General features: G+C 44.4%; 3 protein-coding genes across 9 annotated transcripts; 1 reads left to right on the top strand and 2 right to left on the bottom strand.

Moving 5' to 3' along the window:
* Window positions 1-22,267: 22,267 nt before the first annotated feature.
* RIBC2 (RIB43A domain with coiled-coils 2) lies at window positions 22,268-41,624 on the bottom strand. 2 transcript variants are annotated; one of them, XM_066361296.1, is made up of 8 exons: window positions 41,353-41,624; window positions 40,055-40,136; window positions 36,965-37,309; window positions 33,927-34,045; window positions 29,979-30,206; window positions 27,189-27,355; window positions 26,072-26,146; window positions 22,268-22,347 (listed from the first exon to the last, which is right to left on the bottom strand). In XM_066361296.1, exons 1-8 carry the CDS (start codon window positions 41,464-41,466, stop codon window positions 22,335-22,337), a joined length of 1,143 nt encoding a protein of 380 aa, XP_066217393.1. In that variant the 5' UTR covers window positions 41,467-41,624; the 3' UTR covers window positions 22,268-22,334. The 2 variants fall into 2 exon arrangements, with proteins under 2 accessions (XP_066217393.1, XP_066217394.1); XM_066361297.1 differs by lacking the exon at window positions 22,268-22,347 and having other exon boundaries at window positions 25,977-26,146.
* A 180-nt stretch (window positions 41,625-41,804) lies between these two features.
* On the top strand, window positions 41,805-104,340 carry SMC1B (structural maintenance of chromosomes 1B). 2 transcript variants are annotated; one of them, XM_066361294.1, is made up of 25 exons: window positions 41,805-41,913; window positions 44,716-44,904; window positions 47,246-47,358; window positions 47,457-47,660; window positions 50,467-50,705; window positions 52,955-53,213; window positions 55,775-55,915; window positions 60,407-60,489; window positions 61,730-61,937; window positions 63,637-63,822; window positions 65,442-65,621; window positions 70,879-71,025; window positions 77,681-77,818; window positions 78,111-78,227; window positions 79,920-80,026; window positions 84,632-84,773; window positions 85,629-85,774; window positions 88,723-88,876; window positions 92,303-92,401; window positions 94,417-94,573; window positions 95,462-95,616; window positions 97,558-97,709; window positions 99,557-99,626; window positions 102,468-102,578; window positions 104,131-104,340. In XM_066361294.1, the coding sequence occupies exons 1-25, from the start codon at window positions 41,805-41,807 to the stop codon at window positions 104,227-104,229; spliced, it is 3,705 nt and encodes a 1,234-aa protein (XP_066217391.1). In that variant the 3' UTR covers window positions 104,230-104,340. The 2 variants fall into 2 exon arrangements, with proteins under 2 accessions (XP_066217391.1, XP_066217392.1); XM_066361295.1 differs by lacking the exons at window positions 97,558-97,709; window positions 99,557-99,626.
* A 2,563-nt stretch (window positions 104,341-106,903) lies between these two features.
* FAM118A (family with sequence similarity 118 member A) lies at window positions 106,904-139,299 on the bottom strand. 5 transcript variants are annotated; one of them, XM_066358652.1, is made up of 9 exons: window positions 138,987-139,299; window positions 123,303-123,358; window positions 122,357-122,612; window positions 118,957-119,178; window positions 115,522-115,710; window positions 114,069-114,354; window positions 112,515-112,547; window positions 111,567-111,644; window positions 106,904-108,175 (listed from the first exon to the last, which is right to left on the bottom strand). In XM_066358652.1, the coding sequence occupies exons 2-9, from the start codon at window positions 123,347-123,349 to the stop codon at window positions 108,156-108,158; spliced, it is 1,131 nt and encodes a 376-aa protein (XP_066214749.1). In that variant the 5' UTR covers window positions 123,350-123,358; window positions 138,987-139,299; the 3' UTR covers window positions 106,904-108,155. The 5 variants fall into 5 exon arrangements, with proteins under 5 accessions (XP_066214749.1, XP_066214752.1, XP_066214751.1 ...); XM_066358655.1 differs by having other exon boundaries at window positions 115,582-115,710; XM_066358654.1 differs by having other exon boundaries at window positions 118,957-119,145.
* Between the last annotated feature and the right edge of the window lie 4,284 nt (window positions 139,300-143,583).

Genomic DNA, 143,583 nt, shown 5'->3' with positions numbered 1-143,583 from the left:
TCTGCTCAATTTCTGGTTGGACTGAGGTGAAAATCCCTATTTACTTAATAGGGATGGTTTTATATTTAGCTTTCTTCAGTTAAATAGAAATATTTTTAGGAGTGAAGAAGAACCATCTTCAGAGGAGGCTAAAACCACCCAGAGCCTGTTAGCTTTCCATACACAATGCCCAGCATTCAATCAAAATCACTAGACATGGAAAGAATGAAGGAAAGATGACAAGTAACAAAGAGAAAGACATAAGTCTAAAATAAGAATGATTCGTATGTCAAAGAAAAAGAAGCGTAAACAAAATAACAAAAAGTAGATTTTCAATAGAAAATTGGAATGCTTAGAGGAAAATAAACTCAAACAGAAGTCAATAAAATCTATATATGGTGAAACAGGAAAAAAATAAAAATGGATAAAAAACAGAGGATTAAAAAAAACCTATAAGACATAATCAAAAAATCTAACTAGGATACATATAATTGTAGCCTCAGAAAAAGAGGTGGGCAGGGAGCAAAAGCAACACTCAGATTACAACTAAGAATTTTCTCAAAACAATTTAAGATGCCAGCTCACAGATTCAAGAAGCTCAATTGATCCCAAACAGAATAAACACAAAGAAAACCATGTTTTAAGTACAGAATAGCACAAACAAACACAAAGAAAAAAAATTAAAAGCAGCTGGGGGTGGAGAAAATACATGATTTTCAAAAGAACCTTGAACAAATTGGAGTGGGCAGAGGGAGGAGGAGTGGGGGACACAGGCACAGAGATGCTTCAAATATGGTCTCTCCCAAAGGAGCTCACAGGCTAGGAGTGCAACAGGATTGTAATTAGGTGTGATTGCTTTATGCCAGATGAACGCACAGAAGGACAATGACACCCAGAGGAGAGAAGAGAGGTAACTCAGACTGGTGTTCAGGATAGACTTCCCAGAGGAGACTTCTGCTGGAGTCCCCAGGAACAGGTGAGAACCACCTAGAGAAGAGAGAAGCATGTTCCAGACAGATGCCACCACTGACCTCCACAAGGCCACCTCCATCCCACAGCCTGAGACCTCTAGGAGTGGAAGGGCCTTTTCCTTCAGGATTCCCCAGAACTTCTCCTGGGAATCCATTGCCCCAAACAAGTTCCAAAGGGAAAAAGGAGTAGACACAAGCCCTACCCAGGGACGCCACAGCTTCAGAGCTCTCTTTTCCCCCACTCCGCTCCCAGCGCTCTGTGCTCTCTCCCTCCAAGCAGGGCAGCTTTTTGGATTTCAAGGCACCATCTCTGCTCAGAATTCCAAAAGTTGATTTTGGAAGGGAAGGCGGTACAGCACCCTTGGCCTTGAGTCATGGGTCATACTCCTGGGCCTCCATTCTTTTAACACCTCTGAGTGTCAAACATTTCCAAAGAAGCCATTTAGCTGAGTTCTGCTGAGCCCATAACACTGTTGCACACTGAGCTAGGGACTGAAAATTAGGGAATGAACGGGTCCCAGGCCTGCCCTTGGGGAAGCTAGTTCATGAGAGACGTTTGGGGCCAACCGCGGAGAAAATGCTTTTGTGATGCTTCTTCTTTTTTCCTCCCACAAGATTGCCTTTAGAAGTAGATTTGGCCAGCATTCTCCACAATCTGCACGTCTCCCAGCACGTGTTCACTGTTGGCATAAGAGAACATCGGAACCAAGACAATCCAAGATGCAAGAAACAAAATCAGAGATACGCAGTGTCATCATTGGATGCCTCATCTCAAGTGAGGCCAGTTTTCCAGGTCTAAGTTTTGGCAATTTAGCATCATGATGGAGATGTAGGCCAAGGAAGCTAAAAACAAGCCCACACTAAGAAAGAAAAAAAAATCTGTGTCTAAATATATATTAAAGACTATCGTTATCTAAGCAAAACTGGGCCTTAAATCAAGTCTGAGCCACCCCACCCAGGGGATATGTGTACTTTTTATGGCAGGTTTCATACGTGCCTGATTCTTTTTCTGCACATGGGAATCACTTTAACAACCCCCCCCAACACACACACACACACTCACGCTCTAGCAAGACAGCATCTGTTGGCAATTCTGAGGTCTTATGACTTCATTCTGAAGCCAGCGAAAATTCAAAATATATTTCTTAAACTTTAATGGAAAAATGAAATAGCTCATAAAAGCATGAGATCTACTTTAAAGTGACAAGTAAGAGTTTGTTCACAGCTATACAGAGTTCGTGAGACTTCAGAACCTGTCCAAAACAAATTGTTTTAAATGCTGAAGTCACCACCAAGACTTGAAATGAAGGACCCACGCTGCCTACGTAACCCTCTGGGTTGTCACAGAGCAGGGCGACGCCCCTTTGAAAACACCACGCAGTAACGACTCATTGATCAATGGGTTGGGATAGGGCTCCGTTCAATGTGAGCAATTTTCCCCAGCACTGATCCAAGGAACAGGCCTGGGTTTTTCTTATTTCAACAATGTTGAATGCAAAGGTTTCCAAAATGCAGAATTCATTTCCATGCCCTTAGAAACAGAGTGTGAGCTCTTCATTAACGCTTTTCTTGGATGGTTTCTGGTCATTCTGTGGACAGTACACAGACCTGAGTTTTCAAGGAAGGGACTGTATCTGGTTTATTCCTTGGGATATGGCCCGGGGCCTAGCCCAGGACAGACATGACGAGAAGGTTGGCTGATTGACCCTTTCCATGAGTGAGACTCAGAAGAAGAGATAGGGAACCCTGACCGGATAGCTCATTTGATTAGAGCAGGGGGGGTCCCCAAACTTTTTACAGAGGGGGCCAGTTCACTGTCCTTCAGACCATTGGAGGAAAGACTATAAAAAAAACTATGAATAAATCCCTATGCACACTGCACATATCTTATTTTAAAGAAAAAAACAAAATGGGAACAAATACAATATTTACAATAAAGAACAAGTAAATTTTTTTTTTTTTGTATTTTTCTGAAGTTGGAAATGGAGAGGCAGTCAGACAGACTCTCGCATGCGCCTCACCGGGATCCACCCAGCATGCCCACCAGGGGGCGATGCTCTGCCCATCTGGGGCGTTGCTCTGTTGCAACCAGAGCCATTCTAGCACCTGAGGCAGAGGCCACAGAGCCATCCTCAGCGCCTGGGCCAACTTTACTCCACTGGAGCCTTGGCTGCGGGAGGGGAAGAGAGATACAGAGAGGAAGGAGAGGGGGAGGGCTGAAGAAGCAGATGGGCGCTTCTCCTGTGTGCCCTGGCCGAGAATCGAACCCAGGACTCCTGCACGCCAGGCCAACGCTCTACCACTGAGCCAACTGGCCAGGGCCAGAACAAGTAAATTTAAACCAACAAACTGACCAGTATTTCAATGGGAACTATGGGCCTGCTTTTGGCTAATGAGATGGTCAATGTCCAGTTCCATATTTGTCACTGCTAGCCATAACAAGTGATATGACGTGCTTCGGGAGCTGTGATGCGTGCGTCCACGTCACCGGAAGTAGTACTATATGTGAGCACTGCTGCGCTTTGCAGCACCGCCACATACAGTACTCTGACTGACCACCAATGAAAGAGGTGCCCCTTCTGGAAGTGTGGCAGGGGCCGGAGAAATGGCCTCAGGGAGCCGCATGCGGCCCGCGGGCTGTAGTTTGGGGACCCCTGGGTTAGAGCATTGTCCTGAAGCACAGAAGTTGCCAGTTTGATCTCCAGTCAGGACACATACAGGAACAGATTGATGTTCCTATCTCCTCTCTCTCTCTCTCTCTCTCTCTCTCTTTCTCTCTTTCTCAAATCAATCAATAAATCAATTTTTTTAAAAAAAGAGAAAGAAAGGGAAAGCAGCTCCAGCACTCCAAGAGGTACATCGACAAGTCCTGTGACCCTTTCTCAATGAGTCTGCTCTCCAAGCCCTAGGGGTAGGAGCAAAGGCATCAGACAAACCCAGAGAGAGAGGTCCAACTTGCACACACCTTTCCTGCCAGCCAGGAAGTGTTGCTCAATACTGTGCACTGCCAGCAAGAACCCTACCTGGAGACCAGGACACCAGGCATTACCCACCTGCCTATACCTTTGAATGAGTTCTCTATCACTTGGTTGAGCAATAACTACACAGTGCCTAACACTCCCCCATCTTTTTCTTAATGTGCGAATGCTTTATGGAAGCTTGTGATCTCAGGGTAATAAGAGTGAGAGAGAAAAAAGTGAGGTGAGGAAGGAGGGCCAGGATGAAGGGTGAATCAGTGCATAAACAGCGACAAACAGGGCCACGTGCAAACACTTTTCATTTCTACATAGGCTAGGGTCCATAAAGTGTTCTCTGTCTTCATTCCCATGTCCTCACCAAATATGGAATTAGAATTGCAACCAGGAGTTGGGAACCAAAGGTCCACAAACAAGATCCACGACAAGTTTTTTAGAAGTTTGAATTTGCATGCTTCACTCTGAGCCGCAGATCCCACCACGCCCTATTTTCTAGACCAAACTATTTCACCTTCTTATATTCCTGGCCCTGCCTTGGAGCCATTTGAATTTGGAATTATTGGTCTAGAAGCACAAATTTATTCATTCCACATGTACAGTGGTACATTGAGATACGAATTTAATTTGTTCTATAACCGAGCTCGTTAAGTCAGTCAACTCGTATATCAAACTGCCGATACTGGACCCATGCGCCAACGTGCCAACTAGCAGCAGCTTTCTGAATCACGACTCGCATTTCGGAATTTCTCTCAGATCTCGAACAAAAATACGGACCAAGTCGCAGCTCATATCTTAAAAATTCGTATGTTGGTCTGTTTGTATCTCAAGGTATCATTGTACTAATTAGGTACCTACTGTATTGGTACAGGGATTGAAGGTTAGAGTAAAGATTCAAAGATTAATAAGTGCTTTCTGTTGAACATTAATGAAAAAGATAATGCCAATTTATACAAACTCTTTCAGAGAATGGGGGGGGGGGGGCAGGAAAACTTGTCAACTGATTTTGTAAGGCCAGCATTACTTGCTTACCAAAACCAGACAAAGACACTATAAGAAAAGGAGATTGCACCTCAATATCCCTCATGAATAGAGACACAAAACTCATCAACAAGACACTAGTAAGTCAAATCCAGCAATATTTTAAAAAAAAGAAAGAAAAGGATACTACATCATGACCAAATTGGAGTTATCAAAGAACTGCAAGGTCAGTTTAACATTTAAAATTAATCAACATAATTCACCACATTGACATAAATCATGCAATCCTTTCAATATCTACAGAAGCCTGGCCGGATAGCTTGTATGGCTAGAGCTTTGTCCTGACGCATCAAGGTTACGGATTCAATTCCTCATCAAGGCACATAAAAGAATTAACCAATGAATGCATAAGTAAGAGAAACAACAACTCAATCTCTCTCTCTCAAATCAATCAATCAATAAAAAATTTTTTAAAGGAAACATTCAATATCTACAGAAAAAAGAATTAGACAAATTCAACCTCCATTCATGATAAAAGGTCTCAGTAAACTAAGAATGGGAAGGTTAACTTGGGAAAGGTCACCCACATTGATCCCTCCCATTTATTCTTTCTTTTCCCAAATTGTCTTAGCTATTCCAGTTCCTTTGCCTTTCATTTAAGTGTCAGAATAATTGCATCTATACCTCTACATTATTTATATCTTACTGGGATTTTTACAGGAACTGCATAAACATGTGTATCAATTGGGAGAGAATTGACATCATTTCTGTACTGTGTCTTTCAATCTATAAACAAAGTATTTGTTTCCATTTACTTAAACCTTTAATTTCTCTCATCAGCATTATATAGTGTTCACTGTCTATGTCCTGTGCAGGTTTTCTTAGATCTATGCCTAAGTATTTCCTTTTTTGAGTAATTATCAATGACATTGTATTTTTTAAATGTTCATGTCTGTGTGTTCATTGTGTGTAGATATAAAATCGATTTCTGTGTGTGTATCTTGTTTTTTGTCTGTTTGTTTGTTTTTTAATTAAGTGAGAGGGGGGGAGGCAGAGACAGACTCCCACATGTGACCGGGCAATGCTCTGCCCATCTGGGGCCACTGCTCTGTTGCTCAGCAACCAAGCTATTTTAGTGCCTGAGGTGGAGGCTCCATGTAGCCATCCTCAGTGCCCAAGGCCAGCGTGCTCGAACCATTAGATTCATGGCGGCAGGAGGGTAAGAGGATTCGGGAAGAGAAGATGGTTACTTCTCCTGTGTGCCCTGACAGGGAATCTAATCCAGGACTTCCACACGCTGGGCTGACGTTCTACGACTGAGCCAACCAGCCAAGGCCAAGATTCCTTAATTTATTGTTTCCTTTCCATTTAGAAAACTTCCTTTGGTGATTTTTAAGAATAGGTCTACTTACAAAAATATCTCTTGGTTTTTCTTAATGTGATAATGCTTTGGTTTTCTTTTAGTTCTCTAAGGAATGTTTCTCCTAGCAGTCAGTGCACAACTAAGTGGAACAACAAGTTGATGCTTCTTTCTCTCTCTCTCCTTTCCTGTCTCTCTAGAAAAGAAAAATCTTTTCCCTGAGTACAGAATTCTGAATTTGTTCAATGTCACCACTTCCCTCTGACCTCCCTGATTTCTGATGAGAAATCTGCTATAGTTTGAATTATTTCCCACATAGATAAGGTGTTATTTCTCTCTTGCTGTGTTTAAGGGTTTTTTTCTTTGTCTTTAGTTTTTGTAATGTTGACTGTGATGTGTCTTGGCGTGGATTTCTTTGGGTTTATCATATTTGGACTGTGTTCAGCTTCTTAACTCTATAGGTTTATGTCTTTGGCCAAATCTGGGAAGTTTTCAGTTATTATTTCAGCTCCCCACCCTCTTTCTCCTCTCCTTCCAGAACTTGCTATAACAAATACTGGATCTCTCTTTATAGTCCCACAGGTCCCTGCTTCTCAGCTCATTTTTTTGCCAGGCTGTTGTACCTCAGTTGTTTATATTAAATAATTTCTATTGTTCTATCTTTTAATTCACAGATTCTTTCCTTTTATTTTTTTTTATCTCTTCTGTGTTTCTTTGCTAGGACTTTCTGGGTTTTTTGGGGGGGGAGAGTTGTGTTGAGCATATTCATAAGTGCTTGTTGAAGCGTTTTTATCACAGGTGTTTTGAAACCCTTGTCTAACATCTCTGTCATCTCAGGGTTGATATCTATTTATTGTTGTATTTCATTCCAGTGAGACTTTTCTGTTCTTGGTATGATGACTGATTTTCAGTTGAGACTGGAACATTCTCATGTTACATAGGAGGTTCTGGGTCTTATTTAAACCTCCTGTTTCGGCTGGCTTTCTCCCATATCCCTCTGATGGGGGTAGCGGGCCCAGCCTCATTGCTGCTAGTGGAGACAGAAGTCCTGGTTTCCTGCTTGTCCCTCATTGACACCCAGGAAGGGGTGCTCCTCATTCCCACTGGGTGGGTGTAGGGATCCTGGCTCCCCAAGAGGCCTCACTGCTCCATCGCCTGGTGGAGGCCTCCACTGAAACCTCTCTGGCCAGGAGAGATAGAAGTGCTTTGTCACTGTCCTCACCTGGAGCCACAGGGTAAAGGAAAGGGTGACCTTGTTCCAGCTGGGCCACGGTGAAGGTCCTGACTCTACCGGACCTCCTCTGACAAACTCCTGCCAGGAGAAGGAGGGATGCCTTGTTACTGCTGAGCTGGGGTAGAAATTTAGAATCCTGACATGTCTGTGCTGACCCACGGGAGAGGGGCTTTATGACCAGCTGGTGGGATGAAAGTCTTGGCTCCCACCCAATCTTTTCTGACAGCAGCCCAGTGGGAATGCTGGACACCTCATTACAGCCTGTTTTTTTGTGGAGAAAGTGGAACATGCTCCCTTTTGTGTGTTTAGCTGAAGTAGGGCAGTTATTGTCAAAGTTTTCTGTCTGGTTGGGCTCCCCTTTCCTGGTCCTTGGCTAGGAGAGCAGGCTTTTGTCCGTCTGTGCCTGTTGGCACTCCCAGAAGCCAGCTTCTCCAGCTCCAAGGCTGGGTGCGTGCAGCCAAAGAAAACCCGGGGAACCGCCCACAGGTCTGCTCTGTGGGTCCTGAGGCACTGCGCCCTGCTTCTTGCCACCTTCCACACTTCTTGCATTTGTTTTATATGAAATGTTCAGAGTTTCTGAAAAATCTCTATTTTTTTTGCAGCTTCCTGAAAATCTATAATTATTTTAAAATTAAACATTAAAAAGAAGCTCTAACATAAGCGTCTCACCAATTTGCTCAAGTATGGGAAGCTAAGAAAGATCTTTACTCTAAAAGAAGAAACCTACCCATCAATTCTGGTCAGATCAATGTGTGATAGATCCCAAAACTCGGCTGCTCAGAGCAAGCCCGTGCTTTGAGGGTGGGGGGGGGGGCAGAGGTGTCTAGCCTCACCAGAGGGGGGTTTATGAAAGCAAAGGGGACTAGCAGCCATGAACCACCCAGCAGTGCCCAGAGATACGGGGCTGGGCAGGCAGCCCAGGACAGACTGGTGGGTGGTGTCTCTGAAGATTATGAAGCACTTTTCAAATTAAAGGCGTCATTACTCCTAACCCCCTGGCGGTAGGGGTGGAGGTAGTGGGGGGGGGGGGGCTCAAATGCCTGGCTTTGATTCTGGGCGGTCACAAACCCAGGAGGCACACAACTGTGGAATGTTAGAGCCAGAAGTGTCCGTGGGGACCATCTCCCTGGCCCTCTTCTGCAGCAGGAAGCAGGGCCACCGCCACACAGCTGGAGCCAGGCGGAGGGAGGCTGTCTGGCTGTGCTGAGGCTGGGTTGCAGCAGAGGCCCACCGCGGGGTGGCTGGCCTTCCGGACTCAGGCTGGAGGCGCGGGGAGCATCTGGAAAGCATCATTTGCTTCGACCAATCAGTGTGCAAAGGCCAAACAAAGCCACAGCAAGCACAGCCAGGTCGAGTTTTTTCCAACCCTGTCCAAGTAGAACAGCGCATCTGGTGTTTCATTTCTGCCACAGGACGGCCTCAGGGAGACCAGGAGTCTCTCGCAATCAAAGGACACCTCTTTCCATCTTTGACTCCCAGAATGTAGACTGTTTTCACAAAAACAGAAATTCACACATGCCTAAGGGAAACCGGAAATGAATATTTCCATGTTTCCATTTTTATTCCATTCCAGAACCAAGCCCTGGGGTGAGGGATGGCGGGGGCGGGGCTTGGACAAAATCAGAACTAAGCCTCTACCTCAACTGTCCGCTGTCTTGAGGAAGTCATGAAACAAGATAAATGCCAGGGAGAGAAGAGGTGGCCACCCCGACATGGAGGCCATTCAATGTGGCAACCATGCCCTCTTCTTCCAAGCCATCCGGTCCTTGGGTCCCTTCTGTGGCTCTGCCCTCCCCTGGGTCTTCTCCTGCCACACAGGCCACAGCTTCCACCTGCCCGTCTCACATTGGGTACCTGGGTGCTCAGTCCTGGCTCTCTGCTCTCCTCCTGCTCTCTCTCCTGGACAAGTTCCTCCTCGCCTGTGGCTCCACTTACCATCTCTTTGCCTCCCACTCCCAAATTCACAGCTCCAGCCAAACCCGTCCGTGGCCCGTCCCTGAACCCAGACACACACATCCGACATCGCCACTTGGATGTTTCCAGGGTTCTCAGGACTAAACCTGACCAAGCTGCATACATGCTGGGGTGAATCATAACCTTTTCTCCAAAGCCATGTGTGGAAGTTCTAACTCCACGTGCAACTGTATTTGGGTCATGAAGGAAGTGATGACGTTAAAATGAGGTCATCAGAATGCACCCTAACCAAATCTGACTGGTGTCCTTTTAATAAGAGATTAGGACACATAGAGGGGTGACCATGTGAGGACACAAAGAAGAGAAACTCCAGAAGGAACCAACGCTGCCAACACCTTGATCTTGGACTTCAAGCCACCAGAACTGTGATAATAAATGCCTGTTGTTGAAGGCCCCCAGGCTCCAGTCCTTTGTTATGACAACCCTGTGCTAGTCAGCATGCATGCTAGTACACATGCTTTTACCTTAGACTTGGCTGGCTCCCTGCGTTGCCTGCCACCACCTTACCACCTTCCAAGCCAGATAGAAGCTTGAGGTTCATTCAGCCTCTTTTCCCATCTTATCACCCACAGTCAGCCAAGACCACATCTGAGCAATCAGGCCTCTTAAATATCAAACCTATTCACTCCTTTCCACTTCTCCACTTTTACAGTCCCCACCCTGTCCTCAAGGCTGGTTGGCCACAAAATAGACAGAACTGCCCAGCTCAACATTCCTCAGGATCTGCAACCTCAGTGAGCACATGCACACGTGGCCACGATTAGTCATCATTTTGTGGCTACAGGGGTGCCACCCAGGCATTACTCCATCACCCGTGACCGCATCCCAAGATGTCACAGTTCTGGAGTATTGAAAGGTTGCAGCCAGGGCTTGGGCATTAGACCCAGTTGACACTTTTTGAAGCCACACAAAGCAATTATGCTGCAGTGTCAGAGTGAAGTGTTTAGGAGTGTACAAAGTCCCAACCACGGCTCCTCCCAACTCAAGAAGATCTCAACCTGGACTAACAGAATGCTGTCACCATGAACCTGACCATCTCCCATTAGGAAGTGGAAGACTAAGAATGCTGTTCACCAGGCACCCTGCCCTCCAACTGGGCATTTCCTGGGTTGCTTTGCTTAGTACAGGGCCTCTGGGGTTTTTTGTTTGTTGGTTGCTTGGTTGTTTTTTTGTTTTTAATGAATGGAGTATCCATAGGGTTTATGTGTCCATAGGGCTTTTATGTCCACATGCTTTCTCCCCAGATCTCCACGAGGTAATTTCACACATGCCAAGGATAACAACAAACTAGGGGCACTAAACAGGTGTGAGAAAAGGACAAGTGAGGTTATGGCCTCTAGAATCTGGCTACCATCAGATTTAGAAAGATGCTATTTTACTCTCAGCGAATACTAAGTTCATTTGAACCACCAATGGGAGCCTAACATGGAGTGGTGTGGGAACCAGGCGAGAGACCAGAACGGTGAGATGAGGCCTGTCAAGTAGGGGAAAAGGAGGGAAGGGCCCTTCACAAAAACTTGCTGCCTGACCCTGCACAGTGCCAAGGACATGGGCTCCCACAGCTATCAGCACCTGTCTCCTCCGACCCAGGGTGTCTCATGACAGGTGTGTGTGGCAGGAGCCGTTGATGGTCAAGAAAGTATTGAGAAATGAGAAAGAGGTATTGACTAGGCAGACAAGGTGGAAAGCACAGTCCAGGGGGAGAGATAGCCTGTGCAAAGGCCCAAAGGTCAGACCAGGTTTTCAGAGTATGGCTGAAGTAGAATGGTGTGGGGCCCTGGAGGAGACCTGGTTGGAGCCACATGCAGGAGCCTGAGTTCAGTCGAATGGCTCTGATGTTATACTGAGGGATGTCCTAAAGGGTGGAGCAGAAAGATGATGTCAGATTTGTGTTTTTAAAAGAAGCCTAGCTTCACAATCTCTGTATTTTTCAAAGAATAAGCTTGGTTTCCCCATCTGGTAAGTAGGGATAATAATAGAACTTACTCACAGGGTTGTAGTGCAGGTTGAATGAGTTAGTTGACTACAAGTGCTTAGAATGATGCCTGGCACATATTAGGTGCTCCATCAATATTACCTATGTTATTGCCCTGTCACTGGTATCTCTTGTCAGGCTCTGCAGCTAAATAGCTGGTTCTGGAAAGCATGACCCAGGCATCTGTGATTGGTAACCTCCCTGCTACTATAGTGTTTTACTGCACACAGATACCAGGCTCAGGGGTGAATGGTGACCTAGGTGCTGCCCAATGAGTCCAAGCCTCATGCCTGGGTGAGCTACCAAACCCACCCAGAGAGTGGAAGCCTGTTTTCAATTTGCCAAGCCCTGCATTGGGAGAGGGAGCTAGGGGAATTTTCTTTTCTTTTCTTTTCTTTTGTATTTTTCTGAAGTGAGAAGCAAGGAGGCAAAGAGACAGACTCCTGCATGCGCCCAACCAAGATCCACCCAGCAAGCCCACTAGGGAGCGATGTTCTGTCCATCTGGGGCATTGCTCCAGTTGCAACTGGAGCCATTCTAGCACCTGAGACAGAGGCCATGAAGCCATCCTCTGCACCCAGACCAACTTTGCTCCAATAAAGCCTTGGCTGCAGGAGGGAGAAGAGAGAGAAAGAAAGGAAAGGGGGGAAGGGTGGAGAAGCAGGTGGATGCTTCTCCTGTGTGCCCTGGTTGGGAATCGAACTCAGGACTTCCACACACCGGGCAGACACTCTACCACTGAGTCAGCTGGCCAGGGCTAGGGAGACTTTCTTAATTCCAGTCCTGTCATAAAGGGGGACTTATTGTCACCCTCATGTGGGGACATGGGCCGGAAGTTATGCTGCCTATTCTCAGAGTGGCGTTGGCCAGGTTGGGAGGGGGCAAATCAAGAGGGAGGTCCATCCCTCGAGCTCCCTGGTCAGGGTTCTTCAGTGCAGCACACTGCCGGGAGCAGTTAGGTGATGCCCCATGCAGTATCATGATTAATAAAGTTCCACAGAACCCAGCATGTCTCTGCTAGCTCTCACCTGGGCATCGTGCTCAATACAGAGTTAGAGCCACATAATCTGGGTTCAGTTCTCAGTCTCCCTATGTCCCTACGGCTGTGGTTCCGTGTCTTTGGGTGCGCAGGACACATGGTTGACAAGAGCTCAAAGAGAACAACCTACAGGTATCACTGGCATGGCACAGAGTGAATGCCCCAGAAATGCCAGTCATGCACTGTCTCTGGGAGGAAGGGGTGGGGGAGGACACACATAGTACTTCCCAGGACACCATAGCAAATAGTTAAGAGGACATAATTTGACCAGAGGTTTATTTCAATTAGCAAGCAGCAGGGGTGTAAGGGAGAGTTGATTCAGAAATGTGAGTGCTTGATGGTTTCCCCAGGTGGTAGGGAAAATATTAAATGACAAAAACAAACTCAGAAGCATTAAAGGGAAAAAGAAAGAGGGCCTGGTGAATAGCATTGCCTAAAAATAGCAAAGAGTATTTTTGTAGATGGCAAAAATGGTGCCCAAGCTGTGGAAGAAAATACCACTTCTTCCCAGTTTCCATCTCGCTCTTCTTCGACTCCAGGTGGCCAGCCGCCCCTGGAAGCATCCAGCTGAGTGAGTGTCAGCCCCATAAACCTAGGCGCTGGGCACCATCTCTGGTGAAAAGGGACAAGGCTTCACAATTTTCCAACTCTTCCCATAAAATCCAATAAAGCGGCCCAAATGCATTTTCTCGCCTCCAAGGGACTTTTTTCGTTCTGCATTTTAAAAAGGAAAAGATAAGCAGGGCTCCACAAAGGAAGAGGCAGGATTTGGACAAAGCACTTTGTAAAAAAAAAAAAAAAAAGCACCCTGCAGGCGCCTAACTGGAACAGGTTATTGGGGGCTTCTGAGGGGAGTCAGGCCATATGGTCTTGGACAGAGGGCCTTCCCACCGCATTCTTTCCTCCTGAGTTCGACACAAACCATCACAACACCATGCAGAACCAATTATGCCTGCTGTGCTCCGCACAAGAGCCCAGACTCTAGCTGGGACGGTGCTGTAGGGGAGGCACCCGCTGTCAGCCCTGTGATCGCCCAAGGGCTGCCCCATGCCCAGAGCCCATGCCTGCCTTCCCCAAACGAAACCACACACCATTTATCATGAGTTCACTGAAACATTGGAGCGTTCCGTGGGTGTTCAACAAATTGCTGACCTTGGAGTAGGAGCAGCAACAGTGTCAGTGTTTGAAAAGGGGTAGAGGGTCTGTTTATAGCAAATGAGTAGAGAGTGAGGATTTTCCCTTCCAGATATCAACTGACAGTTGCCCATGGGCCTTGAATGCTGACTCCCTGAGGAGGGCAGGGTTTGGTGGGCAAGGCTGTTTGGGATCTGAGGAAAGAGTGCAAACCTAGCTTTCAACAAAAGTCCACCGGGTGCCAGCGTTGTTCTGACCTGGTTCTGGCAGTGTGGTGTCCTCTTTAGTCTCTGTGCTCCAGTTGCTTACAGCCTGGGCGGAGGGGGATGCGGGTGCAGGCTCAAGTCTGTGTCCTTCGGGGCAGGGGAGAGGAGAACAATGCAACACGCACTCACTCTGCTGGGAAGACAGCTCAAGACCTCAGAAGTGCTTTCTGCACTGAGACTGCCCGACTCCTCCATTGACCGACTGCAGGAACCTGAGCCAGTGACTTAGCGAATAGTAGTAGTACCTCAGTGTCCCATCCAAGACCGTTTGTCAGGATCACAGGTGAGGAGCCACTGCGCCACCTCACCTGCAGGTGTTGTACAGTACCAAAAGCTACAGAATTAATATTAATATTTTGGGAGGCTTGAAGAACATTTTATTAATTTAGGTTAAGGTGAGCAGAGAAATTGTGAGAAATAGTCTCTGTACTATGTGATTGGCATGACCAGGATGGCCCTTGGCATTGTATTGTAAATGCAAAGGGAAGGAAAACATGGATTCCCAGACATTCCACCACACCTGTGGGGAAAGGGGTGAATGGCTAGCCAGGTGCAGGGAGAGAAAAGCCAAAATAAACCTTTTCTTATAGCAATGAGCCATTTGTGAGCATTTGTCCCCACAGAAACTACCTCTCCTATGTAAATGCATGTGGTTAATACGTGTGACTCTGGACAAATTGATGGCTGGATAAACATTAGAAAATATAGAAATGCCTTTTAATATGTAAAGAGACATCTTTCTACCATTGTGTTGACTTGTAAATTTTGTTTTCTCCAAAATGATGTATGGCTTGCAAATTGAACATGGTCCTATCATGTTAAAGGGCATATGACTATAACCAATAATGATAAAGAACACCTAATTGCAATTTTTGCTTCTGTACTTCCCACTTGCAAAACTATAAAAACTAGGTAGAACAAAGGGCCGGCGCACTCTCCCTCAGACTTCTGTCGGAGTTACTCCGCTTGGCCAAGCTAGACAACAAAGCTTTGATGTGTAATCGACAGACTTTGTTCTTGTCTTCAATGTCGGGTCCCTCGGATTAGATTTAACAACAGGAAGTGATGCGAGCACAGGGCATAGTGGGGACTCAGCAAGCACTGGCTCTCATAACCCTGCCGGAGTCGTCATTGGATTGACAAAACCCGCATTCAGCTCTTTCTTGTCAGCTTCATCCTTTGGGTGCCTCGGGGCAAATGGATGGGAGCTGTTTTAGGGAAATGGGGAATGTGCATTCACCCAGCAAATATTTATTTCTTGGCTGCCTTCTAAGAACAAAGGGAAACAAAGCAAATGCATACAAATCTGTTCTTCATCAGAGCCCCTGGAGGCTGCCACAGGCAGGCCTCCCAGCACGGTGGAGAGGCTGGCCTGAGCCCAAGCAGCTGAACCCAGGTGAGGGGCATGTGGCCCAGGGTGGTCTCTGTCCCCCCATCATGATTCCCAAGCCCAGAGCCCAAGCAAAAGGCTGCTAAATTTTGGAAAGGGGGTGTGGTCTGCTTTATGGGTCTAACGCCTAGCTCTGCCTATCACTGTCCTGCTAATGCTCTACCCATGTTCCCAAGCCCTGGGCATGAGTCTAATCTTTAGCCTCCTCAAGGGTCAAGGTTCTTTTTAAGTTAGCCCTGCTCCTCTCCGGCCCCTCCTTTTGAAAACTTCCCTTTCAGTCGCTACTACCTGTTTTCAGAGCCCTTTCGGCAGGAACTGCGTCTGAGTCATCTCCACATCTTGGGCACCCCCTGTGCCACGATCCTGCCACCAGAACATCAGTTCCATGACCAGGACGTGGTGGACAGGAGGGAGGGGCACAGTCTCACCCGGAGTATCTTGGTGTCAGAGTCGTTTCTAGAAGGTCCCCTCACTTTGTACTGAATCCTAGATATGAATCTTTATTGATCTTATTAGCATTTTTCTTGGAAGGTGCAGTTTGGGTGGAGAAACTGATAGATTTGGGGATTCCAATTCAGTTCCCCAAAATGGGCCTCAGACAAGTGGGATCTGGGTTTTTCCATAGATGACTTTGGCTGGAGGGGTCGGGAGTGGGTTGTCAGAGGTGAGCTAGAGAAGGCTGCTGCCATGGACTGGACTCCCGAGGAGGACCCCAAACCAGGACAAGGGCCGGGGGAATGGGGACAGGGGGACCAAGTCAGAGACAGAAAGGCCAGCACTTGATTGATGCAGGGCGGCTTAGTCGGGGAGGGGGGGGGGGGGGAGGATCAGGCATCAGGAATGACTTCCAGGTTTCCGGCCCAGGACCAGGTGGTGCCTTTTCATCAATGTGGAATTTGCAGATAGCAGGGCAGGCTTAGGGGAAATTATGAGTTCAGTTTGAACACGCCGAGTTTGAGATGCCCGTGGGACACCCAGGTGGAGATTTCTAGCAGCAGGAAGAGAAGGCACTCAGAAAGGAGGTGGGGGCTGGCAGTCACCCTCGGGCTGCGGGTGTTTACTGGCAGCTGGTGGATGCCTGCCCCAGGACGCTCCAATCCTGGTCTCCCAGTGCCTGAAGAGAGGAGGAGGCAGGAGACTGAGTGTTGCAACTTCCCTGGGAGATTTATAGGCAAACGTCTTGTGTGTTTGTTTCTCTACACTGCCTTCCAAGAGGCAATCCAAAACCTTGCATTCTCATCCTGAATGTAATTTCCAGTCATTTCCACCAACAACATTTGGTTCTTATTATCCAACGATACTCACCCAGATGTAGCATTAAAATCTTGGCTTCCTCGGATAAGGAAAACAAGATAATCTGAAGGATTGCAGCAACCTTCAGACATTTATGATTCCAAGAAATGGTTGCTGGATACTCCTCTAGAGGTCTATTTTTCAATGTGTTTCTGGGTGGAGGAAAGCCAGCCACTTGGTAAATTTCATCTGAACTTTCAGTAGGGGAGGGTTCTAGGGCCTTCTGACGGTTAATTCCTTAGGGACAAAGACCTGGGATCCCTCCCCTCCCTCCCTCAGGCCCAACACACAGCCAGACACAGATAGTGTTCACTAACGGTTTATTTACGGAAAAAAAAGTAAGGCAGCCGACTGTCACAAGTGAAGACACACTGGGTTTTCTCATTTGACATTTGCTTCCCCAGGTTGCTAGGGAAAAGTAGCTTCTATGGGGCAGAAATGGACAAATATTTATATAGAACTAATGTTCTGAACTTTGAATGGAGAACTTTATCCCTTCTCTCAGTCAGATTTTAAATTAGTGTTTTGGAGTCCTTTTAAATAACCTTACTTGTATGATGTCCTCCACTCAGTAGTCCTGGGTATCCCCAAATATGTATTTTTTTACATAGTAATAACTAATATTTATGAGGACCATTTTATTTATTTATTTATTTTTTTTTCTTTTCATTTTTCTGAAGCTGGAAACAGGGAGAGACAGTCAGACAGACTCCCGCATGCGCCGGACCGGGATCCACCCGGCACACCCACCAGGGGCGACGCTCTGCCCACCAGGGGGCGATGCTCTGTCCATCCTGGGCGTCGCCATGTTGTGACCAGAGCCACTCTAGCGCCTGGGGCAGAGGCCAAGGAGCCATCCCCAGCGCCCGGGCCATCTTTGCTCCAATGGAGCCTTGGCTGCGGGAGGGGAAGAGAGAGACAGAGAGGAAAGAGCGGCGGAGGGGTGGAGAAGCAAATGGGCGCTTCTCCTGTGTGCCCTGGCCGGGAATCGAACCTGGGTCCTCCGCACGCTAGGCCGACGCTCTACCGCTGAGCCAACCGGCCAGGGCTGAGGACCATTTTATATGCCGAGCACTTTAACAAATTATCTCGTTTAATTCTCATAATTCAGGAATGATAATATACTCATTATCCCCATTTTTTAGATTTGAAAATGCAGTCTTGTGCAACACAGGTTATTTTTCCAAGGGATCACTGCTAGTGAGAAGCAGAGTGGGGGTCTGAGCTTGGGGAGTGTGGCCACGCCCCCTTATCCACTGTGCCAGGTGTTTCTGCGAGCCAGCGGTGAGCCAGGGGTGAGTGGGATGAACCCTTTTTTTTTTGTGGCAGAGACAGAGAGTCAGAGAGAGGGACAGATAGGGACAGACAAACAGGAAGGGAGAGAGATGAGAAACATTAATTCTTCTTTGCGGTTCCTTAGTTGTTCATTGATTGATTTCTCATATGTGTCTTGACCGGAGGGCTACAGCAGACTGATTGACTCCTTGCTCGAGCCAGTGATTTTGGGCTCAAGCTGGTGAGCCTTGCTCAAACCAGATGAGCCCGCGCTCAAGCTGGTGACCTCAGGGTCCTGAACCTGGGTCCTCCACATCCCAGTCCGACGCTCTATCCACTGCGCCACTGCCTGGTCAGGCTGGGATAGACCCTTACATACAGTGTGTCCGTAAAGTCATGATGCACTTTTGACTGGTCACAAGAAAGCAACAAAAGATGATAGAAATGTGAAACCTGCACCAAATAAAAGGAAAACTCTCCCAGTTTCATACCTATTTAGTGCAGTTCGATGTGGGCTCACGCACAGATTTTTTAGGGCTCCTCAGGTAGCTATCCTGTATAGCAGTGGTCTCCAAATAACTTACATTATTTCTGTTTTATTTATATTTAAGTCTGAATGATGTTTTATTTTTTAAAAATGGCCAGATTCCCTCTGTTACATCCATCTAAGACTCACTCTTGATGCTTGTCTCGGTCATATGATACATTTATCCGTCCCACCCTAAAGGACAGTCCGTGAAAATATTTTTTGACATTAAACCGATCGGTGGCCCAAAAAAGGTTAGGGACCACTGCCGTATAGCCTCTACAGACTCATCACTGACTGATGGCCTACCAGAATGGGATTTCTCCACCAAACTGCCGTTTTCCTTCAACTGCTTATCCCACCGAGTAATGTTATTCCTATGTGGTGGCGCTTCATTATAAACGCGCCGATATTCATGTTGCACTTTGGTCACGGATTCGAATTTAGCGAGCCACAGAACACACTGAACTTTCCTCTGTACCGTCCACATCTCAACTGGCATGGCCGTGGGCTGCTCTGCTGTATATACAGTATTACGTCATCATCTGCGCATGCACACATGCTGCCACATCATCCTACAGAAACTGGGAGGGTTTTCCTTTTATTTGGTGCAGATTTCACATTTCTATCATCTTTTGGTGCTTTCCTGTGACCGGTCAAAAGTGTATCATGACTTTACGGACACACTATGTCCATCTATGTACTTACCCCTTTCAGTAACCCTGAAAGATAGGTCAGGGTCATGATCTTGTTTTATAGCTGGGGAAATTGAGCTTCAAAAATGTACAGCCACTTGTCTGAAGTGGTATGAAGGGTTTGGGGCTGAATCTGGGTCTGAGGGGACACAGGCATTCCTCCTTTGTCCTCCCACAGGCCCTGGCTCCATCGTGGCACAAGGACTACACAGGCTTCAACAGACAACAGGTTGTCATCATGTCCCCGACAGTCTCAGTCCTGGGAAATGTGCAGGCCTTGGTGAAACCATGGCTGCTCCAGGCATGGCTTAGGGGACCCCAGAGAGGAGGCAAAAGAGATTGGATCATGTGCAGCAAATTCCTCTTGAAGGAAGCCAAAGTCCAAACGCTGATGCCGTCCGACATTGCCCACACAGCTCACGTGCACATGGCCACACTTAAGGAATTGAGAGGAATCCAACTCTGTCCCTCTTCCAGTCTTACCTGCCTGGCAGGTCTGAGTCAAGGTGAGGGAAACCTCTCTTCTTCCTCGAGTGGTGTCTCCATGACCAGCCAGCATCCTATCCATCCACCTGGGGCCAGCATGTGGCCGGCCTGTGAACTTACAACAGGCTGTGGGGTCTGTCTGCCCCTACCCTGCATGAGGCCCTTCCATGCACATAACCCGGCACCTTAATGGTTAAACTACCCGTGTCACCACAGCAGCCAGAGGAGTCACTTCAACGTGCAAATCAGATTGTTCCTTGTTTAAAACCTTCCAAAGGCACCAATCTGACTCCTAGTAAAAGTCAAAGTCCTTACAGGGACCTACAGGTTGCTGCCTTTACAGCCTCCCTCCTTTCCCCTGCCTCACTGGGCTGGATCTGAGACTCCACCCTCCTCAAGGCTGGCGCCCAGCTCAGCTTCTCCTCTGCCCAAAGCTGCTTCCTCTGTCCTCCACACTTGGTGATCCCAATTGCACTCCCTGATAAATACCCTGTGTACTAATCTCAAAATCAGAGTCTGCCTCCCAGGCGACTCAGACAGGACACCGGTCACCCTATCTAAAATTGTAGGACCTCCTCCCTAAACACACTCTGTCCCCTTGCCTCCCCGCTCATTAGCACCGCCACCATCTACATGCACAGATATACTGGTTCATTCCGTCTATTGTCTGTCCTCCCACCAGAATGTAAGACCCCCCCAAGGACAGGGTGATGGTCTGTTTTGTTTGGTGATTGCATTGCCCAGGATAGTGTCTGGAGCAGTGAGCATCCACTCAAAATTTGTTGAATGAATGAGTGACTGGAAAGCTCCATGACCCTTGACTTGGGATCAACAGAGCCCTCCAAACTATTTTTGCACAGATCCACCATAAGCCACATGCCCCTGGTCACAGCAGAGGGGACCAGGGAGAGGGCTTTGACCTATGGATTGCCCATTTCCAAAAATGACCTGGCCTAATCAGACTCCCATGGAGACTGGGCCAGTCAGTGGTGGATCTGGAGCTGAATGGCCATTCTGGGCCTCTTACAAGATGAGCAAACCAGGGACAGTGAGTTTCAACTGAACAACCAGACAACAAAGGTACATTTGTGGAGCCCAAGAGCCTCGTGGGAACCTTGCAGGGTGATTAGTTTCATTGAAGGAGATGGCCGCAGCCAATCTTTCTCCAATGGGCTTTGAAGGGTTTGGTCCCCAACGATTGCAAACAATAAAGTTGAAGTGACTTGTGGCACTGTTAGAACAAGTGTGATTGGAAAGCTTTCTAGAAGGTCTGATAAAAAAAAAGAAAAACGGTCTGACCAGGTGGTGGCGCAGTGGATGGAAGGTCAAATTGGGGCACTGAGGACCCAGGTTTGAAACCCTTAGGTCGCCGGCTTGAGTACGGGCTCATCCGGCTTGAGTACGGGCTCATCCGGCTTGAGCATGGGCTCATCTGGCTTGAGCTGGGGTCGCTGGCTTGAATGTGGGATCATAGACATGACCTCCATGGTCACTGGCTTGAGTCCAAGGTTGCTGGCTTGAGTAAGAGGTCAGACTGCTGAAGCTCCCCAGTCAAGGTACACATGAGAGATCAATCGATGAACAACCTATGAGCTGCAAAAAAGAATTGATGCTTCTCATCTCTCTCCCTTCCTGTCTGTCCCTATCTGTCCCTCTGATTCTTTGTCTCTGTAAAAAGAAAAAAGAAAAACGATCCACTGAATCCAGGCATTTCATCTGTCCACATGCTCATCCATGTCCACATTCTGGGGTCATCATCAATGCTGGGGTTGGCCCAGCCTTCATCTGGCAAAGGATAAGGAAGGCAGACCCACCAGACACAGGATGGGTGAAACTGATTTCACCAGCTCCAGGGAGAGGGGTGGCCAGGCTCTAAATCGGGCAGCCTGAACCTAGGGACAACACCTGGGCCTTTGCTGGATGGGACGTGAACACAGAGGAAATTTCCACCCTGGAACTTCTTTCTCAGGGTCTTGTTCTCACTCAGCTTACTCCAGCTTCTTTTCATCATTGTCTTAACATTGTGGGACAGGTTGCAGACGGTCGAGGAGATGCCTCCTTTTGGAAAATGAACTCTGGACGCTCTGCTCCCTTCTCCCCACCCACCCTGTGTTCCCAGCCACGACTATGAGAGAAGTGTGGGGACCAGCTGCCTCACCACATAAACACTGAGGTGGCTGTCACCAGGGGGCTATGCCATCCTCCACACTAGACTCCTTTGTCTGCTTAGGGAGACCGGAGGCACATGTGGAAATGGATGACCAGGGACTTGGGAGCCCTGCAAAAGCAGAAACCTGAGAAACAATGCCACCTGCTGGTGGACAAGGGCACAGGCAGGCAGTGACAGAACTCGGCGCTATCTGGTTGCAGGTGTTAGGGCCCCACCCTTGACCGTCTGGACTGGGGTGGGGTGGAGGCAGCTTTGTTTTTTGTGTTTTGTTTTGTTTTTTCTGTACATTCTTATCAGTCCATAAGAGTTACCTTATGCTCCTTTGCAGTCAATACCCACCACCCTGCCCCTGCTAATACTGATAGAATAGTTCAGCTAATTCTAAGGTTTCACATATATAGAATTGCACTGTGTACGCTTTGGGGTCAGGTGCAATGTTTCCGATGATGGTTTCTGATTGCTGCAATGGGGCTGGCTCCTAGGAAGGGCGCTGGGGCTCACTGGCGGGCAGGGGCTGATGGGATGAGCAAGGCTTCGGGCTCAGGTTATCCGGTTGGATTCCAGCTCCATTACCAGCTGTGTGACTTTTGGAAAGCCAGCAACTTCTCCCTGCTTCAGCCTCCTAGTCTGTGGAACGGAGATAAATGACAACCACATTTTTCAGAGCCACTTTTGTTTTAGGTGTCTCTCATAAGCAGCATATAACTGGAATTTTGAAAAGTCAGTCTGTGCAGAGACAGGCAATAAAGCAAATATGAATTATAAGACTCTAGGTCATGGAGTATGTGTGAAGACTGCACAATATTTCCCATTTTCCTGCATATTTGGAATTTTTTGTAATAAAATGTTGGGGGAAGTGAAACAAAAAAAACAACAACAAGGCTCGTGGTGTGTGTGTGTGTGTGTGTGTGTGTGTGTGCGCGCGCGCGCCTGCGCGCACATAGAGCCATAATGGGCTGTTCAGAGCAGAGTAAAGGAGAGGGCTCCCCTACTGGACACTTGGCTCTGCCTTCCAGCCAGGGCTAAATCACTTAAGCTCTCTAATCCTATTTTCTCTCTCCAGGATGATGAAATAACATCCAGTGGTGTCCCAGGTGTTGCTAGAACCTGCCCAGCATTGGACCTGGGGAGGGTAATTTTCATCTCTGGGTTCATTTTTCTGCCTGAGAACCACTGGGAATGTGTTGTGCCACTGACTACCAGCAGAGGTCGCATGTACAGCAAGTAAGTGTTTAAATTTTCAAACCTGGCTTTCCTTTTGGAATACTTTTTTAATAATGATGCAAAATTCAAGAGTTAAACTAAAGCAAGCCTTTCCTTGTTGGCCCTACGATCCCAGGCATGCATGTGTATTATTGATGACTGCAGTGGGCTCTGAGCTCCGTTTCCCTTCTCACCTGTGCCCATGGGCTCCATGTGTTCTACCTCATGCCCTTGGCTTCTCCATATCTGTTTATGTATCTGTGCCTTCTGTGGCAGATTGTAGCCAAGTAGCCAGGACCTAAAGAGCACTCAGTGGGCCCTGAATGAACAGATGCTGCCTCCCATCTCTCCCCTTATCTGCCGCCCCAACGTGGAGTATTAACAATCTGCATAGGCTATCACTGTCCATCACCTGTCCTCCCCAAAGGCCACTTGTTTTGCCCAGGTACTTATGTTTTTAATGGGGTTATCTGGGAGGCAATGGAACCAGTGGCCCCTTTGCATTCCCCGTGCTATGGGTTGAATAGTGTCGCCCAAAAAAAGATATGTCCATGTCTTAACCTCCAGTACCTTAGACTGTGGCCATATTGGGAAATAAGGTCATTGTAGGTATCACTAAGGCAGCTCCAAATCCAACACAACTGGGTAGATTTGAACACAGACTCACACATGGGTAGAACGCCATGTATAGATGGAGGCAGAGATCAGGGTGATGAGTCTACTTGCCAGGGGACACCAAAGATCACCAGCCAGGGACCAGAAGCCAGGGGCAGGACTAAGGCAGTTTCCTTAAGAGCCCTCGGAAGGGACCAGCCAGCCCACACCTTGATATTCTAGCCTCCAGACTGAGCAGCTATAAATCTCTGTCGTCAAAGTCCCCCAACTTGTGGCACTGTCATGGCTGCCCCAAGAAACAGATACACTCACGACCCGCTTCCCCAAAGGAAGTGTACTTGTCAATCCCTTCAGGAATAGGCCTCCCCTGCTCAAGAAACAGGGACATCCAGGGACAGTTAGCAGTAGTGGCAATAGTGTAATTCATACAAAATGTATCTGTCATGGATGGATATGAGGTCTGCCCTGCAGGCAGGAGTATACGTCAGAGTGGGCTAGTGGGGCTGCACAGCTGCCTAACAGTGGCAGAAACCGCTCCGTGGGCATCCTGGGAGCAGCCTGAGTGGTGGGAGCCCTCACCCTCAGCCTGTCAGACAAGGGAGAAACCTGCTCTGCACAGTTGTGAGTGAGCTTAACCAAAGGGTGCTCGAGGCACCCAGGGAGTACCCACCCACACACAGTAGGTGTTAAGGAATCAATCCACTTGCCCGCTCCTTGCTCCTTGGCATAACATCTAAACCCCCAATTCAGCTGTAGCACCGACACAGTGCCACTCCAGCCCCACCTCAAGCTAGGGTGGGGGCATTCTAGATTAAAGCTGGGTATGAACCGTGTCCCCAGCTGATTGTCTGACCAACTGCATTGCCATTCTGGGAGGCCGTGTGAGCCTGGATTGGAAGGGAGGCAGTGAAGTCTGTCTTCAAAGTCAGCCTCTTTTGGGAAGCATGTTTCAGAAACATGCACATCTGACCCAGTTACTCCCTGGACTATGGCTGTTGCCAAGATCTCTGGTTAAAGTCCTGGGCCTCCTTGATCTGACCCTGCCTAATTCTTGGACCATGGCCACCGGGACCCCTTCCATCTCACCCTGATCTGCCTCCAGGCCCTCCACATGCCAACCACAGCAGATAATGAGATAATGTCCCCACCCCTTCTCTCTCACACCCCAGTGCCTTTGTTTATGCCAGCCAGAGTCCAGCCCCAGCCGATCCATCTGGGAGCCCTGCTGATCCTCAGGCTCAGGCTAACATCAGCCTGGGTGATGCGGTTTGGGCACGGGAAGAACAAGAGTTGTGTTTAGACTGGGAGGGCCAGCATTCGCATATCTAGCTCTAACGTGGCTAATGATAAACTGTCACCAAGACCTGCCATTTGTCACCAGCCCTGTGCACATGACCCTCAAGAAATCCACACGGAGAAGAAAGAGGTAACTGGACAAAATCCAGTAATCCTGGGCCTCTGAGCTACAGTTCCCATTACTGTAGACCTGCCCCCCTCCCAGTATAAAAGTCCTCCCTTCATCTCTTCCCTGGCAAATGCCAAGTCACTCTTCAAGACCAGCAGACTGTCCCCTGATATGTATCCTTCCATTTTATAACATTATAGAATCACTGCCCAGTCACATGGTTAGCCAGCTCAGTTTCCCAGGCTCCTCTGCAGCTAGATGTGATCACATGACAAAATTTTCACCAATGGGGTGTGAGCCGAGGTGAAATGTACTCTCCCTGCCAGGTCCTAAAGGCAGGGAGCATGCAGCTACCCCCCTTCACTCCTCCCTGCTGGCCCAGATGTGACAAGGTGGTGGCAGCAGGAGGAGCGTTGCTGGGACCACAGATGGAGATACAGAGTACCATGGTAGCACTGCTCATCTTGTAATTTTACAAGAACAAGAAATAAACTTCTGTTTTGCTGAAGCCACTCTTGCTTTGGGTCTGTCACTGGAAACCCGGGGGAGTAGGGGAAAGAGGCTGAGAGCCTGACTCCCTGGGTTCAATCAACCCCAAGTTCACCACGGCCCACCAGCATGAGGTTGGCCAGGTCCCTTGTCACGTAACATGCCTGTATCTCAGGCTCCTCACCTGGAGCATAGGAGGAATAAAAACACCCACCATTGGCCGCCATGAGGATGAGATTCGTTCATTCCCTGTGAAGTGCAGAGAACGATTCCTTGCACGTAATTCAAGCTTGTGCTTGTTAGCTATGGTCTTGGGGTCCAAGGAATACATAGGCCTACCTCAGGGGTCCTTCTCTCTCTAGACCTGATCTTTGCAGGGCCGTGTCTGCCCCACACCCTTATCCACTGCACCCAGAGCTGCTCTAGAGACACTCTCTGAGCTGCATTGAACAGGACCTAATGCTACTCATAGGAATTCATGAGAGAGGTTTAATAAATGCTCTGTCCACAGTGGAAAAATAGTTAAAGAGTACTTCTGGGCCACATTGTGTATTTTTTAAAAATAAATGTGATTCTTTAAGGTTACCACATTTTATAAAGAAATGATTCAGGGGGGGCAGGAAGTGTCTTTTTCATTACCGACTTCTTGTATTAAACTGCGTGAAATAATCTTCAGTGGGTTGGTTTGTATAGAGTTCTTCCATGTATTTTTTCCTGATAATAGAGCAAGAAGAAAAACAATCAGCGAATGTCTGGCTTCCTAGTCTCTCATTCTTTCATTCATAAAGAAGCCCCAGCACTCTATCAGCACTACCCCCACCCCTGCCCCAGGATGCGCTTGGGCTTCACGGGCCCATGGTGTGGGGGCGGAGGGGGCATCTCACTGCTGCAGAGTGGTTAGACTATGGACTCACCCAGCAAAGTGCGGGGATATTTCAGAATTATATCCCCACAGCTGTGACTGTGAGGACATTTCCTCATCCCACTTGATTTCTGTCAGGTCATGTCTTAATGCTCCTTTTAGGCCCCCGATGGAAGTGACCAGGCGACTATGGACCCACTGGTACACAGGTACCAGATGTCTGACTGGAGAAACTATAGGTGAGTCCCTTCTGAGTTCAAGCAAGAGCTTGATGGATAGGTACACACATAAACAAACAGTGTGGGTTTTAGTGACATGTGCAGCTGCCAATGCAACCCTGCTTGCAGTCGGCACTCTGAATCACTCTTGGGGCCTGTCTGTAATGAAGCAAAGACCCCAACCTTGGGGAGCCCTCCCTGCAGCAGGCAGCATGCACTGTACTCCCACACCTCTCAGGCCCACCCAGGGCCCTCTCTTGAGCTCCTGGTGCCCTCTGACTGCTCCATCACCAGCATCCATGTCTCGGCCACTGAGGGTCCTCAGGACCCAGGTGAGAACCCCCCAAGAGGGGTGTGTACAGGATGCTGGCACAGTTGAATCTCAGTCACCTGGTCTGTGTGGGACCAGTGGTTTCTAAGCCCTTAATTTCTGGCTTCTCAGCTCTGGGTCCTTCTCCCCTCTCTGTCTGCATTCTGCACCAGGAGGCTATGCCAAAGCCCAGACCACTACTGCCAGGGGCCTCTGATGAACTGTGCCCTTGGGGTGGGAAAGATTCAGGGGATGCAGGGGGCAGGAAAGCATGGAGCCTGCTCCATGGGCCCTGCTGGTTATCACTGCCCACCGCCCCACCTGCCCCCTTGACCTCCTCTGCTCTGCCCGGTCTCCGGCACTCACTGTGAACGCTGCTCCCCAGCCAGGCTGAGGTTGCTGCAGTCCAGGGCTCTGCGCAGGTCACGCTGCAGGCGCCGGTGCTGCCGCTCAAGCAGCAGGGTGGCGCGGGCACTCTGAACCCTCTGCTGGTCCCAGGCCCTGTCTCGCTGGTACTCTTCTTCCTGAAGCCTCTGGAGAGAGCAGAGGTGACCATTACCACCTGTCGCCACAGAAGATCCCCATCGAATTGGCCTCTCACTTTACAGATGGGGAAACTGAGGCCCTGGTGGGTGAACAACACCATGCAGGAAATCAGAGGAGACGTCCCCCCCCCCCATCAATGCAGGTGGCCCAGCTGCTTCCCACACTTGGGAGGCACTGGGCACCACGTGGTCAGGCTGTTCCTCCTGGCTGAACCCTGGGACCACCTGATTGCTTCTGGAACATCCTGATGCTATAGCCCCATCCGGGACAATGGGCTGATGACCTTGGGGTGAATTTCTGCATCTCAGCTCACACCTCATTGCCTTCTAGACCCTTCTATACAAACCACTGACTCCTAGGAGAGGAAACTGGATTAATGCAGACAGGGGTTAATGTAACTGGATTAACCCCTACACAGTGGCAATTTCCTCATCTGTAAAATGAAAATACTCACAGGTCCCTGAGTTGTGACAAAAGATGCTCTCATCAAGAATAGAGACAAACCTGACCAGGCGGTGGTGCAGTGGGTAAAGCGTCAGACTGGGATGCGGAAGGACCCAGGTTCGAGACCCCGAGCTCGCCAGTTTGAGCGCAGGCTCATCTGTTTTGAGCAAAGCTCACCAGCTTGGACCCAAGGTTGCTGGCTCAAGCAAGGGGTTACTCAGTCTGCTGAAGGCCCACAGTCAAGGCACATATGAGAAAGCAATCAATGAACAACGAAGGTGTTGCAACGAAAAACTAATGATTGATGCTTCTCATCTCTCTCCGTTCCTGTCTGTCCCTATCTATCCCTCTCTCTGACTCTCTCTCTCTGTCTCTGTAATATATATATATATATATATATATATATATATATATATATATATATATATATATATATATTTTTTTTTTTTTTAAAAAAAAAGAATAGAGACAAGGCCCTGGTTGGTTGGCTCAGTGGTAGAGTGTCAGCCTGGCATGTGGAAGTCCTGGGTTTGATTCCTGGTCAGGGCACACAGAAGAAGTGACCATCTGCTTCTCCACCCCTCCTCCACCCTTCTCTCTCTCTCTCTCTCTCTCTCTCTCTCCTCTCCTTCTGCAGCCATGGCTCCAATGGTTTGAGCAAGTTGGCCCTGGGTGCTGAGAATGGCTCCATGGGCTCGCCTCAGGTGCTAAAAAATAACTTGGTTGCTGAGCAACAGAACAGCAGCCCCACATGGGTAGAGCATTGCCCCCTAGTGGGCTTGCTGGGTGGATCCAGGTCAGGGCACATGTGGGAGTCTCTCTTTCTGCCTCCCCACCTCCCAATTAATAATAAAAAAAAAAATAGAATACAGATGACATGGGAACATACTGGCCCTGGACCGAGAGAAGACAAACGAACTGTACTTTGCCTAGTCTCAATACCCCCAATTATCTCCACGCATAGAAGAGGAGGCACATGGGGGCATGGGGAGGAGATGTTCTGAGTGCTGAGACTTAACGTGTTTTTTATTTCCTCCTTTGTGCTTTTTCTGTAGTCTGAGTTTTTCACAAAGATTGAAAATCAGTCAAAATTACTGCTTCCGGGACAGCTGCCCGAACTTCCCCGCCAGGCAGTCAGGCTGAGCTGCAGGAGCAGGGATGGAGCAGGGTCCTACACAGCCTCTCCTGCATCTGTCCCTCTGGGCCTGCAGGATAGTAGGCAGGTGAGCTGTGCCATCTGCCCCTGCTTCCTGGTCCAAGCCATTGCCCCTCCCTTAGAACCTGCCTGCTTGGCAGTTCACACGGACTAGGGACCACCCGCCCGCCCTTGACAGTCACCTGCACAGCCTGGGGTAGCCCTGACTGTTCTTTGCAGGACTGAGCCCTTCTCCAAATCTCTCTCCTGGGGAAATTCTGAGTGATCTCACCACTCACAGAGACAGCCCTTCCCTCTACCCAGTTTCTCAGACATTCTACCTCCTCTTCAAAGGCCTATTCCAACCTGTCAGCTCTCACCCCCTGGGCACACCCTACTGGTGGTCCTTGAACTCCAGTGGGCATCAGAATCCTGTGTGGAGGGCTTGCTAAGGCATAGATTATGGGCCCCAGCCCAGGGTCTCACCCCACTCCAATAGGTCTGGGGTGGGGCCTGAGAGTCTGCATTTCTATCAAGCTCCTAGATGATGCTGGGGCAGCTGCCATGGAGCCTGAGAGCCTCTGCCCTTGCTGCATCAGAACCCTAACAACTTCCTCCCTCGTCTCATATTGAAGAATCCTATTCACCACCGTCCAGCCTCTCCTGCTCTCCCTAGCACTCTGATTCTAGCACTCTGATTCACACACATCCTGTGACCTCCAGGCCACCGACTGAACACTTTCAACTGCCCCAGGTGTCTGCGTGGCTCGCTCTCTCCCTCATTCAGGTCTGTGTTCCAATGTCCCTCTTCTGCCCGGGAATCCCCACCACCCCTCCCCAGCCTTACTCTCCTCCCTAGTATTTGCCACCGGAGCTAGGTCACACATGCACAGAGGATCATCTGGCCCTGTCACCTCCCCCACTGGAATGGAAAGCGTTTGAGGGTAGCTTCCTGGCGAGTCTAAGAGCAGGAGGGAGGGAAGTGGGTGGCAGGTAGCAGGGTAAAGGGGGGACACAGGGAGGGCAGGCACCAGCTTCTCCTGTACTTGCTGCTTCTGAACCAGGCGAATCTGCTCCAGCTGCTCCTGGGTCATGCCCTTCCAGCGGTCGGGCACCACGCGGTGGGGCCCGAAGGAGCTGGCTGCCTGCTGCGGGTTCTCAGAGAGCAGGTCCCCATGCAGCAGGTTGGAGATCTCAGCCAGGTTGTCCTCTTGTTCTTGTTTTTTCTCTAGACTTTTCCTTTCTGCCGACTCCATGGCCTAAGGGGGAAGACACGAGGGAAGATGCTCCAAGTGCCCCTGGGAGACTCAGGCACAGGCCAGCCGATCTCACCAGGGTGCGCTAGAAGGAAGAATGCGCGAAGGGCACCGGGGACAGGGTGGGAGTGGTAGACCTGGCAGGCGCAGATGTGGGCTGCCCTGTGTCGCTGGGCATGGGGGCAGAGCTGAGGGAACAACCACCTGCTGGTTGTGTGCAGAGTTGCTTCAGGTCTTTGCACCATTTTGCCAAGGCAGAGAGCTACCTCCCTGGTGAGGCAATCAGGCCATCGGCATCCCTTGGCTTGGCCTCCCTCACTCTGGGGCAGGGCTCTGTGTCTCTCCCTGTGGCCCTGGTCACCCTTTCATGGCTGCAGGCCACGAAGAACACCCAACAGGGTGATTCACAACAGCAGTTACTTAAAAGGTAAAAACACATTGTCACCTCAGTGCTCCCCATGCACATCAGCCACAGGCCTTGGTACAAGTAAGTTCCTGGTCAAATCCCTGCTCAGGTTAGGGTATAAGTGGCAGGAATGGCCCTGGCTATGTGACCTAGAGCAATTCACCTCCCCTCTCTGTGCTGCAGTCATTTCTCTGTCAAGTCAGGAGGTGGACTGAGACATTCACCAGCATTATCAGTTCTCTCTGGTAATGGACAAACAGGCTCCTCTGCCAGGTGCCAGGCACACCATGGCGCCCGTGAGACGGCCAGCCTGTTGCCATCACATCAGTACAAGCTTTGCAGCTGGACAGGCCCGGATTCAGACACTGGCCTTACAGAGTTTGGAAGAGCCGTGTTTGAATTGGCAGAAGCAACCAGATTAATACTTGGGTGTCCCTGGGAAATCCAGCCCTCACCTCTGAGCCTGTTTCTTTATCAGTTAAATTGGGTTTGTCATGCCTCTCTGGTAGGGTTGTTGAACATAGTGACTAATGAGAACAGCTAACTGTTGCCAGGAATAAAAATAACGGCTATCATTAACAAGTCCTGATAATGTGCCAAACATTCCAACAAGTCACGTGCATCACCTAGCTTAATCCCACAACCTTCCCAGCAAGTGTGATCACTGTTACTGCTGGTCACTAAATGTGGCCAGTGCTCTTGCTGGGCATATGGCAGAATTGTACTTCCTGCTTGCTTAGAGTGAGTGTGGTCATGTGGCTTACTTTGGCCAATGCAATGTGAGTAGAGGTGACTGGGGTGCTTCTGGAAGGATGTGGTAGGTGACTGGGTGGGGGGGATCGGGCACACGCCTTCTTTGTTGGGCTGCTAGAGTCCTCCAGCTAGTGGCTGCTCTGTCCCAGGGCCTGGGCTCCAATGTAAAGAAGAGAAGCAGAGTCCCTCGGCCATTCAAGATGGACACGGAGCATGACAAACATCAGCTTTGTATTTTAAGCCACTGAGATTTGGGAGGCGCTTCTCAGTCTGACTGGCACAAGTAGGTGTCATTATCCCTATTATCTGGATGATAAAACTGAGGCACTCACATAGGTTTTCCAAGACTACAGAAAAAAGCCTGGTCTTGTCCCTGTGCTGTTGGGCTCTGGCACCTGCACACTAAACTCTGACACCACAACCACAATGTCTGTAATGAAAAGAGCACCCCTCGCCACAGAGAATCAGAGGTTCTCCAGTGTGTGTCTCCACCTGCGGAGTTTGACTAACCTGCTTGGAGTTTTCTTCTGAGGACAGTTATCTAGACCCTTGTATTAATGTGCCAGGCTAACTAACAATGCCTATGCATAGTCTAGAACAGAGCCAATGGCTCTCCTCAGCACAGGGGGCACTTACAAAGGTGCTGCCTTGCAGCATCCACGTGAGGAGTTGGGGGACCTGAGTGTGCTGCCACATTGGAGGTGCTCACGACACGTTTTATTGAGTGAATGCGTGTGGGGAAACAGCTGTGTTAGGCTTGCTTGCTGGTTTCCCAGCTGCAAGCACTTTGCACTAGTGCGTGAGCACACGGCAGAAAGCCACGTGTGTGTCTATGAAAAGCTACGAGTGCTTTCCTTTGGTAGCGATTCTCCCAGATCACTCTCCTGCCCCCTCTAGGTGCGGTTCCAGTTCCCTCGGCTGCCACCAGGAGGGGCGGTGTTCCTGATCCCTGACCTCCACTGCAAAAAGCAGTCCTTTGTTTATTCACTTGCCTGTCTCTGTGAGACTCCAGTAAATGGGTATGGCCAACACTTTGTGGCTCTTCAGTTCCTTTACTGTCTGCCTGAATTCCATGCGAACCTGCCTGGCCTCAATCACCAGCATTACAATGAGGAAATAAATCGATGGATGCAGCAACATGTTTTAGTAAAAATCAGCCAGTGCCTGGCAGGAAGGCTCAATGAATAACTGTTGAACTGATAAATAAACAAGGGCCTAAATGAATGGCTGGATGGCCAGACAGTAGTGGACCCAGAATCAAGAGCCCAATTCTGCACTCGACTTATCGGGGGAATCACTTTGTAAGTTATGTAAATGTCTAACCACTAATCTGTGCACTTAAAACTAATACAATACTGAATGTCAATTATAATTGACAATTATATATATTTAAAAAATTTTTACATTTAAAAAAGTGTCCTATTCTGCCACTCATTTGCTGTGGGGCCTGGAGCACAGGACCGCCCCTCTCTGGGCCTCCTCTGCAAGAGGAAGGGGCAAGGACCAAGTGATCGCCAACACCTCCTGCAGCTGGCTGGTCGGTGAGCTGGGCCCCAGGAGCCTCTGGGGTCTGCCCTTTGCTCACCCCTCCTTGTTCCCCTCCCTGCTGTTGAAAACCAATGGCCTCTCTGGTCTCTGGTCTCTTCTGGACCAGCCTCTTCAGTCTCTCTAGGATTTTTAGTGCACACTCCCATCAGCAGAACACACGTGAGCTTGCATCTCCTAATATTTAGTTTATAATGTGGTACTTGTAATTCCTATTCCATACTGGTCTAAACTGAATCCTGCTCACAGTGTCAGGTGTAATGCTGGTGGTTGAGGCCAGGCAGGTTCACACTAAATTCGGGCAGACCACAGAAGAACCACAGAGCCAAAAGGCATTAGGCCATTGCCACTTATTGGATTCTCACAGAGCTGGGCAAGTGAACAGGCAAACTACCTCTCCCGCAGCACGTACACACGCAGGCATTAAAAACAACGAGGTTAAGAATACATATGAGTAGAGCTCCAATATCTTCTTCCTGCCCTGTGGCAGACGATTTCACATTCTTTACTTTGCAAACCTGGTCAACCAGATAACCCAACAAACAAATCCAGGCAAAGTTTTCACCCCACCCAGGACATATACCAGTTAACTGCATTTGAAAAAAAAACTTGGAGAGGGAGTCTGATTTCTAAAAGGAACAGAGAACCTGAAGCAACGTTAGCATGGGGGTGGGGGGATGCAGTGTTGTGAGGAGTTGGGCAGAGTTTGGGGATGAGGGATCTGTCAGGATACCCCCAGGGTTTGCACTGAGCATCATCCCAGTTGCGCACCCTGCTGAGTGCCGTGGACCTGCTCTAGTCGAGAAAGAGCTCTGCGGGACAGTAAGGAAGAACTGAAACAAAGCCAGGTGTTGGGGAAGCGCTAGCTGGTATTGTCTGGGTAGCCATCACTGTCCTCGTATTAGAGAGGAGCCTGAGGTTTAGAAAGGTGAACTGACACCCTGCACCCCAACCCCCAGCTTGCATCACACACACACACACACACACACACACATTCTCTCTCTCTCCCCGAGAATCACCTGGTTCCTGTTGAATTCTTTCACAGCTGCACACACCACATTTCTGGTGGCTCTTTCCAAACCCTGCAAATGCTTGGCTGTTTCATCAAACTGCAGCCTGGTCTTCATGTAGAAATCCTCTGAAAGGAAGCAGAACAACCATACTTGTGTGCCCATCCAGGGCTCCCTCCCAGGCCTGCAGGGCACCCTGTGGAGCATCCATTCAAGCGTCTGCCTCTTCTCACACAGCTGCTGGCAGACTTCCACCAGTTAATTTAGGTGAAGCTCTGGGGTGCCTGGTACGGAGTGCTAGCAATTGCTACTATGGGTAAGTCATGTTGGCAGTGGTCCTGGGATAGTGGATAGGGAGTAGTGGGCTCCTTGCCCTACCTGACCTCACAGGCCACTACATCCTTACAACTGGCAAGGGGTGATGGGAGCCCCAAAAAGGGGAGCTCTGCTGTGCATACTGGATGGGGCTCCCCAGAGGAGGCGGTCTCAGGTAAGAGATATTGTGGAGTGGCGTTAGCACTTTGCCAATGAGGAGGAGAACCAAGAGGAGAAGGGGTTGGAAGTTGAGCGTCCAAACAGCATAACATAAAGATTCGGAGTAAGACAGAGAGTCTCCTAGGCCGGCCTAGATGCTTCCTAACTCTGTTAACTTGACCTGTGTATTACTCAACTTTTCTGAGCCTCCGGCCTTCACCTGTGAGACAGGACAATTCCTACTTTGCAGGGTTGTTACATTAAAAAAAAATCTGTAATCAGAAAGTTGTGACTGCAGGTCCCCTTATCTTCAAAAACGAGGAACCAACTCTCTCCAGCAGTGAATTCTGGCTGCTGCTCACCTTCAGCGTCACCTCTCACCTTTCGTCAGACTGTCCATTCATTTACCACGAGCCTCATGTGGGCTGGCCGCACACTCTGCTGGGAACACGGGATGGAGTGGGCCCTCCCGGAACTCACTGTCCAGGAGACAAGACAGAGACCGAAGGAACAAAGGCCGAAATAGGCGCTTTGCTACAGACTGTGACAGTGCCACGGAGGGCGAGGTGACCGAGGAGGAATGTGGGGAGTAACTGACTTAGGCAGTGGGAGGGTGGGGAGTAAGAGTTTCTCTAGGAGGAGGTAACACTTAAGTTCGGTCCTGAGGGACATAAGAAACTGGGCAGAGAGCAGGTGCAAAGCTTCTAAAGTGGGGAAGAAGAATATGCCAGGACCCAAAAGGGAAAAAGCAAGCCAGAGTGGCTGGGACACAGGGAGAAAGGGGCAGGAGGCGTAAGGTGACGTCGGAGGGTCGGGCAGTGGCCCCATAGTGCAGGGAGGGCCTTGCCAGCTATGGGCAAACTTTGCATTTTATTCCATATGTAATGGGAAGCCACTAGAGGGTTTGAAGCTGGGGTGGAGGGAGTAGGGGCCACATTGTTCAACTTGATGTAGTTTAGAAAGTAGCACTCTGGCTGTCATGTTGAGAATGGACCAGGGAGGGGCAAGAAAGAACATGGAAGACAACCAGAAAGCCCTTGGTGTGGTCCATGCAGGTGAAAAAGGTGGTGGCCTGCACCATAGTAGTGACAGCAGGGACGGGAGATGTGGACAGTCCAAAGTATCTGCAGGAGGTAAGAAGGAACAGAAGCTGAGGATGGCCTGGAGATGGAGGGGTCAAGGAGGAGGTTTCTGGCTTGACTGAGGGAAGGAGGTGTCGTTGAGTGTGGGGAAAAAGCTGGAGGAGAAGAAAGTCCAGGGAGAGATGCAGGGTTCGTTTCCAAGATGTTGTGAGATACCTAGAGAGATGTCCAGGAAGCAGCGCATGGACCAGGTCCAAGGCTGAGACAGAGGCTCTCAGAGGTGAGAAAGCAGAGCACCTGTGAGATGGGTGAGATGTCTAAAGCCCTATGAGTGGTTATTTCAACAAGTATTTATCCATGTGCCGGGAACTAAGGATAGAACATCATATGAAACAGACAAAATCTCTGCCTTCATGGAGATGACACTGGGAAAGGGATGACAAATACATTATAGTATATCACTCTGAGCAATGCTACGAGGAAAAATAAAGCAAGGAGAGGAACAGGGATGGGGTGTGAGAGGGCACAGGGTTGCAACTTATAATAGTGGTCACTGGAGGCCTCACTGATAAGACAACATTTAAGCAAAGACCTGACAAAGGAGAGGGGGGAACTGTGCAAATATATGGGGAAATGTGTTTCTGGGCAGAGGGAACTGGAGGTGCAAAGGTCCAGAGGCAGAAATGAGCCTGGCACACTTACGTTCTAGGAGGAAGCCAGTATGGCAAGAATGGGATGAATGAAGGGCAGCGTGGTAGGAGATAAGGTCAGACTGAAGGCCCTGTTGGTCCTGGAAATAAATTCAGTTTTTACTGAGTGAAATGAGAAGCTACTGGAAGATTCTGAGCAGAGGAGCTAGCTTAACTTTTAATGGAATCATTCTGGTTGCAGGGTTAGGAAGAGATGGGGTCAGAGGGGGACAAGGGCAGAAGCAGGGAGACCAGTAGAGCCTACTGCAGTAAGTCAGCTGAGAGATGCTAATAACAGTCCAGAGAGGTAATGGCAGAGATGGTGAAAGGCAGTTGAGGTCTGGATGACTTCCTGTTGGGCTGGATGTAGCAGTTGAGAGAAAGGAAAAAGTCAAGGTGACTTAGGGTTGGGGGCCTGGGCGACTGCGAGAATGGAGTTTCCATTGCCAGAGGTGGGAGGCCAGGTGAGGGAGGATGACCAGAGTGTTGTACTGGACTCTTTCTGACATAGGCTGGACCCACATAGTTCCCTGGTCTTCCCAGGAGACTGCAAACACCCCGAGGCAGGGACTGTTTCCTGCTCCCACTAGAACCCAGATGGAGCAGGAGCTCAAAGAGTGTTTCCTGCATGACCCTCGTGTTACTGGAGATGTTTACAGTAATTCCTGGCACACAGGTTCTGATGTCTGTCTCTCTCCAGGGCCAAAGCGGCACATCAATGGGACTTAAAATAAAACAAAAACCAGGAGTTGGTTTGTTAAAGACAGCATTGAAACTGTGTTTTTTTTGTTTGTTTCACTACCTGCACATTTTTGGTCAGCCAGAGCCTTCTTCCATTCCCTTTGCTGCTGCAAGGACCATTCTCTGTTTTGTTCTTGTTGGAATTTCTTCCTCTCGTGGAAGTTTAAATCCTCTCCCATGAACCTCTGCATTCCTGATGCTGTATTCCGAACATCATTATCTGACTGCCTGGCTGGAAGATCTTTCTTAAGGGCTAGGGGGTCAGAGAGGTCAAATTCTCGACGAGTTTCTGGCTTCTGAAAGGTCTGCCGGAAGTCATCGATAGCTTTGCAGAGATTTTTCTTATCTCTTCTTTTCCGGTCTTCTAATATGCATATGGTCTTGTCATTGTGCCTCATTTCAGCAGCTAGAAGAAATATGTTATCCACAAGCTTAAGATTCAAAGAAAAAAATAAAAATTTATTCCACTTTAAAAATAATTTTTAGGGCCCTGGCCGGTTGGCTCAGTGGTAGAGCGTCGGCCTGGAGTGCAGGAGTCCCAGGTTCGATTCCTGGCCAGGGCACACAGGAGAAGTGCCCATCTGTTTCTCCACCCCCCCTCCTTCCTCTCTGTCTCTCTCTTTCCCTCCCACAGCCGAGGCTCCATTGGAGCAAAAAGATGGCCCGGGCGCTGGGGATGGCTCCTTGGCCTCTGCCCCAGGCGCTAGAGTGGCTCTGGTTGCGACAGAGCGACGCCCTGATGGGCAGAGCATCGCCCCCTGGTGAGCGTGCCGGGTGGATCCTGGTCGGGCGCATGCGGGAGTCTGTCTGACTGCCTCCCTGTTTCCAGCTTCAGAAAAATAAAAAGAAAAAAAAATTAAAAAAAAAAATTAAAAAAAAAAAATAATTTTTAGTGCTTCTTAAAGTAATACAACTTTCCAAAAAGGTAACATAATCATTAAGAATTAGAATCCTGAATGTACAGAGTGCAGCTACAAATCAATTATAATAAACAAACAACCCAAGTTTTAAAAAATGGGCAAAAGATTGGAACAGGCAAATAAAAAACCCTGAATAATCAATAAACCTATGAAAAAATGATCAACCTTATGACATGTTTAGAAACATCCAAGACATTGACAAAATGTTAAAAATGCTAAGCCTGACCGATGGTGGCGCAATGGATAGAGCCTCAACCTGGGATGCTGAGGTCTCAGGTTTGAAACCTGAGGTCGCTGACTTGAGCGAAGGCTCACCAGCTTAAGTGTGGTGTTGCTAGCTTGAGCATGGGGTCACTGACATAACCCCATGGATGCTGGCTTGAGCCCAAAGGTTGCTGGTTTGAACCCAAGCTCACTGGCTTGAAAGGGGTCATTGGTTTGGCTGAAGCCCCTGGATCAAGGCACGTATAAGAAGCAATCAATGAACAACTAAAGTGCCGCAACTATGAGTTGATTCTTCTCATCTTTCTCTCCCTTACTAGATAAATAAATAAATAAATAAATAAATAAATAAATAAATAAATAAAATGCTGAGAACAGCATGTATTCAGATGTGGGGAAACAAGATAGCTCATTCAAAATATTAAAAATACTAACAATAGCACGTGTTAAACTTGTGAGAGTGTAACTTGGTACACATGACTTTGGAAAGCAATTTGCCAATATCCCATAAAACAAAAAGCATGCTTACCCTAGCACCTAACAATCTGACTTCCCTGTACATCCCTCACACATGTACATAGGGTCATAATGCATGGGCAGTCGTTGCAGCATTGTTTGCAATTCTAAAAACAAAACAAAAAAAAATCCTGGAAAAATCTAAAGCAGCCATCAGCGGGGAAATGGATATAGTAACTATGTTTAATTCATATAACAAAACACCAGAAAACAATTCAAATGAATATTCTATATGGAGATTGTAGATTAAACTTAAAATACACATTGAATTTTTTAAAAAGTTACAAAGGACCCCATTCAAAAGTATACCATTTATGTAAAATTTTTAAACACACAGAAACACAATTTTACATAATAATGGATACACACATACTAAGGGGCTCAAGTACAAAAAACAGGCATGGGAATGGTGCATACCTCTGAAGAGGGAGGAAGAGGAAAATGACGAGGTGGGAAATATACAGAGACTTTCAAAAAGCATTCTTAAAGTACGACACCTAAAGCCAATGTGGCAAAATGTCAACATCTAATCTACTGGTGGGTTCCTATGTATCTGTCATATCACTTTTCTAAGTTTGACTTATTTTTAAACTAAAAATAAAAAAGGTAAAGCATTTAGAAAACATAAAACAGTATGAATAAGAAAATAGGCTCAGTGGTAGTATTGCCAGGAGTCTGGATGTCCCAGATTCAATTTCTGAAGAAGTGCCCATCTGCTTCTCTACCCCTTCCCCTTTTGCTTCCCCCCACACACCTCCTGTAGCCATGGCTTCATTGGAGCAAGCTGACCCTGGGTGCTGAGGATGGCTCCATGGCCTCTGCCTCAGGCGCTAAGAAGAGCTCAGTTGCTGAGCAATGGAGCAACACCCCAGATGGGCAGAGAATACTCCCTAGTGGGATTGTTGGGTGGATCCCAGTTGGGGCACATGTGGGAGTTGGGGTGCATGCAGGAGTGTCTCTGCCTCCGCTCTTCTCGCTGAATTAAAAAAAAATAAACTTCATTCATAATTTCATCGCTCCAACATTATATTACCACTGCTAACATTTTGGCATATTTCCTTCTTTTTTCTAAGTATATTATTCATATATTTTAAAAGTTAATTGATAGCCCATTGAATTTCAAATTTTGGACACTGCTTTTTTCTATTTTTTTTAAACAAGGAGAAAATAACCAAATTTATTAGGTATGTATCTATGAGGAGTTCTGTAAGAATATGGGGCACCGTACTTTTTTCTATTTTAAAAATCCTCATAGTGCTTTAACAAAAATAAGCTGAAATAGTTACACATGATATAGAACAATAAATTATATTTGAAAATTATATCTAAGAGCTAGAACACTATTATTGGAACCATATCTAGTTCAAAGTCAGCTCTGAGGTGTGAGCTGGGAGTTCTAGCACAAAAGGCTGTCCCTGATAGAAGATCTTCACATTTCTTGACTGAGAATATGTGTTTAAGGTTTTCCATATCTAGGTTTATGAAATGCTCACCAAATGTTTCAAGTTTGGCTTTTTCAGTTGCATCTTTTATCTTCTGGTCATGGACCTGAACATCCCAGGCTTCCGCATCTCCCTGGAATGTAAAACAAGGCAAGAGGAGTTAAGAGTCAGATTGTTTTATTCCACTATTAACAACCCTCGATATCTTTTGATCCTTGCCCCACCCGCAGTAGTTCACATCAGATCTTTTCATGCCTGAATGCCTTTGCTTATACAGTTGTTGGTTCTTCAACCTGTCCTTTTAACTTTCCCCAGAGCTTCCTTCCCCCTTACCTTAGTTAACAGATACTCATCCTCACAACACTGCTTAGGCGTCACCTCCTCTGAGAAACCCCCTCTGACTACCTCTTCCAGACCAGTCTGTGCTTCTCTCCACTACATTTTTATTTCTATTTTTAAGATTTTATTTATTGATGTTAGATAGAGGAGAGAGAAAAGAAAGGTGGTGGAGGAGGAGCAGGAAGCAGCAACTTCTAGTTTTTGCTTCTCCTATGTGCTTTGAGTGGGCAAGCCAAGGGTTTTGAACCAGTGACCTCAGCATTCCACGCTGACACTTTACCCACTGCACCACCACAGGTCAGACAATTTTTAAAACTGATTTTTAGAGAGAGAAGCTGGGGTGGGGGAAGAGGTAGAGAGAAAGAGAAAGAGAGAGAAGGAAACATTGATTTGCTGTTCCACCCATTAATGCCATCATTGGTTGATTCTTGCATGCACACTGACTGGGGATTGAACCCACAACCTCCACATGTTGGGATGACGTTCCAACCAACTGTGATACCTGGCCAGGGCCTTATTACATGTAAATGTGACCATTTTAATGTCTGTCCCTCCACTGGGCCATAAATCCTTAAGGTCAAGAATTGCCTTATTCCTCATCTGCTGGACCCAACTCAGGCTTGCCACAAAATAAAAATTTTGTCAAATGAATGGACTGGAAGGAACCCCTGGCAATGTAGAAAGTCTGTCTCAAAGAGAGCAGAACCCCATTCTAGTCTCTCTCTGGCTATAAACTCCAAAGCAACTCCCTTCCAGCTGCAGGACTCCATCTGCCTGTCTGGCAAGTGAGAGGGAGTATAATTTTTCTATTAAGGTCTGTGTTATCCTCAGCAAAAATCAATAATTGAGCTAGTTTTCCTTGGAAACGCCCGGTGCTGTTTGCAGCTGTGCTTGAATCAAACGTTTCATTCAAGGGTTTCATTTTCTCTTCTCATCCGCACCCATCTTTCGCCCTACCCCCATCTGCCCCTCCACATCCCCCCCCCCCGCCCCTTTTCCTGTGATCTCACCCCGATGATCCTGTTTCTGGCATTGAAGATCCGCTTCTGCCTGCACCGCTCAGCATGTCTCCTCTTGGCTAAGCCAAAGTGCTCTTCTAGGTCCTTGGGCTGCACTATCTCCATGACTGGGAATCCCCAGGAAATTCTAAGAGGCTTTAAAATACGCGGGCTAAAAAGAGAAGACAACAAAAACAAGACAAGCTGTAGTCCCAGCAAAGCTAGCTCCCTAGGAGCTGGGGCAGGTGGGCTACGAGCCTGCTTCCCAGGCTTTTCTGTGCAGCCTTCTCCCACCACGCGGAGCTTGAGGCGAGCGGGTTTCCTCGGAAACGTAAACAGTCCGGTTGCTAAGGAATGGTGCGGTGCTCGACGTCTTCTCTTCTCGCGAGATTGGCACGAGGTCCTTCCCGCGTTTTTCGCCCTCCGGCGTGTGAGGACGCGGCTGAGGCGCGGAGTTCGCAGCCATGGGCCGTTTGGAGCTCTTGGTCGTGGAGAACTTCAAGTCGTGGCGAGGCCGCCAGATCATAGGCCCTTTCAAGAGGTTCACCTGCATCATTGGCCCCAACGGCTCTGGTAACTGGGACCCAGAACGCCTCGCCCGCCCCCATCCCCGGCGTCTGGACCTCATTTTGTCTTGAGTGGACGTGAGGGCAACCTCACAGCCTGGACTCAGGCACCTGATGCCTGCAGTCTGCGGCCACGTCCTCGGCCCCTCGGCGACGGCCCCGACCTCGGATAACATCCCGGCCAGACCCTCGATCTCCACCCCACCTGGGGTCCCACCGGGGCCCCCCTTGGCCCCGCTCCCCCTGCCCTGGGGGCTCGCCCTCTGCCCTCGTCGCCACCCAACGCCTTCCCTGTCTCACCGGACAGGGGGCGACCTGGCGACCCGGGCACCCTGCGGTAATGACGCAGGTCGGCGAGCTCTCACCGACCCCCCTAACCCCGCCGCCTTGTTTCCCCCTCACAAGGGGGCGCGGCCGCCATTTTAAACCCGAGGGTCGCGGGGCCGACGTCCTGGGGAAGAGTGGACTGGCCCTTGGGTTTCTCCGAGCCGTCCGGTGGGGGCCCATGCTGGAGTGGAGAGCTGTCGCGTCCGGGACTCGTGTACTGGACAGCGGGGACAGGGCGGTTCGGGGGTTGCTTTCCGGGCCCGCGAGTCGGTGTCGTGGCGGTGGCCGTGGGGGAACCGCGGCCGAGGAGAGCCACAGGGCTCGCCCCTCTGTGGGAGAAATGTCCTCCTTCACGCTGAATGCTGTCCGCCCGCCCGCCCGCGACGGTCGCGGCTCGGCTTGCGACGGGACACGCTGCGGGCTGCCCGGCCGGGCGGTGCCCCGACGGGCCGGGCGGACCGTGAAGTTCCAGCCGCTGCCGCGGGTGCGCGGGCATTTCGCGGTCCCGGGACGGGGGGCTTCCCGCCCGCTGAAACCGCTTAGAATAGTCGCGTTCTCTCTGTTCAGAACGCGACCAAACGACGGAGCGTGCGGTGAGGGTGAAAAAGCTGATACCGGTACCAGCTCTGCCGCGCCCCGCAGCCCCGCGCGCGGCCACGTGGGCGGTTCGGTACTAGCGCCGCGCGGGTCCCCACGGCGGACCTTGGAGGGCTGATGGCTGGGCCTCCCGGGCATTTCGCCTTCTCGGTGCGGCGGGGGCCGAACTCGGTGCAGTGCTCCTCGGTGACCAGTCCCTGGGCGGCGTCCCGCTTGTGTTGGTTGGACACTCGTCAGTAAATCACTTGGTCAGTCTTCCAGAATGAGCGAAGCGCTCAGACAGATGTGGACGGTTTATGCAAATCGTGTGGGCGCCGTGAGACATTCTCATCAGAAAGTGCTGGGAACCCCCGAACCCAGTCCCCCGGGGCCAGCGGGCCTTTCCAGGTGTGGCAGGTGGGGGACCTGCCCTGGCTCTTCTGCACTGCCGCTCGTGCCAGCTGTGGACGTTGGCCTGCCCCGGGGACATCCTGGGGGTGGTTAGCCCTTTAAACAACCACAGGAGGGCCTGGCCCTTGAACTCAGTTGGTTAAGAGCTTTGTAGGGGAAGGACGTGGTTGCGGGTTCCATTCCCTCCCCTCCCCTCCCCTCTCTCTCCTTCCTCTCTCTATCAGTAAATTAAAAAATTGAGCCTGACCAGGCGGTGGCGCAGTGGATAGAGCGACGGACTGGGATGCCTAGGACAGGTTCCAGACCCCAAGGTAGCCAGCTTGAGCACGGGTTTGAGCAAAAGCTCACCAGCTTGGACCCAAGGTCACTGGCTCCAGCAAGGGGTTACTCGGTCTGCTGAAGGCCCACGGTCAAGGCACATATGAGAAAGCAATCAATGAACAACTAAGGTGTTGCAATGTGCAAGGAAAAACTAATGATTGGTGCTTCTCATCTCTCCGTTCCTGTCTGTCTGTCCCTGTCTATCCCTCTCTGATTCTCTCTGTGTCTCTGTAAAAAAATAAAATAAAATAATTGAGCCCTGGCTGGATAGCTCAGAGCATCTTCCGGAAGAATAGAGGTTGCGGTTTTAACCCCCTGGTCAGAGCACATACAAGAACTGCTTGATGTTCCTATCTCACTCTTTCCCTGCCTCTCTCTCAAAACAAACAAAAACACACACATAAACAAAAAATGTGACGGTTCATATTTGTAAAATGGGAATAACAAATTATAGAAGTTTGTCATCGTGTAATACCGTATTCCCCCATGTATAAGACACAACCTTTTTAGAAAAATTTGGGGTCTAAAAACTGGGTGTGTCTTCTACAGTAGTTGATTTTTTTACTTGCATTTCCCCCTTTTTTGTGTGGATGAGGAGTTGTATGAGTTTTATGATGAATAAAACTTGAGTTCAATAACTTTATTTAATACATTTTTTTTTTCAAATTTCAGGCCCCCAAATTAAGGTGCGTCTTATACATGGGAACTTATACGTGGGGGAAATATGGCACTTAAAAATGGAACAGATTTGGTGCTTAGATCTACGTAGTTAGAGCCTTAAATTTAGACCATTTAACACTCGGCCATAGCTTCATGGAAGAAACCAGTGATTGTAAAGTTGTTCAGTCACATGGAATTTGGGGTCTTCAAACTTTTTATAAAAACCACCCACTTTTGCAGTGCTGGTCAACCTGGTCCCTACTGCGCAACCAAACAGCGCTGTGATTGGCCCGCTATGAAAGCTGGACAGCCCACTAGTGGGCGGTAGACCAGGTTGACCAGCACTGCAAAAGTGGGCGGTTTTTATAAAAAGTTTGACGACCCCTGATTGTGCTGGCTATATTTCACTTTCATTGATGGTCTGGTTTCTTCAGCTCTGGGCCAGGGTTGTTTGTTTGTTTTAATCATTAAAAATGACTAATTCCTCTCCCCTCTTTCCTCTTCTTGTCCCCAGGAAAATCTAATGTAATGGATGCACTTAGTTTTGTAATGGGAGAGAAAACAGTTAATTTAAGAGTGAAACATATTCAAGAACTTATTCACGGAGCACATATTGGAAAGCCTGTTTCTTCTTCTGCAAGTGTAAAAATTGTATATGTGGAGGAAAGTGGAGAAGAGAAAACATTTGCAAGGATTATTCGAGGTATTTTTTTTATAGATGTTTGCTTATAAGTCATTTGATTTTTCCAGAGTTAAATCAAATTACCTGTTCTACTAGCAGAGGGAACTAGAGTTTTCTCTCTCTCTCTTTTTCTTGGATAGCAATTCTCAGAAGCAAGAGGGCAATTCTCAGGAGCAAGTAATAATAGAATGTTTGATTCTCCACTGGGACTCTTCTTTTTTTTTTTTTTTGTATTTTTCTTAAGTTGGAAACGGGGAGGCAGTCAGACAGACTCCCGCATGTGCCCGACCAGGATCCACCCGGCAGGCCCACCAGGGGGGCGATGCTCTGCCCATCTGGGGCATTGCTCTGTTGCAACCAGAGCCATTCTAGCTCCTGAGGCAGCACCCGGGCAAACTTTGCTCCAATGGAGCCTTGGCTGCGGGAGGGGAAGAGAGAGACAGAGAGGAAGGAGAGGGGGAGGGGTGGAGAAGCAGATGGGCGCTTCTCCTGTGTGCCCTGGTCGGGAATCGAACCCGGGACTCCCACACGCCAGGCCGACGCTCTACCACTGAGCCAACTGGCCAGGGCTGGGACTCTTCTTTAACTACATGTATTTGTTCAAACTTCTCCATTGTTGAATAACATTTTTTTACCTGGTTATTATGTTAAAATGAAGGGGGGAGCCTACCATAAAGACTGAGAAGGTATAAAAGTCCTTTCTGGACCTGGTGGGTTGGCTCAGTGAATAAAGCATTGGCTCGGTCCAGGATATGGACATCCCTGGTTGGATTTTGGTCAGGGCACACAAGAGAACGGACCATCTGCTTCTCTGCCCCATCCTCTCCTCCTCACTCTCCCCCTTCTTCCTCTTTTCTTCCCTCAGTGAGGGGCTCCACTGGCTGGAATGACACCCCACCTCCTCCCCCACCCACCCCAGGCACTGAGGATAACTCTATCAGAGCAGGACAGCCTCAGGTGCTAAAAATAGCTCAGTTGATTCAAGCATCCACCTCAGAGGGTGTTTGCTGGGTGATCCTGGTCCTGGAGTGAGGGAGTCTGTCTCACTATCTCCTCTCCTCTCACTTAAGAAAAAGTCCTTCCTGAGGTTCTTTATGTTTATCTGGTTTTCTTAGTGATGAACTAATTATATGCATATTTTTGGTTTGTATAGAAAGTTTTTTCTACCACCCAAAAGCAACTTCAGTGATATATTTGAATTTGTATTTTGTGACTTATTCATGAAATCCCAGTTTCTTGAGTGAAAAAGTTTGGGGTTGTTTATATTTTCTATATGCTAGGAGTTTACAGAACCTCTATAAAATTAGTATTTCTCTATAAAATAGGTTTTTTGTTGCTGTTTTCATTGTGGTCAACAAAAACATGGTTTTAATATTCTAATGTGTAAATACTGTTAATTAACTTTCACCAAATATAATCACAGATTATTTTAGAAATATATACTTATTATTGGAGTATTCCTCGATCTGTTGAGACTTTGCTTCCCAGCAATTGTTGACAATTTAGCTCAAATAAATCCATAAAAAATTCAAAAGAAAGAGAGAAAGAATTATTTATTATTATATACTTGTACCTTAATGTCTAATTTAAGTATTTTACCGCTTTATTATCTAGATATCTTCATTGATTTTCTGTTTGTTTTTACTCAAAAGTCTCCATCTCACCAAGGATGCCTTTGCCTACTCTATTTAATAAGCAATCATAAATTTATTTTTTTCCTATCTTTGTTAGGGTATAATTAACAAATTGAATATATTTAAGGTCTACAACTTGATGTTTTAATATATTTTGTGAAATAAATGACACTATCAACATAACATACAAATCACCTCATTGGTTATCATTTTCTCGTGTGTGTGTGTACAACACTATAGCTACATTGCTATACATTAAATCTCTAAAACTTATCATCTTGTGTAACTGAAACTGCATACCCCTTGACCATTTCCCCATTTTCCTCTTACCTCACCTGACAGACATCATTCTATGCTCTACTTCTGTTCCTACTACACAGAAATTTTCATACCTCCTCCCAACCCTACTTTACTTAGTACTTATACTTAGCACTTAGTACTTTCTCACATGATACTTACCTTACTTAGTATCTTGTTTTTGTCTGTGTCTGTTACTAGGATATAAGCTACTTGAGATCAGACTTTTGTCTGTTTGGGTTTTTTTTACCTTTATGGAATACTTTTTGTCATATAGTATGTTTGTTGGGTAACTAAATGCATTTATTAACATGTATATTATTTCATAATTGGCCATTTCAATAAGAAAAAATTATTTTATAAAACTTTGAATAGTTGTTTATATATGTCTGATATTCATACTTCCTATAACAGCCTTTATTTTATTTTAGGAGGATGCTCAGAATTTCGTTTTGATGACAATCCTGTGAGTCGTTCTGCTTATATAGCAGAGTTGGAAAAGATAGGTATAATAGTCAAAGCACAGAACTGTCTGGTTTTTCAGGTAAGTAGCTGTAAAGTTTATTTGATTCATGATTCTGAAACTATACTTATATACACATTGTATTTTACATGTCGATGTGCTTTACTGTTTTTTACAAGGGAACTGTAGAGTTGATTTCAATGAAAAAACCCAAAGAAAGAACCCAGTTTTTTGAGGAAATCAGCACATCAGGGGAGCTTATAGGAGAATATGAGGAAAAGAAAAGAAAGTTACAGAAAGCCGAGGAGGATGCACAGTTTAACTTTAATAAGAAAAAAAACATAGCTGCAGAGCGCAAACATGCAAAATTAGAGAAAGAAGAGGTAAGGTGTAATTAAAGAGAAACTTTTTGATATACTTTTCACCATTTGTAGAGGTTTTTGTTATCCAAATAGATAGGACAATCTGAACTACAAAAATTATTTTCCCAACTAAAAATAAGCCTGACAATTTTATATATACCTTATATGGGCAGAGGTTCTCAAACTTTGGGATCTTGTCCCCTTATACTCTTAAAAGTTATTGGGGGCCCTGGCTGGTTGGCTCAGTAGTAGAGCGTCAGCCCGGCATGTGGAAGTCCTGGGTTTGATTCCAGGCCAGGGCAGACAGGAGAAGTGCCCATCTGCTTCTCCACCCTACCCCCTGACCTTTCTATCTCTCTTCTCCTCCAGCAGCAAAGTTGGGCCCAGCGCTGAGGATGGCTCCATGGCCTCCGCCTCAGGTGCTAGAATGGCTCTGATTGCAACTCCCCAGAGGCCTAGCATCGCCCCATGGTGGGCATGCCTGGTGGGTTCTGGTCAGGCACATGCGGGAGTCTGTCTGTCTGCCTCTCCACTTCTAACTTCGGAAAAATACCCCCCCAAAAAAGCTATTAGGGACTGCAAAGAATTTCTATTCATGTGGGTTATTTATTTGCATTTGAAATTAAAACTGGGAAGTTTTAAAAATACTTTTTAATGATCAATGTAAAAATAATAATAAACTCACTAAATGTTAACAAATAATACTTTTATGAAAAACTGCGTTTTTTCTGAAACTAATTAGAAGTGTGACATTGTTTTACATTTCTGTAACCTCCTTAGTATGTAGCTTAATAAAACACATGAATTCTCACACATCTGCTTCTGTATTAAATCCTGTTTGTGTCAAGGCCTAGCAGCTTTACACACCATCAGTGTGGATATCAACACAATGAAAAAAGCAAAGTCTTGCCTGACCTGTAGTGGCTCAGTGGATAAAGCGTTGACCTGGAACGCTGAGGTCGCCGGTTCGAAACTCTGGGCTTGCCCAGTCAAGGCATATATGGGAGTTGATGCTTCCTGTTCCTTCCCCCTCTCTCTCCCCTTCTCTAAAATGAATAAATAAAATCTTAAAAAAAAGACCAAACAACAAAGTCTTAATATTATTATATAATAAAAATAGTTTTGACCTCAGGGACTCCCTAAAGCAGTGTTGAGGAGAATACATGGCCTAGGAGGCCATGGCCACACTTTAAAAATGCTGTTCTGTGGTATTATCTTGGTACCCTTCACAATGCTTAGTAAAATGTCTTATGTTTTTTGATAATTATTTGTGTTTAGAATGATCTTTTTAAAATGCAAATCAGATTCTGTTTTCCTCTTGCATAAAACCTCTTCCCACTGTACTGAAAATCTAGTCTCCTTCCAGCCTTCTGATTTGGCCTCTCTTCATTTCTCAAGCCTTAACTTCCTCTACTCTCCTACTACATTGATATTTATTGACTATCCCACACTTTGTTCTAGTTTGGAGTTTCTGCTATTTCCTCTGTCTAGATAGCTACATGCCTGATTTTTGCATAGCTAATGCTCCCTCATTTAAGTTTTTGTAAAAAAGCAATTTTCTTAGGCAAGCATCTGCTGTCCATGCTCTAAGTCTAAATTAGCACCCCCTCCCTGGTACTATTGTATTACCCTATTTTGTTTCTTTTATAGCATATGTTGATATATGATATCTTGTTTATTATATACTTCTTATTCTGATTCCTCTTCATTCCCCTTCCCTCATTAGAATAACTAGATTATAAACTTAAAGAGCAGAGAGTCTTTCTATCTTTCTTTTTAAATTTTATTTATTGATTTTAGAAAGAGGATGCGGGGCGGAGAATGGGAAGCATCAACACAGTGGTTGTTCTCATATGTGCCTTGATGGGGAAAGCCCAGGGTTTCAAATGGGTGACCTCAGCATTCCATGTCAGTTCTTGATCCACTGTGCTACCACAGGTCAGGCAGGCTGTTTCTATCTTGTTCTCCAGGGTAGTCACAGCACAAAGAAAAAAATATTGGAAGAAATGAATGAGAGGTAGATTTGTTCCTTATTATTAAGTGATGTTTTTCTGTTTCGTCATGTTCGTGTGTGTGTGTGTGTGTGTGTGTGTGTGTGTCCTTGGTTTTGTCAGTGGAAAGGGGTGGTGTCAGTGAAAGTCAGACTATAGTAATTATACTGAAACAGCTTATAGAAATGTAGTATTGCAGAACTTTAAACATTATAAGGATACTTACAATAGCCCAACTTCCTAATTATTTTTTACAACCTCCTAGTAGATGACTATTTACCCGCTACATGGAATACTTCATTGATTAAGAGCTTTCCTCTCAAGGCAGCCCATTCTTTTATTCCTTTATTAATAGTACAAATGCTAAGGAAATTTTTCCATTTTACATATAATTTGGAGTTTTAATAGTCTTATTAGTTCTACTAGGAAAATTGTACCCTACAGCAGGATTTTTCCTGTAGTAATTGAATTTAAAGTTACTAAAAATCTTACAAATCATATAACTGCCTTCAGTTTACAAATGAGGGAGCTGATAACAGAAATGTTAATAGACTTGCCATACTCTGAGGTCAAGACTGAAATGGGACGAGGACCGTTAGTGGATGTCACTTCATTGTTATTAACAGCATACCACTGAATGCGTGAATAAAAATCATTTACTGGTTTATTGTAAAAGTGTATCCAGAAACCTCCAAATAATGCTGCTTTTGGCAAAAATACTGTTTCTTAATTGTATGATAATTCATGAGATACTGTCAGCACTATAGCTGAGTTTATGAAAAGTCAACTTAAATATGCTCCCTTTTAACTATTGTTTGAATTGTTCTATTTTATAGGCAGACCGTTACCAGAGTCTCCTTGAAGAACTGAAAATAAACAAGATTCAACTTCAGCTTTTTAAACTATATCATAATGAGAAAAAAATTAATTTTCTAAACACTGAGTTAGAGCGAGTGAATAGGAGTTTGAGTGTCACAAAAGAGTCTCTTTCTCATCATGAAAATATAGTGAAAGCCAAAAAAAAGGAACATGGAATGCTAATTAGACAACTACAACAAATAGAAAAAGAACTAAAGTGAGTTTTTAAAAAGTTATTAACAGATTTTATATATATCAATAGAGAAAATAAAAATAAAAGTGACATTTTAAAAATTGATTAAAATTTTTTTTACTTGTAATATGTTTAGATATATAGAAAAACATTATGGAGTACAGAGTTCCCATATTCCCTATTTGGTTTCCCCTACTTATAACACCTTATGTTATTAGTATGATACATTTTTCAGAATTAATGAACCAATGTGGATACATTACTATTAACTGAAGTCCATACTTTATTCATATTTTTTTAGTTTTTACCTATTGTTCTTTTTCTGATCCAGAATACTGTACTTCAGTGGTCCCCAACCTATTTTGGGCCACGGACCGGTTTAATGTCAGAAAATATTTTCATGGACCGGCCTTTAGGGTGGGATGGATAAATGTATCACACGACCGAGACAAGTGTCAAGAGTGAGTCTTAGACGGATGTAACAGAGGGAATCTGGTCATTTTTTAAAAACAAAACATCATTCAGACTTAAATATAAATAAAATGGAAATAATGTAAGTTATTTATTCCTCTGCGGACCAGTACCAAATGGCCCATGGACCGGTACTGGTCTGCAGCCGGGGGTTTGGGGACCACTGCTGTACTGTATTTCATTTAGTCATCACAGCTCCATAGACTCCTCTTGGCTGTGACATTTCCTCAGACTTTTCTTGTTCTTGATGACCTTTACAGTTTTAAGGAGTTGGGCTTTCTTGTAGAATGTTCCTCCACTGGGACTTGTCTTAATAGTTTTCTCATAATTAAATAGGATTTATGAATTTGAGGGAAGAAGACCACAGTGGTAAAATGCCATTTCCATCACATTATATCAGGGATGTCAACATATCATAGATATTGTAAGACATATCTATCATAATATCAATTTGACATCACTGTTGATGTTGACCATTTTTTGCTTATCTATAACCTCCCACTCCACCAGTGAGAAACCTTCCTTCCACAAAGTACCATTCATTTGCTTAATTGTTCAGTTTCACTAATCATGTATGGCAGTATCAGAATTGTTAATCCATATCCTCCTGGGAAGCAGCCTTATCAACTAGAGTATGATGCTTACCTACAATTCTTTTTACTTTTAGTTTTACAGACTCCACCCATTTCTAAGGTTACTTAGGTTAGCACCTTTTATTCCCACCCCCTTTAGTAAGGTGATTTCATACATATACAATACAGTTAGGTTCTTTCTCTATTCCATCTAGGATTCCTTGGCCTCCTCTAAGTGATTTTTTAAAATTTGCATACATAAAGTACATTCTTGGTGCTGTAAAGTTCTGTAGGTTTTGACAAATGCATGATGTCCTTGTGTCCACCATTATAGTATCATACAGAGTATTTTACCACTCTTTAAAGATTCCCCTGTGGGTCCTGGCTGGTTGGCTCAGTAGTAGAGCATCGGCCTGGCTTGCAGGAGTCCCGGGTTTGATTCCCGGCCAGGGCACACAGGAGAAGCGCCCATCTGCTTCTCCACCCCTTCCCCTCTCCTTCCTCTCTATCTCTCTCTTCCCCTCCCACAACCAAGGCTCCATTGGAGCAAAGATGGCCTGGGCGCTGAGGATGGCTCTGTGGCCTCTGCCTCAGGCGCTAGGATGGCTCTGGATGCAACAGAGCAACGCCCCAGAGGGGCAGAGCATCGCTCCCTGGTGGGAATGCCGGGTGGATCCCAGTAGGGCGCATACGGGAGTCTGTCTGACTGCCTCCCCGTTTCCAGCTTCGGAAAAATAAATAAGTAAGTAAGTAAATAAATAAATAAAAGATTCCCCTGTGCTTTACCTATTTAGTCCTCCTCTTAACATTTGGCAACCACTGATCTGCTTGTAGTCTCTGAATGTCGATTTTTAGAATTTATTTCTTAAGTGTGTGATTTGGAAAAAGGTGAAGGATTAAGCAAAAAAAAAAAAACAACAACAAAAAATCACAGACAACAGCATGGTGATTACCAGAGGGGAAGTCGGTGGGGGGAGACAGAATAGAGTATAGGGGGATAGATAGGAATGGAAGGAGACTTGACTTGAGGTGTTGAACAAGTCAACAAGAGAGTATACAGATGATGTATTATGTTATAGAATTGTATACCGGAAACCTATATAATTTTATTAACTAACTCCACTCCAATAAATTCAGTTTAAAAATGTGTGACTTGATCAAAATAACTTTTTCCCTTTATATGTCATAAAATTTAATTTCCTTTAAAACAAGCTTTATTTTTCTTTTTAGATCTCTTGAAGCTCTTTTAAATCAGAAGAGGCCTCAGTACATTAAAGCCAAAGAAAACACTTCTCACCACCTCAAGAAATTAGACATGGCTAAGAAATCAATAAAAGACAGTGAAAAACAGTGTACTAAACAGGAGGATGACATAAAAGCGCTAGAGACTGAGCTGGCTGATGTAGATGCTGCATGGAGAAGCTTTGAAAAGCAGATTGAGAAAGACGTCCTACAGAAAGTGCGAGACATTGAATTAGAAGCCAGTCAGGTGAAAAAGTCAATATACAGGAAATCTTTTGTTTCTGTTTCAGCTTTTTTAAATTTTGAAAAAAAAAATTGAGAATGACCTCTCTTTCTGATACTGGAAGAGATTGTCCTCGTGGTGATTGCCGGGGCACAGAAGGAGATGGAGGATGGTATGGGAGGATAAATGATGATGGATGGAGACTTGATTTGGGGGTGAACGCATAATGTGTACAGAAGATGTACTGAAGAATTGTGCACCGAAACCTATATAATTTTAACTAGTGTCACTCAAATAAATTCAATTAAGAAAAAGAGATTGTCACTTGACCAGGTGGTGGCGCAGTGGATAGAGTGTTGGACTGGGATGCAGAGGACTCAGGTTTGAGACCCCAAGGTCACCAGCTTGAGCACGGGTTCATCTGGTTTGAGCAAAGCTCACCAGCTTGGACCCAAGGTCTCTGGCTTGAGCAAGGGGTCACTCGGTCTGCTGTAGCCCCACAGTCAAGGCACATATGAGAAGTAATCAATGAACAACTAAAGTGCCACAATGAAAAATTGATGCTTCTCATCTCTCTCCCTTTCTGTCTGTCCCTATCTGTCCCTCTCTCTGACTCTATCGCTGTCTCTGTAAATTTAAAGAAAAAAAGAAAAAGAGATTGTCTTCAGAATCTAAATTATGGGAATTAAAAATTTTCAGCCTATATAATGGAATTTAAATTTAATCTTTAGATTTTTTCTAGATAAGAGTAAATTGCATATAACATTTTTTATTTCATTAAAGTCATAGAAAATACTTTTAAGAAGATTACATGGTATTTTATAATAAAAGTTAGGTGATTCTTATGTTTCTAAAGTAATCATTTTTTTTTCTCATGTGAATATTATTTAAAAAGTCAGGTACAGGCCCTGGCTGGTTTGCTCAGCGGTAGAGCGTTGCCCGGTGTGTGGATGTCCTGGGTTAGATTCCAGTCAGGGCACCCAGGAGAAGTGCCCATCTCTTTCTCCACCCCTCTTCCTCTCGCTTCTTTCTCCCCTCTCCCCTCTTTCCTCTCCCTCCTTTCCCCTCTCCCCTCTGCCCCTCTCTTCCCTCTCCCCCCTTTCCACTCCCCCCTCATTCCCTCTCCCCCTCATTTCCCCTCTCCCCCCCTCCTTTCCTCTCTCCTACTCTCCCTAAAAAAAATAAGTCAGGTACATATGGAAGACACATGATCACTTAATTGACAGGAGGTAAATTGATTAAGGTGATTTAAACTGTTTAGTGATGAATTAATATCCAATTTAGTATATAAGATTTAATGATAGTAAATCAATAATAGATACCCCCAAATTTGTAATTGTTTTTTTGAACATTCTTTTTACTTTTTTTTTTTTTTTTTTTACAGAAACAGAGAGAGAGCCTGACCTGTGGTGGCACAGTGGATGGGGTGCTGACCTGGAATGCTGAAAAAGAAACAGAGAGAAGAGAGAGAGAGAGTCAGAGAGAGGGATAGACAGACAGGAATGGACAGATGAGAAGCATCAATCATTAGTTTTTTGTTGCTCATTGCAACACCTTAGTTATTCATTGATTGCTTTCTCATATATGCCTTGACCGCGGGCCTTCAGCAGACCGAGTAACCCCTTGCTGGAGCCAGCGACCTTGGGTCCAAGCTGGTGAGCTTTTGCTCAAACCAGATGAGCCCACACTCAAGCTGGCAACCTCAGGGTCTCGAGCCTGGGTCCTCGGCATCCCAGTCCAATGCTCTATCCACTGCGCCACTGCCTGGTCAGGCTTTACTAAATTTTTATCTTTTATCTCTTTCACTAACTTTATAATAAGCTTATATTACAATATATATACTAAAATTTTGTGACTATATACCTAGAAAAAGTATATAATTTTCTCTTAGCTCCTCTTGCTTTTGGACTATTAATGAGTATTCATCTTTCTCTTTTAAGAATTTATTACAGGGGCCCTGGCCGGTTGGCTCAGCGGTAGAGCGTCGGCCTGGCGTGCAGGAGTCCCGGGTTCTATTCCCGGCCGGGCACACAGGAGAAGCGCCCATCTGCTTCTCCACCCCTCCCCCTCTCCTTCCTCTCTGTCTCTCTCTTCCCCTCCCGCAGCCGAGGCTCCATTGGAGCAAAGATGGCCCAGGCGCTGGGGATGGCTCTGTGGCGTCTGCCTCAGGCGCTTGAATGGCTCTGGATGCAACAGAGCAATGCCCCAGAGGGGCAGAACATCGCCCCCTGGTGGGCATGCTGGGTGGATCCGGTCGGGCGCATGCAGGAGTCTGTCTGACTGCCTCCCCGTTTCCAGCTTCGCGGAAAAAAATGGAAAAAAAAAACAAACAAACAAAAAAAAAGAATTTGTTACAGGGACCTTATTATAGAGTTGATTTCAAATACCTTATTGATGTATCTAAATAGTAGTTTTAAGTAAAACATTTTATGTTCACACTGTCTGGAGAAGATGGCCAATTCTGATGTAATTTATGTAAAACATAACTTTTGCTAAGATTAATGATTCGTTAGTAAAGGATATCATGTGAAGAATTTCCTCTCATGCTGCTTTGAGTCAGCAGTGTTTCCATGCTCTTCATGCAGCTGGATCGCTACAAAGAACTTAAGGAGCAAGTCAGAAGAAAGGTGGCAATAATGACACAACAGCTCGAAAAGCTGCAGTGGGAGCAGAGAGCGGATAGAGATAGATTAGCGTTTGAGAAGAGGAGGCATGGAGAAGTCCAGGTACCTTGGTTTGTGTAGTCATAATTCAGAATTCTGTTCAGTAACATTTTATTACCTTTTTACATTAGCTTTTCAACGTATAAGTGGATTTATATCAGATATAAGAAATTAATTAAAAATTTTGAATTATTATGCTGCTTAATATCATTTGGTACTCATTTTATGGTCTAAGCTACAGATAGTATCTTCATTTGTGTTGTCAGTAAGCTTTTTCTGAACATCTGTATAGTGATAGGCATGGACAGATAATACTGCTCCTGTTCTTACATATATTATAGTCCAGTGAGGTTAGGAGGAAGATAAAGGGGGAAAAGCAATTAAGTATCATAATAGAGGTGAATATAAAGTTATTTGTAAACATTAAGGACATAGTCCAAGAGGAACAATAATAGTCTACATGGAAAGTAACCATCAAGATAGCATTATAGCCTGACTGATGGTGGCTCAGTGGATAGAGTGTTGACCTGGGATACTGAGGACCTAGGTTCAAAACCCCAAGGTCACTGGCATGAGCGTGGGCTCATCCAGCTTGAGTGTGGGGTCATGTCAAGCATTATAATGGTTTGCCTTAAAGTAAGAGAGACACACATGGTTGTTGGCTTAAACCCACATGTTGCTAACTTGAAGCCTAAATTCACTGGCTTGAGCATGGGATTATTGGCTCAGCTGGAGCCCCACCCCTCCCCCGTCAAGGCATGTATAAGATGCAATCAATAAACAACTAAAGTGCTACAACTACAAGGTGATGCTTCTTATCTCTCTCCTGTCTGTTCTCTCTTTAAAAAAAAAAAATATATATATATATATGTACATATATGTATATTGCATTATAATGGTTTGCCTTAGAATAAGACAGTCCTGGCTATTCCAGTCAGTCCTATTCCTTACTGACTTGTGTAATCTTGGTAAGTAACTAAATCATTTAATTTCTCTGGACTTTGATAGGTATGTCTACTTCAGAGTGATGGGCAGGTTGAATAAGATGAAAGTGAGTGTCTACTACACCAAGCATCTGATCTTTCCCCTCTGATGACTCATGGTGTGATACATACTGCTCACAAAAATTAGGGCATATTTCAAGATAAATACGAATAAAATATCCCCTAATTTTTGTGAGCAGTATATGATAATCATGAAGAAAGGGCATTTTGTGGAGAAGAAAAACAAGTTAACATAGCAATAATTAATTTTAAAACACTTGTATAATTTGTATTTTCTTATAAAATTATATGCTGATTTCTGTGAATTCTTACCGCATACTTTTGCCATTGTGCATGCTAATTTTGGAAAAGCCTATTTATCTTTACATGTTAAATTCTCTGGTACCCACACCACAAAGCCTTACTTAGCCTGCCTTTTCTCCCTACCCCACCAAAAAAAACCCCGAAAATAATTTCTTCTGCATCTAATCACTCATTCTTAATCTATATCTCATTTTATCAGATTGAAGGATAAGTATAGTTAATTAATACAGCTCTGCTAGACTGGAAGCTTCTTACAGGCAGGATTCATAATAGTGTCCATTGTAAACCTTGTATTTAGTAGATGTCAGTAAGTGTTAGTTAAATTGCTGTTGTCTTTTGAATATGAAAACATTGATAGAAGAAGAATTATATCCAGGTGGAGAGAGATGGAAAATCTGTACTCATATTTAGTGTTCCACAGAATTGGTGATTCCCTTCCCGGACAGGAGGGGCTATAACTTTCCAAGATACCGAGATGGCTAGGTGCTGGGCAGTGTTGGGTTTTCCCAAACAGCTAGCACAGTCAGCTAGCACCTGAAATGCAGAATGCCTGGTACCAAGGCAGTCTGATTTCTCTCCATTATGTGTCCAGGAGAGCACCCAGTCCCTGACACACCTCCTTGTGGGACGATGACCCTGGTCTTTCACATTTCCTGCAGTAAAGCCTATTCAACCTAAGCTATCTGAACAGGTGGTGCTCCCTGAAAGACCCACCTGGAGTGTGAAGTAATGACCACAAAGGAACCCATCTGGTGTGACAAGCCTTGGGAGTGGCAAGAGTAAAGGCAGGGGCAGATTTTTCCAGTTGACTAAACTTTGTATTATTTTTTAACTAATCTTGTTTTTTTTTCTCTTTGTATGGATTTTTTTTTTTTTTTTTTTTTTTGTAGTGGGAGTAGGGGAGATACAGAGACAGATTCCCTCATGCACCCTGACCGGGATCCACCCTGTAACCCCCGACTGGGGCCCATACTCTGCCCATCTGGGGCCATGCTTGCAGCTGAGCTATTTTTTTTCTTTATAATATTTTTCCAAAACTGGAAACGGGAAGGCAGTCAGACTCCGCATGTGCCCAACCGGGATCCACCCGGCATGCCCACCAGGGGGTGATGCTCTGCCCATCTTGGGGCGTCGCTCTGCCACAATCAGAGCCACTCTAGCGCCTGAGGCAGAGGCCACAGAGCCATCCTCAGCACCTGGGCAAACTTTGCTCCAGTGAAGCCTTGGCTGCTGGAGGGGAAGAGAGAGACAGAGAGGAAGGAGAGGGGGAGGGGTGGAGAAGCAGATGGGCGCTTCTCCTGTGTGCCCTGGCTGGGAATTGAACCTGGGACTCCTGCATGCCAGGCCGATGCTCTACCACTGAGCCAACCGGCCAGGGCCGAGCTATTTTTTTAGTACCTGAGGTGGAAGCTCCACTGAGCCATCCTTAGTGCCCAGGGCCAATGAGTTTGAATCAGTGAGCCTAAGCTGTGGGAGGGGAAGAGAGAGAGAGAGAGAGAGAGAGAGAGAAGGGGCAGGGGGAGGGGTGGAGAAGCAGATGGTCACCTCTCCTGTGTGCCCTGACTGGGAATCAAACCCAGTACCTCCACACACAGGGTCGATGCTCTACTTCTGAGCTAATTGGCCAGGACCTGTGTGGAATTCTTAAGTGAGATATTAAAATTTCAATATAAGGGCTCTAGTTTCAAAATGCTTGACTTCCTGGAGAAAATGAACTGTGTCTTGCTCATTTTTATAATTCTGGCTCTAGCATAGATGTTTGTTCAGTGAATTTGTGTGATACACAGGCACAGTGAAATAAGTATCTTCATGGAATTTGTTTTTCCCTTTACATTTGAAAACTTTGCTATTTATTCTCTTTCCTGATGTGGTATAATGAAGAAGATTTGTGTTTTTTATTTTTGTACACTCCTGGTTTTAAATTACTTAGTAATGAAGTAAGACAGCTTAATCTTCTGTAGTGCGCAGGATGAGGTTAAAGACGTGAAACAAATTGGAGACTACCATTGTATTTGGATTTAGTGATAATGTGAATGGAGCAAGACTTTTGTGAAGCCCTCCTCCCAAAAGCCTATGGTTGCCTTAAATGTCCTGTGCTATCAAAACACTAAGCCACTCTACCGGAATTACTTATTTAATTTTCTCTCCCATCAGACCTTAGTCCTTGAAAGCAGGACTCTATCCTATTCTTTATTGTAGCTCTAGTTCCTAGCATGTGGTAGCCAGTGAGTAAATATTTATTGCATGGATTAGTTTGCAGCATAGGGAATACAGTCAGTAATATTGGGAAGAGTATGTGAAGCACTGGGGGTACTATACTGTAAGTACATGACTTTTAACCACTTTGCTATACATCTGAAACTAACATAGAATAATATTGAATGTAAACTGTAATTGAGAAATGAATTTTTTTTAAAAAAGAGCCTGACCTGTGGTGGTGCAGTGGGTTAAGCATCAACCTGGAATGCTGAGGTCACTGGTCCAAAACCTGGGCTGGTCAAGGCACATACAAGAAGCAACTACGAGTTGATGCTTCCTGCTCCTCCCCTCACCTTTCTGTCTAAAAATCAATAAATAAAATTTAAAAATTTTAAATATCATATATAACAAAGCACAGATAGACAGATATTAACACAAAGCAGAAGTCCCAGAAGAAATGATTGATAGTCTTGTGAAATACTCAATTTATACTATATCATATCATTATCAAACTGCACCTTTAATTTATGAGCTAATTTTAAAATGCAGGATAGTATTTCTCTTAACTGCTATTGCTCAGAGAGGGGACACCTTGTTTTTATTTTTCTGAGATTTATTTTCTTTTGTTAATTAAAATGCATGTTCAGTTTTATTGTTATTTCATTGTTTACTCCATCTCAATTTGCTATAAATTTAAACTTTTTAATTAAAAAATACCAAATATGTGAGGAAAAAAAGAACTATGTATAGATATTTGAAAATAGTCACCTTGGAGCTTGAATTTACAAGAGTAAATTTTATGGAGATCAGATATCTAATAAATGGTGGAACCAGGATTTGAACCCTGATTCTTATAATCTCAAAGCTCTGTACCATCTGCCTTTTCAAAATTAAAATTTGCTCTTGTGACGATTTTCATTGGTTATATATGTATTTCAAATTCAGAATAACTAAGGATATTACAGTAAGTTCTAAGCACATAGCAAGAAATCAATTTTATTTGTATGAAATTTCTATAATTGATTTTAGGTTTTATTTCTTAATTTAGGAAAATCTGAAACGAATAAAGGAACAAATAGAAGATCATAAAAAACGAATTGAGAAGTTGGAGGAGTATACAAAAACATGCATGTGGGTATTGTTAAAAAATATTCCTTGATGCCTGACCAAGTGGTGGCGCAGTGGATAGAGCGTTGGACTGGAATGCAGAGGACCCAGGTTTGAGACCCCGAGGTCGCCAGCTTGAGCGCAGGCTCATCTGGTTTGAGCAAAGCTCACCAGCTTAGACCCAAGGTCACTGGCTTGAGCAAGGGGTTACTCGGTCTGCCATAGCCCCACGGTCAAGGCCATATGAGAAAGCAATCAATGAACAACTAAGAAGTTGCAATGAAAAACTAATGATTGATGTTTCTCATCTCTTTCCATTCCTGTCTATCTCTGTCTCTGTAAAAAATAAAAAAAAATAAAAAAAGATTCCTTGACCCTGGACAGTGGCTCAGTGGACAGAGCATTGGCCTGGCGTATGGATGTCCCGGGTTTGATTCCCATCCCACAGGAGAAGTGGCCATCTACTTCTCTTCCTTTCCTCTCCCCCTTCTCTCCTTCCTCTCCTGTGGCCAGTGGCTCAATTGGTTTTAGTGTGGCCCTGGGCACTGAGGATAGCTCCATTGGAGTGCACCCTCAGGTGCTGAAAATAGTTCCATGCTCCAGCATCAACCTAAGACGAGGGTGGGGGACTGGGTGGATCCTAGTCATGGTGCATGGGAGAGTCTGCCACACTATCTTACCCTTCTCTCACCTAAGACAAAAAAAAAGTTCCTTGCAGCTGTCTTAATAGTCTGGTTTATTTGTAGTATATTCATCAATTAAATGTTTTCATTGTATCATAAATGTTTTCGCTTCTCCATTGTTTTCATTGCACTGTATATAATTTAAAATTATATTTAAGCACATATATAACATTTAAGTTTTGAAAATTAAAATTTATTTAATTGTGAAACTTAAAATTTTTTTGGCATTAAAATTTTATAATAAAAGTTATGTCACGAAAGCTAGTACAATCTATGTATTATTCTACCACTAAAAAATTTTTAATTGTCATTTACTAGTTATTAAGCACATAATTATTGCTCTGGCTGTAGAGATCTGCCTTACTTTTGCAGTATCCAGAAATAGATAGTTTTGAATCAACAAAGAATGATCAAAGTCTTTTTTGCCCATGTTTGGTGCTAGGTTTATTTTATTGCATTTTTCATCATTTAAAATTGATAGAGCACTATTTCATTCCCCTGCAATGCCAGACCCAAGTAAGTTGTATTTTATGATCCCTAAATTTTAGTTTTTCTTTTTGCTATATAATATTATTATATAGGGATTGCTTGAAAGAGAAAAAGCAGCAGGAGGAAACCCTAGTGGATGAAATTGAGAAAACCAAATCAAGAATTTTTGAAGTTAATGAAGAGATGAATCTTATTAGAAGTGAACTGCAGAATGCTGGAATTGATACCCATGAGGGAAAGCGCCAGCATAAGAGAGCAGAAGTTCTGGAACACCTTAAAAGACTTTACCCAGATTCTGTGGTAATTAGAGTGAATAGTTCATTTAAACAAAAGGCTAAGCTTTCTTATTGGGATTTAAAATGTTATCGTTATTTGGAGGCAAAATTACTTCAGAAATCTTTAAGTGTTGTGTTTGATAACTTATTTATATTTAAAATATAATGGTGAGTAATTGGGATAAAAATGTAAGTAACTTCCAATAGTATCTATACAGAAGTAATTATTAAGGAAAAACATTGACATGAACACATTACCAAGAAAGTCCAAGTTATGGCCAGTATTTCCATAGGACTTGGATACCATGAAGTGGTCTCCTTTCCCAAAACATATAGCCTCAAACCTCATATTCTTTATAGTTATACTTTTTTAAATTGTATTTTCAGTAGATATCACACACTATGACTAGAAGTTTTGCAATGGCAGATGTGACAGCAAAATTAGCACACATTTCTTTTTCCTCCTTCACAATTTCACTTGTAGAATATTTGTTCTTACCATAGGTCTTAGCAACTTCGACATACAGTTTTTTTCTGTCCTTATTAAGTTTAGACCTTTTACCTTTTCACTTAAAAGAAGCACTTGACCACTTTACGGCTTCTTTTGGGCATATCTGGAATGCCAGCCTCGCTACTCATGCTGTGGGGCTACTAGGCTACTATTAAGTAAAATAAGAGTAACTTGAACACAGCACTGATCCTCCACAGTCAATCTGATAGCTGAGGCGGTTGCTAGGTGACTAATGGGAAGACATGCAGTGTGGATGCACCAGACAAAGGGGTGATTCATGTCTTGGATGGGATGACTAAGAGTTCATCACACTCCTCCATGCACAATTTATAACTTGGGACTTGTTTATTGAGTCGTTTATTTCTGAAATTTTCCATTCAATGTTTTTAGATTGTGGTTGACCACAGTAAGAGAAACCACAGAAAGTGACACTGCAGATAAGAGGGTGGCCACTCGTGGTGAATGGAGGAGGAAAAAACAGAAGAGTATAATAAATAGTAACAACAATGATTTTTCATAAAGAAGTTGGTATTTATAAAGTAGAACTGAGCACCTTCAGCTAGTCTAGGGTTGACATTCTGACATTTTTAAGTAAACTTTTTAATTTCAGTCTAATGAATTCTTGACCATTCTTCAGATTTCAAGTAACACTTCTTTGTGAGAAGCCTTTCCTGACGTCTCAGGTCAACCTACTCCCTGTTATACACTCTCAGTGCTCTGTGCTTTATCACAGTGTCCATTAGTATTCTATATATTTTTACATGTGTATGATTACTGATTATTCCTGTCTTTCTTCCCTGCTAGACTAACAGCTCTGTGAGGTCAGAAAGTATCTGTTTTGTTCAGTACTGTTTACCCAGTATATATAGCTCAGTATCTGCATGTGGTGAAATGGGGAGTCCTCATAGATTCTTATTTAGTGAATAATAAGGGAATGGATGCATACCACTTAATTATTGTAGCTTTGTAAAAATATTTTAATACCTTGGTAAGGCTAGTCCCTCCTCATGACTCTTTTTTTAATGAAGTGTGACACATCTTAATGAATATTTCATAATAAATCTTATGTCTATTTGAATGAGACTTAACTTCACGTTAATAATTTTATAAAATTAGTTTCTGGTTTATGCTGCTTTGTTACATTAGAAAACTATGAATTATATGTTCCTTATGAATGTATTTGTTGTTCTTTCCTTTTTTGAAACCTGCGAAGTTTGGAAGACTACTTGACCTGTGTCATCCTATTCATAAAAAGTACCAGCTGGCTGTTACTAAGCTTTTTGGCCGGTACATGGTCGCCATTGTTGTAACCTCTGAAAAGATAGCAAGAGATTGTATTCGATTTCTGAAAGAGGAAAGAGCCGAACCTGAGATGTTCCTTGCTCTAGATTACCTTGATGTAAGATATTTATAATGTTTAGTATTTTATAGTGATAAAAAGTCTTGTCTTTTACAGTATGTCTTTATTGCCTAAAATTATGGTAGTATCTGAAAAAAATCACAGCTTAGATGCCAGTCAGTCATTCAGATGGCTGGTGTTAATATATTGGCAGGCCAAGAATAATATCAAGTGGGTGCTGTCTTTTTAATTTCATATCATTTCTTCCATATCTAGTTTTGCCATATAATTATACCTTGATGATTTTGAGGACATTGCTTTAGCCTACTACCCAGCAATATCTTTATTTGATAGCAAAGTGTAGGAGATGGATAAGACATATGGTCTTTTGGTGAAATACCAGTCCAGATTCTCAATCATAAATATATGATCCAGTGAATATGTGCCAGTCTTGGTGGAACAGGCTAATTTTGGCCTTGGGGTATGTATTGAGAGGTCTTGGAGTTTCCAGGGTCTAAATTCCCAAATGAATTTAGCTCTGTCATTATCAAGATTGATATCTTTCAGTAATTTTTTTCTTGACCACTGAAGAAAATGTACTATTGGTCCAGTCTACCAGACCCTGAACCAAAGGCAATATGCATAGTGGTCGAAAGCAAATGCCCTGGACTTGAACAGACCTGAGTATGAATCTCAGCCCTGCTTTTAATTAGTTCTCACTACTTGTTCTTAATTTTTCTGAACTTCAGTTTCTTCATCTCTGAAGTAGAGGAAGTAGTCCTTACGTTATTAGATTATTGCAAAGAATCTTTACATGAAGAGCACCTAGCACAGTGCCTGGCACAGAAGAGAGGCTCAGCAAAGCTAGCTGGGTACCAGTGGTCCAGATTTGCAATACATTGCAGATACTTTTTTTTAATCTTAGACCCAACTTAAAAGTCATGTCAAAGTATGTCTGGAGGTTTTCCCAATCATTAAACTGTGGAATTTTTTGAGTTCCACAGTGCGGTACCACCCTTTTATTTTTTTAAGTGAGAAGATGGGAGGCAGAGAGAGACTCCTGCATATACCCCAAAACCAGGATCCACCCAGCAAGCCCACTAGGGGGCAATGCTCTGCTCATCTGATGCCCTTGCTCCCTTTCAACAGGAGCCATTTTTTTTAGTGCCTGAGGTAGAAGCTATGGAGCCATCCTCAGTGCCTAAGGCCAACTTGCTCTAATTGAGCCTTGGCTGCAGGAGGGAAGGGAGTAAAAGAGAGAGGGAGAGAGAATAGTGAGAGGGGGAGGGGTGGAGAAGCAAATAGGCACTTCCTCCTGTGTACCCTGATCAGGAATTGAACCCGGGACATCCACGCATGGGGCCGACACTCTTCACAGAGCCAACTGGCCAGGGCTGAGCATGGAGCATTTCTCATACATTGCTTTGTCCCAGCTAACTAGTTAGTGACAGAGTTGAATCTGGAAATTTTATCTTCTGGCTTTTTGATGAACTATATTTTTTAAAAGTTGGATATGATTCAGTGGTAGGATATAGTTAATCGAGTTCTGGTCAAACTTTTATTGTATATAAATGTATACTCAATCTCTTGCTGTCATACTTATGTGTGTTTTTTTTAGAAAGAATACTGGGTATTTGGTTTTTTAGTGTATCTAATATATTACTTTTTAAACCTTTTAGATCAAGCCAATTAATGAAAGGTTACGGGAGATTAAAGGCTGTAAAATGGTGATTGATGTCATAAAGACTCAGTTTCCGCAGCTGAAGAAAGTAATTCAGTTTGTATGTGGAAATGGCCTTGTCTGTGAGACTGTGGAAGAAGCAAAGCATATTGCATTCAGTGGACCTGAAAGACGGAAGGTAGAACATTTAGATTATACTTTTGGATAATCTGAAACAACATTTGTAAGACTATCATATTACACACACAAATACTTATATATGTTTCATATGACTTTTAATTAGGAAAACTAACAAAGAACCTAAGGTGGTTATGGATTCAGTAGTTTTTATGATGCTGAGTTGAATTTTCAAAAAATTAACTGATGTAGCATTTCCCAAAATCATAAATTATATTTTGGAAATTAGGTTTATTGTAATAATACCTTCAAAGCAGTTAATTAAATTTTTTACTTATATGCAATAAATGCTCTTGCTGAATCTCAGCATACCCTGCATTTAAATATATAGTATGTGTGTTTTGGAATATCAGGAAAGATTTTAGGTGCTTATTTTAGATTATGGGTTAATTCTTCCATAGCTTAATGGAGATACAACCTCTCCTTTTACACAGTCAAGGTATTAACACAATTGAAGTGACAGAAATGGCACAATTGAAAATGAGTTTAGCCTGACCAGGTGGTGGCACAGTGGATAGAGCATCGGACTGGCCTCAGAGAACCCAGGTTCGAAACCCCAAGGTTGCCGGCTTGAGCATGGGATCATAGACATGACTCCTTGGTCACTAGCTTCAGCCCAAGGTTGCTGGCTTGAGCAGGGGGTCACTCGTTCTGCTGTAGCCCCCCAGTTAAGGCAGATATGAGAAAGCAATCAATGAACAATTGAACAACTAAGGAGCCGCAACAAAGAATTGATGCTTCTCATCTTTCTCCCTTCATGTTTATCCCTACTTGTCTCTCTCTCTCTCTCTCTGTCTCTGTCACAAAAAAGAGGTTATTAAATACTAATCTCTCAAAGAAGTAATTTTGGTTTTAAAAATAAATATTGTTCTTTCCCGAAGCTCAGAGGTTGCCAGTTCGATCCCTGATCAGGGCACATACAGGAACAGATCGATGTTCCTGTCTTTCACTCTCTCCATTGCTCTCTCTAAAATCAACTTTAAAAATTGAACATTAAAAATAAATATTCTCCCCTGGCCGGTTGGCTCAGTGGTAGAGCGTCGGCCTGGCATGCAGAAGTCCCGGGTTTGATTCCTGGCCAGGGCACACAGGAGAAGCGCCCACCTGCTTCACCACCCCTCCCCCTCTCCTTCCTCTCTGTCTCTCTCTTCCCCTCCCGCAGCCGAGGCTCCATTGGAGCAAAGATGGCCCGGGCGCTGGGGATGGCTCCTTGGCCCCTGCCCCAGGTGCTAGAGTGGCTCTGGTCGCGGCAGAGCAATGCCCTGGAGGGGCAGAGCATCGCCCCCCTGGTGGGCAGAGCTTCGCCCCTGGTGGGCGTGCCGGGTGGATCCCGGTCGGGCGCATGCAGGAGTCTGTCTGTCTCTCCCCGTTTCCAGCTTCAGAAAAAATACAAAAAAAAATAAATAAATAAAATAAAATAAATATTCTCGTCTCAGAATAGAGTTTGTATTAATTAAGCAATGTTTAATTTTTCAGATTATCTGACAGTTTTTTTAATTACATCTGTGATGAAGTTTACATAGTGCCTAAGGGCATAAGCCATAATGTAAGACCAGTGATGCTACTTAGTAATTATATAATTATGTGTGACTTTAGGCAAGTTTCTAAACCTCTAATATTAGTTTTTTGGAAGAAATAATACATATTTTATAGTTATAAGGGTTAAATTAATATGCAAAATACACCTGACCAGGTGGTGGCACAGTAGATAGAACGTTGGCTTGGGACGCGGAGGGCACAGGTTTGAAGCCCCGAGGTCGCTGACTTGAGCCCAAAGGTTGCTGGCTTGAAGCCCAAGGTCACTGGCTTGAGTAAGAGGTCACTTGCTCTACTGCAACCCCTAGTCAAGGCACATAGGAGAAAGCAATCAGTGAACAACTAAGGTGGCATAACGAAGAATTGATGCTTCTCATCTCTCTCCCTTCCTGTCTGTCTGTGTCTCTGTCCATCCCTATTCCTCCCTCTCTGTCTTGCAAAAAAAAAAAAAGCAAAATACTATTATAGTGCCTAGAAAATAACTCTCAAAAAGTGGTAGTCATTTTTTTATTTACTAGTCAATTAAAATATTTGATCTGGAATGTCCAGAGTTGCAAATTAATGCAGAACAGGTTATTATGAAAGATAATTTTTAGCTTTAAATTTATTGACTATCTAATATTAACTTCTCATATTGCAGTACTATCTTAACGATAATGTGATCAGTCTTAGTAATCACTGTCATTGATTTCTGCATACTAAATTTAAGTAGGTGTAATAAGTGAGCTACAAATATATCTTCATTATTTTGCTATCTAATTATGTTAAAATTTATTTTTGTATATTTGTAAAATTGATTTTGTAAAATTGATTTTTTTTTTTTTTTTGTATTTTTCTGAAGCTGGAAATGGGGAGAGACAGTCAGACAGACTCCCGCATGCGCCCGACCGGGATCCACCCGGCACGCCCACCAGGGGTGATGCTCTGCCCACCAGGGGGTGATGCTCTGCCCCTCCGGGGCATTGCTCTGCCACGACCAGAGCCACTCCAACGCCTAGGGCAGGGGCCAAGGAGCCATCCCCAGCACCTAGGCCATCCCCACTCCAAAGGAGCCTCTGCTGCGGGAGGGGAAGAGAGAGACAGAGAGGAAGGAGGGGGGGGATGGAGAAGCAAATGGGCACTTCTCCTATGTGCCCTGGCCGGGAATCGAACCCGGGTTCCCCGCATGCCAGGCCGACGCTGTACCGCTGAGCCAACCGGCCAGGGCCTGTAAAATTGATTTTTGAAGATTTATGAGGTCATTTTATTTTATTTTATTTTGGTGAGGTCATTTTAAAGAAATCACATGAAGATAAGACTATATTTCTTCCTTTTTTCATTCAACAAATATTATTGGTTTTTATCTGTTCACAGTAAAATGTTTTACCCTTTTAAGCTGTATCTTTCTTATTCTTATGATTATCTTAAAATTTTAATCAGCTTTGTCATTTGTGTCTTAAGTATATTGCAGGGACTTTATCTTCTCCCTATTATAGTTATATCACTTCAGAAATTCTCTCTGTGCTTTAGGATGCATAAAACCTTTGAATAGACGTCACATTTTCACAGATATGAGTCTTCAATCTGTGCTTTTGTTTTTTTATGGACTTTATATATTTTCATAGACTTGATAATCATGTTTTAGAACTTTATTCAAATACTGCAAGTGACATCACAAAAATCATGTTTATTTTCTAAATAACATACAGTATATAGAAACTACATAATATAAATTACAATAATTCTTATTGTATGGTCAACATAATTTTTTTAAATTTTAATTTATTCATTTTAAAGAGGAGAGAGAGAGAAGGAGGGGGGAAGAGCAGGAAGCATCAACTCCCATATGTGCCTTGACTGAGCAAACCCAGGGTTTCGAACTGGTGACCTCAGCGTTCCAGGTCGACGCTTTATCCACTGCGCCACCACAGGCCAGGCCATCAAGATTTTTATAACAATTTTTAAATGCTTTTCTGGTTTTTGGTGAGTGTTTTTTTCCGTTTTATTGACTTTATTGTGGTGACACTGTTTAACAAAATTATATAGGTTTCAGGTACACAGTTCTACTTCACATCAGTACATCGTATTATGTGTTCACCACCCTAAGCCTCTGTTTATCACCATTTTCTTCCTTTACACTCCTATCCCTCTTATTCCCCAGCGATCACCACACTGTTGTCTGTATCCATGGGTTTTTTTCTCTTCCTTTCCCTGTTTTGCTTGTTAGTTCACTTTGTTCATTAGATTCTGCACATGAGTGAAATCATACAGTAGTTGTGTTTCTCTGACTGGCTTATTTCACTTAGCATAATGCTGTCCTGGTCCATACATGTTGTCACAAATGATAAGATTTCCTTTTTTATGGCTGAGTAGTATGCCACTGTATAAATGTACCATAGTTTGGTTATCCTACTAGCATAACTTCCTGAAGGTCAATACCATATTTCACTCCCTTTGTCCCTCCGGTCCCCAGTGTAGAGTGTCTCAGACATGGCAGTCATGCAGGGAGTGTTTGAATGAAGGAATCAGTGAGACTCCTATTTGTTGGCTTTTTTTTTAATCAGCTCATATTACATGGTTATAGTCCTCCACAGGTGTTCTTCTACTTTGACTAGAAACATTTGCAAAACATTGATAATTGCTTTTATTTACTCTGTAAAGCAGAAATCTTCAACTTGTGTGCTGCAAGAATTTTTCAAGCATGCAATACCTGACTATTTAGTCAGGGGCACTGACCTCTTTTCCTTTAGATCAGTGGTAGTCAACCTGGTCCCTACCGCCCACTAGTGGGTGTTCCAGCTTTCATGGTGGGTGGTAGAGAGAGACAGGAAGAAGAGGGGGAGGGGTGGAGAAGCAGATGGGCGCTTCTCCTGTGTGCCCTGGCCAGGAATCGAATCCGAGACTCCCACACGCCAGGCTGACACTCTACCACTGAGCCAACCGGCCCAGGCCCCTACTTTATAAATCACCGTTACTGTGGAACCAGTGGGCGGTTAGAAAATTTTACTACTAACAGATACAAAAGTGGACGGTAGGTATAAAAAGGTTGACTACTCCTGCTTTAAATTATCAAATAAAAAATGTCAACAGCCAACACACCAATCGTCATCCAGTGTAGCTGAATCAAAATTGTATCTGTTTTTGTGTCAAATTGGCAAAAACTATATTTTTTGGTGTGCTGAAGAATTTTAGTGATTAGTTTATGTGTACCATTAGATGAAAAAGGTTGAAATCACCACCATAAAGCCTACACCTAGGACTATAACTTCAAGCTATTTTATACTCCTGAATCCATTTAAATTTTGTTCTTGGTTCTAGTTCATATCCATTTGGAGAATGTGATATTTTTGCTATCCTCAAGTTACTAAAGCTGTTTTCATAATATGCCATTGATGTGTGATATCAAATTCTTCAAATATAGGATTATGTAATTCAAACTATTTGATATTCAATACAGATATTCTTAGGGGTTTTTTCTTTTTAATATTGAATATGTTTGGAACTAATATACAATGTATTTTGAACCTTTTAATTTTCTAATTTGTTGCTGAGAAATGCTTTGGGTCTTAGCAAAACAGGGTTTTGTTTGTATTTGTGGTTTATTGGTGGGGGGGGTCTTTCCATATGCTAGAGATTTTACTATATGGTTTTTCTCATCTACAAATTCTCAGCTGTAAAAATTATGTCCTATTTTTATTTCTTTATGTACATTTCTCCAACATAAAATGTTTTTAATTTTACAGACAGTTTCTCTTGATGGGACATTATTTTTAAAATCTGGGGTGATCTCTGGAGGTTCAAGTGACTTAAAATACAAGGCTCGATGCTGGGATGAGAAAGAGTTAAAGAATTTAAGAGACAGAATAACCCAGCTAATGCAAGAATTAAAGGTAAATCCATGTTATGAAAGTTATAGAATAACTGTTTTTTTAAAACAATATTTTGGTAATAAAAGTACCATGCCTGTGGTTTTTTTAAATTCTAATAATGCAAAATGAAATAAAGGAAAAAATTCCTTACCTGTGCTACATCTCAGTGGTATTTCCTAAACACAGTTTGGTGCATAACCTTTGGAAGTATTCTCTGTCTAGGTAGGTATATATATTATTTTTCCTTTTGTGTTTTAGAAGACTTTTGCTATAGTGTTTGTAATAAGCTTTTTTCATTGATATCATAATACAGACATGTTCTCATTTTAGTATGTAGACAACTTCTTTATTTTTCATGAATCCTGCCTGGTATTTCATTGTGTAGACTTTCTTCATTTAACCAACCTTCAATAATTTTGTCATTTTGGTTTTTGCTATTACAGATGATGTAGCCTTAAGCATTCTTTAGAGAGGGAAAATAACATTGTACTTGATAGTATAAATTTGGTGGCCACACCACCTAAGATTGAATCTTAGTTCTGCCACTTTCTAGAATCTAGCAGTATATACTTGGGCAAGGTCCCTAACCACCTTGTACCTTAGTTTCACCATCTGTTAAGTGTGGTTACTAAGAATACTTTACTTTTAGGGTAATTTTAACAATAAAATCAGATAATCCAGATAAAATACTTAAAACAGTGCCTGGCATATATGAATACTATATAAATATTTGTTGTTATTATATAATTTATTTGTGTAACTATATCTCAGAGATGAATTTCTATATGTGAAATTTCTGGGGCTAAGGATATGTGTATTTAAAATGTTGAGACATATTACTAAATTCCTATCAAAATAAAACCTGTAGCCTGACCTGTGGTGGCGCAGTGGATAAAGCGTCGACCTGGAAATGCTGAGGTCACTGGTTCGAAACCCTGGGCTTGCCTGGTCAAGGCACATATGGGAGTTGATGCTTCCAGCTCCTCCCCCCTTCTCTCTCTCTCTGTCTCTCCTCTCTCTCTCTTCCTTTGTCTCTCCCTCTCCTCTCTAAAACGAATAAATAAAATAAATAAATAAATAAATAAAACCTGTAATAGAGTGTCTCTGCCCCTAGATTGCAATACTAGATATTAGCAAATATTTTAATCTTTACCAATCTGATTTGTTTAAAAAAGTAATCTAATTGTTTGAATATGCATTTTTTATAACTCAGGGTAAACATTTCTTCATGTATTTATTGAGTTTTTATTTATTTTTATTTTTATTTTTTGTATTTTTTTTAAGTTGGAAACGGAGGCAGTTAGACTCCCGCATGCGCCCCACCGGGATCCACCCGGCATGCCCACCAGGGGGCGATGCTCTGCCCATCCGGGGCATCGCTCTGCCGCAATCAGAGCCATTCTAGCGCCTGAGGCAGAGGCCACAGAGCCATCCTCAGCGCCCGGGCAAACTTTGCTCCAGTGGAGCCTTGGCTGCGGGAGGGGAAGAGAGACAGAGAGGAAGGAGAGGGGGAGCGGTGGAGAAGCAGATGAGCGCTTCTCCTGTATGCCCTGGCCGGGAATCAAACATGGGACTCCTGCATGCCAGGCCGATGCTCTACCACTGAGCCAACCGGCCAGGGCCTGAGTTTTTTATATTATTTTTTTCTGTGAACTGCATATTTATATCCTGTGCACACTTTTTTATTAGGTTGTTATTTTATTACCTACTTGAAGAATTATTTAAGTAAATTAGTCCTTGTGTTATAAATATATTCTGTTTGACCTTTTGTTAGCTTTATTGGGGTATAACTTACATACAATAATAGTCATCAATTTTAAGTGTAGGATTCAATAGGTTTTTGTTTGTTTGTTTTACAGTGACAGAGGGAGAGTCAGAGAGAGGGATAGATAGGGACAGACAGACAAGAACAGAGAGAGATGAGAAGCATCAATATTAGTTTTTCATTGCGACACCTTAGTTGTTCATTGATTGCTTTCTCATATGTGCCTTGACTGTGGGCGTTCAGCAGACTGAGTAACCCCTTGCTCGAGCCAGCGACTTTGGGTCCAAGCTGGTGAGCTTTGCTCAAACCAGATGAGCCCGCACTCAAGCTGGCGACCTCGGGGTCTCGAACCTGGGTCCTCTGCATCCCAGTCCAACGATGCTCTATCCACTACGCCACTGCCTGCTCAGGTGGATTCAGTAGGTTTTGACAAATGTATGTAGTCGTGTAACCACCATCACAATCATGATAAAGAACATTTCCATCACCCCCCAAATTTTATTTGTAGCCCTTACCTGAGTCCTTTGGATCCTGGAACCCAGTCTATTTTCTATCATTATAGGTTTTTTTTCTAGAATTTCATATAAATGGAATAACCTAATGCTGTTGATATTCATGCTGTGTATATAAAAAGTTTATTCCTTGTTATTGCTCAGGTTCTGTTTGACATTTGAATTTTTATAATGCATATGTTTTTAATCTTTATGTAGCCAAATTTATTAATTTTTATAACTTTTGAATTTTATTGTCATGCTTGGGAAGACTTTAATTTTTATTTATCTTTTTTAAGTGAGAGAGATGTGGGGAGACAGGCAGACACACAGGAAAGGAGAGAGATGAGAAGCATCAACTCATAGTGGCAGCACCTTAGTTGTTCATTGATTGCTTTTTCATATGTGCCTTGACCAGGGGCTGCAGCTGAGCCAGTGACCCCTTGCTCAGGCCAGTGACCGTGGGCTCAAGTCGGCGATCATGGGGTGATGTCTATGATCCCATGCTCAGGCTGGCAACCCCATGCTCAAGCTGGTGAATTGTGGAGATTGGTTGCACAACAGTGTTTTTACCCTTTGAATAGTATGAACGTTCATGTATGTCCTCATGCCTCCTGACTATCCAGAGTATGATTGATTTATTTTTAAAAATGTGTAAGGCAACATTAAAAAAAGGAAAATGTATGTCCTTGTTTCCATAAATTGGTTAACAAACATAATTTTAAGTTAAAACTGTAACCGGAACTAATTTTGTTTTTTGAAAAAGAACTTACTCCTGGGGATCAGCGAGCATTGAAAAAACTCACTACTTAAAGGTTTAATACTCTTAAATACTATTGAGCTGTGTCTGAAGGTAGTAAATTTAATGTATATTTTACCACAATTCTTATTTATTTTATTTGTTTTTTTGTGGCAGAGACAGAGAGAATCAGAGAGAGGGACAGATAGGGACAGACAGACAGGAAGGGAGAGAGATGAGAAGCATCAGTTCTTTGTTGCGACTCCTTAGTTGTTTATTGATTGATTCTCATATGTGCCTTGACCAGGGGGCTATAGCAGACCCAGTGACTCCTTGCTCGAGCCAGCGACCTTGGGCTCAAGCTGGTGAGCCTTGCTCAAATCAGATGAGCCTGCGCTCAAGCTGGCGACCTTGGGGTCTTGTACCTGGGTCCTCCACATCTCAGTCTGACACTCAATCCACTGCGCCACTGCCTGGTCAGGCTTTACCACAATTTTTAAAAAAGACTGGGACCAGATGGATTTATAGCTGAGTTCTATCTAATATAACCTAAGCCATTCTAAATCATAGAAATAGATGAAAACTTCTCAGTTTATTTTATAAAGTTAGTATAACTTTAGTATCAAATATGATATACTACAAAAGTAAAACTAAGTTTCCCTTTGTGAATATAAATGCGTAATTTCTAAATTAAATATTAATATAGAGAATTTGGCAATGTAGTGAAATAAAAATACATCTGACTGAACAGAATTTGTTCTAAGATGAAACAGGTGGATGTTTCAATAGTAAGTGATCACACAACATAACCCATTACTGTAACAAATTAAAGGCAGGAGAAAATTCATATGATCCTTTGTAGAAAGGCATTTGATAAAGATACATATGAGAAAGCAACCAATGAGTTACTAGGTGCTACAACTATGAGTTGATGCTGCTCATTTCTTTCCCTTCTTATCTGTCTGTCCCTCCCTCTCCCTCCTTTTGCCGTTCTCTCCCTCTTGCTAAAAAACCAAAAAACAATTTTAGTTAAAAAACAGGAAATAGAAATAGCTTCTAATAACATTATTTAACATGGTTTTGGAAGTGATAGTAAATACAGTTAGGCACAAAGTGAAATAATTTGTATAAATCTTTGAAAAGAAGAGAAAAATAATTTTGCTGATAATAAGATTGTAGTTTAAAAACTACTAGGTTTAATAAGGTAATGGGAGGGCTATGTAGTTTTTTCTCTATACTATCAAAAAGCTTCTAAAAATAGAAAAATATTTTGCTCACAATAGGAATAAATGTAGCAATACAGGCACAGTAACAATTTTTAAAATTTATTGAAGGACGTGAAACAACAACCAAAAGGAAAGACATACCATATTTTTTATTAAAAATCTTCCAATTAATATATAACAAACACAATTTTAATTAAAATACTACCAAGGATTTTTAAATTTAATAAATGATTTTTTTTCTTGTTTTTCCAAGTGAAAGAGGGGAGATAGACTCCCACATGCATCCCGATTGGGATCCACCTGGCAACCCCCATCTGGGGCTGATGCTCTGCCCATCTGGGGCCATGCTCGCAACTAAGCTATTTTTAGTGCCTGAGGCAGAGACTCCAGAGAGCCCTCCTCAGTGCCTCAGCCAGTGTGCTCAAACCAGTTGAGCCATGCCTGTGGGAGGGGAAGAGAGAGTGAGAAAGAAGGGACAGGGGGAGGGATGGAGAAGCAGATGGCCACTTCTCCTATGTGCCCTGACCAGGAATCAAACCTGGGACATCTACACACTGGGTCAATGCTCTACCACTGAGCTAACCAGCCGGACCGATAAATGATTTTCTAAGTCTTACAAATGAAGAATTTTCTGAGACTAGTCAAAAAAATATGTGACAGAATGAATATGTTATAAGCATGCAGAATACAATGAAAATCCTCTGGAATCAAGTCAGTGAGTGTTGGCATATGAATGGACAGATTAACGAAATGGAATAGGAATTCCAGAAATTGGACTCTGTATATCTGATAATTTAGTATAAAAAGATGATGTTTTTAGTTTTGTGGAAAAAGGATAGATTTCTTAATGTACTGGAGGAAGTAATATTTGCCCCACATTACAACATGAAAAAATAAATTCCAGCTAGATTAAAGACTTGAATGTAAAAATTTTTTAATGAGGATAAAAGCCATTGTATACGGTTTTTGAAGTTTAAAATGAAGACTGTAGGTTCTGTACTATTAAAGAACTATTTTAAAAATTGACGTGAAAAAAGACAAAAACATCTGGGCAAAGGATAGGATTAGACAGACAGTTCAGAGAAAGAAGAAATTCACATGGCTAGTGAATATGAAAAAATGCTTAATCTGAAATATATATAGTTCTCAGGGGAATAATTAAATTAAGATTACTTTATACCTATCGATAGGACTTGTGAAACATACATATATACGTATATATATGCTGGTGGTGATGTGAAGAAACATGAACTCATACATTATTTATAGAAATGTGAATTGCAATAGCTTTTGGGAAAGCAGTCAGCACCAACTATTAAAAACATGAATACCGTTGACCTATCGATCTTACCCTGGGGAATCTATTGCATGGAAATAAAGACACCAGTACTTAAGGGTGTACATACAAGTATGTTGTTGCAGCATTGTTTGTGGTGGCAAAAACCTGGAAACAAAGTAAATGCCCATCATTTAGGGCAGAGTTGAATAATTATGGCACAGTCTCACTCTGGAATAATATGTACCTATTAAAATAATTTAGAGCTTTATCAGTTGACTTTTGTGAGTAACAGAATGAGAAAAGCAATAGGTAGAAAAGCATGTTCAGTATGATTCTAAATTTACAAAACGACTGTAAAAAAATACGTAAGTTGATATGTATGCACATGCATTCATGTAAGGACTTGGAGTAAAAATACAGAACATATCCTAGGGAACTAATTTGGTTGAGTAAGAGGGCGGGTGAAGGGAGAAGGGAGTGGACAAAACAAGCAGAAAGGAGGTATCAAGACCCAGGCACAATGGATTATATGGTCCCATTTGTGTCCCACGCACTCCCCACTCCTCTGCTTTCCTGCCTAACTCTTAGGAAGTGTGTTTTTTGAGGGTGCTATATGGCATCTTGGTTACTCCAGATGGCTTATGTACTTTATTGCCCAGAAGAAGGGAAAGAGTATGGATGTGGATATTTGTAAAAAGTTGTGAAGTATGACTTATGAAAGCACTTTGAAAAACAAAAATACAGGCCCTGGCTGGTTGGCTCAATGGTAGAGCGTCGGCCTGGCGTGCAGGAGTCCCGGGTTCGATTCCCGGCCAGGGCACACAGAAGAAGCGCCCATCTGCTTTTCCACCCCTCCCCCTCTCCTTCCTCTCTGTCTCTCTTTTCCCCTCCCGCAGCCAGGGCTCCATTGGAGCAAAGTTGGCCCGGGCGCTGAGGATGGCTCTGTGGCCTCTGCCTCAGGCACTAGAGTGGCTCTGGTCACAACAGAGCGACACCCCGGATGGGCAGAGCATCGCCCCCTGGTGGGCGTGCTGGGTGGATCCTGGTCGGGCGCATGCGGGAGTCTGTCTGACTGCCTCCCCATTTCTGGCTTCGGAAAAATACAAAAAGAAAAAAAAGAAAAACAAAAATACTTTTTCCATTGTAAAATGTTCTCATATTTCTCTTCCTCTTTAGGATTTAATGAAGATGCTTCGCAAGGAAGCAGATCTGAAACAAATACAGTCTCTAGTACAAGGAACTCATACACGACTCAAATATTCACAGAGTGAACTAGAGATAATTAAAAAGAAGCATCTTGCTGCTTTTTACCAGGTAATACAGTCTTACATAGAATGTTGTGGACATTAGAACCAGAACATAGTATTTCCAGAGTTACATTTATATAGTACATATAATTTTACTCTTTATTCCATGATTGAGGTTATATTATAGTTCTTTAGTTACTTTATTTTTATGGTTGTTAATTTTATTATACAATTTTGCATGAATTTACCTTACCTCATGGGTTTCCTTTTTATTTTAAAAGAAACCTATCATGTTTTTGGCTTCACTATATAAACCTAAAATAGCCACGTTAAAAAAGAATTTTTTCTCTTGTAATTAGGAACAATCTCAGCTACAAAGTGAACTACTAAATATTGACTCCCAGTGTTCCATGTTTAATGAAGGAATCAAAGAACGGCAACAAAGAATTGAAGAATTTCAAGAAAAGATAGATAAGGTCATGAGTGATATATTTATTATTCACTGGCATGTGGGATATAGTTCTAGGCCATATTTAGGTGTTCTTGAATACATGCTAAGTTTTATTGGTTTGCCAAGTTAATTTTCTTTGAGAACCACTATTGCCCATCTCGGTGCTTAGTTACTGTCTTCTGCTATCCAGCCTTTCCTTGCTCATGGTAAAAGTTACAACCTCTTTCTTTCTCCCATTGCCCTTAACATCAGGAAAGAAAGAACTGTGTCATCTGGGTTCTCTTTTAAGATTACTTATTTTCTCAGTAATTATTTCTGAAACATTTATTGTATTTGCCAGGCACAGTGCTTGGCTCTGGGAAACAAAAATTTGGTCATGTAGCCTCTGCTTATAAAGTAACAGGAGCTTTCTGGTTTAAGTCATTTCCCTGTAACTTATCTTTAACCTTAGAGAGTTGTATGTCATATTGTCACTCAGTGACTTTCACTGCCTTTTATCACAGTATTGAATCCACTCTTATATAGCTCCTTGTTATCTCTTTTTCAGGCTAATATCCTTGATTCCTTAGTCATTTGCTTTTATCATGGATTTTAAGACCAGTTCTAGTAACCATCCTTTGGGTGCTCTGTTGTTTGCCAATGCCTAGAACAAAGCATAAGGTCAAAATACTGTCTGACCAGTACAGAGCACCATGGGACTCTACACATAGAACTGTAACTTTCTGTGGCTTGAATTATCTACTTTTGTAAATTATAGTTTACTATTGCATGTCATATCATGTTCATATTTAATTTTTTATTCATCTACAATCAGTTTTTAAATGTCCTTCCTACTGTCAAAATAGGTCTGTTTATCCTATAATTGTATATAAATGCAAGGCTTTAAAATTTTTGAAGTTAAATGTTATTTTGTTGGATTTGAATTACTCTAGTGTTTTTAAATATTTTTGAGTCCTAATTCTCTGCTCTAGTCCTTTTGGTTTTTATTGCCTAAGACACTCTAGTATTACTCATATAAAGAATATTTTATTTATGTAAAATAATTATGTTTTGGTGTGGCTAATGAATTAAAATGTTTTATATTGTAAATTCTTCATGAAGCCAAAACGCTTAATAAAACTAGTTTTGCATGTTCTTATTTAATTTTTAGAATAAGAAGTTTGAAAATAGATGAGCGTAGTTTATGGAATTAATGAACAAAAAAGCACTGGCCCCACAGTGCTTGTTGGGATTAGTTTTTGGCCTAATCCAGGAAAATCTTGGAGGAAAAACCTTAGATATAAGCATGGTCTTTAGATTTTTTTTTTTTAATTTTTTTGAAGTGAGAAGTGGGGAGGCAGAGAGACAGACTCCCGCATGCACCCAACCGAGATTCACCTGGCAAGCCCACTAGGGGGCAATGCTTGGCCCATCTGGGGCATTGTTGCAACCAGAACCATTTTAGTGCCTGAGGAAGAGGCCATGGAGCCATCCTCAGCGCCCAGGTCAACTTTGCTCCAATGGAGCCTTGGCTGCAGGAGGGGAAGAGAGAGATAGAGAGAAAGGTGAGGGGGAAGGGTGGAGAAGCAGATGGGGACTTCTCCTGTGTGCCCTGACTAGTAGCCAAACCCAGGACATCCACACGCCAGGCTGATGCGCTACCACTTAGCCTACCAGCCAGGGCCTCTTTAGACTTTCTTAAAATTATTAAACTCATTGTTTTGAAATCACTTAAAAGGTTGAAGATGATATTTTCCAACACTTCTGTGAAGAAACTGGTTTGGAAAACATTCGTGAATTTGAGAAAAAACATGTTAAACAGCAACAAGAAATTGATCAAAAAAGGTATATATTTTTTAAATGTTGGTAAGCAATTTATACATATATATGTAACTATCATTTCATAATTTAAGGGAATTATGCTTGAGATGGTCTTTATTTCAGTTCATCAAGAAATAGCTAGTAAACATTCATATTTTTATAGAGATCTAATCCTTTTGTACTTTTTTAGAGAAAACAAATATACGAATAGGAGAATGGGGACATAATTATACAGTGACTATTAAAAGAATAAGACTAATTTACTTAGTTCTCTGTAAATACTTATGTGTATATATATATGTAGATAGATAGATAAAATTGATAATTTTCAAGAAATAATATATTACCAGGATAGAAAACATAAGGAGACTAGTTATAGAAGAAGAAAGGAAAAACGCTTCAACCCACTTACATCCCCAGTTTTACTGGCATGTATGGTTTCACAGAGGAATTATCTCAGCAAGCTTTAAAAGCACAGGAAACTTCAACATTTTATATTTAAGAAAGCCTTCAATATTTCAACTTTCATAATATAGAAGAAAGAGAAATACATCTTTTTACAAAATGAACATAATGTCGATGCCAAAATACTTAAACAGGTACATGCACATACAATAAGTCAATCTTACCTATAAATAACCAAGTAAAATAAGGTTAAATAGAAACAAATGACAGCAACAGCAAAACAATGTACCATTTTCTAGTGAGCTTCACACCAGAAATAGAAAGGTGGCTCAGGAGCAGGGATCATGGCTACAGTTTGCCATATTTATAGTCAAAGGAGAAAAATCAGATGATCGATTCTACAGATGATGAAAAAGGCATTTGGCAAAATTTAATACCAATTTTTGATGAAAAGTTCTTAAAATAGTAGATACCAATGATATGAGAAAATACATCTCATTCTAAATCAGTATTGTAAAAATTAAGAATAAAAAATAAAAAAATAAATCAGCATATTTTAATGAATTGACACTGGAAACTCCTAGTAAAGTTAGAAATGAGAAGTATATCAGTATCACCGCTGTTCTCTAACATTCTTCTGGAGATACTAGTCAATAGAGTTAGATAGGAAATATAAAGAAGATACAAATACCGGTACTTCAAATGCAGGAGGTAAATTTTCACAATTTGCAGGTTATGTGCTATATACCTAGGACTTCCTAAAGCGCGAATGAAAACTGTTAGAAACAAAAAAAGAGAATTTGGCCTGACCAGGTGGTGATGCAGTGGATGGAGCATCGGACTGGGATATGGAGGACCCAGGTTTGAGACCCCGAGGTCGCCAGCTAGAGCGCAGGCTCATCTGGTTTGAGCAAAGCTTACCAGCTTGAGCCCTAGGTCACTGGCTCGAGCAAGGGATCACTCAGTCTGCTGTAGCCCCCGGTCAAGGCACATGTGAGAAAGTAATCAATGAACAACTAAGGTGCTGCAATGAAGAATTGATGTTTCTCATCTCTCTCCCTTCCTGCCTGTCTGTCCCTCTCTCTGACTGTCTCTGTCACCAAAAAAAAAAAAAAAAAGGTAATATAGCTGAATATAAATAATGTGAATATTTATTAAAAATGAATGTAAAAATTAAATTAAAATGTGTAGCCTTTCTCTCTAAAAACTACCAGGAAGACATACTGTATTAAGAAGAAACTATCTGGCAACTTCCCTGACCTCCATCTCTCCTCCATCTTTCTTTCCTTGGGGCCAGGGAACCTTGCCAGGCGGGATGTGCACTCTGTACTCATTAAAGCCGTTTGCTATTCCACACTCTGTGGCTCTGGCCCGTTCCTTCCTTCTCGGCGGGGAAAAATACCTTACATTTTGGTGCCGAAAACCCGGAAGGAGTTAGAAGTCCGCAAGGACCGCTCCTTTCCCCTCCCCTCCGAGAAAGAACCAGGATCTTCGACCTTCCACCCACTTCGGAGCACGGTGCGGTAAGTCCCCTGCCTCCAGCATTCCTCTCGGTTCTTTCCTCTGAGACTCCCTGTCCGAAACCGTAGCTACGTCAGGGAAGTCTTTTCCGTCCGTCTGAGTGCGTGTGCTTGTGGAGACCTCCCCAAGCACATCCACTTTCATCCATGGCTGAACCTTGAGTTTTTAGGACGCTAATGCTCAAGTCTGACCACTCCGAGAACTGAGTGCGGCTGTTGGGGCACAGGAATCTCCCTCCCTAAAGAAGAAGAAACTGTTCTTCTTCTCCGCTGTGGCCAGGCCACAGAACCCACTCAATTAGCCTCCTGAAGGGACTTTTGGTTTTAACACCCTCACCAATTTAACTATCGCCAAAAAAGCTGGGAACTGATTGGAGATCTCTCACATACACGGCTTCTAATTCGCACACCTGTCCTTAATCTCTCTGCCACCTGTTCCACCGCGCAGGCCTTTTTTATATTAAAAAAAAATAATAAGAAGAAGAAACTATCTGCCTGACTGGGCAGTGGCGCAATGGATAGAGCATCAGACTGGAATGCAGATGACCCAAGTTCGAGACCCCGAGGTTGCCAGCTTGAGCATGAGCTCATCTGGTTTGAGCAAAGCTCACCAGCTTGGACCAAAGGTCCGCTAGTTCGAGCAAGGGGTTACTCAGTCTGCTGAAGGCCCACGGTCAAGGCACATATGAGAAAGCAATCAATGAACAACTAAGCTGTCGCAACGAAAAACTAATGGTTGGGATGCTTCTCATCTCTCTCCGTTCCTGTCTGTCCCTATCTATCCCTCTCTCTGACTCTCTCTCTGTCCCAGAAAAAAAAAAAAACAACTATCCAAATTATATTAGGAAAAAAGAAAATATTTAGTACTTAGAATAAACTTATTAGTGTGAAAGCAATACTGTATATAAAGAAACTTTAATCTGAGACTGAGAGACATAAATAGAAACTTAAATAAAAAAGAAAGGCCTACATAAAAAGAAAGGCCTTCAATTTTTTGTTTATTCTCATTTAGTCAGTCAGTCATTTGGAATAGCTATTCACTCACCAATTCTAAACTTGGAAATTAAAGAGCACGTTCCTTCCTTATCCTTATGCACTTCCCTATTTTTCCAACTTCATAGAGTCCTCTACAAAATTCCAGTATCAACTATAGCTCATCTTGTCCACTCTAGAGAGAATAGACAAATATCCTAACAACAGAACTGATTCCTAGAAACAGAGAACATTAAAAGTAGGGAAGGTTCTTTCATAAGACTTTTCAATATTATAAAGAAGTTGATTCTCCCTAATTTAATCTATAATTTATTTATTTTTAGCCATTATTAAGTTTTTTTTAATTCTTCTATTCTTTTAATCCTTCTATTTTTCAGTTACAGTTTACATACAATATTAGTTTCAGGTATACACACCATTGATTAGACATTATATAACTTACTAAGTGATCATCCTGATAAATGTTGTACCCATCTGACACCATATGTAATTATTAGAATATTATTGACTATTCCCTGTGCTGTACCTTACATCCTGGTGACTATTCTGTAATGACCAATTTGTACTTCTTAATCCCTTCACCTTTTTCACCCAGCTCCCCAACCCCTCCCCCATCTGGCAACCGTCAAAATGTTCTCTATTTCTAGGAATCAGTTTCTGTTCTGCTGTTAGGATATTTGTCTATTCTCTCTAGAGTGGACAAGATGAGCTATAGTTGATACTGGAATTTTGTAGAAGACTCTATGAAGCTGGAAAAATAGGGAAGTGCAGAAGGATAAGGAAGGAACGTGCTCTTTAATTCCCAAGTTTGGAGTTGGTGAATGAATAGCTATTCCAAATGACTGACTGACTAAATGAGAATAAACACAAAATTGTAACAAAGCAAGAGAAGAGGAAACCTATAGCCTGTAAAAGATTTACGAAACATAACTATTTGCAGCCCTGGCCAGTTGGCTCAGCAGTAGAGCGTCAGCCCCATCATGTGGAAGTCCTAGGTTTGATTCCTGGCCAGGGCACACAGACAGGAAAGGCACCCATCTGCTTCTCCATCTTTTCCCCTCTCCTTTCTCACTATCTCTCTCTTTCCCTCCTGCAGCCAAGGCTCCATTTGAGCAAAGTTGGCTTGGGCACTGAGGATGGCTCCATGGCCTCTGCCTCAGTCACTAGGATGGCTCCGGTAGCAGCAGAGCAATGCTCGAAAGGGCCAAGCATTGCCCCCAGGTGGGCATGCCGGGTGGATCCTAGTCAGGTGCATTTGGGAATCTGTTTGCCTCCCCACTTCTACCTTCAGAAAAATACAGAAAAGAAAAAAGAAACATAACCATTTGCAATGTATGGCTATTGATTAGAACACAGTTTTAAAAAAATAAGACTTGGAAAATTTGCCAATGACAGTAATTTGATAGTTAAGGAATTATCATTTTTATCTATATAGAGTGTGGTTATGTATTAAATAAATAAATAAAAATAAAACATGAAATTACATGATGTCTGAAATTTGCTTCAAACGATCCAGTAGTGGGAAGGAGTGAAGAGGGGGATAATATTATAAATGAAACAAAATTAATGGTGAATTGATAATTAGCTATGTGGAATTCATTATAGCATTTCTTCTACTTTAGTATTTGTTTGAAATTTTCCATAATAAACAGTAAAAAAGGATAGAAAGACTGTGTTTACTTACTTGTAATGCTTGACTTTATTACACTAGATTAGAATTTGAGAAACAAAAAACTCGGCTTAATATTCAACTCGAATATAGTCGCAACCAGCTGAAGAAGAAACTAACTAAGATTGACACATTAAAAGAAACTATCCAGAAAGGTAGAGAAGACATTGATAACCTAAGGAAGGTAATTAATAATGGAGTGTCTCAGCATTGAAATAACGACTTCCTTCATTGAGTACACCTTTGTTATACTCCTGAGTGTTAGTTATGGAGGGGGTGGGGGAAGATTTGAGAAATAACTTGAAGGAAAATGGACACAGCTTTGTGAATTACTAGATGTTGAAGTGGAAGAAGTGGTGGAGGAGGGGATGCCACAGATGACTGGCTCTAACTTGGGCAATTAGTGAATAGGAGAAGCAGGTTAAGGTGAGAAAATTCTGGAGTTTTGGGGCTTGAGTTGCCTATATGACATCTAGATAGCAATTTCCATCAGATAGTTAAAGAGCACATAGGTAACAGAAGTCTAGACTGGGTTGTGGGGGTAAATTGAAACCATATGTGAATGGTTGAGACTCCCAGAGAGGGAGGCAGGGAAGAGCCCTGGAGCAGAGATGGGATTCTGGAGGAGCAGTCACATAGGTTGCGAAGATAGCTGGTGGGGAGATTGCCTGGAAGCCCCACAGTTTCTGGAAGGAGGAAATGATGAAAGTTGTCAAAAAAGTAAAGTCTGGAAAATAATTTCTAGTTTGCTAATTAAGAGGTCATAGTAGCAAGAACATTTTCACTGGACAATGGGAACAGAAGTCAGGTGGCAGTAAGCTGAGGCCTGAATCGATAGTGAAGGACAAAGGCAGTATAATGATCACCAATTCCTGAGAAGTGTACAGTGAGAGGGTCATATTCCATGAGAGAGTTTCAAGCAGCACGCAGGATAAGGGTGTATCTCAGAATGACTGGTTTAGTTTTATTGAGAAGATGAGTTATTGACTTTATTAATGTAAAAGATGCTAACTCTATAATGCATTTCATCTTCACTTAGACTGAAGAAGATTGTCTACAAGCTGTGAATGAACTCATGGAAAAGCGGCAGCAACTTCAGGGTATATTTGATGCTCAGAATGCCAATGTTGAAAGAGTCCAAGCTCAAACTGAAGAGGAACGGAAAAAGTTTTTGGCTGTTGACAGGTAAGTAAGAAGTTTAACAATTTGAAAGGCCATAACCAGAGTTTTAAAGGTGTGTATTGTGAATTTGACATTTATCATAGAAAGTTTTATTATTCAAATATGTGTCCTTTGTTGCTTTTGGTTCCACATTACACCTTTCAAACTTTCTGATTTAGGGGGAAACGAAGAGAGATGCTTAGCTGTTCAGAGTGAGTTCTTCTTTTTGGCAAATGAAAACATGGACCTGTATAAAGAGTCCCTTACCATAAATTCCTCTTGTCACTGGTATCTTCCTGATACAGAGTCTCCCTCTGGTCTGTATGACAAAGCATAATCGGTGAGGGCTGTGACTGCATGGCTTCATGTCCCATCTCTGCTACTTCAATACTGTGCCCTCATCTCTTCATCAGGAAAATGGGGCAATAGTAACTACCTTAGAGAAGAGTTGTAAGGATTTGTAAGAATTAAGTGAGTGACTGTTTATCTGACTCTCAGTCCCTGGCACCTGATAAGCAGGTGTATTTGCCCTGATAATGACGATAGCACTTCGAATCAGTTGGATTCATGTTGCACCACCATGACATTGGCTTTCCTGTAAGATTGATACAACCGTATATGATCAGATGAAAAGTACTGTTTCTGCTCGCCCTGTTGGCATTTCACAGTTTCCTTCACTGTTTAGAGCTCTTTGGTGTTTCAAGTGTTGATGAAAGAACATCAGCCTAAGAAAAAGCCACTCTGGTGACAGTTGGCAGGGAGCAAAATCTCAATGGATTGAGAAAAGGCTCCTGAGAATGGCAGTTTCACAGCTTATTTTATACGTTAGAATCAGAGGAGGAGACAAAAAGGGGGTTCCATAAAGTCCACTGGAGGTAGATTAGAGGTGGGAGAAAACAAAGCAAGGAAATCTCTGAGACTGAATAAAAAGTAAAACAGAGAGACAGACTTCTTTTATGTTGGTGGGTATAGAGTAGTGAATACTTAAGGTTTATAGCACAGATATTCAGTGTGGGAACAAGATAATAATGAGGGGCTCTCTGGTCTGCTCTGGTGGGAGGTTGTACCCTGAGGATCTGGAAAAGGGGATAACTGACATTCCAAAGGTGTTATCTTAAGTGCAGAAAGAACATAGACAAGCTCACTTAAGGTAAGGATTGGCTTTTGTCAAGGAAGCTGTAGGCCCAGGGCAGTGGTTCTCAAAAGTGTGTGCCAGGGCGCACTGGTGTCCTAGAAGATTTCCAGGTGCGCCCTATGGTATTCCAGAGAAATATGTGCGTGTTGGGGACCAAAACAACAACAGGGTTTTTGGAGTTTAGATTTTTGGGGGACAGAGGTGTGGGAAATTGGCTGTAAGCTGACAGTCTGCCCAATCCCCCACCTCACTTGCCTGATTAGGCTGCAAAAGGCTGTTAAGCTGTGGTGCTGGATTGTTTACACTAGCCCCCATGTTCTCTGGAAAAACTGGAGGCAAGTTTCTTCTATCCTTTGTTTGGTGTAAAGTTAAGATTGATATGTATGGTGGGGGTTTTCTGCACTCAACGCAGAAGTAAAAAGAGGAATTCTTCAATGTATTGACGAGGAAATGAGAATTTGCCTTTCAAATATATGCCCAAACATTGAAGAAATCGCTAGGACACATCAGGCTCATGTTTCTCATAAACACAAGAATGAAAAAACACATTTGTGCCAGGACATGCTGAATTTACTAAATCTTACTAAGAATATATCTGTATATATAAAAATATAACTTTTTTGTCATTTTTAAAATTTTTTAACCCCTCTTTTTTATGAATTCTAAAAAGCATAACTCAAAAAATATAACATAAAAATGTTTTTAATGTTAGAATAAATTTAATTTTGTATTTATTTTGTTTAATTACCATAAAAGCATGCTTGGACTTTATATTCTTTTTCTTTAATATTTGACTTAATTATTATAACATATTTCTCAGAAATTTGTATATAGTGTGCCTACAATTATTTGTAGGATTTTAAATGAGCCCGGACTTCAAAAAGTTTGAGAACCACTGGCCTAGGGTGTGACTACCTGCCATGATGCACTTTTAGTTAGGAATTGTGTGTTCAGACCATCCTATGTGGTTCTTTTTCGGTCTGAGTTCATGAGGCCCTCCATGCTGGCCTCCCCTGAGCTTGTCAGATTTAGTGTGTGGTCTCTTTTCCATTCACACAAGATAAAGCCAAAAAGTTTTCTAAGATTCTTGAGTGCAATGAAAGTTTGTTTACTCTTGTTCTTTTTTTAAGTTTAAACAGAACCACATTTTTGTTTGTTAATCATATTGAAAACCATATAATTCTTACCTTATTTTTTTTATTTTGTTTCTAGGTTCTCTTTAAAATCATACATTGTTTCAGCTGGTAAAATTCTCAAGCCTTCCTTTAAGACAAGACATTACATTATTGATAGGGTGGTAAAAAAGGTCTAGAGTATTAGGTGTGTAATGACTTTATTGGCAAGACATTTCTCTTGCTACAAGACTTGGTTTGAGGCTGTAAATGTAAAGCTTATATTGAAGGGAGAAATGCAGCTTGATTGGTGTGGTGAACACACAATACAGTATACAGACGGTGTATTATAGAATTGTACACTCGAAACCTATATAATTTTATTAACCTGTCATCCCTTAAATTCAATTAAATAAATACATATATACATAGAAGAGAAATGTAGCTTGTCAAATTGTACAGATTTAAAATTAAAGCAAGCAGGAAGAATATTGTTGCTAGCCTAATTAAAGAAAGAATGCTCATTATTAAATAATTCTCCCTTGAATTAACTAACTACATTTAGGAGTGTTAGAGCTTAAATTACAAGCATCAGTGAAATCAGTTGAGAATTTATAGCACTCATAGGAAAAAGTAATTTCATGTAAGTTTATAACGCATTTTTCTTTGGTGCAACTTTACATAATGAGTAAAATACAATCTCTTTTTCACATCTGTATTTACAGGGAAGCGGGAAAATGGCAAAAAGAAGTGGTAATCATTCAGTCGTCCCTGGAACAGAAGCGTCTAGAGAAGCATAATATGTTGCTTGATTGCAAAGTTCAAGACATTGAAATAATTCTTTTGTTGGGGTCACTGGATGACATCATTGAAGTAGAGGTATTTTAGCCAGTGATTTTTAAATGTCTGCAGTTGTGTAGAACTTAATGTAATGCCCTTTGCTGTTTAGTGAAATTTCAGCACTGCAGATCCTTCCCCATGTTCTAAAGCCCCTTTAGGGGCCCAGAAGACTTCTCCTTCTAGGATGGAAAAGGACCAATTGATCATCACTCCAGAGAACAGTTGTGCAATTCTCTCCTCTCTCTTGAACATACAGATCCTTATAGCCCACAGGATAGACCAGAGTTTCTTACCTATATAGAGATACCCAAGAGAAACCAGAGAGTCAAAGCTGTTGAAGTTTGGGACATTTGCGGGGAGGTGATGCCACAGGGGATTACAGGCAGCATGCTAGCCCACCAGCCCTGGCAGTTCCCTGCACTCCATAACATTGTATGTTCTATGTGAATAGGCCTTGCTTGGCACCTTCACCCACTCAAGGTGGTTCTTATAAGAAATATGCCTCACTGAGTCCATGCAGGTGGTAAGAGGGCAGAGGAGGCAAAAATGGACCCCCAAGGAATCAGAAGATACAGTCATGGTCCACTTATGGTGAACATTTCTGTTTGCCTTTTTTCTTTCTCACTGCATTTGTATTACTCAGTACTCATGGTTCATTGGAAGTATAGGTCTTTAGTTCTGTCTGTCATGTTAGGAAAGATATGACTATACAGTTTAAGAGACTATCTTAACCCTTTGAGTAGTGAGTTTTTTCATGTTCACTGACCCCCTGGAGTGAGTTTCTTTTCAAAACATGAAATTGGTTCCAGTTACAGTTTTATTAACTTAAAATCATGTTTGTTTGATAACCAATTTATGGAAACAAGAAGAACATACATTTGCCTTTTTTAAATAGTGCCTTACACATTTTTAAAATAAAAATTTTTGTATGATTATACTCTGGATGGTCAGGGGCACGAGGACGTACATGAACGTTCATATTAAAAGGGTTAATATTAGCTAATCCAGGAGACGGTAAAAATGGTTGTTTTGCCTCTCAACGTCCTATCTGACTTCTGTGTTAGTGACCAACTTCTCTATTTTCCCTCCCACATCTCTCCTCCCCTCTGCCCTGACCCGCCCCACCCCACCCTGCCCTCAGAAGTCCATTCAGTTCTATCCTGTTTTCCACAGAAGAGGCCCTCTGCCCTTTGGTATCTCTTGCTAATATTGGCCACTTCCCATAGCATAATTCTAATATAATACACTCAAAAGGTCTTTTTTCCCTATTTTAGCAGAGATTACATTCTAGACAGGAAGTAAAGAAAGAAGAAAAACATTTTTGGCCACAAGTGACATAAACTCAACTCAGACAGCTTTCAGGGTTGGACGGAGTCAAGGAATAGGGCTGGAGTGGAGGTGATATTGTGCATGACTCAGTCTAGGAATTTGAACACCATCAAGAACTTGTTCTGGCTCAGTATATGTTGGCCATTAGATTTCCCCATAAGGCTGCAGCTGTAACTGCTAACTTTGACCAGAGTAAAAAGAACTCTTTCCTGGCCTCTCAGAAAAATCCTGGGGAGGAACTCTGGCTCGTTCTGGGCCACGTGTTCACTCTTACAGGTACAGAGAGGGAAGGGGAGTGTCTGTTAATAGCAGGAGTAGATGGGAGCAGAAAAACCATACTCACTATACTATGGAAAGAAACAGAAAGTCTTTTTAAAATGCAGTGTCATTTTAGAAGCGGTTTGTCATGGAGCAGAGGAGAGGAGGGAGCAGCCTTAGTGACTGACACCTGAGTGAGAGTGTTGGTCAAGTGTGTGCTGCTCTGTTAGTTCTATTGCTCTTTCATTTGGCCAAACTCCAGAATAACTTACCATGCCCACCAGGAATGTGGAATTACTTACTGCTTTATTAGCGTAAAAAACTTATATTTAGGAGGAGGTGGGGCATTTCAGAGCAGGTGTGAAGATCTTGAGCTGGACTACTCAATTATTATCTAAAAAAAGGGATCATTTTGTTGCATTTCTGTGCTGGTCAGCTACACTGGAATATTGCATTCACTTATAAGAGTAAAGTGTCCAGGATAGTAAAGATGCCCAGACCACACTGTGCTGGGCAGAGAAGGCTTGGGGATGTAATCACCCTCCTCCAATGGAAGGTCTTACCACAGAAGTAGGATCACACTGGGGCTGAGGTGGAGGCCACAGAGTCAGATGGCTGCTATTAGGGAACACTTTATACTAGGAGATGGACGACCTTTCATGGTGAGTCCCTTATTGGAACTTGTCTGTGTAATAGGGATGTTATACCAAATACTCTGTAGAGCTCAACAAAGAGAAAGCACACAGTACAAACTGTCTTTCTCCAGAGGGCTGAACAAGGATTACTGGGTAGAAATAATTGTCTTATTAGTTTCATTGAGTTTGTAGAAACAGTTGTGAGGTAGAACCTGCGATTTCCCTTCCACTGGAGGTCTTCAGACAAAGAGGAAGTTACCCGCCAGGGTTCTCACAGAAGATTCTTGTATTGTGGGGAATGCCATACCAAACCACTGGTTCCTGAATCATTCTGTGCACATGTAGCATTTGGGATCTTGTTGCCTATGATCTGCAGTTCTCACGCTCCCATGTGAGGCTCTCTGTTGCTGACTTGCTGACCAAGGTTTGAGTTGCAAAGCACCAGAGGACTCATAGAAGTTTAATATAAAATATGATTTCAAGTAACAAACAGGAAATCAAGAGATTTAGGGATATTCAGCATGACATTTTGTATTCAAGTTCAACTTCTACATAAACTATTTTAACACATATTATATAAAATAAAGGCGTAATTTCCAAAGTAGTTTCATTGAGTTTGTTTTTCAGAGAATATCTAGAAAGAAATGAGTGAGCTGAGTGTCATATGTTCCATCTTTTCTGTTTCTTCATTTAGAAATATATAGTGAAATTGAAATACATGTTGCCAGTGATTACACTAGGCAGTCACAGTGAATACAACTTGCCCAATCCCCTCCTTCACCTTCTAGTGAAGAAGAGACAGGCACACATGCAACATGGTAAACATAAAATATTCTTGTGTTTGGTGGTGATACAGGCTAAAGAAAGAATAAAGCAGGAAGAAGAATGAAGAATGTTGGTGGGGACAGTTTTCAATCTTAGATAGATGAGGATAGCCTGAGCAAAGGTGATCTGTGTGTAAGAAGAGCTGAAAGGCAAAATGACAAGACATCTTGGGGATGATTGTCCGGGCAGAAGGCAGTGCCTGCCCCAGGTAGATGTGTGCCTTCCCTGTGCAATAGGAGCAGAGTGAGTGCAGGGGAGACTGGCACAGAATGAAGTTAAAAGGGTGACAGAGGGCCAGACTTTCATGGCTTTGCAGGTTAATCTGAGTGAGGTGACAGTCAACTGGAGAGTTGGGACAGACGGATGAGTAGAAATCACCATTGCAGACAACAAGGAAAGGGTTTCCTATGTTTTTCAGTTGGGAACTGAAACAGAAAGTACCCAGGCAACAACGGATATATACGAAAAAGAAGAAGCCCTTGAGATAGACTTCAGCTCTCTAAGAGAAGATTTGAAGGTAATTGAAAGATTTCTGTTGTTTATGACTAACAGTATGTTGAGTATTTAAATATAATGCAGAATAAGTTTTAGACTCTAGAGCAGGGGTCTCAAACTCACGGCCCGCGGGCCGCATGCGGCCCGGATTGTGCTTGTTGTACTGATTTGTTTTTGTTTTCAACTGCAGTGAGAAAAGTGTTGCGTAACAGTTGCCTTTTGTAGACCTAGTGCGGCCCAGCCGTTAGGCTGTGATCTTGCTCTGCGGCCCACATGCTAAGTTGAGTTTGAGACCCCTGCTCTAGAGCATAAGTTCAAGGGAAAAACAGATTTCCTAATGGTTAATGAAGAAATAGTATAGACAGATTACATTTTTAAACGTTTACATCAGCATTTCTTAGAGTGTTTTGCAGAACACTAGTACCATGAAATGTCTTGCTGAAGAAGAAAGGTTTCTGTGGTCACCAGTTTTTTGAAAGGCTATCCCCTTCTTGGAGATTCACAATGAACATTAAAGTCTTTGAAGAGTCCTGCAATAGCCAAAAGTAGCCAACATACTCCAGCATCCTGAATTTGCTCCTACAGTGTCCCGGTGCAGTCCTTCAGTAGTCGACAGATTCTGCACAGCTGCAGAGCACAGACCTGGAATTCAGGTCATGGTTCTAATTCGGCAGCTCTGGCTCTGTTTCTTAGCCATTCCTTTGGGCATGCATTTCTCTGTTTGACTTTGTCTTGAGGCTGCTTCTCCCAAGAGGGCAACATGCCTGCAGCAATTCTTGGCTTGCCAGGCACAAGCAGGACCTTCAAAGAGAGAGGTCTTTGCCAGTGGTGCTGTTCTTAACATCAAAGGAAGGCTTTTCCTACAAAGTTCCAGCAGCTGTCCCCTCATCAGAATGACCTGAATTGGGTCACATGTTCATTCCTGACCAATCACTGTTGGGGCAGGCTGGACTTAGTCTTAGACCCAGCAGGCCCATCACCCCCCCCAATACACCAGACCCATGAGAGAAAAACCGCCAAAAGTGGGTTCTGAGAAAGGAGGAAATGGCGAAGGAATGGGTGCTGAGTAGCACTATCCACTACATCTTTTCATTTCATGTATTCTTTATTTTGTTACATTTGTTGGGCTTTTTGTGTTTGTGGTATCTTTAGGCAATCAGAAAGAAGCTTTTTTCTTTTCTATAGAGTTGTTTTGTGCTTTTGTATATAGAAAGTCCTTCTCACCCTTTTACCAAGTAAGTATAAATATTTTTCTCCTGTTTATAGTTTTCTTTTGTCTTCATTTACCTATTTAATTCACTGAAATTTATTTTATTATATGCTATGAGGTAAGAATCTGGTTTTTAAAAGGTACCTAAGTTAAATTAAGCAATTTATTCAACATTTTTCAAAGAATTATTTTTCCAACAAATTAAAATGTCACTTTTATATATTAATTAACCCTCTCTGGAAGGTCAAGAAAATTAATTATCCTGGAAAGTTAAGCCTGCACCACTTTTTCCCTTCCTTCCTTGCTAGAGTTTGTGCTCGCCATCATTCAGATTTTAGCTCCAGCAATGCCCTCCCAGTGGGTCAGATGTCTCCTTCCCCCCATGGTACTTGTGCTTGCATGTTAGAGGGTCCCACACTGCTGTAGATGCCAGTATGTGTGTGTCTGACTTCCCTGTGAGCCCTTAAAGGGCAAGGACAGAACAGTTTTTATCATTGAATCCTTGGTGTCTAATAGTAGATGGTCAATATTTTTAGTGAATGAGTAAATGAAGGTGATACATGAATTGTTGCTTTTTAGTCAGATTAAGAAATATGGGGGAGAAGCATATTCCAAGAGAGCAGCGTCTGTAGCACTAACTAAAGCCGTGAAAGAGTGCAGCCCACTCAGGAAGCCACAAACAGTGCACCTGACTGCATCAGACTGGAGAGGGTACCCCCTGAGGAAGGGAGGTGGGGCTGGGCCCTGCAGGGACCTTTGCCTGATCTCTTAGCAGTTTGAATCTAAAAGGCATGCTAATAATCATTGCTGGTCTTGGTCAACTATAGGCTCTACAAACTGATAAAGAAGTTGAGGCCCACCTTAGCCTCCTTCTGCAACAAGTAGCATCACAAGAAGAAGTCCTGTTGAAGACAGCAGCCCCAAACCTAAGAGCCTTGGAGAACCTAAAGACTGTCCGAGACAAGTTTCAGGAGTCCACAGATGGTGAAACTGAGCTTTAGCCATTAGCAAGTCCATTTTCACGGGTGTTTGGGTTTTAATTTCTATAACACTTATCAACAAACCCCCCAGAATGTATAGTTGTTTTTATTATATGTATTTTTCTCTGTTGTCTTATATTAATGTGTTCTCATACTGAATCACTCATTGCATCCCTTTGAAAAGTGTTCTGCTTTAATTTAAAAACAGGATTGTTATTTTGAACAGATAATACTTTTATATCAGCATAATAGGCATATTAAATACTGTACTAGAGCTTATTATTGTTTAAAAATTTACCCCACCAGAAAAAGGGCTCATCAATTTTAAGAGCCATGTTCATGGAGTTAATAGTAATTGAGGTATTTTCAATGTAGATTTTACTCAAGATAGCCAAGATCAAAATCCAGTTTTAAAATTAATTTATGCTTTAAAGTTGAAGTAAGAGGCCCTGGCCGGTTGGCTCAGTTGGTAGAGCGTCGGCCTGGCGTGCAGAAGTCCCAGGTTCGATTCCCGGCCAGGGCACACAGGAGAGGCGCCCATCTGCTTCTCCACTCCTCCCCCTCTCCTTCCTCTCTGTCTCTCTTCCCCTCCCGCAGCCGAGGCTCCACTGGTGCAGGGATGGCCCAGGCGCTGGGGATGGCTCCTTGGCCTCTGCCCCAGGTGCTGGAGTGGCTCTGGTCTCAACAGAGCGATGCCCCGGAGGGGCAGAGCATCACCCCCTGGTGGGCGTGCCGGGTGGATCCCGGTCGGGCGCATGCGGGAGTCTGTCTTACTGTCTCTCCCCGTTTCCGGCTTCAGAAAAATACAGAAAAAGGGAAAAAAAAAAAAAAAAAAAAGATAAAGTTGAAGTAAGAGAAGCCACTCAGTGGTCTCTAACTGATTCTCTCTTAGCTTTTGAGGCCAGCAGAAGGGAAGCCAGAATGTGTAGGCAAGAGTTTGAACAGGTGAAAAAGAGGAGATATGATCTTTTCAGCCAGTGTTTTGAGCACATCTCAGTCTCAATTGATCAAATCTACAAGAAGCTCTGCAGAAACAACAGTGCGCAAGTATGTATTTTTTAATTCCAAATATTATTGGGAGCTTTGTATTATTGGTGGTGCTTTTTCCTGGTGGGAAATAAGTGCCCACATTATTTAAATCTACCAGCCAGCCTAAACAAGGCCGGATCTCTCTACTCCTGTTTCTTCATGTGAGAAATGAATGGGTTTAATCATTTGGTTTCCAAGTTCTCTTTAGTTCTGGAATGCTGTTGTCTGGTACTAATTTGACTTTGTAGAACTGTGAATGGTCTGTGGCAGTGGTCCCCAACCTTTTTTGGGCCACTAACCAGTTTAATGTCAGAAAATATTTTCACGGACCGGCCTTTAGGGTGGGACGGATAAATGTATCACGTGACCAAGACAAGTGTCAAGAGTGAGTCTTAGACGGATGTAACAGAGGGAATCTGGTCCTTTTTTTTTTTTTTTTTTTTTTACAGAGTCAGAGAGAGGGATAAATAGGGACAAACAGACAGGAATGGAGAGAGATGAGAAGCATCAATCATTAGTTTTTCGCTGTGACACCTTAGTTGTTCATTGATTGCTTTCTTATATGTGCCTTGACCATGGGGCTACAGCAGACCAATTAACCCCTTGCTTGAGCCAGCGATCTTGGGTCCAAGCTGGTGAGCTTTTGCTCAAATCAGATGAGCTCACGCTCAAGATGGTGACTTCGGGGTCTCAAACCTGGGTCCTCCACATCCCAGTCTGACACTCTATCCACTGTGCCACCGCCTGGTCAGGCGGAATCTGGTCATTTTTTAAAAATAAAGCATAGTTCAGACTTAAATATAAAACGGAAATAATGTAAGTTATTTATTCTTTCTCTGCGGACCGGTACCAAATGGCCCACAGACCGGTACCGGTCCGCGGCCCGAGGGTTAGGGATCACTGGTCTATGGAGTAAAGGTAGGGTAATGTAGAGGACAGTGGGAAATAGTTGATCTGGGGTCTGTAGAGTTGACCTGAGTAACAAAAGAAGAGGAAGAACTAAAGGCAGGATTCAGATGCAGAAGTGTCATGGTAGTGTCATGATAGTGCCAGTCTTTGTTGTCAGCATCTGCAGCAAATACTGTGTCATTAAATGTGGAATAAAGGTGTAGATTGGGTCTTATGTGTCTGCTTTTACTCCCTCTAGTGGTGTTCCTTTGTGACTGAGAGCCGATCCTGGAACAGATATTTAGAACTTCAACCAGAAATAGTTTAGTTTCAGAAAAGTAGGACTAAAGAGACCCATTAATTCTTTTTCTTTTTTTTTTTTTTTGTGACAGAGACAGAGAAACAGACTGGAAGGGAGAGAGATGAGACGCATCAATTCTTTGTTGCGGCACCTTAGTTTCTTAGTGATTGCTTTTTCATATGTGCCTTGACCGGGGGGCCACAGCAGACCGAGTGACCCCTTGCTCTAGCCAGAGACCGTGGGTTTAAGCGGGTGAGCCTTGCTCAAACCAGATGAACCTGTGCTCAAGCTGGCGACCTCGGGGTTTTGAACCTGAGTCCTCTGCATCCCAGTCTGACGCTCTATCCACTGCACCACCACCTGGTCAGGCGACCCATTAATTCTTTGAGGGCAGGATTTATCTCTGGGTCTATAGTACAGGGCCCAAATAGATGTTCAGTAAAAGTTTCACAGTGAACCAATGAGTGAGTTGGATGAAGACATTTTTGAGACTATGGCATGAATTGCTGCAGTTTAGATGGCATTCTGGTGGAAGGCCCAATCCTTCACATGTGCTTGAATGTTTTCCCCCTCCACCCCACCCAGACAACCCTGTTGCCTATGATTACATGTAGAGCTAAATACATTATTTACAGGTATTGGTATTTTTCCATCAACATGGGGGGAAACCTAACCAATAAAATATTTTGCTGTTAAGCCCTGTTGCAAGTCCAAGTTAAAATTTACTGGTTGCCTTTCTTATTTTGCTAAATAAATAACATGTGTTTCAGGCATTTCTTAGCCCAGAGAACCCAGAAGAGCCTTACTTGGAGGGAATTAGCTATAACTGTGTGGCCCCAGGCAAACGGTTCATGCCAATGGACAATTTGTCTGGGGGAGAAAAATGTGTGGCAGCTTTAGCTCTCCTGTTTGCTGTGCACAGGTAAGGTCACAGTGAGCTATGGGATTCTCCATTGGGGCAGAAACCAAATGGACCTCCTACAGAATCCCGGCATAAAAAGTCATTTATGGCGTAAATGACTTGTGTTTAGTAGTATGTGATACAAGCCTATTTTTTTAGACCAGACAATTCAGGTGATATCTTATGTCTGTAACAATTTAGACAGAAAATCTAAGAGACTAGTCTTTGACAGATATTTATTAAATTTTTGTTAGTAGTAGTTACCAATATTTTATCTTTATAGAAAAGAAGAAAAATAAATATTTGGAATGACCAGGTGTGACATCAGAATAGCCTAAACAACAACAAACCCAAATAATACAAAACATCCAATTTGTGTGTTATTTTCCTAGTCCTGATATTCAGAGATCTCTTTTGTAAGGAATGTAAAGCAAAACAAACAAAGAAAAAAAGAATGTTACGCAAAGTATTTCTTCCAAAAAGTTTTATCTCATTTCCACTGATGATGGTGGCACTGTTTGTAAAATAAATCAAGAAAAAGTTACCTAAATTGAAGGCAATTAACTTGCAGCATCCAAAGAATTAGGTGAAGATCTCAGGTGCAGATGATGCTGCCTCTATTCATGGTCAGGAAGAACGATATGAAAGTTCTTAAGAAGGAAAAGGAATAGACCATTACAGGAAAGAAAAAAAATACCACTGATGCAGGGGGACTTTGGAAAAGCAAGGGCAGGGATCTAAACATGAGCTTGTGTTGAGTAAATCTTACCAAAATAAGATGACTTCTAGATGTCACCCTCATCCATTTATTCAACAGATAATCATTAAATATTTACCATGTGTCAAGTGGTATTTAGCATTGGAAAGACAGCACTGAACAAAACAAAACCCCTGCCTAAAGATACTTCATTCTCTGTGGGGAAGACAGGATAAATAAGGTGTATTAACAAACGAATTCTCTAATGTGAGGCTATGAGAAAATGAAATGCTATAGAGAAAAAAAATTAAAGCATGGAATGGAGATACTAAGTAGCAGGGAAGGGTTTGCAATATTAAAGAGTCATCCAGAAAGCCTCTTTGAGAAGGTAACAACTGAGCAAAGATATGAAAGAATTAAGGGAGCAAGTGATGTGGATAGCTGAGGGAAGAATGTCGTAGTCATGAAGATCAGTAATTGCAAAGGCCCCAAAGCCGGAGTGAGCCTGGCATCTATAGAGAGGAGACTGCAGCAGTAGGGGGCATGGGTTAGGAAACTATCCTTGGACCAGGGTGAGAGCAGAAGATTCAGAGACAGGCATGGGGTGTGAAGAGGTCAGGGATGATGACCCCATGGATTTTGGCCTAATAGTGTGATAAGAGCTGTCATTATCTGTGGAGGGGAAAACAACAGGAGGGAATAGGTTGGAAGGGCAGGTGAAGAATTTTTGGGCGGGATGAGTGTGAGCTAGTAGGCACCTGTGTGGAATTGTCAAGTAAGCTGTTGATATGTGAGATGAGAATTCAGGAGAGAGGTAAGAACTATCAGGAGCCATCTATACATGGATGCTATTTACAACCTTAAAGTCAGGTGAACTCACCAGGAGTGCTCTAAGCACTGAGCCCCAAGGGCATCTCAATGTTAACTAGACAAGGAGTTGGCAGACAAGACAGGGAAGGGGGGTAGTGTACCCTGGACTGCCCCAGGTACCACCTGCAAAGGTCATATGCAGTGTGGACTGAGAATTGAGCATTGGATTTAATAACATACAGCAGCTCATTGGGGACCTTGACAAAAGCATCCAAAAGGATGTATCTTATCTGAATGTGGTTAATCCTCTCTTCTGAGTCTGTAAAGCAAATGGAAGTTGTAACGTGTCATTTTTTTCTAGTTTTCGGCCTGCTCCATTTTTTGTTTTGGATGAAGTGGATGCAGCCCTGGACAATACTAACATTGGCAAAGTAAGTTTCTTTCTGCTTTTAATTCCCAACAGGATGCCTAAAATTCAAGGATCATGTTCTGGTCAAAAGGCCAGTGTACCCTGAGCAAAAATAGTCTGTTTGATCATTGTTGATTAAAAATCAAATCTAAATTAAATATCTAAAAACAAGATGCCTCAGAGTTGTTGGGAATCTACATAGAAAGAACCCAGTGAAGATTGTGGTGCTGGGTTCTCAGAATTGCTTCTAGGTGACTGGCTTCTCTCTTGATCTAGTTGGGTCACTAATAGGCCCTGTGGGCAAATAGGACAAAATTAGTTGTTTAATAAAGTCCAAAAATAACATCTCTAAATAAAATTTCAAAGGAATTAAAGTTCAAAATTGTGTCCCTCCTCTTTTATTTATTGAAATTTATTCAATTACAGCACTTACGTGTTATCTTGTTTTCAGTATTTGAGACAATGAGGTAGCTAAGGAAAGTTGAACTCTTGAGAGTTCAGTTTCCAAGTTAGCTTTCAAGATTAGTGCATAGATACACACAGCCACCTGGAGGAGGCTCTCAGGCCACACTTTTTTGACATAAAAATGGCATGACATGGAAGCATGACCACAGGGCAGAGGCAAACCCTGGAAGGACTTGTCACTGCTGGGCCTGGGGTAGCTCTGGCCTGCAGATTCCTGTGGTCAGGTCCTCCTGCCAGAGAAAACTCATTTTTAGAGATGAATGATTCTGATTCTAGGTACATCTATCTTCCAGAAATGACCGGGCTTTGCATTTATAGCTGTTTATCAGGATGCTGCTATGGTCATTCTGACAGATATGTTTCTCACTGTTAATTTGTAAATTGGCATTCGGCTTTACACCTTAGTCTGTGAGCTTGGTTAGTAAATCCCCCTCTGAGAGATGCATTTGTTCTTGGGGTGTCATTCAGGGTCTGAGTCTCTGAAGCTAACCTCCCTGATTTCTTACTCTGAGCCTCATGTGAATGGTCTGGGAGAGTCAGGACTTCCTGGAGCTGCAGTCTGAGTTACTGTCTAATGGCAAGCATTTCCCATGATGTATTCATCTAACCCAAATCTCTCTGGGAACCTTTTTGAACATGTCACAATGTGCATAAGAACAGCACAACTCCAGACCCACAAAACTTTGTCTCCTGAACCTAGTATGCACAGACAAGAGCTACATTCTGTGACTTGCTAGACCCGTGATGGGGAACCTTTTTATAAAAACCGCCCACTTTTGCAGTGCTGGTCAACCAGGTCCCTCCCACCCACTAGTGGGCAGTCTAGCTTTTATGACTGGGCCAATCCTGGCGGCTGTTTGGTTGCTCCGTCCCGTCCCCCCCCCCCATGAAAGCTGGAATGCCCACTAATGGGAGGGACCAGGTTGACCAGCACTGCAAAAGTGGGCTTTTATAAAAAGGTTCCCCATCACGGGGCTAGACTCTAGGGTAACTGGGAGAATATTTGGAACAAAAGAGCATCTTGTCTCTTAAATGCCAGCCAGTCTGCATCAGCTAACTGGACTCTGAGGCCCTACTCATTTTGGGAGAAAAATTGCCCCTTTGATCAATTTGGGCACTATGTAGCCCATATTTCGTGTGTTACAGGATAGTGCGCATCTGGGCCTAGCCAGTGGTGACTCATTGGATAAAGTGTTGACCTGGAATGCCTCAGGATAGTGTGCATCTGTCTTGGTAGACTGCATCTTTTCTCAGCATTTAGGATGTCCATATCTTTTTAGCAAAATTTAGATGTTTGCATTTTTGGCATCTCCAGGTATTAGGTTTTAAGACTCATTTCTGTTATTGCCCATTCTGTGTATTAAAAAACCTCTTCACTTCCAGTTTCCTTTTGAGATTTGCATTCCTGCCACTTCAGTGCCATACTGAGTGAGCAGTTACATAGTATGAGCAACTAGGAGGTAGCTCCACTCCTGCTTGTGACTGGGGTGCCCAACATTTATCACAGGTAACTCTCCAAGCAAAGTGCATTCCTTCCTTTGTATCCTAGCTCCTCTTCCACTCCAGTCAATATCCCAAGATGCTTTAGTCCTACGTCATAGTGCCTACTGTTGCCTCTAATGCTGGAGTTCCTTCTATGAATTCAACCTCTTAGCCAAAAGCAGTTATCCTCCTCATCATTCAGCTCCACTTGTGCCTCAGTCCTCACCTGAAGCTTACTGTTCCTGCTTCCAATACTGTGTCTTTAGTCTCTTGGGTACAGTCAGCACCAGTACACATGGAGAAGATCCAGGGAGTAGGCACTTGTCCTGTTCAACTGTGGTTTGAGTCTTAAGTTTTATGTCATTCTCCAAGTTCTGAGCAGTTTGTTCACTAAGACCCATTTCTATCCAGATAGTATTCTGTTCTTACCCCCCTTCCTTGGAATTGACTTTCCTAAAGAAACCACTGAGTTCACTTCTAAATAAATGATGGGATTATGAATACATATGTCATCACTATATTTTCTTTGTCTTCAGGCACTGAGTTGGCAAAATAGGAAGTACGAAGTTTAAATGCTAGCCCTTCACCCTCATAAAATATGAGTGGTAGTTTTTGTTTTATCTTGTCATAAAGGCAGATTGCATATTTATAGCATATTAAGTAGAGCTTTACCCTTAAAAATAGTTTTAAAGTTTTAGAGCATAGATTTAATGGTTTATATTTTACTAATCTCTTGTTTTAGAAGCTGAGCTATTTCTATTTCTGCCATTGTAGTAGGTTTCCAGAATTACCAGGAAGGGCAAGTAAGTGCCTGTCACCTAAATGGGCAGACTGAGACCTGCAGGATCACTGTCCCAGGAGCCCAGAAACGAGGCTTTTCTTTGCTGGTGAAATGTGTGCTTTTCTTTTCTCCCAGGTATCAAGTTACATCAAAGAGCAGACTCAAGAACAGTTACAGATGATAATCATTTCCCTAAAAGAGGAGCTCTACTCCAAGGCTGAAGCTCTGATTGGCATCTACCCAGAGGTAAAGATGAGCACAGCCACAGTTTCCTCACAGAGACTAGATACTGTTCAATTTCTGCAACTGATAATTATAGGCTTAAGTTATTTTTTTTTTTAAGTGAGGGGAGGGGAGATAGAAAGACTCCTGCATGTGCCCCGGCAACCTGTTTGGGGCCAATACTCGGATCAATCAATCTATCCTCAGTGCCCAAAGCTGACACTCAAACCAATCAAGCCACTGGCTGTGGGACAGAAAGAAGGGAGAGGAAGTGGGTGGAGAGAAGCATGGTTGCTTCTCATGTGTGTCCTGACATGTGAACCTGGGACTCCTGGGCCGACTCTATCTACTGAGCCAACCAGCCAAGGCTAAGTTATTTTTTTCAATCAAGTAACATTTAAAAGTAACAACTCAGCTGTTTTTCTGAGGCAGTACACAGAGATTTAAAATATGAAAAAGCAAATCAAAAATTTCAGAACATTTCTTTGTAAACTAATAGTGCATATTAACTACACAGAGTGAACTGTTAATACTGTAGTTCCCATTTCTATATTTGAATGCTTTAGGCAAAAACAAATACATTGTTGTAGAACTAACAAGGAGCCATGTATCTTCCAAAAGTACTACAGGAAAAAAAAACAAAGAAAAAAAACCGGAAGCTACAAGTTGTCTAGTAATTTTTAGTATTTGAACACATACATCCTTTTTAAACTGTTCAAAATATTCGAGCTAATAGAATTCTAACTAGTTGTAACCATTCCGTTTTTGTATAGTGAGCTTTTACTTCCTGAGTTTTCATTTCAACTAAGATAAAAATAATTTCTCTTCCTGTGCCTACAAAATGTTAGGGGACCCCTGGAGATATGCTGAAGGAGAGAAATGAAAACTCTTACACTGTGTAAGGAAGTAAACAGTCTTCTGTCCATTTTAGGGTCTCTGGCTTGGTCTGTAAACCCAACAGGTTAACAAGAAAAAAGCAGACAGGAGTTTATGAGCACATGCAGCAGGTCTGAGTAACCCAAAGGGGTGGCTGGAACTTGGGCTTCTCTATCCTCTTAGGCTCTAATGAGGAAAAGGGGATTGGGGCATCTGGGGGGGAGGGGAGGACAAGTGATGGGAAGGTGACCAGGAAAAGTGGTGGTGGACAAGTCAGGTTTGCTCTGCCTATTCAAGTAGGTGTCATCTCCATTGATAACAGTTTAAGAGTAGGGAAGATGTCATCTTATACATCAGTGTAAATTTCCTTTACAAAAGGAAAACTTGTGCCCAGTTTTTAGAGCTTTTCGTGCATGTGCTTGTTATCAGCTCAAAACAATTTATATACCAAAGAGCCATACTTTGGCATGTCAAATTCTAGTACCCTTTACTAGACTATACAAAAATAAGCAAATAAAGCTGATGTAAATGCAGAAAATCAGTACCTTCTCAGGTGGCTATAAGGAGTTTCCTTTTTAAATGCAAATCCAGATTCACTAATGGCTCTTATTTTACCCTTTTGTTCTTTTCTTTTTTTTACATTTAATAATACTTTTTTCCTAAAGAGGACTAACTTTTAACTGTCTGCTCTCCATTTCAGCATGATGACTACGTGTTCAGCCGAGTTTTGACCCTAGATCTTTCTCAGTATCCAGACACTGAAGGCCAAGAAAGCAGGAGACAGCGAGAGTCCCATTAGGGTTCAGCGTGCCCTTGAGCACCTGCTGGCTCTCTGAGCAGATGAGACAGTCAGAGGTCAGGTCATCACTGTTTAAGATTCCTATGAGAGTTAGCTCTGAATTAAGTTCCAAAAAAAAAGGTACAATTTTGGACTGTAGTGTTAACTTCCACTTTGAAAACCAGCCAGAAAAATTTTGAATTCTACATCTTCAATCTAGTTTTGTCTTGTCCATTTAAGTAATCTTTAAAGGATACTCTTGGTTTCTAAATATACTAGTTATAGGGTGTTGGACTTGGGTGTTATAAAAATTATTTCAGAGGAACTGATGTCAATATAAAAAATCAATAAAAATGTCTCATTTCAGATGTCTCCAATCTACAATTTTATAAACAAGACGCAATTGAATTATGTCTGCTTTAATGTTTTCTAAATTTTTGTTAAGGAAATGAACAAGCCCTGGCCGGTTGGCTCAGTGGTAGAGCATCAGCCTGGCATGCAGGAGTCCCGGGTTCGATTCCCGGCCAGGGCACACAGGAGAAGCGCCCGTCTGCTTCTCTACCCCTCCCCCTCTCCTTCCTGTCTCTCTCTCTCTTCCCCTCCCGCAGCCAGGGCTCCATTGGAGCAAAGTTGGCCCGGGCGCTGGGGATGGCTCTGTGGCCTCTGCCTCCGGCGCTAGAATGGCTCTGGTAGCAACAGAGCAACGCCCCAGATGGGCAGAGCATCGTCCCCTGGTGGGCATGCCGGGTGGATCCCAGTCAGGCGCATGCAGGAGTCTGTCTGACTGCCTCCCCGTTTCCAGCTTCGGAAAAATACAAAAAAAGAAGGAAGGAAATGAACACAGGCTTTCTCAAGTAACAACTGACTTCTCTACTGAAGTCCATTGTTACCGGTGGGAAAGAAAGTTGCAGAATTGTCAACAGTACTCATTTCCATTTCAGAACAGAATCCAACATTCTAAGGTCTGGTAGTCTTCTAAGACTGCTTTGGGCCCCAAGTGCTAACCAAGGAGTGGCCTCCTGAAGTAATGGATTTGCTTTTGAACAACACTCATTTCATGTAAACAAAATGCACTGCGTGCCCAAAAAATTATGTCACAAACCTTGCCTCATGCCCTCACCAAGCTCATCACTATGAACTAGAGAGCAGAAACTACTCTATTTGTCCTTTGTTCCCAGTTTTAATACTGGCAGTACTAGCAAAATCACCGACTTTCTGTCTTGAACATTGTAATGCCCCTTTAGTGCCAGCTGAGCTCACTGTCGACCCTAATCTCTTCCTGTGCTGTTCTCATTTTCATAACTTGGACTAAGATTGTCAGTTCTGAGGCAGCATTCCCACTTTCCTGAAACCACCTTGCTATGCAGAAGACAAGGAAAACCACCAGGCAATGGGAAACATGAGGCTGGAGCACCACACTCAAAAAAAAAAAAAAAATAGGAACCTAATAAAAAGAATAATTGGTTTACACACATTAAATGTTAAAGAACTATACAAACATTACAGTAAATATGGCACTTTAGTTGGCTTGTGAAATGGGCATTACCAGGTCCATCAGGAAGGGGCTGTCTGAGGGAGCTGACAGGGTCAGGGCTGTGCAGGTCAGTGTACAGACAGTTTCCCTGCTCACCTAACATAGGAATCAGCAACCTTTTTTTAAAAAAAAAAAAATATTGATTTTGGAGAGAGGAGAGAAAAACAAGGGGGGAGGAGCAGGAAGCATTAACACAGTTGCTTCTTACATGTGCCTTGTTTTCGTATGTGCCTTAACCAGGCAAGCCCAGGGTTTCAATCTGGCAACCTAACATTCCAGGTTGATGTTCTATCCTGTGCACTACCACAGGTAGGCAAGGGTCAGCAACCTTCTATAAGGGCCAAGAGCATAAGTAGTTCAGGCTTTGGTGAGGCAGCAGAGACTTATGTAGGTGCCTGTATAACTATTTTAAATGTAACCAATCAAAAATGTAAAAACATAGCTTGCAGAAATAGAGCCAGGCTTTGTCCCCTTGATCTAGTGTTTCTCATGGACAAAGCCAGAGCAGGTATGCTCGCCTGACCTGTGGTGGTGCAGTGGATAAAGCGTCGACCTGGAAATGCTGAGGTCGCCGGTTCGAAACCCTGGGCTTGCCTGGTCAAGGCACATGTGGGAGTTGATGCTTCCAGCTCCTCCCCCCCTTCTCTCTCTCTGTCTCTCCTCTCTATCTTTCTCTCTCTCTCTCCCCCACTCCTCTCTAAAAAAATGAATAAATAAAAAACAGAGCAGGTATGCTCAAATTGTTTCTCATTTATCAATCATGTCAGAATAAATCTGCATTTTAAATAAGCATTATGTCAGAACTGACTCTAGACAGAGTCACTCCTAACAGCAAGGCCTCAGTCCCCCAGCATAGACTCACTCAGCTGGTCCTGAAGGGCTCTGCTTTCCTTTTCCAGTTTACTTCCTGGTCCATTCCACTCCATGCTTGTAATGTTGTCATATCCTGAGTCTGGCCAGCTTTTAGATTCAGATAGATATCCATCCCTGATTGCACTTTGTGAGTCTTTTAAAAAAACAATTTATGATGTTTGCTTTTTAAAAACTTTAAACACATTCAAGTAATCACTTGATTTCACAACTGAATGGAAACTCGTGGTAAATGTTCTCATCAAATATATTAAAACAAACCTTGTTATAACTGAAGAAAAGTTGAGCCCACAGAGTTGAAGTTACTTTATTTACAGCCAGAGTAACATAAAAGATTTTTCATGCTTCAAAAAGAAGACATAAGCAGTTTCTGGCTTATCTCATTCCCTACACACCTCAACCTTACGTATCTTGTTCTCTATACCTGTGAGAGCTCCACAGCCATCAGTGGGGAGTTGTCATAGTGCTTGGCAAGAAATGTCACATTAAATAGGCAGCTCTGAAATGGAAAACAAGCAGAACCTTTGCCATCATCACAGAGCAGTGCCCCCAGTGCAGACACTGCAGGCAGCTGCTGTCTCTGCCATCTGCCCATGTGTAGGGAAACCAGGAAACATCTACAATGCTGCAGACCCTCCCCTTTGCAAGGTCTGCCTACCTTGCTCTGTGTGAGCCCCTCATATAGGCCATGAGAGAATGTTGGGCGATAAGCACAGAGAGGCTGGCCCTTTCCCCCCACCCACCACAGGTGTCTTAGAAAGCTTGGAATTTATACTCTAAAAATTAAAACCTGTCTGTGCTCCACTGGTAACTTCTCAGTTATCAGCCACCAATTGGACTTGCACAACACTGAACCGTACTTTTGAAAAGGCCCTCTGGTTGGGGACTTCACTTTTCAGCCATAGTAAGTAAGACCTGCCTTTCTTTGGAACTGAAGTTACTGAAATTACAGAATTCCAAAGAAGCTCTATTGATCTAGTCATTTTTTTAAAAGACATACCCCACTCTCACTGGCAGATTCAATGCCTCCAATATGCTTTACTATTTAACAATGTAACAAACACCTTAAAAGTTTTTCCCATAGTAACAGATGTTTCTGTATAAAAATAATAAAATTTAAGAGTCTAGCTTCTTATTTTCTCTTTGGCAACTACTGTTGCTTGGACAATCTTGACTCTCCCCCTTTTATTTAAAAAACCCACCTGACAAAGAGCGTATCATGGAAGCCCAGAAACCAGGCACTTCCCTTTCCGCCGATTGGGCGCCTGAGGTAGTTGTCCAGCAGTCCTCACAAAGGAGACCTGAAGTGTGTGTGCTTCACCCCCCCACACACACACAGTAGTTAAACACACTCAGAGGGCCTGTCACCCAGCCTCCCTGGGCCATACCCCCACAGGGCTCTCTTGGGGTATGTGGGGTACATGACAGTTTAGAAGTGAGAGGTCCATGTGGAGTTCTCTGAACATTCCTTATCGTTCAGGTATGGCACTGTGGTTGCAGAAGGCTGGTTTTCAAGTTTCAGGTTTTACTGGTTTTAAAGATTTCAAGATGCTCCAGTATCATCTGTTTAAACAAAAGGAAAATAATAAAATGTTAAGGTTCAGCTTGGAAAAGTATTTGCCATAGAATTTCTAGTATTTCAGAAAACTTTTAGTTTTCCAAATGTGCTAAAGACTCAGAAAACAGCTCCATAATGGAAATAGTACCCGTTGTCCAGAAATGGCTTTGTGAGTTATAAATACCACCAGGGGATATTAGGTTTGCAAAGATCTATGGAAATCTCCACTCATGAATATGGGTACTCTCTCCCTCCTCAGGGAGAAGAGGGCAGTTTCAGCACATATAATGGAGCCTGTTCAAGTGCCGAGATGAATGAGGCTCAGTCTGTGCAGAGGGGAGCCCAAAATTGTACCCGCAGCTCTCCAGCCTACAGGGATGGCCAGCAGCACTAAGATGAACCTTGGTCTCTCTCACCCACACACAACAGGACAAGCTTTCTGTAAGAAAGACCAAGGGCTTTGTCTGCAGACAGCTGCTTATAGAGAAGCAGGCTGCTCGTGTGGGCACTGGTATCAAAGGGGCCAGGGATGGCACTGGCCAGTTTGCCCGCTGTCCCATAGCAAGTCCACCAGGCAGAAAGCCCTGCCACCTGATACACACATCCCCACTCAGAGTCCCCACCATGGGAGAAAAGCTGCGTGTCTGCAGCAGCGAAAGAAATCCACACTGCCCACCAAGAACCACCACCTGCTCCTGCCTTTCCAATATCTGCCAACCCTGAAGACAGCAGTGGAAAAGAACCACTCACCTTAAGGAAATGACTCAAAGACACTAGTCTTGTTTGTATTTAGTTACACGTTTCTACTAGCTGAACTCACAATCTCTACAAGCTGAATTCATAATCTACATACTTGCTACAAAACTTCAAAGAATTTTATCCAAAATGCTATCATAATGGAATTCTCCCTCTAATGAATATACATTAAAGTTGTACAAAATGCACTGAATTTGTACAAAATTGAGGGGAGATGCTGTGAAATCTGCTGCACTTGTAGCTCGGCTGTCCTCCACAAGGTCCCCAAGGCATGCTCCACTCCACCCACCAAGGGACAGCAAGAGACCACAGCCTTGTCCATCTATTCCTACCACCAGTCCTAATGTGGGCCACCACTCACTCTGCAAGCAGCCATTTTAACAACTGCCTTGGCTGTTGACTTTCTTTGACTAAGGGTTATTTGCATTATTTATGTATCTTCGTATCTACAATAGACTTATTTCAATAGTACAGGATCCTTGTGGTATAGAATGAAATGTAATTTCACAGTATGGCTCAAAAACACCAACAAGAATTAGTTTAAATGTTAAATAAATAGGAAACTGACATGGTAAATGCTTCAGAGCTCCAGAAATTCTTAGTTGATTACTATATAGATGTTTATGAGTTTAAGTGCATTTTACTGAGGTTTCCCTATAAAGAAATAAAAAATAAACTTATCTGAAAACTTTTCATACTAATGTTTTCAGGAATGAAGTAGAGTCAGATACCCTCAGAAGGATTTTGAAAAAATGAAAACAGATTAACATTAAGACATTAAAAAAAAAACAGTATATAGTAGAAATCAATCCAGGAGGTCCCAACTAGAGTGACTTCAAGAAAGAGGGAAGAAAGAAGATAGAAATGTATAATCAAGGAAACCACAGATTGTTTCAGAATTGAAATGGGAAAAAGTGGGAGCAGGGTATATAAAAGACTCCATCTAAATACATCCTTATGAAACTTATAAACACCAGGAGAAAAGAAGATCCTAAAAGCTTCTCAAAAGGAAAGCAACAGGTCACCTAAATATCACTGAAAACTGGGTTAGCATTAGACTCTCTTCAACAGGAAACCTGAATGCTTAAGACAACAGAGTTCCAAGGGGACTTTATGAACCAAGAATCTACACTCCAACCAATGGTGAGGTCTGAGGACCATGCAGACACCTGTGGACACACCCGTCTTCAGGAAGCTGGACTGTGGGATTTCCCTGAGGGTCCAGCTGGGGGACAGGAGAAGGAAGACCTGGCAGCAATCTAGGACAGCAAGGTGGACTGGTGACCAGCAAGCAGCAGATCAGAGCAGTTCAGAAGAAATCTCGGGAACTGAGGGGCAATGTGACAGAATGCAAATCTTAACATGTCCAGCAATCGACAAAGACACAGATGTTAAGCCCATTAACATGGCACACAGCGGCTAACCAGGAAAATATTCCCACTATTTTAATGGAGCTTGTTCTCTAGCTATGATGGCTGGACAGCTTGTAGAGGTGAGATGAGGGAGGGGAGGGGAGGAGGGTAGCCCATCACACCCCTGGCTTCACACTGGGAAGTCAGAGTACGCGTGTCACTTAAAGAACTAGGACTAGGCCCTGGCCGGTTGGCTCAATGGCAGAGCGTCAGCCTGGTGTGCAGGAGTCCCAGGTTTGATTCCCGGCCAGGGCACATAGGAGAAGCGCCCATCTGCTTCTCCACCCCTCCCCCTCTCCTTCCTCTCTGTCTCTCTATTCCCCTCCCGCAGCCAACGCTCCACTGGAGCAAAGTTTGCCCCGGCGCTGAGGATGGCTATGTGGCCTCTGCCTCAGGCGCTAGAATGGCTCTGGTGGCAACAGAGCAATGCCCCAGATGGGCAGAGCATCGCCCCCTGGTGGGCGTGCCCGGTGGATCCTGGTCGGGCGCATGCGGGAGTCAGTCTGACTGCCTCCCCGTTTCCAACTTCAGAAAAAAAAAAAGAACTAGGACTAACATATGTTAGGGAGAGAGGGAGGGGACAGTGTGAATGAGCTAGACCACCGTTGCTGGAGTCCACCGAGGTTATCTATTGGAATAAATAGTTTAGCCTGACCTGTGGTGGTACAGTGGATAAAGCCTTGACCTAGAGTGCTGCTGTGGTCGCTGATTCAAAACCCTGGGCTTGCCCACTCAAGGTACATACCAGAAGCAACTACTATGACTTGTTCACGTTCCTTCTCCCATTTCTCTCTCTCCTCTCTCTAAAAATCTATAAATAAAATCTTTAAAAATAAAAATAGTTTAAATCAATCTCCAGCCTGACCTGTGGTGGTGCAGTGGATAAAGCGTCGACCTGGAAATGCTGAGGTCACCGGTTCGAAACCCTGGGCTTGCCTGGTCAAGGCACATATGGGAGTTGATGCTTCCAGCTCCTCCCCCCTTCTCTCTCTCTGTCTCTCTCCTGTCTCTCTCTCTCCCTTTCTCTCTCCTCTCTAAAAATGAATAAATAAAATAAAATAAATTTTTTAAAAATTAAAAAAAGAAAGAAAAGGAGTAGCATTTAAAAAAATAAATAAATAAAATAAATCAATCTCTAGTCATTCAACAAAAAACAAGGTGGTTTTCTCTGGAGACTAAGGCCAACCTGCAGAGGTTCCCAACACAGAGAAGGAACTCCATTCAGTACCTGATTGTCGGAGCTGTTTTGAAACTTCAATTCCATTCTCTTCTAACTTCCTCTTTGCACAGTCCTGACACACATTCCCTAAAAAATGAGGACGTTTATTATTAAAAAGCTTCGCTTCTAGAATCCATCCTCCACAGGGCAGTATATGAAACTGGTTTACTCTAGATAACAAGTTAATGCTTTTTCAGAAGAAAAGAAGGGTTCTAGGAATCACATTTAAGTGAGAAAATAACTAGAATAAATGTGTCGTTTCATATGGAAATAGGTAGAAATGGAAAGCTAAGTACAACTGTTAATAATTTCTAAACTGAAGCCTAACCCAGGCTGAAGGTTCACATCTGATAGCTGAGCCCAGCTAGAGGAGACCAGGGCTGCACATGGAGGACCTGCTCCACAGCCGAGCCCCTTCTGACCGACAAACTGGCCAGTGTGGAGAAGGCCAGTGCCAAGTTCACCCAAAAAGGAGACGCCAGCAGCTACCAAGCTCAGCCATATCTTGTTAATTCAGAAACCGGCAGAGTTGAGCCCAGCAGAAAGAGCATTGATATTCTGAACATGTATTAAATAGAAAATTTTATTATGAAAGCTTAGAACCTTTACAATTAAAATTTCTGAAGGGGCTGGGTCATAGTTACCGCATCTTAGACCAAACACTGTAACAAAACAGCATCCTGTCCAAATTCCCCTGTAACTCCCAGTTGTGGGATAGGACGTACTCTTGGGCCCATGTTAAACTTAACTGTGCCTCCCAGTGGAAAGAAGGCACTTTCATCCCTTCCCTATGGCAGAGACCATCACAGAAGCACTGTTGTGGTATCTCTGATGAAGCTGTGTTAAAGCAGGCTAAGTATTTAATGTGAGAACACTTATGATTTTACAAATAGTGACAGGAAGACAGTGGAATGTGTAGGCAAAAACCAGGTTGATAAAATTCAAGCTCTGCCTTACCCAACAGCGTGGTGCTGTCCACTCGCTCAGCATCTGGGAAGAAAGAAAAAACAGTCAGCAGACCAAGCCTCCACGCGGCAGCGGAGATGGTGGCAAGGCTGCTGCCCAACTTGGACGTGGTCCTGGCACACTGTGGCAAAGTGGGCTGGTTAGTGCCCTCTCCTTTTCATCTTCCAGGGGCCACATGTGAACCGCCTGAATCAACCTGACACACAAGGACCATGGCGCGGCACCAGCTGTCACTTATTTCTGTCATCACCAGTATGCCACCCTTTCCAGTTGGGAGAGGCACCTCAAGAATGTAAGTACAAATGTCCCTGAGGACATAGATTACAAGCTCTGGGAAAGAGGCATCAATGAGGACAGGAGGCGCTCAGCGGCAAGCTCCAGGAGCCTGAGCTCATGCAGGTTTACGCTTGGGTGTGCATGTGAAGGCAAGAGAAGTGGTAGTTAGGGGCAGATGTGACGAGAACACTGTCCCTCTCCAGAACCATCACACGGGCCTATCTGGGGACAACCCTGAATGGGACTGTTCACTCTGCTCAATCCAGGACCCCATCTTGGCTTCCGAATATCCAGGCTCCAGACAGACAAGTCATTCACCCCTGAGTTTGTCTAATGGTTTATAAAACAACTGTTGGCCATGGTGGCCACTTTGACTGAATGTGAAATAAGGTCATGAATGTAAAATTCATAGCTGCGACACAGTGCAGCTCCCTTCTCTCCATAAGAACCAACTGCTGCTCTCACCTTACTTCATTAACGGAAATGCCACTTCAGTCAGTCCATTTTGCTCATTATTTGTGGAAAGGACCGGAGGGGAAAAACTAAGGCGCTAAGCTTGTCACCCATGATGTTAGTGTACTGAAACTTGATGTGCACAGCTGGTCCCAGCCAGCCAGCCATCTCCGTGCTGAACCCAATGCCACTGGCTGCATGACTGTTCCTGGGTTTCCTATTACCATGAAATGACAGCCCATAAGACTTTTCCAGGTTTGCTGTCATCCATGATTTATGACACAAACTCAAAGCATTGGCTGCCCTTTATGTCAAGCTGACCGATTTAAGAGTCATTCAGTGATCCTGGGTCACTCCCGACAGGTGAACAATCAATCCCCAGGAACAGGACCAAGGAGAATCACTTAAATGGTGGGCTGCACTCAGCTGCACATGGAAAATGTGTGATTTGAAAAAAGAATGAAGTCTTCCTAAGAGCATTCTGTGTCCCTGCAGCTCTGTGACAGGATGAAGGTATGAAATGTCTGGAGGGCTCAGGTGTCGGCGTTGGCACCTCTCCTGGTCAGCTAACCTGAGCGTGGCCTGGTGTCTGCACACAGTCCCCTTTACAGACCATCACCATCACAACAATCTTCCATTTGTAATGTACAGAGACATTTTTGGAAAATAACTAAAAGTGGTGAATTTGATGGAATATAAGGTATGTAAAATAAGATCTCAATTTTATTTTGTGGTATGTAAATTATATCTAAAAAAAAAAAAGAAAAAACTAGAAGGCCTAGATGGCATTTTTATGAAGAGAGAATGCTCCCATACCTGGATTCCACTGTTTGCAGATCTGAGTGGCCAGGTCTCGCATGTACCCCGGGAAGTGGTCGAAACAGGCCCCATAGGACACGACTTTGATCCCAAATAGTAGCATGTCAGCTTGGTGCTTGAAGAAATGGTCCTCGCTCTCCTTGAGCACGACCATGTAGTGCTCCAAATCCGCCTTGTTCGGCACCGAGTATAGGAAGAGTGCTTGGAATATCTGGTCCCGAAGGGTCTCCCCACAGCCCACGAACAGAAAGGACTTCTTGCAGTATAAGCTCTGGAGCACCTCCTGTGAGAAACCAATGAGCAAACAGGTGGCTCAACTAATGGACAGCAGGTACTGACCACCCATGAGTGACACAACTGCACTTCTAAACCACCGCCACTCCTGGAAGCCTGTCCCAGAGCCACAGTGAGAAGCAGAGAGGCAGTGCCTCTCCCTCTGCAGGCCAGCGTGCCCAGCCCGGGTCAATGTCCAAGGCACATGACCCAACCGACAGCCCACCCTGCCCACCAATCCTGAGTACTCTCTCAACTCAAATCTTCTAGGATCATGTACAATTTTAAAACAAAGGATATGAGATATTCCAGTTCAGAATTACACACACAACTCCTGGAATTCACATCTGTCTCAATGGATCATAGGCAACTTTTGGAGATGGGTGGCTGGGGTGAGGGGAATAGAATTTTATGGAATGAGCAATAGAGTTGAGGCAGGACCAGTGACAGTGACCCAGGGGACTGGGCACAGGATGGAGCAAAGTGACTGGGGGTCACTATGTTTGCAGTGGAGACCCACCAATTCACACATCCAACATCTCAAAGGAGCAGTATCAGCTCAGAAATTCTCATAACCCAGGACACATCACTGACGCAGCTGAAGAGCCTCAGCCCCACTGACCCCATGCCACCACAGCCATGCCCCACAGGCCCAGGGCCAGCACCAAAGGGATTGGTGCACAACCCTGGGCTCGCCAGTGACACAGTGGGGACCTGTGGTTTTCAGTACAATAAAGGAGTTTATAAAAAGCAGGGAAGCAGGTCTCCACACTTTGCTTCACCTCTGATTTCAAGAAAACCTCACAGAGAGTGAAATTTTAACGCTAGGTTTTGAAAGCTAGACAGAGTGCTGAGTAGAGAAAGGAGAAGAGAGAATTTCAGACAGGAAGATGCCTGAATGAAAAGAGAAAAATGATGGAGGTGAAGTACCCAGGAAACGGCATCACAGACCCCGTGGGGCCTGCAAGTCAATCTGAAGAAACTCAGCTGTGTCCCTGAGCAGCAGCATCATGGAAAGGCTGGTGGCATGGAGAGGCAAAGTGGATCTGTGCTGGACACAAGTCCTGCACCCCAAGTCTACTGAGCATCAGTGCGACGTGCCCCACGCCAAGCCCTGCACACAGCGCAGGATGTGAGCACAGGACCGTCCCCAGCAGCTGGGGGGCCAGGAACCCACCCAGACTGCTGCCACCAGAGTTCCAAGGAGTACAAGCAGTGCCACAGCAGGTGGTCGTACCATCACTTCTGGGTCTTGGGTGACATCCTTATATCCTGAAGGATCCAATACCATCCCACAGGGGTCTGTGTATAAGCCATGGATGTGAAGAACTCCGTATCTGATGTGTCCTCTTGCCCACTTAAGGACCTGTCAACAATCGAGCCCAAAGAAAACTGGTATTACTGAAACAGATATAAGAGGGAAATATCTACACTGGATACAGTTTTTCAAACCTGCCTTGGAAAGGGTAAGAGAGATGTTTGCATTGATAATTATACCTTTAAAATCAAAGAGTAACTTAGCTGTTACTGCTAGTTATTCCTGTCATATTACATCAAAAAGAACTTTTAAAGACAGAGAAAGCTATGTAGAAAATATCCTTAACACCTGAAATTACAGCAAGTTGTTAAGACTGACCACTTTAGAGGGATTAGGACTTTCACTTCTAAGTTACCCCTTCTAGTTCAATTACTGCTATGTTTATAGTGGTTTCTTACACACAGAAAAAAATTTATGGAAAACCTAATGTGTCAATAGCCCTACACTGATATCAGTTCAAGATTCAGAACAAAGGTCCTTAAAAATATGTACATCATGTGTGTTCCATTTTATGCCATGGGCTTTTGCTTCTGCAAGCAGCTACCACCACCAGACAGACAGACACACCAACAGCTCTTACATAGAACAGGCACATGTGCAGCTAGATTTCTGCCAGATGCCATTTGCAATTATTTCCAGAGACAACACTGATAACAGTGAGCAAACCTCCCAAGTGGGACCGGGTCCCTTGGACATGTAGGCAGGTGTTCTGTGTAGAGAGAGTGTGACTGCACTATAAGGCTACTCAGCACAGTCCCAGTGCCACTCCGCACAGGGCACATAGCCTGTGCCTGGGGCCCATGTGCACATGGCTGCCCGTCATCTCTCGTGGTCCAGTTCTGGGAGAAAGGCTGCCAAACAGAAGCTCCTGGGGTGCGAGCTGAGCCCTCACATGATTCAGGCCTGAAGGAGCCTCATCTCTACTTCCTGTGCATAGAGCAGGGCTGAGGCCTTCCCTCATGAAGTGAACCAGACAACACAGTGGCAATTTTAGTTTATAATAATAATATAAAATCTTTAAGCAAATAAACAAAGGACAGGAATATGCCTTAAAAGAAGTTTCACTGAAGTGAAACTACATTCGCCTGACCAGTGGTGGCGCAGCAGATAGAGCATCACAGCACCCTAGGTCCAAAACCACAAGGTTCCTGGCTTGAGCGTGGAATCATCGAAATGACCCCATGGTCGCTGGCTTGAGTCCAAAGGTTACTGGCTTGAAGCCCAAGGTCATTGGCTTGAGTTCAAGGTCTTTGGCTTGAGCAAGGGGTCACTGGCTCAGCTTAAACCCCCCAGTCAAGGCACGTATGAAAAGCAATCAGTGAGCATCTAAAGTGATGCAACTACTAGTTGATGCTTCTCATCTCTCTCCCTTCTTCTCCCCACCCCATCCTTCTCTCACTCACTAGAATGAACAAATAAATAAATAAACTGAAACTATGTTCAACCTTAGTAATAAGAGAAGTAAAAATGTAAAACATTCACCTCTTCTATAGGTGAAATATATTTTGTTTTGTTTTTAGTAACACGATGTGTTGGCAAGATACACGAAATGGATCCCAGCACCCCTCAGACACACTGTGGGTTTGGTTCCAGGATGCCACAATACAGGGAGTCATTGGCCTCTTCCTGCTGGTGAGATACTGCCTTCCATTGGTAGAAAACACAAGCCTGTGAAGTGCCATGAGTTGAGGCACTCCACACACAGCTGGTAGGACTATAAACTGGTAAGCTTTCTGGAAAGAATTCGGTAATTTTTATCATCTGTCTTTAAAACAGTCATACCCTTTTACCCTGAACCTCTTCCAGGAATTTATGCTAAAGAAATAAACAGAGACATAAAAGTATAAGGATTTTCATTGTAGCATTATTTATAAGAGTGAGAATATGCTAACAATAAGAGAGAAAGGACAACAATTATATTTTAGTTTTATAATTATATTGCCCTTTAAAATCATTTTGCCTTTTAACAACAGCTTACTGGAACCTGGCCTGTGGTGGCACAGTGGTAGAGCACTGACCTGCATCAAAACCCGGGACTTGCCCAGTCAGGGCACATATGACAATCAATCAGTAACTAAAGTGAAGCAACTACAAGTTGGCACTTCTTTATCCCCAACTCCTCTACTCTCTCTGTAAAATCAATAAATAAAATCTTTAGGAAAAAAAATCAAAACAACAAACAGCCTGACCAGGCAGTGGCGCAGTGGATAGAGTGTCTGCCTGGGATGCAGAGGACCCAGGTTCAAAACCCAGAGGTTGCCAGTTTGAGCATGGCCTCATCGGGCTTACTCATGAAATCATGGACATGATCTCATGGTCACTGGCTTGAGCCCAAAGGTCACTGGCTTAAAGCCCAAGGTCGCTGGCTTGAAGCCCAAGGTCACTGGCTTGAGCAAGGGGTCACTGGCTCAGCTGGAGCCCTCCTGTCAAGGCACATATGAGAAAGCAATCAACTTTCTAGGTGCCGCAACAAAGAATTGATGCTTCTCATCTCTCTCCTTTCCTGTCTGTCTGTCCCTATCTGCCCCCCCCCCCCAAACAAAACAAAACAAAACAAAAAACAGCTTAATGAAGTTCCGGTCAGATGGTGGAGTAGATAAACACTGTACTAGCCTCCTCCCATGACCACATCTAAATTACAACTGAATTCTACAGCAGTCAACTGGGGAGCCATCTGAGGATTCACTGAATGGAACTCCTGCAGCTGTGGATATAAAGAAGAAGCCACGGCCAGACTGAAGCCCCAAATAAATGATATATCAAGAGAGAAAAAATTAATTAAAAAATAAAAACAGTTTAATGGCAGGAAAAATGCTCACAGTATAATATTCAAGGGAAAAAATCAGGAAAATAACTTTATACTGCAATCTCAATTCGTTTAAAAAAAAAAGCAAATAAACCAAAATTCACAGCTCTAGGATTGGGTGATTTTGCTTTTCTTAGCTATTTCCTACAGCAACTCCAATGAATAAATACAGGTGAGAAATCAGCAGGAGTGAGGAATGCAGGTGAGAATGTAGCAGACAAGAGCAGGCAGTGGAAGGCATCCTAGGAAGTGAGGGGGTCACACTTCTTGATCGTAGCTGCCTGCGGAAGGGGCTGGCACACAGTCAATTAGGGTCATGTTTCACTAGAGAGGGGAGCTGGGAGAGCTGACAGCACCTTTCACTGACTGACTGCCCACTGCAGAGACAAACGCCAACTCCACAACCACTGCTGCAAACGCTCAGGGGGCCGCTCAGGGGGCCTTTTCCCTTCCACCTGCCTCCTGCCTGCAGAATCCTCAGCTCATACCTTGGTCTTGTCCTTCAGATCTAAGGACTCCATGGGCTTGTTCTGCTGCTGCCCAAAGATCTCCAGCAGGTTGTCATAGTTGGTGGTCAGCACCATTGTTCCCCTCTCCATCAGGCTGAGGATGGACTGCAGCACCAGCGGGTCCTGGATGTGCTGCTCCAGGTTGTCAAAGATCTCCATCAGGCAGTCCTGGAAGAAGTTGGGCTTGGTGTCGCCTGTCCGCTATAGAAAGGTGGACCGGGAGTTACCAAAAAATGTCACCTCTCAACAATATGAGCACCTACCCAGGAGTGAGGAAGGAGGGAGAGGAAACCGGGGCCTCGAAGTTCCTTAAGCTCTAGAGGAGGGAGACGGATAATGTACAAACACATAAGTGAAACAGCAATGATACCAAATGCCCTAGGGAAAGTGAGCAGAGAAAAGGAACAGGCACTGCTAGGGTACAGGGTGGGGGTTGCAGGGCTCGTGGAGCAGAGAGCTGAGACAGTGAGGGGCCGCTGGAGAGATTCCCAACAGAGGGAAGAACAAGTGCAAGGGCCCTGAGGTGGCAGCACAGGTGGGTGAAAAGGTTAACAAGGCACCCTCATGACACCTCAAGAGGTATCGGTATCGGTGGGTGAGGTCAGAGGGGAGCCAGAACCAGACCACAGAAGGCCTGAAAGACCAAGGCAAAGACTCTTCTTCTGCGGGCTGCAAACCACTGCTTTTCTCTTCGTTGGTGGTCTAGGAAACAGTGTGTCTTAGTAGCACCTTAAATTAGATGAACGACAGTGTGGCACACACTGCTGAGATGCAACAGGACAAGCATGAGATGTGGCCTCTAGGAGGAACACCACGGGGAACCAGTGGCCATGACAAGAGCTGCTTCAGTGGAGCACGCCAGGACAGGTATGAGAGCAGCAAGCAACTGGGACAGGAAATACAGAGCTCCTCTGTAAAGGGTCAGATAGTAGTGGAGCAGCTAGGAGGACACAGGGGTCAAGAGGTTTCGTGTACTCCCAGGATGACCGCCCCTCACCAGCTACCTGCACTGGACAAGCCGACTGTGCATTCACAGAAAACACCTCCGCCCACCCTCTATCTCAGTGTGTCTATCAGGATTCACCCCTCTCTGTTGATGCCAGGAAGGGTATGGGGTGGCACCTGGCTCACTGTCAAGTCTCTCTAACTGTACTTCTGTCCCAGTTTGTGGGGATTTTCTGGTTCACTTAGATCAGTGATTGGCAAACTGTGGCTCGCAAGCCACATGCGGATCAATCAGATTAAGGATGTTTTTAGCAAAGGTCAGCTTAGGAGTACCCTAATTAAGTTAATAAAAGTGTACCTACCTATACAGTTTAGTTTAAAAAATTTAGCTCTCAAAAGAAATTTCAATCGTTGTACTGTTGATTCTGGCTCTGTTTACTAATAAGTTTGCTGACCACTGACATAGGGGATCCTTACTGCATTGTGGCCTCGACAGTCCTCCATCTCTCTTCTCCAATGAGCTGGTGTCAGCACAGCTATTACATCTATGGCCACATCCCAAACCTTACCATTACCAAGAGCCAGACCCTTTTCATAACCTCTGGTCCAACCTCTCCCTCCCATGTGCCCAGGTCTCTAGCACCTGTAGGCTCCCAAGACAACTTCAACCCCATCAAGACCTGCAGGCCATGGAGCCTGCTGCCACTGACCTTCTCTCTCACTCCTCTGCCAGCCACACTTCTCCCATTAAGCAGCTTAGGTTCCATAATTTATCTCTACAACTCCCTTACATAAGCTCCCTTACAACCGCCCTGTCCTTCCCCAGCTTTGCTGCAGTTAATTCCCTGACAAAACCCCAGCCCTGATTATCCAGCCCTGCACTGATTCCTTGCCTGTTTTCAACCTGCTGAACACGGTGTGGAAAACACAACTGTTGTGACGTGACTCACTGCACTTCAACTCTCTTTTTATGGCAATTTTCAAAAATACACAAAAGTAAAGAGAAGGGTAGAATAAAGCTCCAAATATTCATCTCCTTAATAAATAAGTAGCAATCTGTCTAGCCTCTCTTCAAATGAATGTCCTCATCTGAATGGGCCCTCGGTCTGTCCAGCAGCCCTGTGACACTCCTCTGGTCTACAGACTCCTCCCCCTTCTTCTCCTGACAGGGCCCAGCACTCTAGGCTTTGCAAGCCAGTCTCTGTTGCTACTACCCAGCTCTGCACTGCACTGCAGAATAAAAACATGTGGGTGTGGCTCTGTGCCCAGAGAGTGGTACACAGAACAGGCAGTAGGCTGGGCCCACCCATGTCCTGAGAGCTAGCTGCCCCTCATCGATAGAACACCCACATCAGCAGTCACCCAGTTGGAAATACTTCCCAGTCTCTGGTAAAGGAGGGAACAACCACAGGTGACACTGGCCACTGTGATGAAAGCAGAATGGTCTACGAATTTCCATGGCATGCCCCTTCCCACGCACTGGAATTATTACAGCAGGTGTGGGGCCCTAGGCTCAGGCATGAGCTGTGAGCTGCAGGTGAGGGCAGGACAGAAGCCAACAGGAGCCGGGTTACCAGCACGGCCAGGTGCTGGGCTCTCTCAGCTGCTCACACAGGCTTCTATTTGAGCAACGAAAGGGAATCACATGTAAGCCAGTGGCTGTGGGTCTCTTTCTGCAGCAGCCTAAGGTCCCCTCACCTCCTGGATGACTATTTTTTTTCATGCTTTCTCCTGCATTAACCCTCCTCTATCTCCTCCTCGTCCTAATTCTCAGATGATGGCCACATTTCCTCAGTAAACACAGGACTGACAAGAAGAAACCTGCCCTGAGCCTCCACTACATCATCTGGTTGCCCGGCGTTTGCCCCTACACTGCAGCGGACATCTGTGACAATGACCTGGCCATACACCTTTACTCCTGCACCAGCCCCCGACTCGAGGGCAGCACTTGGCAATGGTCTCAGACAGCACCAGTGCTTCTCCTCACTGCCAGGCCATTTCCACCTGCAGACAGAGAAGCCATAACTTCTCCCATCTTAAAGTGTTTCTAGGAACTACTTGTCATCTGAAGAGACGTGGCTGGCCAGGCTAGACCCAAAACATACCTGAAGGATACCTTTACTAAACAACACAAAATCATAAGGTTCGTCCCCAGTGCAGCCTGACGACACTCCTGACACACACACATATTCAGGCTCCATGGAAGAAGGGCTATTATTTTAGGAGCCCCATCCCTTCCCTGGCACTACCGTTTAATTAAAGAGATGGTATTCTGATAGATTTAAAGAGTTCTGCCTCATCAGCCTGACTTTACTGAGAAAAGACACAACATAGGCTAGTAGAAATCTAACTGTTAGTGTTACGGACTCACCAACCTGGCTCAGAATCAAGTTGCCCCTGTGAAACCTGATGTGCTTGTCTGAAAAAGACTTACAGGTGACATCTTCCGGATCAGATCATGGGCAACAACCAGCAGGTCCCGGTCCTTCATCACCTTCCTGCGGAACTCGGCCACATCCCCGGGGTGGAGCACCTCCAGCTGCTCCGCAGCCTCGAGGACGGCCTCCAGGCAGCTCCTCCAGGAGCAGAGGGCGGGGATCCCCGGGGCCACGGCTGCACTGACTCCGGTCCCGATCACCAGGAGCAGTTCTTGCGGCTGTTTCTGGATGAGGCTTTTTAAAAACTTTCTACTTAAAAACAAGGGAGGGGGTTAAATTAAAATCAGCATAGAAATATTGCAGTCCTGGAAGGCCTGTGACATGTTCAGTCAAGTATGGCCTGAACTGGACACACACACAAATTTCCCCCAGAGTCCTCTATCTCCTGGGAGATGGAGCACCATTGTTTTGTGTTTATTTGTATGTTCTAGCCTCATTCCACAAAGGGATACTGTGTCTTATTCATCTTGAGTCCCCCCACAGGATCCAGCGCACGCGTGACATATATTATTTAACAAAAAGCACAGCTATTTAATTTTTGGAAGCTGCAAAGAGCTTGTAAACAACTATGATGATGAAATGACCCTTTCTTTCAATTCCTGGCAAAATGCTGGTTTTCTGCCACTTATCCATCCCAGCACATTCCAAGATAAGAACCCCTACCTGCATCACTTTAATAAGCATAGCCTGAGGTCTACATTCGGAGATGGCATTCTTAACCTTGACGTGACCTCTAATCACTTGTTACTTGGTTTGGAGACTAGGCTAAGGTCACTTCCTTGGGCAGAGAAGGAACTGCCTTCTGAAATGTTTCTGATGTTGAAACAAAAGGTGATTCCATAACCCCTGAGGTACCATCTGACCTCACTTTCACCCGCGTAGGTGCTGAGACCTGGGATAGATGATACAAACCTGCATGAAGGTAGAGGTTACTTTATTTACCTTGACTTTTGTTCACTTCTATTTGTTGTCTTTTCCAGAGAATCCATCTGTGAATCCTAAAGAGAAAAATTAGAAGCGATTTCTATTTCCCAAATAAAAGTTCTTTCATTAGTGACCTGAAAGAGAGTTAAGGCTGGAATTAAAATCAAAGGTCCTAGATGTTCACTTAAACTGGAATACCTAAAAAACGCCAGAACAGAAAACATACCTCAGTGCTTCCTAAGCCACCACCCCTAACCTGGATGCACTGTCAGGCCAGGCCAAGGCTCAGACCCAGCTTGTCTGTGCTCTGCACTGGATGGAAATGAGGGAAACACGTGCACTGCATCCAGGCGCTGTGGTGGCCTTGTGCTGGGCTCTCACGCTGTCTCTTGATGACTGTCCCAGCAGAGCTTCCAACTGCCATGAACACAGATCACACAACACAACATAGTCCAGGCAGGGAGGCACGCGTGCCCTCTAGGGCACTGAGGGCTGCGTCTGAGGGGGCTTGGGACACTCTCAGCAGGTCTTCCAGCCACCAGGTCTTCCACTGGCTGCAGTGAAATCGAGTCCAGGGTCCTTTATTCTCCATTTACAGAGAACAAGAGTGTAACCCAGTTAGGTGTCTACTGCCCCTCTGTTCCCACATGCTACCAGTTTTCTAGTGTCACAGTTTCCCCTTAATTCCAGAACTACTTACTAAGAAACAAGAAAATAGGAAAAATACGGTTTAAAAAGCCCGCAATCCTATTACCACTAAGCAACAGCAATAAATTAACATTTAAATATTTCCTTCCATGCATTTTACTTTAAATGGTTCAATCATTTGAGACCCTAGTTCACATCCTACCTTTTTCATTAATTAGAATAAAAGCATTTCCTGTATGTTATGAAAACGATTCATAAATATAAGTGTAATGGCTATACTCCTAGAATTCTATCTCACTGAAATGCCACTACATACAGTGGTACCTTACGATAGGAGTTTAATTCATTCTGTAACCGAGCTCGTAAGTCAGTCAATTCGTATATCAAATTTCTCCCATTTTAAATAACTGAAACAGATTTAATCTGTTCCAGTCCTGTGAAACATCCCCAAACCATCCTAAATTATGAAAAAAGATGTTTTTATTTAAGAAACAAACATGTATACTTCACCAATGCATAACAAAATATATAAAATAAAAGAAAAAAGTGTTATTTAGTATTGTATTCTTACCTTGGAGACAGACGAGTGTGGCTAACGGAGGTGAATGGCGGAGGAGGAGGGAGGGAGGAAGGGATGCAGGCACTGTAGACACGTAAACTAAAACTGCACTTTCTTAACACTAAATATAAACTAAAACTGCATTTTCTTTACTTTAAACAAAATTAAAGGTGCACTTTCTTTACTTAAAATGAAACCACAAAAACTTAATTGTAAAAAAACACACTTTCTTAACTTTAAACTTAACCTAAGCTTAACATTAGGTATTTTTCATTTAATCATCACCTGTTTTTGCCTTTTTGGCTGCACTTTCGGCACTTTCACTTGCAGACTTTTAAATAAAAATCTATCCAAAGATAGATTTTGCCTGCCTTTTAAAATGTTATGGAAATGTGACAAACAAGTGTCATTAAAAAATGCTGAAGCAGGACCAGTTGAAACTTTTTCTGGGCGGTTTCTTTTTCAATGAAACTTGAAAGCTTCTCCCACATTGCCAGCATGTCTTTAATTTCACTTGTAGAAATCACTTCTTCCGACTCTACCTCCTCCTCACTACTAATCTCTTGCAGAAGTTCCCTATGTTGCATCATCTGTAGCTCCTTCAACTCCTTAGTTGAGAATTCCTCCTCATGTTCCTCGACAAGCTCGTTTACGTCACCCTCATCTACCTCCAGACCCATCAACTTTCCAAGGGACACAATCTCCTCCAACGCTTCTACCTCGGTCTCGGTCTCTGGTTCGAATCCTTCAAAGTCCCTGTCTGCAACATCAGGCCATAACTTTTTCCATGCCAAGTTCAAGGTTCTTCTTGTAACCTCTTGCCATGCCAAGTCAATAATGTGTAAACATATCACAATGTTGTAGTGATCTTTCCAAAACTCTCGAAGGGTTAGATTTGTATTCTCAGTCACCTCAAAGCAGAGGCGGAACAAGTGCTTTGTGTAAAGCTTTTTAAAGTTGGAAATGACCTGCTGATCCATAGGTTGCAAGATTGAAGTCGTGTTGCGGGGGGGGGGGGGAGAACTTTCACAAATTTGAACTCATCCAGAATGTCGCCTGACCAGGTGGTGGTGCAGTGGATAGAGCGTCAAACTGGGATGCGGAGGACCCAAGTTTGAGACTCCGAGGTCACCAGCTTGAGCATGGGTTCATCTGGTTTGAGCAAAGCTCACCAGCTTGGACCCAAGGTCACTGACAAGGGGTTACTAGGTCTGCTAAAGGAACCACGGTCAAGGCACATATGAGAAAGCAATCAATGAACAACTAAGGTGTCGCAATGAACTCATCGAGAACGTCATCTTCAAGACCAGGTCGGTGGGCTGGAGCATTTTCAAGGATTAGTAATGCTTTCATCGGGACTTTATTTTCTTGAAGATATTTCTTCACTGCAGAACCAAAGATGAGATTTACTCACTCAATAAAAAACTGCCGTGTAACCCATGCCCTAGCATTGGCACACTACACAACCTGCGGTTTTGCTTTAAGAATCTTGTGAGTCTTAAAGGCTCGAGGATTTTCAGAATGATACACTAGCAGTGGCTTTACTTTACAGTCACAGCTAGCTATCATTTGCATACAATGCAAGGGTCAGATGGTCCTTCATGGGTTTATGGCCTGGCAGCTTCTTCTCCTCCGTGGTGATGAAAGTCCTCCGGGGCATTTTTTCCAAAACAATCCTGTTTCGTCACAGTTGAACACTTGTTGGGGCATGTAGCCTTCCTTTGCGATAAGTGCAGCAAAAGGTGCGATGTACTCCTCAGCTGCCTTAACGTCAGCACTCGCAGCTTCATGCCTCACCACCGAGTGGATGCCAGATCTCTTCTTGAAATTTTCAAACCAGCCGTTACTTGCCTTAAATGTATCTTCTGCTGCCTCTTTTGAGGTTGATGGTTCTTTCTTCTTCAAGTCCCTGTAAATAATACCTGCCTTTTTGCATATTACAGTCTCTGTCACTGTATCTTCTGCCAGCTCTTTCTCTTTCACCCACACCAGCAGAAGCTTCTCCATTTCTTCATGGATATTTGTCCTTAATTGGGACAGAATTGTAGTTACTTTCACTGGATTTGCGCTTTTGATGGCATCCATTTGTTTAAGGATGGTACAAACTGTAGATGTATTGCGGTTGTACAGCCTTGCCAGTTAAGTCACTCGTACACCACACTCATGTTTTTCTATTATTTTTTGCTTTACTTTTATCGACATCATTTTCTTCTTCTTCTCACCACTGTCCTTTACACTCACTTTCTTCGACCCCATGATAGCACACAAAAAGTTAGTAAAAAATGCAAAAATGATGCAAGAATGAGTTCAGTGCATGAGATTCAGTTCTACTTGATTCTGTGGGTAACACGTGAGAAAGAACGAGATGCTGGTGTTGTGCTGCTGATACTGGACCCACGTGCCAATGCGTCAACTAGTGGCAGCTTCCCCAATCACGACTCGTATCTCAGAATTTCGCTCGGATATTAAACAAAAATATGGACTGAGCCGCAGCTCGAATCTTTAAAAAATCCTATGTTGGTCTGCTCGTATCTCAAGGTACCTCTGTACTTTACTCCTAACGCAGGACATCACTATAACACAACCATCTCTGTGCACGGAGTTTATACGCTATGGAGTTATTTACTCAGGAGCGGTTTCTGAGAAGAGGGTCACTGAGTTAGGGAACCTGAGCCTGTGAAGTGTCTCAGCACATACCCAGGCTGCTCTCCAGAGTGGCTGGCAGGACGTGGGGGTGCCCGCTTTGCTGTATCCTAACCAGCCCTGATTGAAAACCACCTTTTTTAGATGTCTAATCTTTTTTTCCCTCAATTAGAATCAGGTCACCTAAAATAATTTTCCAGGGTAAGGAAACACAGCCTAATCAGTTTCTAAGCATCATTACATTTCAGAGCAAATGAGATCCAAACACTACCCTGAAAATGTCCACACTTGGTACACTACATGCCACCCAGGGGAAAGGGTTCAGAGTTGCCATCAAACCCCCAAAGGTGTCTGTGACCTTCCCCCAAATGTGAAGAAACCAGTCTCCAGGTAATAAAAATGTGTCCCACCTGCCTGTCACCTGCCCAAGGGGCAGCCGAGTTAGGGCTAAGTCCTAACCCATCCTCCTCCCCACTGTGAAGTTACTTTCAGAGCCATCAAAGGTCAAGTCTTTTTTTTTTTAATCCTAGTAAGTATTTTCTAAGGAAAGTAATAATAAATACTGTGATTTTCCACTATATAAGCAACCCTGGGCCCAACCCTGAGATCTCAACGACTAACCTAACTATTCACCAATCCTCAGTTTAACAAGTATAAAATATGAATTTTTGCTAACTGACCAAGTTTTGCAAGCTCAACATGAACAGTGCTCTGGCAGTTCAAACTGCTGAGTCAAAGAGCCCAGGCCACACACACGCCCTTCCTCACCCTCCCAGGCAGGACAGAGCTCAAGGAACCACTCCTAGTCAACCCCCTATTTTTAAATTGATTGGAGTAACACTGGTTAATAACATTACACATAAATTTCAGGTGCACAACTTTATAATACAACATCTGTACACTCCACTGTGCACTTTATTTGAAAAGTTAACATGAGATTGAATGAGTGGACTAATTCAATCGCCCCCACACACACAACTACCCCCTCAAATAATTCATATCACTTTGAAATAGTTATCCCTTCCCACCTATGGGAAGTAGTAGTCTTTTCTCTCAGCCTTCTCTACACAACATTTTAGAATACTTTTTAAACAGTCATTGGTCAACCAAAGACTTAAGAAATGCCCCAAATTGTTTCTGTGGTAAAAAAAACAAAAAAACAAAAACCTTTAAAAGTCTATCTCTAGTTCTTCAATTCTTGTTCAAGTGCTTTTTGATTCTCCACACATGCAGGTTCTAGTAACAAACTAAAAAGCTAAACACTGCATTTATACATCTGAAAAAAAGTGTGAACAACTTAAACTTTCTGGGCTGGACTTTTAACTCCATGTTAAGCAAAACCAAAGTTTTCCAAAAGAACAAGACATCATTCTCATGACTGAACACTTGCGCAGCAGGTGAGCTTGGACTCCCGCCTGCTGAATGCTAGTTTAAGTACCCAGACCTCATGAGGGAGGTCCACAGCTGGCTCCTTAGCGCCTCAAACAAAATCACTCTGGCTCTAACCTCAACAGGCAGATGGGCCTCCAGACTTTAACCATGATGTGTGTCTCCCCTTAAGGATCAAAACTGCCAACATGAGAAGTACCCAATTATCTTAAAACTCAACACAATGACTCTGTAATGATGAGCTGCATAGCTGCCCATATTTAGACATTCACAGCAACACTACATGTTTAAAGGCATTACCTCATTTCCTGTTCTTTCAGCAGCATAATCATCATCAGAGCCACATCTCACAATAACCTAGAAAGTCTACCAAATCACTCCTTGTTTTTAAGCCAAGGGCCAGGCAGAAGACATCCAAAGCAACAATTAGCACCAGATCCTAGAAGTTTCTGAAGGACAGCTAGCTGGGTTTCTGCTCCCATCCCCAACACCACTATTTTAAGCCAATCAGATTCCAGACAACATTAAAAAAGCTTTCAGAGACCTTTTTAGAAGCTGCATCTTTTGGTTTCTTTGGTGATCGTGCCGTCACCACAGTTTGCAGGCCCAAAGCCAGGTCATCATAGCAACCCTTTTCTTTTTCTTAAAGCAAAATCTGGCCCCAGCACAGATTTGTATGAGCAGCTCCTGTCCCCGTTGTCTAAAGATGTAAGTAAAAGTCTTAATAGGATATTTTCTGCTTTAATTTTGAGACCAGGAGTATCTTTTGAACTAGCTTCCTAATAGCCAGAGACTGTCTTATTCTTTGAAACCCCAGCATCCAGCACTATATATATGCTCATTAAAGTGAGTCCCAAGGTCCTGGCCGGTTGGCTCAGTGGTAGAGCGTCGGTTCGATTCCCGGCCAGGGCACACAGGAGAGGCGCCCATCTGCTTCTCCCCCCCTCCCCCCCTCCTTCCTCTCTGTCTCTCTCTTCCCCTCCATTGGAGCAAAAGATGGCCCAGGCGCTGGGGATGGCTCCGTGGCCTCTGCCCCAGGCACTAGAGTGGCTCTGGTCGCGGCAGAGCGACGCCCCGGATGGGCAGAGCATCACCCCCCGGTGGGCATGCCCAGTGATCCCGGTCAGGCGCATGCGGGAGTCTGTCTGACTGCCTCCCTGTTTCCAGCTTCAGAAAAACGTAAAAAAAAAAAAAAAATTTTTTTTAAAAATAAAGTGAGTCCCAATGCAAAAGAGAATAAACTACAAACACAGAACTTGTCTTTGACAGCTGCCCGCACAAAGCCCCCTTGCTCCCCAACCTCACTGTGCTAGACTGTCAATGACTTCCCCTCACCTCTGTACCTCCTGATAACCATACCCTTGCACAGTCCCCTCACCCACTGCATCTAGGCTTAGTCATGTGACTTCCCTAGCCAATGGGATATCCACAAGCAAGCAAGAGTTTGATAAGGGCTTTGACAGTGGAGCCTGCTCTCTTAGAACTTTGCCTTGTGAAGCCCAGTCTAGCCTCCTGGGAGGGGGAACAGCTAGAGTGCTGAGCACGGCACAAGAGCCGACAACATGCTCTTGGTTCCTGAGATTAATATTAGAGGAGACAGCAGAGAGGAGAGCAGAGAAAGGCCACGTGGAGAAGGCCAAGAAAAAGATGCTGACCCTGGAGCTGGACAAAGCGCTGGAGGAGGAGGCCGACCAGGTTTGAGAGATTCGCCTGGAAATGGAGCAGCTGCTGGAGGAGGATTCACAGGTTCGTGAGTGGCAGATTGCCCTGGACGTTGTGAAGAGCCAGCAGTGGCGGGAGGCCGGGGCTGAGGCTGGAGCTGGAGCTGCAAGGTCTGTGGAGCAGAAGGCTGCGGCAGCCCGGGGCTCGAGCCCGGCAGCCGGAGCTGGTGTTTTCAGTTCCTCTTTGGAGGATGAGGAGAATTGGGCTGGAGTTGCAATTCGCAGTCTCCATAAGATGAGAGCCCAGCTGGAAGGAGCACCTACTATGGCCCTGGTAGGTCTGCGATTTTGGGACATAGGACTGGACGCTATCATACTCTCCGGAGCAGAGATGGAAATGCTGACTGCCATTGCCACCTGCTCCTCTTTGGGACAGTGTAAGACCTGCCAGGACGGCAGGGATGAGGGGGGTGGCTGAGGTCTCATGTGCATGGACTGATTTCCTGGACTACGACCGGAGTGGGCACTGGCTCCTTTGTTGAATGGATTTACGGATTTTGGACAATGTGAAATACCCTGATGGGGGTGGGGGGTGGCTTTGCTAGAGGCCCTTCCCCTGCCCCAGGAAGCTTTTCCCATGGCTAGAAAGAAGGCTGAGGACATTTTGTGCTTTTGGCAAAGTGCTCAGATATTGGTGAAATGTACCTTGTAACCGTTGAAATTATATGATTTGCCATGTTGTTATAATTTGTGTAATATGCCTAATTTCCTTGCACAAGGATGCCCGTGGTATAGATTGTGAGTAGTAAAGTGAGCATAGGGTGGACTGTTGGGCAGATAAAATATATATATTATGCTCACTTCGTTAAAGATGGCGCTGCCTGGCCCGGGCGCTGGGGATGGCTCCTTGGCCTCTGCCCCAGGCGCTAGAGTGGCTCTGGTCGCAATAGAGCGAGGCCCCAGAGGGGCAGAGCATGGCCCCTTGGTGGGCAGAGCGTCGCCCCCTGGTGGGTGTGCCGGGTGGATCCCGGTCGGGCGCATGCGGGAGTCTGACTGTCTCTCCCCGTTTCCAGCTTCAGAAAAATTAAAAAAAAAGATGGCACTGCCCACGTGGAGGCCATCACCCAGGTGATATTGATGTGTATTGGGGGCGGCTGTGGGCAGGCAGAATCCTTGTAGCCTGGGGCTTGGTTTTGGGATTAAGCCTTTCCCACCCTTTTTGATGTGGGGTGGTACAATCCCATCATGTCTCTGATAGGTGACTTTGTATTAGAGACTTCCCTATTTTGTATATTAAAGGTTTGGATTTCTACACTATAAAATGGGGGCAGAACAGGAGCTTGCTCTCTTGGTTCCTGAGATTAATATTAGAGGAGACAGCAGAGAGGAGAGCAGAGAAAGGCCACGTAGAGGAGGCCAGGAGAAGCAGCCAAGATAGCGGAGTGTTGAGTGAGAAGCCAGTTTGTGCAGGAAGAAGGAAGGAGATGGGGAACAGAGGTGAATAAGTCTGGTGAGCTAGAAACCTTTGATTCTAGGAAACTCAGATAAGTCAGTAGCTTTGTGAGCACTGAATGTGAGTGGGTTTTGGAGCCCAGTGTGTTTTTACTTGCCCGCCGGGTGCAAGCTAGGATTAAAGATGATGGCCCACAAAAAAAAAAAAAAAAAGAGCCGACAACATAACACCATCCACCCCTAACTGGCTACCTGGGACTACCCAGTGCCAGTTAAGCAGCCAGATGACTACAGCAGCATGAGCAACCCCAGCAAGACCAGACAGAGACCTGCTGACCCAGGCCAAAGCTCTCAGCTACAGAATGGTGGGTGTTTGAAACACTCGCCACCACTACCATCTACACAGCCATGAAGATTAGGATGGGAAAGGAAGAAGGCAAAAGTGTCAAGAGAAAAAAATGAATCAATGAATGAAAGAATTCATGAAGTTCTGAGAGGGAGAAAATGTCAAGAAAAGTAATTATTAAATTAGCATAATAAAAACCTAAAAATAATTAGTTTCTATTACAAACTATACTTTGACTTTACAAGCTTAAACCATGAAGTTTCAATTCTGTGGGATACTCAAAAATATCCTCAGGAAAACCTCTTAATTTCTTTCTCTAATAAATTATCGCATGGGCTCTGAGCATCTGAGAGCAGGGAGAAGGACCCACCTGACCACGAGGAGGAGGGGCACACAAAAGACACATTCCAAATCCAGCGTCTTCCAGAGTAGGGAGGGGATGTCCAAATAGCGAAGTTTCCAAAGGTTGGCTTTTAACTCCCCTGTCAATTCATAGAATGATGGAAAAAGATTCTCCCAGAATTTGTGGGGAAAGTCAGACACTGGTCTCTGTGTTCCTGCAAAGGCGGGACACCACTCTACTACTGTTACAAAAGTAATCCATACAAGGAAAAGTGTATAAATGTGCTACTCACAGGAGACACCTGACTTGGAAAAACCATTTTAAGTGTAATCCATGTAACAGTGTGGTTCCTAAAGACTGGAACGTCCTGAAAGGAAGCCAAAACCCATTAACTCATGAGTAAGCCTGGGAGCCAGAGTGGAGCGGGCACTTCCCAGCACCTCCTCACACGGACACATGCAGATTCTTAACACCATCCCTCCCATTATTCTGGCTGCATTCCCACAAACTGCCCTTTTCATGGCACTCTGGTGTCCGTGTAGACTTGGGAGGTGGCCACAGAAGCAAAAATTACTGGGCAACAAGAGTACTTTTCAAGTGCATCTGACAAGCACACTTCTAAACGCTTAATGTTTCCGGCAGGTTTGATTAGCATGACTAGGTTCACCTGAGCTGGAAACAGACAAAGCCTAAGCTTCCAGAACTGCAAGAGACAGCAATACCTCCACCCAAAGCAGCCCCAGGGTGGGGAAAACACAGGCTCTGGAGTTAGGAAACACCACCACTTCCCCAGCTGGGAGATGGCTCTGAACCTCATTTTCAAATCTGTCAAATGATAATTCCACTGTTACCAAAAAGGGGACCTGGCCCTTCCTGGGTCTGCCTCTGGCCATCTGGTAGTGTGTGGGTTCTTGACATCATGCAGGAAAGATTTCACAGCACAAGTCCAGGTGGTTTTGAGAGTAATGTATTAAAGCTGGAGACAGTGAAAAAAGGATGGGCTTAGGACAGAAGAAGCCACAGGAGACTGACCCGTGGTGGTGCAGTGGATTGAGCGTCAACCTGGGACGCTGAGGACCCAGGTCCAAAATCCCGAGGTCGCCGGTTTCAGTGTGGGCTAATCTGGCTTGAGAACTAGGTTGCCAGCTTGAGCATGGGATCATAGGCATGATCCCATGTCACTGGCTTGAGCCCAAAGGTCCCTGGCTTGAACACAAGGGGTCACTGGCTCAGCTGGAGCCCCCCCAGTCAAGGCACATATGAGAAACAATCAATGAACAACTAAAGTGATGCAACTACGAGTTGATGCTTCTCATCTCTCCTTCTCCCCCCGCCCCCCGCCCTAAAAAAAAGTAAAGAACAGGAGAGACACCAGGTGGGGCTGCTTTGGTTCACTGGGAAGTCAGAGAAAAGGGGGCCTTGGAGACGGATTCAGAGCCTTTGCTCCACTGGCTGCAAGTCTTATGGGGACGCTTAGAGTTTAAGAGATGCACACCTGTCAGGGAAGAAGAGGGGAAAGGTATGGTCATGCTTCCAGAAGGGAGAGCATGCAGGGTTCCTAGTCTTGAGGGGTTTAAAGGCTGGGGGTTTAAAGGAGGCCAATAGAATATTTATCAGCTGTATGCACCATATGGAGATTTAGTCCCCTGACTTCACCCCTCCTTGGGTGTGGCTGGCACAAATGGCACTGATTGCATCTTCTGCTGTCTAGCTCCCTGCATAGGGTGATTTAAGCTCTTTACCCCCTGGCTGGGGAGGAGTAAACCATTTATTCTTTAAGTGTCCTTCGTTACAGAAGATGAGATTTTGCAATTTCCTAGATGGCTATAAACTGCTTGGTTGTTTAACTGTCTCAGTTTCTACATTCCACTCATCCAGGCTTTCTGGCCTGTCTTACCACCACCACATCACTGACTGGATTGTTGGGCTGACTTTCGCGAGTTGAACGGCTGACAGGCATTTAATCAATTGTAAAATGTTTACCTGTTATATAAACCACCTTCAGCAGCCAGCTTATCTCCCTCAGCAACAGCCAGCTTCCAATTTAACTTTTCCAAAGGAGTCACCAGAATGACGTATTAATTTAACCACAGTTCTGGTATAGCTTAACCCCAGCCATTACTAACAAGAGGTATTTGGAATTAATTGTTTTCTTCAATTTGCAGAAAATGTAAAACCTTAGTCTGAACACATGATACTTAACCGATCACTTATATTCAGTCAAAATGAATTATGATAGGAAAAAAATGCTTACTTTGTAGTTAATCAAAATGTGGTCATTTTTTTTTTTTTTAAACAGGGACAGAGAGAGTCAGAGAGAGGGATAGATAGGGACAGACAGACAGGAAGAGAGAGAGACGAGAAGCATTAATCATCAGTTTTTCGTTGCGACACCTTAGTTGTTCATTGATTGCTTTCTCATATGTGCCTTGACCGCGGGCCTTCAGCAGACTGAGTGACCCCTTGCTCGAGCCAGCGACCTTGGGTCCAAGCTGGTGAGCTTTGCTCAAACCATATGAGCCCGCACTCAAGCTGGCGACCTCGGGGTCTCAAACCTGGGTCCTGGGGCATCCCAGTCCGACGCTCTATCCACTGCGCCACCGCCTGGTCAGGCTGGTCATTTGCTTCTTGAAAACAGTGCCTCCAAACAGAGTGGCTTGAGCATAAATGCTCAAACCAAGAAAATAACAAAACCCACCTCAAATAAAAAATTTAAAGGTTACAGTTTAGTTCAAAAAACAACATTAATTACTGGCCCTCTTTGTGCCTTTAATAGATTCAAGGAAAAGTACTGAGTACTTCACGTGCACTATCTCATTCAATCCTCACAATAACTCTAGGAAGTGGCTACTGTTATTCCACCGCTGACCTGGCCAGGCTGACACTCAGCCCTTCTAAGAGGCCAACCACCAGAGTAAATGTATTCTTCCACGTTTTCTCCTATCATTCGTACAGCTCAGAATGGCAAGCAAATATACCTGACATTTTACTAGGAACCCTGCCAAGTACTAAATCATTAACTGATTTACAGTCTGTCCATCAGCTGTCATACATTGCATAATTCAGTAACAATAAACCAATAATGGGTCATGGTAAAACTCACCAATACAGAGGCCAAAAGCATACTGAACCACCAGTACTTATCCCAACAGGAACAAGAGGTGCTCTAGAAAGTAAACCTCCAATTCAACTTAAAATTATAGAATCCTATAGAAGAGGGGTAAAGGTTATGTAGTGCTAAATACACTAATTTTATAGAAGTGAACATTGAGACTCTGAGAGGTAGTGACTTGGTCAGGGTCCCTCAGGAGTGAGGGGCAAGCTGTAAACTCACTCCTGGCTCATGTTCCATCATCCTGCCACCATCCTGGGCATTACCTGGTCCACTGTGACTCTAAAACTTCACCCAAGACCCTAATTTCTACCTCCTTTACCACCAAATCGTTAACAAGTCTGGTTGCACTTAATCTTTACAAATAACAAGCAACACAGCTTGGCTGATTTGCATTTTGATCTGCTGTCTTATCCCTTTCATTTCCCAAAACCCTGGAGAACAACAGCCAGTAGGAAGATGTGAGAGGCCAGAAAGAAGCCTGGCAAAACAGCCAGCTCAGAACAGCTTTCTGTTTGGTTGCTGATGTTTTATCACACGGCTTCAGAGGGGAACAATGCCACCACTCAAGAGGACTTCATGCTCCTGGCAAGGAGACACCTCTGGCTCCTTGGGGGAAGGAAGTGGAATCTCACTGAAAGAACCCAACCTTAGAAGTTAAACAACCAGGTACTCATTGTACTACCTAATAGGGGCGTAAGTTACAACCTCAGAGCCTCTATTTCCTTTATAGTACAAAAGGGATAGTATCTTACACTTCATAGGTAGGATGACTGGCAACATAAGAAGGGATGACATTTAAAAGAACAAAGCCTAGAACATTTGCTTCCCACTAAACCCTTTGTACGTGATCAAACACATTTAAAAATTCAGTTCCTCAGTCACACTAGTCATATTTTACATGCTGACAGCCACATGTGGCTATTGTGCTGGACATTAGGCACAGAACTTTGACCATCACAGAAAGTTCTATGGTGAGCACTGTCTAGTCTCCTCTCCCTCACCCAATCCAGACTTCAACCAAAATCCTGCAGATTTTTCTTCCTATGTCTCTCTCCAATCCATACCCTCCGCCACTGCTGAGAGCCTTCCCACTTCAGCCCTTCTAGTCCCACACTATCTCCAGAGTGACAGCTCAGACAAGACACATCTGAAAGTGTCTCTCTTTCAAAGGCTTTCCACCTCCTTCAGGACCCCCAGCCGGACTTGTTCCATTTCTGAGCACTGGCCTCTCCCATCCTGCCCTATTGTGCTACATGTGCATCTATCTCCTGTGTGGCTGTTGGGCTCACTATGACACACATATAGTCACCCCGAGGAAGCCCTAGGGGACCATCTGCCCTGTGCGAGGAAAAGTTCCCAGTGTCAATCCCCAGGCAGAACACTGTCATCTCAGACAGGAAGGAACTGCAACACACGTCTTTTGGTTCTAGACTTTAAGAAGTTTAGCCATACTTGAGGAAGCCAAGGTCCCCACTGATACCGCCCTGTCCAGATCACTGCCATCTCTCACATGGTCTTGCTTCTGCCAACAAATCTGCACCCCAGACAGTGATTGCTCAAAACACCAAAACCCATCTTCATTCCCCTTCTAAACCCTTCGACAACCTCCCTTAACCTGCTAAATCTTCCGAAGACCTTCAGAAGGGTTCATGCTTTGGGTCTTGACTCTCCTTGCCCGCCCCTTTCCTGCTACTCCCCATCTCAAACCTGTACCCTGCCACTCCCCAGTTCCTCCCATTCTGGTCTCCACTCCTCAGAACTCTCCGCTCACTCCCTCCACTGCCCAGCTCCTCTCTTCCCTTAGCTCTTAGCTGGATGTCACTGACTCAGGGCAATTACCCAGCAGTAATCCAGGAAAGGGCCAAGGGCATAGTGGGCTTTAGGAACAAAGCTGGGTCCTCCCCATTTAAGGATCCCAGTAATACCATCCTGAGAACCTTTTTCCTTACAGGAGGCAATACCTCTCCAGCCACCCCTAGGATGAATCAATGCTCCAGCCATACATCTTGGTTTCCAAAATCTGGTGGAGTTCGTAGCACGACTCTATGCCTTTTTACATTGTCCCCCTACCCCGACCCCTCTGCCTAGAATAACCTTGGCCAACTTCTCTTCAATTTCAACCTTCAAGAATCAGCTCACCGCCTGACATGTGGTGGTGCAGTGGATAAAGCGTCAACCTGGAAACGCTGAGGTTGCGGTTCAAAACCCTGGGCTTGCCTGGTCAAGGCACATATGGGAGTTGATGCTTCCTGCTCCTCCCCCCCTTCTCTCACTCTCTCTCCCCTCTCTATAATGAATAAATAAATAAAAAAAATCTTAAAAAAAAAAAAAAAAGATTCAGCTCACCTGTCACCTGTCACTTCCTCCCCTCTGAGAAGCCCTCCCTTAATATCCCTTACTGAGAATCTGACTCCCACCCCAGCTAAGTTCAAAGTCACACCACTGTTATTATCACCCTATAAAAACTATCTACTTGCTTACTACTCACTCCCCTCCAAAGAGGCTCTGAGAGCAGGGACCAAGCTGTCTCTAGCTTCAGAGCCAATTCCTGAGAACTATCAGGTATTCCAAAAAACGTTAGTTCCAGGAGTGGAAAACTTAAGACCAGGAGACAAGCTGTAGGCATCCTTACTTGCCCTAAGTCCCTCACCTACTTAGTTTCACCTCCCTCCACCAATTCACATCTGACTCTAGACTCCTCCGCAGGCCATATGAGTCTCACTCAAGAACATTAAAAGTTAAACACTGTCCCTGCTCTGGCCTCAATGCAACAGTAAACACAAATGCAAATGTGGGCGCTGAGATCACACCCCCTGCTTGGTTACAAAGGGTCATCGGGTGACTACATGCCTCTTCTTCTTTTATATTATCATCAAGAATTCACAAAGCCTGGGAGTCCTTTCACAGACGCCTCAAGGGTCCATGGGACCACAGGTTTGAGAAACCCGCCCTGAGACCAGCGTAGAGAAGGAGCCAAACAGGGGCTGAACCTTGGGGCAGGAGATGGAGAGGGAAAGAAAGTGTAGAGGGGCAAGGGAGCGCCGAGGGTGTGGAGGAGGTCCAGGGACCCGCAGGGCTAAGGACAGATGCACCGAGGGCCTGTGTGGCCCAGGGGGACGTTGAGAAAGCCTGGGAGCGGGGGCGGGGATGGGAAAATGTGGGACGGTCCCAGGATCCTGAGTGTATCCGTAGGGTGTTTCTGGAACCGAGGGTCCTAAGGGGTCTCGGGACCCTGAAGCGGTGGGAGGCTGTCTGGGGATCTCGGAGTTTCGGGAAAATCTTAAAGGGTTTCGGGGTTCGACGAGTCCTGAGAGTGGCGGGGTCTAGCCGTGGCCGGGGACCCCACAGGGGGCCGGGGCGAACTCCAGAGGGTCTCGGTAACTGGAGTTTCCGAGGGAATGGAGAGCAGGGCTGCTGGGAACCGAGGTCAGCCGGGGATCCCGAGAGTGTCATGGGACTAAAGGAACCGGGGTGGACCCTGAGGGTCTCGGGATCCTGATGGGCTCTCAACCCGGGGCCCCCAGGCCTCCGAGACCTGCCTCTTACCTGCAGCGCCGCTTAAACGCCAGTCGGAGCTCGCGCCCCGCCGCCTGCTCCAGTTCAATGGTTCAGGTCTCCGAGTCTGGGGCGGTCGCTCGCCGCTCACGCTGGGCGGGACCGGGCGGGGGCGGTTTGCGGGGAGGGGCTGCGCGCGCACCCAAGAGGGAGCCGGAGCGGACGCCGCACTGCCCTCACCCGCGACTCCGGCCGGCTGCCGCGCCACCGCGCCGCCGCAATGCCTTCCCCCGCGCGCGCGCCGGCCCTCGTCGCGCGAGGGTTCCGCCCGAAAGCAACGGCCGTGGGGAGGCCGGAGGCCCCGCCCCGGGAGGAAGGCGAAGACAGCGCTTGCGTTCCGCCCCGAGCGCCGGCCCCGCCCTCAAGGAGGCCCCGCCCCTCGGAGTCCCGGCGCTGGTGGGTAGTACCGGGGGCGATCTCGAACCCGAGTCTGAGCCTTTCCGCCCCGCTTCGCCGCGGGTCTCGCGTTTCTCCTCTGCGAAGTGGCTACGGGCGCACTCTGAGGGACGTCGCGAGCACTAAGTGCGATCGAGAGCGACCTTCTGCAGACCCCTGCACCGCACTCACGCACCCAGCTGGCCGCAGGTCCCCAGACACGCCCTGCTTCCCAAAGACCCCTGCCCACATAGACTAGCCAATCCCCTCCCCCAGACCCGCGTTCTTTTCTTTCCGAGTTCTTATCACTCTTCAATGACGTTCGTACCCTTGTTATTTTCTCTCTCCCTTCGTTGAGAGCGGGGACCTTGTCCTGTTGCAGAAAACCGCCACCCGAACGGAGGATAATAGCCCCCCAGACAACTTAATAGAGGAAGAAGAATTTATTAGTAGTCAGCGGAGCACGTGGAACCAGTAGCACCAAAGAAGGAGCTCCCTGAAGCCAGACCTCTTACATCTTGTATAACTTTTACAGGGTCCATGCAAGGGGTCTGTGATTCCTTTGACTGAAGTCCTACCTGTACCTCCTGGCTCAAGGTGGGGCGGACTAGTTTTGGAAGACCAGCAAGGGGGAAAAAGGTTACCAGACCCCTGGCCCTATCTATTTACAGATCTTGGTTTTCTTTTGAATATTATAAGAGTCTCCAGGAAGTCAGAGATGTATAGGATGTGGATAATTTTTAATGGCTGAGCCAGTCATTCCTGCAGGCCCCTTCTCCTGCATTCTTCTGGTTTCTACTATCTCAGTGCGTTTAGTCCACCCCTGGGTTCCAAGAAGCAAGAAAGGGGCGGGGCACACGATCGATCTGATTGGTGCCCAAATGTTTATGAATAGGTGTCCTCCTCCTGTGCTTCCCTTAGAGAGAAATACTCTTCCTCCCAGGCTGATAAAACAGAATCAACTTGGGTTCAGATCCTGTGAGGCCCTATGACCAGGTGTGCACCCATGCCCACATTCCCTGCCTGTAAAACGGGGATGATGCCAGTGTTCGCCTCCTGGGTAGTTGAGAGGACTGAATGAGGTGAGCTTGGTACAGGGGCACGCAGGTGGATCAGTATGCCCTCATAATCCTGGTATTCTAGTGACCTCTTCCTCCCTCAGTCAGCCATTGGAAGTCTTTCCTGTCCCTGAACAAGCCTTCCTGTTCAGGATCAAAGCCACTTCCTCTGGCCAGCCTTCCTGGATCTGCCCTACTGCCCTGCCGGAGCCAGCCAGAGTTAACGATTATTTCCTGTCTCCTCAACACATTTATTTCTTCCTGGTTTATAAAGTGGCTGTTAACATCCCCCAACCCACACAGAAGCCTCCCATAGGTGAGGGAAGCTGCGCTGGTGAGTTTCAGCAGCCTGTAAACTTTTGGGGGCCTGGAGCCCAGAGCACTGTAGGGGCCAGTAACTCAGGAGTGAACAAGGCAGACGTGGGCCTCCTATGTGGTACCAGGCTCCTGTCTGAGCACTTTGCACATGTTCCTTCATTTAGGGCTCAGAACAGCCCTATGAGGAAGGCACCGTCTTATTCCAATTTGACAGGAGGAAGCTGAGGACCTGCAGGGTTGTTCAGGCAGTCCCATGCTCTAACCCACACATTTAACCGCCACTGCACACAGCTCCCCATCTCCTGACTGCAGGATTGAAACGCAGTGCAGTTCAGTTCACGATCACCTACTCCTATGCTGAGTGACAGGCAGGAGACGTGGCCCCAACATGGACCTTGATTAACATGGACCTGAGGGTAGGTGCTGTCAGAGGCCAGACCCAAGGTGCAGGGGGCCCTGGGCAGGACATCCCAGGGTGGTGGAACTGGAGTAATAATCAGTTCAGCCCTGGCACAGGCTGGAAGTCTCAGCCCCTCCACCCAAACAGTCCAGCAGCCTTAGGAGGACACAGCCAGCAGAAGAGATGGCTTAGGAACAATGTCCTCCCATCCCCTATATCCAAACAAGATGCAGCTTCTCTCAAGTTGTGGAAAATTACTGAGAGGTACTGCCACCTGGCTGCCTTGAACACTCTCTGAGGAGATAAGGGGCTGGCGTGGCAAGTTGGCAAGGGGCCAGCATACATAGTGCTGTTGAGGGGGGCGGGGTATCACACATTGCTGATTGCTGCAGGGTATAGGTGTCTGTGTCCTAGCCTCCACCCAGCCAACATGAGCATGTCTTTTTCAGCATGTGCTGAACAAAAGAGTAAATGTGTGTGGCATGAAGCAGCCAGGCTGCCCAGTGAGACACTAGTATGTATGGAAGGACACGCTTGTGTGTGTATGTGTGTACAACACTGTTTACTGAGCACCTACTATGTACGAGGTGCTATGCTAAACTGCTAAACTCTTCATACGCACATCTTACTTCCTCCTCAGTCACCCTATGCAGTAGGTATTATTATTCCTCTTTAACAAATTGAAAAACAGAGGATTTACCCTAACTAGGCCACACTAGAAAGTGGGCATGTGCTTGGAATTGCTGGCAGGGGCTGTGTGGCTACAGAAGGGGCTTCCAATTGCCAGAAAACAGATAAGGGACAGAGACACAGATGAGGCCTGGGGGCGGGGGGTGCTCCAAAGAGTGAATTAAAGGACAGCAGAGACCAGCTGACAATCCTTCCATCCTGGAGAGGACCTTGTTGTTGCTTTGTTGCATGGAGAGCCCCACATTATGATACACAAAGCCCTGTACTGCTGTGAGGCCAGACATCTGCAGGCCATATAGCCCTGAGCCACATCCTCCATGTATAAATACATCACACACCCTCACACTGTGTGCATTTCCCCTCCTTACACATGCATGCTGCAGACTCTACTGGAAAAGGAGTTAATTAATCTTTTTGGATACACAAAAACACACACCCTTACATCCTACACCAGTTTCCTGCAGAAACTCCATTGTTGCCCTGCCTCTGAGCAAGCTGGCCCAAAGGACTGTGATGCTGGCTCTGGGCAGCAGGGGGAGTGTGTGGGGCTGGCCGATGGAAGGAGAAGGGAGGAGGGCAGCCTGGCCAATGCACCTTGGAAACGTCCCTCTGGTCCTCCCACCCCCACCCCAGGCAGTAAAACTAGACTGCCCATAGAGTGCTCATAGGAATGTAAAGTGATTTCCAGCCAGGAAAAACAGTTTGGGAATTTCTTTTATTATTATTATTATATTTTTATTTATTTATGGTGGGTTTTTTTGACAGAGACAGAGAGAGTCAGAGAGAGGGCCAGATAGGGACAGACAAATAGGAAGGGAGAGAGATGAGAAGCATCAGTTCTTCACTGCAGCACCTTAGTTGTTCATTGATTGCCTTCTCATATGTGCCTTGACAAGGGGGGGTGGCTACAGCAGAGTGAGTTGCCCCTTGCTCAAGCCAGTGACGTTGGGCTCAAGCTAGCAATCTTTGGACTCAAGCCAGCGACCCTGGGGTCATGTCTATGATCCCACGCTCAAGCTGGTGAGCCCGCACTCAAGCTGGTGACCTCAGGGTTTCATTGCGACACCTTAGTTGTTCATTGATTGCTTTCTCATATGTGCCTTGACCGTGGGGCTACAGCAAACCGAGTAACCCCTTGCTCAAGCCAGCGACCTTGAGTCCAAGCTGGTGAGCTTTGCTCAAGCCAGATGAGCCCGCGCTCAAACTGGCGACCTCGGGGTCTCGAACCTGGGTCCTCCGCATCCCAGTCCGACGCTCTATCCACTGTACCACCACCTGATCAGGCTGACCTCAGGGTTTCAAACCTGTGCAATGCTCTATACACTGTGCCGCTGCCTGGTCAGGCTATATATTTTTTATTTTTAAAGACTTTATTTATTGATGTTAGAGGATAAAGGAGAAAGGGTGAGGGTAGAACAGGAAGCATCAACTCTGTAGTAGTTACTTCTCATATGTGCCTTGACCTGGCAAGGCCATGGGTTTGAACCAATGACGTCAGCATTCCAGGTCAACGCTTTCTTTATCCACTGCATTACCACAGGCCAGGTGCCGATTTTTTTTTCAACGTAAACAAGCTTACCGTACAAGCTAGCAATAGCATTCTTGGGTCATTATCCCAGAAAAAAAGGAAAACTATGTTCATGTAAAAACCTTACACAACTATTCATAGAAGCTGTATTCATAATAGCCCCAAGCTGGAAATAACGTGAATGTCCCTGCATCTGTCATTCCTGAGGGACACACAGGG

Source organism: Saccopteryx leptura, chromosome 1, assembly GCF_036850995.1.
Source record: "Saccopteryx leptura isolate mSacLep1 chromosome 1, mSacLep1_pri_phased_curated, whole genome shotgun sequence".
Classification (NCBI taxonomy): Eukaryota; Metazoa; Chordata; class Mammalia; order Chiroptera; family Emballonuridae; genus Saccopteryx; species Saccopteryx leptura.
The sequence above is the reverse complement of the archived record's forward strand: the minus strand, read 5'-3'. Positions and strand labels throughout refer to the sequence as shown.

Bases quoted from the DNA above. Each gene is read 5' to 3' on its own strand.
- RIBC2 (XM_066361296.1), bottom strand. From the start codon at position 41,466: ATGGAGATAGTGCAGCCCAAGGACCTAGAAGAGCACTTTGGCTTAGCC. The intron at 37,310-40,054 runs GTGAGCATTTCA...TATTTCTTCTAG, and splicing joins AGCCAAACTTGAAACATTTG to CTGCTGAAATGAGGCACAAT. The intron at 26,147-27,188 runs GTGAGTGCCGGA...CTCTATTATCAG, and splicing joins GCTGGGGAGCAGCGTTCACA to GAAAAAATACATGGAAGAAC.
- FAM118A (XM_066358652.1), bottom strand. From the start codon at position 123,349: ATGGATTCTCTGGAAAAGACAACAAATAGAAGTGAACAAAAGTCAAG. The intron at 112,548-114,068 runs GTATGGGAGCAT...CTTTCTTCCCAG, and splicing joins CTGCAAACAGTGGAATCCAG to ATGCTGAGCGAGTGGACAGC. The intron at 108,176-111,566 runs GTACTGAATGGA...TTGTTTAAACAG, and splicing joins AAAACAGCTCCGACAATCAG to ATGATACTGGAGCATCTTGA.
- SMC1B (XM_066361294.1), top strand. From the start codon at position 41,805: ATGGGCCGTTTGGAGCTCTTGGTCGTGGAGAACTTCAAGTCGTGGCGA. The intron at 41,914-44,715 runs GTAACTGGGACC...TCTTGTCCCCAG, and splicing joins CATTGGCCCCAACGGCTCTG to GAAAATCTAATGTAATGGAT. The intron at 71,026-77,680 runs GTAAATCCATGT...CTTCCTCTTTAG, and splicing joins AGCTAATGCAAGAATTAAAG to GATTTAATGAAGATGCTTCG.